The 144179-nt window shown below is 46.4% G+C and overlaps 1 long non-coding RNA gene across 1 annotated transcript; it reads right to left on the bottom strand.

Moving 5' to 3' along the window:
• Positions 1-33589: 33589 nt before the first annotated feature.
• Positions 33590-135432, bottom strand: LOC146859920 (uncharacterized). Its single transcript, XR_014978739.1, has 5 exons — positions 135338-135432; positions 135134-135220; positions 103585-103722; positions 35430-36124; positions 33590-34332 (listed from the first exon to the last, which is right to left on the bottom strand). It is a non-coding gene; the product is annotated as an uncharacterized LOC146859920 (long non-coding RNA).
• Positions 135433-144179: the final 8747 nt, after the last annotated feature.

The raw sequence follows: 144179 nt of genomic DNA, 5'->3' as shown, positions 1-144179 counted from the left end.
AAAGACATACAATGACTACGGCAATTACACTCCGCGACCAGCCGGTTTAATACTACTGCGGCCGGAGGAGTCTGTGCGCTTCTGTCAACGCAGGCGGGGTCTCCGAAGGCGGCTTCAGTTCACGAGTCCTCAGACCGTTGAACGGGCTGCCGGAGGGGTCAAACTACCTGCGCGCACAGTTCAAAATTGGAGCCGCACCTCAGTCCCGGAACAATGCGGCAACTTCAGGGGAAGAGACGTTCCCACCTCACTTTAGCTGCGCCGGTAAGCGCTCCAGTCAGTATGGCCCTTCTCCCAAGGGAGAAGGGGGGTTCCAGGGGCTCCGCGATCCTCCCTCCGATCTCACTCACGGGGGGGCTCCCGCCCACAACAACAGTCCCCAAGTCACTCGGGCAGGGCAGAGACGGTACTCTCGCCAAAATGAAGGCCAGCCTTTCCCCGCCCCAGTGCAGCACCTCACCTTCTGTCCACGATCAGCGCTTCGACGGCGGTGGGTTCGGAGACGTCCGAACGCCCGCCAGGAGGCACTTAAGTTGAAGGGGCCCTGTCAAGGGTCACAGTCGCGAACTCACCACTGGGGAAGGCGGGGAGGCTCTAACTATGGCCAAAGTCTCTGAGGGGCAATTGGGCACTCGCTGGCCAGGCGCTGAAGGCGAGAGGTCACTGCTCGCGCTTCTGACTGGAACGCCAGTCAGGGTCCACGCCAACAACCTCGGCTGTACTTCTGCCTGCGCTATCAGCTGCCTCAGGGGGGGGGAACAGGGCAGGTGTCAATCTGGTGTCAAGTCCTCTTCTATGTTTCTTCTCTTCTCCACTTTTTCTCATCATGGCCGCCAGGGACTGGGCCTTTTATAGCCAGTGCCCTGGGGTGCCAGCACGAGCCAGAAGGTTCTAGAACCTTCCCTGGCTGTGTCAATGACATGGCCCTTCCAAGGTGTCTTTTTGGTCATTAGGAGCCACCATACTGGGCTTCCTAAGGCAGCCATTTTGTGTACTTGTAACTTCTGAGGGGATTCCTGTCAGGTTTGCAGGTTACACAAAGTGCGCCAAAACCTCCAAAGGGTCAGAGGTCAGAAGGACTCCAATGGGAGTCACTCTCATAGGGGACAATGGTGTCCACCATTTTAGGGTTGACAACCTCAGTGTGTAATGCCACCGGTTCCGTCAGGCGCCTTGTACATAGGTGCCAGGAACTTGGTGAGCAACTGAGCGTCAAGGAGCATCTCCCCATGGGACAACACACAAAAAGGTCCTGGTAGACAAATAAAAAGCGACAAATTTTAGGAGGCACGGGGGAACAAAATAAATCATGGTGTGAGGGGACTCTCAGAAGCAGACAGGTCTAACACGCGTCCCCCCCAGCTGAAAGTGGGGAGAGCTACCCAACCCCTTGGGAGTCCTCAACACTAAGGCGAAAATACCTGGAGAGACCGTCTGCATTGGCGTGGTCAGCTCCGGGCCGATGTTCCACCCGAAAGTCCATTCCCTGTAGGGAGATAGACCACCTCAACAGTTTTGGGTTTTCCCCCTTCATCTGCATGAGCCAACGAAGGGGTCGGTGGTCTGTCTGAACCAGGAAGTGCGAACCAAACAGGTATGGTCGCAGCTTCTTCAGTGCCCAGACCACCGCAAAGGCTTCCCGCTCAATGGTACTCCATCTCTGTTCCTGGGGAAGTAGTCTCCGTGACAGGAAGATCACGGGCTGATCCAGACCCTCTTCATTGAGTTGCGATAGCACCGCCCCAATGCCAATGTCGGATGCGTCTGTCTGGACAATGAATTCCTTCGAGAAGTCTGGAGCCTTCAAAACTGGAGCGTTGCACAATGCCTGTTTCAGAGTGTCGAAGGCTCGTTGGCAAGCCTCGGTCCAGATGACTCTCCTGGGTTGCTTCTTGGCCGTGAGTTCAGTAAGGGGAGCCACGATAGTGCCATACCCCTTCACGAACCGTCTGTAGTAACCTGTGAGGCCCAGGAAGGCTCGGACCTCAGTCTGGGTCTTGGGGGGTTCCCAGGCCACGATTGCCTCAATCTTTGCCTGAAGGGGTTGCACCGTTCCCCGGCCCACCAAGTGACCTAAGTACACCACCGACCCCTGCCCAATCTGACACTTGCTGGCCTTGATCGTCAGACCAGCTTGTTCCAGGGCCTGGAGAACGTCTTGCAGGTGCTGCAAGTGATCCTCCCAACTGCTACTGAAGACAGCAATGTCGTCAAGGTAAGCAGCAGAGAAGGATTCCTTCCCAGTGAGGATCATGTTCACCAGCCGCTGGAAGGTTGCAGGAGCGTTCTTGAGCCCAAAGGGCATCACACAGAACTGGTAGTGTCCATCAGGTGTGGAGAAGGCTGACCTTTCCCTCGCTCCACCAGTCATAGGAATCTGCCAGTACCCCGCTGTGAGGTCAATGGTACTCAGATATTGGGCAGCTCCCAACCGGTCAATTAGTTCATCCGCCCGAGGGATCGGATGAGCATCGGTCTTCGTGACCGAATTAAGTCCTCGATAGTCCACGCAGAATCGCAATTCTGGCGTGGTGCCAGGTGGTGCAGCTTTAGGAACTAAAACCACCGGGCTAGACCAAGGTCTATTTGAAGGTTCAATAACTCCGAGCTCCAGCATCTTAGCTACTTCACTTCGGATGCTGGCCTTCACCTTGTCCGACAGCCGGTAAGACTTAGACTTCACAGGTGGGCTGTCGCCGGTGTCCACGTCATGAACACACAGATGGGTCTTACCCGGGACAAGGGAGAACAGAGGAGAGAATGACCCCAGGACCTGGCGGCATTCCTCCTGCTGCTCCGGAGTTAGGGATGGTGAGAGTTTCACTCCCTCCAATGACCCATCCTTTTCTTGAGACGCCAACAGGTCGGGGAGAGGCTCAGTGTCCTCTTCCTCCGATCCATCAGTCACCAGGATCAACATGACTTCGGGCCTCTCATAGTGGGGCTTGAGGCGATTGGCATGCAGCACCCGACGTGGATGCCGTGGGGTCTTGACGTCCACCAGGTAGGTAGACTTGCCCATCTTTTCCAATACCTCATATGGGCCTGTCCAACGGTCCTGAAGAGTGCTTAGCTCTCCCGGTTCCATCACCCACACCTTCTGTCCAGGCTCCAGCTCCACTGGGTGAGCGTTGTGGTCATACCACGCTTTCATCACTGCCTGGCTGGCTTCCAAGTTGTCAGAAGCTTGCTTCCACAACTTAGCCATTTGGCACCGGAAGGCCAGCATATAGCTCACCACGTCCTGGGGAACTTTCCGGGGAGACTTTTCCCATGAGTCCCTCACCAGGCTGAGAGGTCCACGTACAGGGTGCCCATACAGGAGCTCGAAGGGGCTAAAGCCCACTCCCTTCTGTGGCACTTCCCTGTAGGAAAAAAGTAAGCAGGGTAGGAGGACGTCCCATTTCCTCCGCAGGCTTTCGGGTAGACTTCTGATCATACCCTTCAACGTCTTGTTGAACCTTTCCACAAGGCCGTTGGCCTGTGGGTGATAAGGAGTGGTGAACTGGTAGGTCACTCCACACTCCTTCCACATTGCCCGCATGTATGCTGACATGAAGTTGGTTCCCCTATCAGACACAACTTCCTTGGGGAAACCCACTCGGGTAAAGATCCCCATCAGGGCCTTTGCCACCACCGGTGCAGTGATGGTTCTCAGAGGAATTGCCTCTGGATACCTTGTGGCATGATCCACCAGTACCAGGATAAACCTGTGACCGGATGTTGTCGGTGGATCTAAGGGCCCAGCAATGTCGATGCCCACCCTTTCAAAGGGGGTGCCAACGACGGGAAGTGGTTCCAGGGGAGCCTTCAGCTTCGTCCCTGTTTTCCCACTGGCTTGGCATGACACACACGACCGACAATATGCGTCGGACACCACCCTCATTCGAGGCCAATAAAAGTGGGGGACAAGCCTGGCAAAGGTCTTGTCCTGACCCAAGTGTCCTGCCAAGGGAATCTCATGAGACAACTCTAACAGGAAGGCTCGGTAACACTGTGGGACTACCAGGGCCCGTGACAATCCGTGCACTGGCGCCCTGGGTTCACTGTAGAGGAGGCCATCCTCCCAGTAAATACAATAGTTCCCAGACTCGTTACCCGCTGCTTGGGCTTCAGCCTGTTGCCTCAGACCCTTGAGGGTGGGACATTCCCCTTGTCCCCTGCTCAGTTCCTCCCTGGACGGACCTCCCTCCACCCGCCAATCAGCGGGGATAGGTAAGTTCTCCAACGGAACCATGTCCTCCTCCGTGGACTCCGGGTCCACCTCCGTAGGTGGCCTATCCGTCTCACGGGGCACGGACGTCGAGGCAGGCTCCTCCTGTCCTCGGCATGCTCCATCATCAGCAGCTACGGGGTGGGCCATTGTTCCAGACTCCGACCCCTGCGACTTCTCCTCCCGATCAGTCGCCGACCTGGTACTCACACAGGCCCAATCAGGTGTACCCAGCATCTCCGAATGAGTCTGGTATTCCACCTCCTTCCAAGCATTGTGCTCCATATCATTGCCCAGCAAACAATCGACTGGCACGGCGGGGCTTACGGCGACTCGAAGTGGACCTGCAACCCCTCCCCACTCAAAGGGAACCTCGGCCACAGGATAGTGGCCCATTCTGCCGTCAGCCAGTGCGGCTGGATGAAGTACGCCCGGAACCACCTGCTCCGAGGACACCAGATGACTCCTTACCATAGTCATACTGGCTCCTGTATCTCTCAGAGCTTCCCCTCTATGGCCATTGATGGTGACCCACTGCCCATACTTGGTAGTATTCGAGGGCACCTGGATCTTTGGAACCATCTCCCGATCACCCAGGGACACTAAGGTGACTCCCGCCCACTCCCTTCCCTCACTTAAGGGCATCTCCTCCCCGAGCGCTACACTAGCGACTCCCGGGGCCTTTCCTCCAGCGGGAGGGGGTGGTCTCTTTGGGCATTTCGGGTCTCCTTTGTAATGTCCAATACCACCGCACTCAAAGCAATGGACAACCCTTGGCTGCTGACTCTGGCCAGGGTTAGGGTTCTTCTGCGGGTTAGCCTTAGAGTTGGAAAAGGTGTTTTTCCCCTTAAAGTTATTTTGGGGGCCTTTGGAGAACTCCTGTTTCTTGTTATCTCCCCCCTCTTTCCTTAGGGGAGCGCCCTGTCCGGACTTCTGAGAATCTCCTCCAGTCCCCTTCGTGGACACTCGGGTACTTGCCCAAATATCCGCCTCCTCAGCAAGCTTATGGGGGCAAGTAAGTTTGCTGTCTACTAGGTGTTGCCTCAGCTCGGGAAGGCATTTCTCGAGTAGATGCTCCTTGCGGATTAAGTCATACAACCCTTGATAGTCCTCCACCTCACTACCTTGGACCCACCCTTCCAGGGCTTTCTTGGCAAAATCCAGGAAGTCAACCCAATTTTGTGAGCTCAGCTTGTGGCTACCCCTAAACCTTTGCCGGTATTTCTCCGGGGTCAACCCAAACTTCCTAATGAGCGCCACCTTCATGGCGGGGTAGTCTACCTGTTCCTCCCGGTCTAGGGCCAATAGGGCATCCCTTCCTGTCGGAGGCATGTACCGGTATAATCCACCACCCCAGTGCTTCTCATGGATCCCATGGGCTCTTAAGGAGACCTCATAGGCTGCCAGCCACTTGGCTATGTCGTCCCCAGCGGAATAACTGGCGACTACGTCCTTTGGTAAGTGGGGCCTGGGCTCCCTGGCAATTTCCTTGGACTCGACACCCCCCGGAGTATTGTTAATGGTCTTGAGGTCGAGTTCTCGTAACTTGAACTCATGTTCCATCCTCCTCCCTTCCATCTCCAGCTTGGCCAACTCCCACCTTAACTGTCTTTCCTCTCTCCTGTCGGCTAACTCGGTTTCTGATAACCCTCTTGATGACACACTACTGCCCTCCCGTGAGGCTACCTTGGGGCTGATAGACATCGCACCCACCCCCAGGGGACATTCTGTAATCACCTCCATGACAGTTTCCCTGTCTGATTCCTCCTCCTTTACCGTTCCCTCCGTGTGTGCTTCCACCCAGGCTCACAGACTAGTACGGAGCTCCTCTCTCTTGGCTCCTCGCCTAACGAACACTCCCCTTTCCTGACAGAACTCCCTGAGCTGTGCCACAGTATAGGTCTCCAGCTCTGACATTTTGCATTCCATTTTTGTCAGTTGAAAGTGTGGACCACCACCCCGAAGTAGGTTATGAAGATAGGAACTTTCTCTGAGGATCACCTCCACCCACCCCCAGGAAAGAATTTAAAAAAAACAAAATCACAGAATTAGAAGGCCGCTGGGAGAATACTCCGGGTGTGTACCTGTGATGTACACTGAATTATTATGAGGTTCACAACAGCACGGCTCGTAATCCCAACCGCTGCCACCAATTTTATGTTGGACCTGCGATGGGCAAGCCCAGCACAAAGGGGGGTAGCTTGGCTCGAGTGACAAGGCGGTAGAAGGCTGTTGTGTTAAGCCGGCTATGACCAAATAATAACTCCCTGCACACCACATAAAAAGAAGGACACCACACCACTGTTATAGAAAAATAAGTTTCGTTTATGTAAAAGTTCTCTGGGTTGGAAGAAGTTCAATTAGTTAATCACATTCACCTTTCTTACATGGGTTTGATTAGCTGTGTACTGGTTGCGTAGGAATAAATGGTTGGACTCTAATAAATAAATATACTGGATAAATATCAGGATTCAATACATTTGGAATAAATATCAGCAATGACTGGAATAAATATCAGCAAAACATCACAGTTGCATAGCAAGTTAGATACCGATCGTTTCACATAAATATCTCAGGGTCATACTGGTATCGCTGCCACCAATTAATCACTTTCAGGGTAAACACATTTAGATGCGGAATGCGCGCTCTTACAGTTTTTGAAGTGTTCACGGGATCGGGCTCTCTGGGCACAAGATACTCGTGATAATCCTTTAGTTGCACTTAAGCATATTGCGCGTGTATCTGGAAGATAAAGACATACAATGACTACGGCAATTACACTCCGCGGCCAGCCGGTTTAATACTACTGCGGCCGGAGGAGTCTGTGCGCTTCTGTCAATGCAGGCGGGGTCTCCGAAGGCGGCTTCAGTTCACGAGTCCTCAGACCGTTGAACGGGCTGCCGGAGGGGTCAAACTACCTGCGCGCACAGTTCAAAATTGGAGCCGCACCTCAGTCCCGGAACAATGCGGCAACTTCAGAGGAAGAGACGGTCCCACCTCACTTTAGCTGCGCCGGTAAGCGCTCCAGTCAGTATGGCCCTTCTCCCAAGGGCGAAGGGGGGTTCCAGGGGCTCCGCGATCCTCCCTCCGATCTCACTCATGGGGGGGCTCCCGCCCACAACAACAGTCCCCAAGTCACTCGGGCAGCGCAGAGACGGTACTCTCGCCCAAATGAAGGCCAGCCTTTCCCCGCCCCAGCGCAGCACCTCACCTTCTGTCCATGATCAGCGCTTCGACGGCGGTGGGTTTGGAGACGTCCGAACGCCCGCCAGGAGGCACTTAAGTTGAAGGGGCCCTGTCAAGGGTCACAGTCGCGAACTCACCACTGGGGAAGGCGGGGAGGCTCTAACTATGGCCAAAGTCTCTGAGGGGCAATTGGGCACTCGCTGGCCAGGCGCTGAAGGCGAGAGGTCACTGCTCGCGCTTCTGACTGGAACGCCAGTCAGGGTCCACGCCAACAACCTCGGCTGTACTTCTGCCTGCGCTATCAGCTGCCTCAGGGGGGGGAACAGGGCAGGTGTCAATCTGGTGTCAAGTCCTCTTCTATGTTTCTTCTCTTCTCCACTTTTTCTCATCATGGCCGCCAGGGACTGGGCCTTTTATAGCCAGTGCCCTGGGGTGCCAGCACGAGTCAGAAGGTTCTAGAACCTTCCCTGGCTGTGTCAATGACATGGCCCTTCCAAGGTGTCTTTTTGGTCATTAGGAGCCACCATACTGGGCTTCCTAAGGCAGCCATTTTATGTACTTGTAACTTCTGAGGGGATTCCTGTCAGGTTTGCAGGTTACACAAAGTGCGCCAAAACCTCCAAAGGGTCAGAGGTCAGAAGGACTCCAATGGGAGTCACTCTCATAGGGGACAATGGTGTCCACCATTTTAGGGTTGACAACCTCAGTGTGTAATGCCACCGGTTCCATCAGGCGCCTTGTACATAGGTGCCAGGAACTTGGTGAGCAACTGAGCGTCAAGGAGCATCTCCCCATGGGACAACACACAAAAAGGTCCTGGTAGACAAATAAAAAGCGACAAATTTTGGGAGGCACGGGGGAACAAAATAAATCATGGTGTGAGGGGACTCTCAGAAGCAGACAGGTCTAACAGGCACTATCTAGTGGTAGAGCATGTTCAAGGCAAAAATGTAGGTATCAAAGTTTTCTGAGGTTTTATTTTTGTACCCATTGCATAGTACTGCCCTTGCTTCGGTTTTTAATGTGTGAATTTTAGGTGTGGTAACGCATGGTAATTGAGCTACCATGTAGACAGTGCGGCCCATTCCAAGGCACTTCTGCAGAGTCCATGTTCACTGTGCTGAGATGTGTGAAGCAGGCATTCTGTCCTGGTTGTCAAGGCACCAGCCTCAGCAGGTCAGGGCATTCTATTCCACTGCTGCTCTCTTTAATAACAGTAACACCTTTTCTTACTATCCATAACCTTTAACCTTTTCATTTTACACTCTTACAGGAGGTAACGGGCTGGAAAGAGGAAAGAGTTCCGTTTAAAACATTGAGTATCGTCCATAAGACTATGTCTTCCAAGGGTTCACCTATTCTCCGGTCTATCATCTCTTCCTACCGTCCCAATAGGTCCCTGCGTTACGGGAATAAGCATCTTGCAGTAGTTCCCATGATAAAAAGGTCCCGCAGTGGTGGACGCCTGTTCTCCTACAATGCTGCAAAATTGTGGAACCAGCTACCTAATTATATTCGTCTTGAGGATAACTATTTGTCTTTTCGAAAACTTCTTAAAACTTTTCTGTTTCCTTGAAGACCGGCTGTAGTTCTATGATGACTCTGCTCCTAGCGCTGGGAGCCCTTCTGGTAGCCATGCGCTTTAGAAATGCAGATTCATTCATTCTTCATTCATCTTTCATGCTTTGCCCCAAGCTGCCCCCTGGCACAATTAAAAACACAGTAAATTGTATTTACCTAGCCCTTACTACGCCTGGTGCGGCATATAAGAGGGCAGACAGAGCAAAGGACTGCCGTAAAAAATACCTCACTTGAGCACCGCCTCTAAAGCTTTTGTGGCTAACATTTCCCTTTTTAGAAATATTCTGATGTAGTATAGAAAAAAGTTTACGGTCCCTAGGATCGGTTCATTACTGAGAGTGCTGCTAAGTCCTCATATTGGCAAACAGTGCATTTCTTTTACAGCAGTTTGGTTGGCGTTTGCATTTTTCTGCTGCAACATGCGGGATATTTGCATTTTTAGTTACCAGGACATGTTTTCATTCAACTCTTTCTCTGAATTCCTGCTGAATTCCTCATTTTATTATTTCACACTCCTCAATGGAATCCTTCCCACAAAGGAATGAATTATGTTACATTGAAAATCTGTGCTTGTCACTTTTACATCTTCCCAGAGCCGCAGGAAGAGACCAAATATGTTCCAGGTGCTGGATTCTTCCTGTCTGCCCAGCCAGCTTAAAAGCAGTAACACCTGCGTGAAGCCTGGCAGACAGGACCGCAGCCTTGGTGAGCCCCAGGCGGTGCAAAAGAAGGCACGGACAGACAGAGTGGACAGGCAGCTACTACTCCTTTCATTTTACCAAGAGATGTAAAGGGAATGTAATTACAATATATTTTATACAGCACAGAAGTACAGAGTGTAATAGGCTGCTTTCTAGCATTGTTGAGTGTGAAGAGGGGCTGTCACCCAGGAGGGATCATGCTGTTTTCTCGTGTGTAGTAGTTATAAACATTGGTAGGATACAAGAGGTTAATTTTATGCATCACGATAAATTCACTCTGAATAGGCATAGTGACTATTAATAGAGCTGTTTTCCTCTGTCAAGGGATTGTAACATGCACTCTGTGAGACAATAAGCAGTGTTTTCTCACAGCAGTTATGCTGTACTGTGGTAATGACTTTAATTGTTATCCCTACAAATTAGACATATATTTGTGATGTTTGTTTACTAGTATATTAGCTCTAAATAACGCGTTTTGGGCTACATTCCACTGGCAGGGCAGATGTATGTTTATTTAACATAATAGAGAGGTGAGAGTGAGAAGAAACTCTCTTAGGAGAGGTGAATAGAGCACCATATGCAAGTGTTAACCACAAAAGTTCAACTTACCTACGCGACGTGATAACATCATTATCCTGCTGTCATGAGCTGTGATATGCTCTTGCCTTTTCACATCTGGCAGGCAGGCACATCACAGCAGGTCATTCATGCATTTGGAGGAAGGAAAGACTGGCAGTGCAAGCAGAGTGTTGGTACTGCTTGGAGAAAGGCTCTTTAAAGGCAAACCATACGAGGTGACGAAGTATAGTCCAGGAAATGACAATTCCACTGAAGCCATCGAATTCTCATGAAGTTGGCAAATGGCGTGGCCATTTACAGGCTATCATATATACGCTCCTTGCGGTCCAGAGTGTCCTTGGTAGCTAATTGAGATGCTTTGTTGCTGTAGCCAGGTCTTCTTTAAAGAGAACGTATAGAAAATCTTGGAAATTGTTTGGTATTGTTTTCCAAGCAAACTGAGTCCAAATTGAATACAGAGAAATATTCTTTAGAATCCAATTGTGTTGTGAAAATGAACCCTTTTTGCTAAGGTACTGCTTCAGAGTCAACCTTGACGAAATATAAACTCTTATTTTCTCTTGCACACCTTTGCTGATCTACACGAGGAAAAGGAAGGATCCTCATCTATTTAAAATAATTTGACCCTCATTCGCGTGCAGGGCCGGACTGGGAACCCAAAGCAGCCCTGGCAATTTTGTCAGACCGCTACGACCAATGTTCTCCCTGTTCGTGTGATGTACATATTTTATTAAAGTAGTGATATGAGATGAGGGAACTTATTATTTGATATCAATATGAATTTTAACATTCTTATGAATTTTTTCTATATAACAGTTTGAGAAAACACACCTGAAAATGTATTCAAACAAGGAAAGGTGTTCTAATGAAACACAGAAGGTAGTTACTTTATCAATGGCAGAAGTAAGATAATTGCAAACCCTTATGACCTAGGTTTCATAGGTATTATTTATTTTTCAGTGTCAGAAATTTAGCAATTCCAACAGAAAAGAGAGTCTGAGACACAGAAGGTTTATCATTTATACTACTAAGATTTAGATGTTGAAATACATTGATAATTTACCAAAAATCTTCACCTCGTCTTTAGATGTCTTCTGTGACACAGTAGAAGTCAATGAACAGCAGAGTGAAGAGTCAGAGTGATGATATCCTGCGTCCCTGTTTTGTCTCTGTTATGTAATTTCCCTTCCTCCAGGTCTACTGCTATGTGTGGGAAACTGGGTTCTTGTTGCACTACCCTCCCCCTACACACTTTTTGCCTGGTTTTTGATGCAACATTGACTGAGGTGTACAGGGTCCCTGCCAGCCAGGTCCCCAGTACCAGAGTTCTTTCCCTAAAACTGTACCACAATTGGCACAACTTAAGAAGCCCCTCTAAGACCCTAGTAAATGGCACACTTGGTACCTAGGGCATTGGTACTGAAGAGGGTCCTCTAGGGCTGCAGCACTAATGGGCCACCCTCACCAAGGCCATGCACACTGCCATTGCAGGCTATGTGTCGTGGTGAATAGAAAACCTAAGAGTCGACATGGCACACAGCCCTGTGTGCCATTCCCCAATACACTGCATGAAGTATAGGTAAGTCACCTCTCCTGCAGGTCTTATAGCGCTGAGGCAGAGTGCACTATATCCCATGTGTGGACATATCTCCTGAGCAGATATGATCCTACAATATCAAGTCATTTCTTGGATATTGTAAGTGCACAGGGAAGCCATAGAGAGTGCATGGGCAGGACTCTTGCTATTACGAGTTTCCAAGCTCCAGGATGGCTTCACTGTACCCTAAGATGTTAGGTACCAGGAATCCTGTCTTAATAAATCCTCACTGATGCCATTCTTGGGTTTATTAACAAATACACATAAGGGCCACCTTAGAGGGTCACCTCAAAACCTGCCAACCACCGGTGTGGTCTCTGACTAGTCTTAGCCAGCCTGCCACCACCAGACATGTTTCTGACCTCACGGGGTGAGAGCCAGTGCTCTCAGAGGCCAGGAACAAAGCCAGAGGCGCTTAATACCCCCTCCAGGATGACCTTTCAGAGTGGAAAGCTTCTAAGGCGATGGCACCTTTGAAATGTGACCCAGGCATCTCCAGTTAATGGAGGATGACAACACCCCTTTCCTGCTTCACATTTGGGGAGAGGACAGGTGGGAAAAGTAGTTAAATTGGGAGGTGTGTGCCCCTTCAGCCAGCGCCACACCTAAGGTGGGGTAGGTAATATGAAGTCTACTCTTGCTTTGAGAGGGAATTAGCCAATTAGGGTCAGGGTAGTGCCTCTTCCCACACAAAGTGGTCACTTAGTGGGTGTAGACACCCTAAAGATAGGTATCCCATAACCTACTATCTGTCACTCCCTTTAAAGCCCCTAAATTTAGTATTTAGGTGGCATCTCAGGACCCTGAACTTAGACTTGATGGGCACAGAGAAGAAAAGGGCAAAGAAGAGCTGCTGACCCAAAGATTGAAACCCTGGTGCAGAAAATTAGTGCCAAACCCTACCTGCTGCCTTAAGGACTCGTGTGTACTGTCTCGTCCTGCAACTGTGAGACCTCCAAGAACCCTGGAGCTCCTCCAGCCTGCTACAAATCTCCAAAGAACTCCCTTGGACTAGAGGTACTACTTCCCAGCAGTCTGTAGGCACCGAACCCACGAAGTCCGGTTTGTCGACTTGCTGCTCTTCTGTAACTCCGATACAGCATCTGAACCAAAAGTGGTACATTAGCTTCAGAGGATCAAATCTGTTTCCCCACCAAGTTTGGACACACCAGTATCTATCGGAGCCGTGCTGCACCAAAACTCAGGGTACCGGACCCTCTGCAATATACAGCAAGATGAAGAGTCCACTCCAGACTCCAATTGCCAAGGAAGCAAGCACCCATCTAGGGACATCAAGACCCATGAGACCCACTTTGTGAGTGGCCCAGCTGTCCTCGAATTGACTCTGCATGCTGTTTGCTCCTGACCGTGAGGACATATTGACGCGCGCAACCTAGCCAACCTATCTGCTCTGCACCCGGCCCACCTGGCCTTGGTAAGGATGATCCAGCTGTGCTCCCGTGGTCCTGAGGCTCTTGTGACCTGCTCACTCGAGTGTGACCCTTCGGACATACCTTTAAGTTCCTTTGTGCAGTGTGTTTTCAAGTGGCCCCCTTCTTCGTAACGCACCAGCTATCAACGACCTCAGCTCCCTGCTCCCAGCCAAATCTGGGACGCTCCCGAGATACCACTAGTGGAACATTGGGCCTGGTCTTGCTACTTACTTAAATCCAGAAGGTGAACCTTGAGAATCAACTGTGTGATTTTATGTGCATTTTCTTATTTCTTCATTGATTTCAATGGTGTGTAATTGTGCACTAAAGTAATTCATTGTGTGAACTTTGAAAATTAATATCCCTGGATGTACTTACTGTACTACAAAGTTCTTGGGTTGAAAACGTATATAAAAATCGATGTGATTTTGCTAAATTGGTCTCGGATTTATTCTTGAGTGTGTGTCTCCTTTATTGCCTCTGTGAGTACAATAAATGCTTAGCACTATACTCTGATAAGCCTAACTGCTTGCCCACACTACTATAAATAGAGCGTTAGTATTATCTACTTTTGCCTCTGTATACCAATCTGGGTCTCCCTGGACTCTCTACGCAGTGTACTTTGGTTTAGTGCACTATATAGAGAGCCAGCTTCCTACACTAACCAACATATTCCTCTCATGTATTGTTGGCTGTGGATCTGGACTACAAGGTTTGTGCCACAAATCTAGGTGCAAACTTGAGACCCCAAAATGGACAAGCAATAGGCCAGACAGCTGAACATTTTTGCCTGTCTTAAAAGCTGGGGCTGTACTGCTCTTTCTGTCAACAAACTTCCTATACTGAGCCTTACCCATTCTTAGATGCACTAATGCTGATTCTTGGGCATTACGTATGCCATGGCTGAAGGTCTGAAAGGAAGGGACTGTAGAGGAGGAAAAGGTAGGTGGCCAAATGTGGGGATAAACAAGCGTTTCCCAGAAAAACTGAAAATAACTCCAAAAAGTGTGTAAAGTGTTATTGTATGAGAATTCCGCAAATGGAATCCATTGTACCCATCTTTCTGAATAGTTCATCAAACAAAAAACTCAAACTTTATTTTGAGGGCTAGATTTAGTCATCCTGTATGTTCATCTGTCTGCGGATGATAACTTGTGGACATAAAATAAATTACCCTAGTTGTTTTGGGAGTGTTCTCCAAAATGAAGCTATGAATTGAAACCCTCTGTCTGTAACAATGACATAGGGAAGTCCATGCAATCTGACCATTTCTAGACTGATGCAGGGGTGAGAGTGATGGGAACCTTTCCAACACAATAAAATTCCCTGTTTTAGTGAGATAGTGAACTACTACCAACAATACAGTCTCAACTTCTAATAAGGGTAAATCTGTCAACAAATCCATCGAGATCTGTAATCGTGGTTGTTAAGGGGTTGCCAAGTGTTTCAACACTCCCACTGTTTTTTTTCGAGGTTCCTTGATTAGTGCACAGATGTTGCTTTGTTTGGCAAACTTTTCAATGTTTCTCCTCATGTAAGGCCACCAATATTGATGGTTTACTAAGACTTGTGTCTGATGAATTCCAGGATGTGCTGCTAGTGGGAATGTCCCTGTTTTATGATTCGTACTTGTAGTTCAGAATCTGTGAAGTAGAGCCTTCCTGTGTGACACTAAAGCTCCTTTTCTATTCTTTGGTGCTCTGGACTTTGTGCAATCCACTCTGCTACATTGAGAGTCTGATACCTTTCTTGGCTTGGAACAAGTCTCAGTAGCTACACTAACTCTTCCTGTTAAGGCAATAATTGATGAGGATTGATTGTCTGTTTTTTTCCATTCTCCTTGTCTTGATAAAGTATCTGCTTTTCCATGTCAGTTATCAGGTCTGTAAGTGATCTCACAGTTGAATCTGGAAAGGAGTAGAGACCACCTAGCATGTTTGGGTTCATTTATTTCACTGACTTGAGAGATTCTTATGGTCAGTTCAGATTTTAATCTGATGTTGAGCCCCCTCTAACTAATGTTGCCAATGGCCCAGAAAATCTTTGATAACCGAAACTTCACTATTGTACATAGTATAATTCAGTTCTGCAATATAGAGAGTTCTAGAAAAATACGTTACCAGATGTACAGCACCAGTCTCTGAATCTTTTTTTTGCAAGATTGCTCCAACAGAAGGGTGTGCCCTAAATTGCCATTAACCCACAGAAAAACTGATGGCATCTGCCTAGAAATACATTACCTAGAATGTCCGGGGATTGGGCAAATATGTCAAGAGGTAGAGAATACACTCATACCTTTGCAGATACTGTGTATCCATAGCCTTCCTGCAAGAAACACACACATAAGGGAATGTTTGCCTGCCATCCACCGTAGATGGCAGGGGAAAATCTATGTAACCACTTTTTCTAGTTATGCTAGGGGGCTGTTCATCTGGGTGGCACCGAGGGCCCCTTTTGTAGCAAGGGAGGTTAAGATAGACCCGGAAGGTCGGTATGTGATTGTGGCTGGACTGCTGGATTCCAGAGAAGTTTGCATGGTGAACATGTATGCCCCGACAAATGACAATCTCTCATGCTGTAGTGGAATTCTGGGTGCAGTCATGGAGCACACACGACCTGCGGTAATTCTGGCGAGAGACCTGAATTGTGTGCTTGATGGAGTCATCGACAGCTACCCCCCCTAAAATGGCCACTAAGCGGGCAATGACAGCTGAATTATTAGATTTGATTAAAGTTCTGGGAATACACGATGTCTAGAGGGTGCGCCATCCTCAAGACATGGACTATTCATGCTATGTACCCGCCGGTAATACATATAGTCGGATAGACTACTGTCTGGTGTCTGATGTGGCGCTGCAGTGGGTGACTGCATCCGCGTATTTGGCCCGCTGTCTCTCAGATCACTCGCCTTTATTGGTTTCCATTCGCATGGAGGTATACATACCAGCAATTCCGTTGTGGAGAATGAGTGGGGAAGCATTATCAGAAAAGGTGTTTGTCCACAAATTAACTATGACACTAGATGGCTATTTTAACGATAACTGGGGGTGTGCATCAACTAGGGCAATGGACTGGGATGCTATATAGGTGGTATTGAGAGGGGAGTGCCTGAAGATAACATATGGTGTAAAGAGACAACCTCTCACAGACCTTGATAGGCGCACCTGAGAAAGATCTGATTGAACATCCTCTTAGGCTGCAGGCCTGGCAGGAGTGTAGGGCCAAAAATGTGATTCTATGCGAACAATCTAGTATCAACTTTATCTACAAAGCATTAGATGCAAATCTAAAAATGTGCACTTGTCATAAATCTATTTTATTCAAAGTATAACTACCAAAATAGGAAAAAAAAAAAAATTCACTCCAAATATTCGTCCCTGTCTGGATTCAAACCCGTGACCCCCACCATGAGTCACCTCTCTCTTAATAGTGTGTGCTGCAGCTCCCTTGTGTTAACAAACAGACTCCGAATCTTTATAACTACTTCACTCCATTTTCCAAGGTATCGTCCCACAATAAACCATGTTACAAGGGGAGAAAAAGACATACCAAGTTACGGGGAATACGATTCCACTATTTCATATTAAGTTTACCTATTGGTCTTCCCAATGAAGACTTAATATAACCCTATTCGTCCTCACTTATTGCTCACACCCTATATTATTAGATTACCATGTACAGTTCCCTATCTATATTCAAACCGTATTGAACCGTTTGTAATTTGTTGATCCAAAAGGTTTCTCTGGTGCGTAATTTACTTTCAAGGTCGCCACCTCTCATGTCTCAGGTAACCTGTTCAATCCCAATAAACTGGATTCCTCCTATTTCTGTCAATTTAAGAGTATCTCTAAAATGCACAGTCATGGGGTATTTCATATCACAATTTTTCATAGCACATAGGTGTTCCATCCATCTGGTTTTCAATTTCCTCACAGATGACCCTACATACATCTTCCCACATATACATGTCATTGCATAAACACAGTTACTAGTGTTACAATTGATGAATGAACCAATTTTATAGACCTTATGATGTTTGCTGTCAAAGAAAACCTGGGTCTTGTCCACTACATGTTTACAGCAAATACAATTGTTGCATTTATAATAGCCTGATGGTAACGTACCTCCTGACATAGTCACCGTTCTACTCACACAACTGGGAACTTCATAATTCACAGTGTCACTCGGACTCTGCAGGCTCCTGAGAGTAGGTGCTTTCTTATATACCATAGTAGGTTTACTAAGTCCTATTTTAGCAATATCTTTATCCAGGGTTAACACATCCCAGTGTCTACATAAAGTGTTAAACACTCTGCTATTTCCCTCCCTATATGTAGCAATGTAACATACTTTTTCATCTTCACCACTTCTCACCTTGCTCCTGTCCTGTAACAGTTCATTCCGCGTAACTTTTAGAGCCCTGTTTCTGGCTCTATCTATGCTATTCTTATCACATCCCCTTCTCAGAAATCTTTGTGTAAATATCCTTAGCTATAGCATCATACTCTTTCAATTCACTGCAATTACTTTTAGCACATAAGAATTCTCCATAAGGAATATTCTCAACTTGTCTTTTAAGGTATCCTGAAATGGCATGTAATATTGAGTTCACTGATGTAGATTTCCTGTGTAACTTAGATTCCAGACGTCCCTCTCTGACATACAGTTCTACGTCTAAGAAAACAATACTTTCTTTGCTGTGTTCAAAGGTTAGTGTAATATTATATTTGTTATCATTCAGGAATTTATGAAATGATTTTAATTTCTCCTCATTTCCCTTCCAAATCATAAAATTATCATCTATAAATCTACCTCAATATATGACATTCCCTTCATATACTTCACCAAATTTCCAAGCATTGTCCCTCTCATAGTGGCCAATTAACAGATTCGCATAGGAGGGTTCAAATCTTGAACCCATCGCTGTTCCTGTAACCTGATGAAATAGGTCTTTCCTGTAGTAAAAGAAATTGTTCTTAAGGACCAATTCCACTAGGTCCAAAATCATATTTGAATGCTGTAGATAGTTGGCTGATTTGTTGTATAAAAAGTATCTAACAGCCTCTATCCCTTTCTCATGCTCTATGCTAGTATAAAGACTATTCACATCCATTGTGACCATGAACACATCTTCCTCCCAGCTTATGTCTCTCATTTGTTTCAAGAAATCCTTTGTGTCCTTAATATATGAAACTAACGTTTTCACAAATGGTGCCAAATACATATCTACATACTCAGAGATATGTTCCGTCATACTTCCTATTCCTGATATTATGGGTTTTCCAGGCAGTAACATCCCTCCTTTTTGTATCTTGGGCAAAAAGTAGATTATTGATACCTTAGCACTCTCAACCCACAGATAATTGTATTCATCCATACCTAATAGCTGTTTATCTATTTAAGATTTAAGTTTGTTCCTTATTAGATCTTTTGAATTAACTAACTAACAGCCTCATGCATCAAGCCAAAATCCAGTCGGTAAAATACTGAATCGCAAAAATCACCCGTTACCGATTAAAAAATACCCACTTCAAATGCATGAACCCAAAACGTGAGCAAATGAGCGCTAGGTGGCGCCTGACTGCCATGGAAGCCTTTCACTGAGGCTCCCGGCGTCGGTCCCCGCAAATCCTGCTGCTTCCTCCCCTGGACTGCCCTGGCCGGCTCGCTCGGAGTGTGGGGGCCTGTGAAGCTGCCCTGCTGCCCCGAACCAAATCCTGGGGCGCTGCGGGCATCGAGAGCCTGCCTAGACGTCGCGGAACCTGACCGACGACGGAAAGTGGCGGCTGTGGAGCCGCGGCTCGGGCGAGCTGGAAAATTTAGCCCGCGGCGCCCACGAGGGGCGCAGGCCTGACCCTGCTGGAGCTGAGGACGCGGCGGCCGCGAGGCTGCCGCGGGTGCTGTTGGCGCTGGCCGGGCGCTGCCCTGCTCCGCTGATGCTGTCCGGAGCCCCGGGAGTGCTGGGACGGACCCCCCCAAGTGGCACAGAGTGGCGGATCAGGCGGTGAGTGCGGCTGGCTGCGACCGCTTCACCGGGGCAGCTGTGGGGTTGGGTGTGAAGGGGAGACCCCCCCCATCGGGCCGTGCGTCGGCGGCCGGTGGACCCGGGCCCCCAGCCCCCCCCTTCTCCCTCCCTTCTCCTCCTGGCTGCAGTGCGGAACCGGCTCCATCGGCCCGAGACTGATTGCGGACTCCGGGTGCGGGGGGGCCTTCCTTGACTCGGGCCGCACATCGGCGGCCGGGGGGTGTGTGTGCTGTCCCCCCCCCCCTTCCATCGCTTGGGCCCCCGGCCGAGGACCCCGACAAGTGGCACTGTGCCCCCCCCCTGGGGACCGCGGGGAGACTGAACTGGCGAAACGTCCCCTTGGAGAGGTGGGCTGAGACAGGGGTTGCGGCATTGGCGACTACCGGCTGAGGGGCTCCCGAGTGACAGACCGGTGGCCTGGAACTGTGAACCACGTTGCTGGGCCTAGCTTTGTTGAGGGGAGCCTGCGGGCGCACCTGGGACCAGGGGCTGGACGGGCAGTCCCGCTGAGATGCCCATCGGGGCTTGACCGTTGAGGCTGGTGGTACCCAGCCGTTTCCAGCCGCGGGACCTCCCGGCCGTACCTCCTGCTGGTCCCACGGCAGCCCGAGCACCCGTTGCCATCCCGCAGGTGTATCGCCAGCCCGTTGCCCTCCTTCGCTGACGGCCGCCCCAGAAATGGGTAAGGACAGGGCCACCAAGCCGGCGTCCGGGGCCACCCAAACCAGGATGGACAGATTCACGACCTCCGACAAGGGGCCCGGCCTCACGGGCGAGCAGGTCCCGGCCCCCGCTACAGACCTGGCTGCCATCCTGCAGGCCATCAACTCATCCCGCGCCTCTCTCGAGGGCATGGTGGGAGAGGTCAAAGTGGACGTCGCTCTTCTCCGGCAGGATCTGAGGAATGCCACCGCCCGCATTTCGGAAGCCGAGTCCCGGATATCCACGGCCGAGGATGACATCCGCCATCTACAAGACCAGGTTCGGGAGCTGACCACCCACTCTAAGGAGCTACACCGCCGGGTCGAGGATGCAGAGAACCGCACTCGGCGCAGCAACCTGCGCTTAGTGGGATTCCCGGAGGGAGTCGAATCGGGCCGGGCGGACGACTTCATGGAGCGCTGGTTCCGGTCCTGGATGCCGGCGGACAGCCTGTCGGCTTCGTTCGTGGTGGAGAGAGCCCACCGCTCCCTGGCCCCCAGGCCCCCCGGTGCGCCCCCCCGGCCGTTCATCCTCAAGCTCTTAAATTTCCGTGACCGAGATGCCATTCTCCGCGAAGCCCGACGCACGGATGCCCTCCACTACCAAAACCACAAAATCATGATATTCCCGGACTACACCCGCGAAGTCCAAGAGCTGCGTCGCTCCTACACTGAAGTGAAACAAAAGCTGCGCTCCCTGGGACTCCAGTACCAGCTCCAGTTCCCGGCCCGCCTCCGGGTTGTCTTCCAGCATAAGACACTTTTCTTCGATACACCACGGGCGGCCTGGACCTGGTTGACAGAGGAGCACCCCCTGCAGCGCTCTGGGCGCGGATCGCCAACGGATATGCGGGGAGGGCGAGGGAGGCCCCGGACATCGAAGACCCGTCGGCGGCATCGCACATTACCCCGGGAGTGCACAACGGGGGAGGCGATCACTACGCGATCTGGGGGACGGCCACGCCGGGGATCGAGAACCTCATCTGCCTCCTCGGCCACACGCGCCAGTCCCGGGGCTGACGGGCGGCGGGCCGTGTCACCCCGGCTCACGGGCCCTGCAACCCAGCCGGCCGAATTGGTGGACACTTCAGACCTCTCTCGCAGCCCTAACATTTGACTCTCTTTGTTTTCTTTGGGGGGGGGGGGGGTGGGGGGTGCCCGGGCGGGGGGTAGAATGCTCCGCTGACAGTGTTGCTCTTGGCCAGGGCAGGTAAATCAGGCTTGACTGCAATTGTATCAGGGGTCCACCAGCGCTCAAGCCCGAGCGTTTTAGCTTGGTGTTTCTTCCATTTGGTTCGGGCGACAGATGCTTCTGTTTTCGAAGTATAGGGTGGGGAGTGGGGGTTTGGGGTTGGGGTGGGGTTGTTTCTTCCCCGTTGGGGAGATTTTGTTGGTGGGGGATGACTCCCTCTTATTTGGTGTACCATGGTATCATGTACTTTTTGACCGGCTCTCCTGCCCGATGTCCCGCTGTCCTTCCTCTCTATGGGCGCGTTCAGCCGCGCCTCCACTGGCCCCGTCTTATGTCCTGGATTATGGCTGACCCACCTGTCCCTAGGGCCGCCATGCGCATATTATCCTGGAACGTCAATGGTCTTCTGGACCGTTTCAAACGCATGGCGGTCCTCAAATATGCGCAACGTACAGAGATCGATGTGCTCCTCCTCCAGGAGACTCACCTGTTGGGCAATAACTGTCCCTTCCTTGGCCGCTATGGTTATGACAGGGTATGGCATTCAGGTTTTGCACGGGGATCCCGAGGGGTGGCCATTTTGCTTCGCAAGTCCTTCCCCTTTGTCCTGTCCCAGGTGCAGTTGGACCCCCAGGGCATGGTGGTGGTAATATGTGGCACTCTGGAGGGGCGACCCCTTACCCTGATGTCCCTCTACGCGGCTCCATCCCTCCTGCCGTCGGCCCTCTCCCGCACAGTGGATCTCCTCCCAACGCTCCCGGCGGGTTCCCTCATTCTCGGCGGGGACTTCAACGCTGTCTACTCGCCTCACCTGGACTCGACGGGTCCGGTATCCTTGGCCCGCGCCGCCCGTGCAAAACAGCTCTCGTCCTGGGCTGAATCTCAGGGCCTCTGCGATGTTTGGAGGATCTGGCACCCGCAGGCTCGCCAATACACCCACACATCGGCGGCCCATCACTCCCATGCCCGGATCGACCTCATCTTCGTTCCATCTACCGACTGCGCAGGGGTGCAGGATGTGCGCATTCTTCCGAGGGGCCTTTCGGACCACTCGCCAGTGCTCCTCGCTCTTGGTCCCCCCCCCTCTCTGCCTGTCCGGTGTGGCGTTTGAACGCCTGCTTCCTTCACGACAAGGCTTTTCGGAAGGTGGTCGGGGGCGAGATAGCCGATTACTACTCTCACAATGAGGGCTCTGTCCCCTCCCCTGCCGTCCTGTGGGAGGCCGGCAAGGCGACTGTTCGAGGTGCCGCGAAGGGACATCTGCAGCGGCAACGACGGGCTCAATCCCAGAAACTCACGGATTGCGAGGCTCAAGCCTTGGAACTGGAGCGCAACCTGGGGGACTTGAATGACGACACGCGCTCTCGTCGCTTGGCCTTCCTACGGGAAGAGATTCGCTTACATTCCCTGGAGGCGGCAAAGATTCTGTGGAGCTCCTCGGTGGCCCGGGTATACGGCTGGGGAGACAAAAATGGCCCTCTGCTCCACCGGCTGGCTACTTACCCCCGGGCGGGTAGGATCATTCCGGCCATCGCGGACTCTGCGGGTGGCCTCCACACAGCCTCGGTGGCGATGGCCCAGGCGTTCGCTGACTATTATTTCCAGCTGTACCGTCTCCGGACGTCCACGCTCTCACTAGGGGAGTTGCTGGGGACGACCGGGGCGACGCTTGGGCGGCTGCGGCTGGAGGTTTCTGAGACCCTCGAGTCGCCTATCGCGCTGCATGAGATTGAAGAGGCGATCGGCCGCCTGGCGCCTGGGAAGACCCCAGGACCCGACGGGTTCCCCCAGGAATACTACGCTCACTACCGTGAGAATCTGGCCCCGAGGCTTCGGGACCTCTTTGCGGAGGTGGTGGAGACGGGCTCGTTCCGGCCCGAGACGGACACAGCAACCATAGTTGTCCTCCCCAAGACTCAGCCCCCCTCGCGGTCCTGCTCTGACTACCGGCCTATATCCCTTATCAACACCGAACTCAAAATCTATGCCACGGTCCTAGCGCAGCGGTTGCGCCCGTCTCTTGCCTCCCTGGTCCACCCGGATCAATGTGGCTTTATGCCGGATCGGGGGACTAGACACTGCCTGCGGCGCTTGCACGTCGCGATGGCGCACCGCGGCCGCCTTTCCCCCTATCTGGCCCTCCTGTTGGTCGACTTTGAAAAGGCCTTCGACTCAGTGGGATGGGCGTACTTAGGTGACGTTCTAGAGCGTATGGGTTTCGGTCCCCGGTTCCGTGCCATGGTGGCGGTCCTGTACGCAAGCCCGCGGGCCCGCGTGTTAGTCAATGGGGCTCTATCTTGCCCGTTTCCCATAGGTCGGGGGACACGCCAGGGATGTCCGCTCTCGCCCCTCCTGTTCGCTCTGGCCATGGAACCCCTGGCAGTGTTGATTCGTTCCGACCCCGTTCTTCGCGGATGGGACTGGCCAGGTGTGGCCCCCGATAAGATTGCCCTCTACGCAGACGATGTCCTCCTCTATCTTTCTGATCCAGCGACCTCGGGACCTCAGGCCCGCCGGATTCTCCGTCGGTTTGGCCAGGCGTCGGGTCTTCATCTGAACCCTAAAAAGTCCGTGCTAGTCCCGTTACACCCGTCACGGGAATGTTTCGACTGGCAGTCGGACATTCCCATCCGGCGACTCTCCTTTAAGTACCTGGGAATCTGGGTCACCCTCCTTCCGGAACTCTGCTGGGCCCTCAACGTGGCACCTGTAGTCAACAAGACCAGATCAGATATGCTCCGGTGGCAGTCTCTCCCGTTGAATCCGCTAGGGAGAGTCGCCCTATATAAGATGATGATCCTCCCCAAGTTTTTGTACATGCTGCAAAACACTCCGTACCCCTTTCCGCGCCCGTGGTTCCGGGACCTGGATAAGATGGTGACCAAATTTCTCTGGGGCGGTGGTAGGCCTCGGCTGGCCTTAGATCGCTGCAGGGTTCCCTCCTATGACGGCGGCATGAGCATGACTAACCTATATCTCTATTATCTGGCCACCCAGCTATTGGTGATCCATGACTGGTTCTCGGGTGGTTGGGGCGACCCGGCGTATCGACTCGAGGTGCAATGCCTCGGGTTCTCCCTTATCCAAAATATGCTCTATGGCACAGCGATCCCCCTGTCGCTTCCCGGCGTCGTTCGGGCCCCCTTTCTCGCGTGGCTCGCAGCCTTGCGACACACCAGATGGTCGGGGACGTTCACGCAACTCACTCCGCTTTGGCAAGGGACATGGCTGCGGGAGGTGGTGGGCCTAGCGGGCTTTCGGCAGTGGGATCTTCTCGGTATCTCCCGTTTGGGTGATATATGGCGTGGAAGCCACATGTGTTCCTTCCAAGAGCTCCAGGCCCGCTTCTCGCTACAGCCGTCTCAATTTTACCGTTACCTTCAATTGCGCCATGCGGTCAGGGCCCACGTCCCTCTAGAGTCCAGATTGCCCTCCCATAGTCCACCGGAGGCTCAAGTGATGTTAGGGTATCTGGGGAAGGGGGGTATATCCCGCATTTATAAATCCCTGATTAACAATACCCCAGTGGACTGGAGCGGGCTAAAACAGCGCTGGGAGGCCTGGGTGGGGCCCCTGGATGACGCGGACTGGAGGGACACCCTTATGGCCCCTCGATCGCTCACCTCCTCCGCTAGGCTGCGGCTCATCCAACTCTACTACCTCCACACTGCTTATCTGACCCCGGACCGCCTGTATCGCGCAGGCCTCCGCGTGGATGCCTCCTGCGCTCGCTGTGGGGTAGCTCCTGCGGACTTCTTCCACATGGTGTGGTCTTGTTCCCGCCTGGAGGCCTATTGGGCAGCGATTGAAGACGATCTAGCTGAGGTCCTGGGTTGGGAGGTTCCCCATGAGCCTAAAATGGCCTTGCTGGGCATCACAGACGGGATGGATGGGTCCCGTAACGAGAAATATTTCCTCACTACTGCCCTTATGGTGGCTAAGAGGGATATCGCGGCCTTGTGGTCACAGCCAGACCCGCCCAGACGGGCTACCTGGAGTAGAGGGGTGGATTGGTGTGCGGCCCAGGAGCGGGCGTTATACGCTGCACGGGGCTGCCCCAAAAAATTCCGCAAGATATGGGGGAAATGGCTGGGGGGCCTGTTTTGAAGGGTGGGGGCTCAGGGGGCGGGGACGGGGGATGGGGGAGGAAGAGGGGGTCTTTACAATTGCTTGCTGATACGTCCCGGATTGAACCTATTGATGCCATGTTCAATGCACTGCTGTATATCATGCTTGATGTTGTCTCTCATGCTGCAACACTCAATAAAAATTTGTTTATCAAAACGTGAGCAAATAACGAATCGCAAAAAAAAAATCCGCCTAAATACCGAATCGCTAATAACCAAAATGCAAAATTACCGAAGCGCTAAATACCGATTAGCAGATACCGAAATCACTATTAGCTCCCGGAAAGTGCCAATAGCAAATAACGAATCGCACCCCAATGCAACAACAGTCGCTAATAACGAAAAACCCAAAAATCGCTATTTTGCCAGAGCTAAATAAGGGGAATCAAAACCTGGAGGTAAAGTTAAAAAAAAAAAACGCAAATCCCCCAAAAAAATTCTACATGTGCAAATGATTGAGGCAATCACAAAACCCTTAAATGTGGCCCAGGAGACCCTGTTGGCTCCCACAAAATGGCTGCCCTCTACGTGCTTGCAAGGAGGATGCGCATCAATGCAGCAGGACAGCGCAGGAGAAGGGTCCAGGAGCGAGTTTTCAGACTGCGCATAACCTTGCTCGGGCAGAATGAGGACGAGGTGTACGAGAAGTATCGCCTCAATCGTGCAATGATCATGCGCCTGATTGCAGACCTGGAACCATTACTGCAGCACCAGACACACCGGACCAATGCAATCCCTGCGCACGTTCAGGTCCTATGCAGCCTGCACCTACTGGCCTCAGGGAGTTTCCAGGGGGTAATTGCGGTGGCCGGAGGTGTATCGCAAAGCGCACTGTCACGCTTCTTCAAGAAATTCACAGATGCCATGCTGACAATGCTACACACCCACATCAGCTTCCCCACAACCTCACAGCAGTTGGACCACACCAAACAGGCATTCTACCAGGTGGCACAATTCCCACATGTGATTGGATGCATCGACTGTACGCATATCCCCATATGTCCACCCGCAGCAAATGAGTACATATTCCGGAACCGCAAGTCATACCACTCAATCAACGTGCAGGTTGTGTGCGATGCCAATAACATCATAACGGACCTAGTGGCACAATTCGCGGGGAGCACACACGACTCCTACATCTTCCGCCACAGTGGAATGCACAGGCGACTAATCAACGGAGAATTTGGAGAGGGACTCCTGCTAGGTACGTAAAAATATGCTTCCCCACACCAACACCACACATGTATGTACATCACCAATGCCTATGCTTCTATCTTCTAGGTGACAGTGCTTACGCCCTGCGTGAATACATACTCACCCCATACATCAATCCAGCAACCCCACAGGAACATCGCTACAACGCTGCACACATCAGCACTAGGAATGTCATAGAGAGGACATTTGGGATTCTGACGAGTCGCTTCAGAATCCTACATAAGACTGGCGGCGCCTTGCTATACAAACCTGAAACATGCTGCCGGATAATTGCTGTATGTGCAATGCTGCACAAAATTGCGACCAGAATGGGGATACCCATAGAGGTGGACAGGAATGACGACCACCGGGATGACCAACCACCCGCCCAACCACGACAGGCACACGTCCCTAACACAGCAAAGGGCCATAGGAGGCGGACATACATCATGCAAAATCATTTTTGAAACATGTGAAAATGAAACATTACAAGTTAGTTTGGGGTGCAACTGTTTAATGCACAGTAGCACTGAGGTTTGTGCAACAAAACTAGCTGTGTAAATCATGCTCCAATTGCATAAAGTAAAATAAAAGGTGCCTTAAAGTCACGCCTGTGCATACTCAGTAAGTGGATGTCCATGGTTGCCCCACCATGGTCCTGTATGCATGTCCAACTGTCTAGTGGCGCTTCCCACGTACCCCAAGCCTCCGCTCAGGTGTCTCCAAAGCCTCACCACGGCCTGTCCCCGTGGATGCCCGCGAACTGCGGCGCCTGGTGCTGGCCTCTGCCACAGACACACTGCTCACACTCGAGGCAGCCTCACTAGCGTCATCGCCCCCCAAAGCTGCAGCAATGCATGTGCTGCTCTGGAAGTGTTCCACAGCAGTGGTCAACTGCCCCAGTGTCTTTGCCACATCCCCGCAGAAGTACCCAAGGTCGACCTGCAAGGACACAGTGCGGCGTGCCAACACTGCGGTACTGTTGCTGTGGCGCGTGATAGCCTTAGTAGCGGCAGCGGAATGCAACAATTGCTGTCGGTGCCTCCTCTTCTGGCACTCATGGCCCTCCCTCATGGCACTGGTGAGCTCTTGTACATCTTCCCTGAGGTGAGCATTGCCCTCTGCCACCACAGTGCTCATGTCCCTGACCGCCGTGCCCATGGCCGTTACTGCGGCAGTCATGGCTCGCATTTCACGAACAAGGTGCACGATGTTGGTGCTGATGGTTGCCATGTGGCGGCTCTGAACGCGCTGGACAGACAGCATCCTCTCCTCAATGCCAGGAGTGTGTTGGAGATCCAGGTTGCCTGAGGAGACCGAACGTTGGCGAGACCTGCGCCGCTGTGTTAGCCTGGCGCGGACAGGTGGTGCATCAGGTGGTGTGATGGCGCACTGACCGTGTCCCGTTTGTGTGGTGGGTGTTTCCATCACCGCCAAGGGCGCAACCTGGGACCTGCGCCGCGGCGCTTTGGTGGCTGTCGTGGCAGCAGCTGGTGTGGCTGGTGCTGGTGTTGCTGGTGCTGTTGTTGCTGGTGTTGCTGGTGCTGGTGGTGCTGGTGGGGTGGCAGGTGTAGGTGATGTGAGGGCATCCTGCGCTGTCTCAAGGTCTGATTCAACCGGTGTTTCGGAGATTATCAGCCGGCCGCTGTCATCTGAATCCCCAGGTGATGCATCTGAGTGTGAAACAGTGCATGGTTAGTGGGATAGTTAGACCGACGTAGTGTTGCACACATACATGTCCCTCTGTGATCCACTAAACATACTGTCTATACCCAGCTTCTACTGATCTGGTGAATTGTTATTGCATTTACCCCTGTACATGCACACTTGCCTGAGTAGACTACAACTCCCATGATGCACTAGTGTTAGGAGTAAAGCTGTGTGTTGCAAAGCTGCATGCACACTCAGATCCTGCTGGGGGCCTGGAATGGGATTTACGCTATGCTGGGTATGGCAACAGGCATGCATCTTACCTTGGGCACTTGTGGCTGCGCCGGACGTGTCCATCTGGGTCACTCCCACGACGGCTTCCCGCTCAATTGTACCTTCCACCAGCTCCTCCAGGGCAGTGTTAGCCTGGACCGTGGAAGGGCCGCCTCCCGTTCTGCTAGCGTCCCGGAGCCTCTCTGCTATCCTCTCCTTCGCGCGCCTCCGCAGGTCGTACCACCTTTTTTTTAGGTCGTCGATGCTGCGGGGCGTCACACCAACTGCATTCACCCTCTCGCGGATGCGCAGCCATATGCGGCGCTTCTCCGCCTCAGGCACCTTGAGGGACAGCTTGCCGAAGAGGCGATCGTGCTTGCTCGAGACTCCCTCAGATAGGTGCTCCAGCTCCCTGTCGGAGAACTTGCGCTTGCGCGCAGCCTCAGCGCTGGATGGGGCTTCCTTCTCCATGGATGGTGTATTTTAGCAGATGGAACAGTCTGTGTGGCTTCAGTCTGCACAGGCAGTCTGCAGTCAGTGCTCCTGTTTGCTCCTCTGTCGATGCAATGAGGGTGGGGCTGCTGTATTTCCTGGTTGGTGATGTCATCTGCACGTTCCCGGTGCGACGCGGTCATTTGCGATTTCACTAATACCGAATTCGCTATTTGCTAATTCGGAATTACCGAACTCGCTAATAGCTAATCGGAGTTTGCATGCCCCGCTATTGTATAATCGGTAAAATTAGCGATTTTTAAGGAATCGCTAATAATTACCGAATCTGTTGATGCATACCCAAAAGCGATTCCTTAATAACGATTCCTTATTTCTCGCTATTAAGGAATCGCTTTTGGTTTGCTTGATGCATGTGCACCTAAGTCATGACTGCTTTCTCATAACTCTTTTGATCTCTTAGTTGTCGTAATGCTTCATTGTGATAATCACAGTGATTTAAAATCACTACATTACCCCCCTTATCCACCTGTCTTATAATGATGGATTTGTCATCACTCAAGTCTTGTATTGCTTTCAAATCTTCTTTATTCAAATACAAATTATGTTTTATAGGTACATGTCTGTCAAAATCCCTCATCACAAGATTAGTAAAAACATCCAATGTATTCTCACCTTTCATAGGTGGTACGAATCTAGATTTGGGTTTCAAATTACTCAACAAACAATGATCAGTTTCAGTGTCAAGTTCCAGAGCTATATCCTCAATATCACAGTCGGTTTCATTGTCCAAATTTACCAAAACCCTAATGTCAATCAATTCTTTGATACATACATGGCTCAAATCTCTTCTGATCTGTAGGGTTTCTTTTCTCTCAGGTTTATTCAAAAGGAACTTTTTCAATTTCAATACGAAACGATTCACATCAATCTTGGCGTTCAAATCATCCCATCTATGAGTGGGTGCAAAACTTAATCTTTAATCATTTATTGAGGACACTCTTTTCAGCATCAGTTAGGACTTTGCTAGATAAGTTCACTACCAAGTTCTCTACTTCTTCTGTTCTATCTCCCTTTGTAACTGTAGTCTGGTTCTTACTCCATCTCTGTTTCTGTCTCCTGAGGAAGGATTTGGTACCCCCTCCTTTATTGCTTCTCCCTCTCTTCTGTCCTGTTCCCGATCTCTCACCCCTGTTTGAAATTGTAATCACTGCATCCTCCGTAATTCCCTTAAAAAAGATAAAGATCTTGCTCTTGACACTTGTTCTCCTGCAGTATTTCTTTCAAGATCAGATTCACTAATACTTAAACCTATACTGGAGGTTTCACTTAAAGTAGTGTTCTTTTCTTTCACATTGATTGTCTTATCATCGCTTGGAAGTGTGCTATCAAATTTCCTGGCATACGTATAGACTCTGCCATATCTGTAATCCCTCTCATCTCTGGAGAATTGAATATGGTTCTTCTGCAGTTCCACCTGATAATTATCCATCACTTTCTCTAATATCTCATAATTCTTAGTAGTGTTCTCTGGACAGTTCAAATCTTCTATCTCTTTATTTATCTCCTCTATTTCTGTCACCAAAGATTTTCTCTGATCATTCCCAAATTCAATAAGCATTAGCATAAGCTCTTTAGATGTTGCATTCGATCTTTCCTCCCACCTTTCAGCCTTTTTCTCTTCTTTAGAGAAAGTGTAACCTTTTTTATAATGTGCACGCCCAGAACACTTGTACCATTCCTGAGGCCCACCATTTAATGTTCTCTAAAATTAAGTATTCAGAAATAAGTTTGGAACTATTATTTTACCTTAAAATTCTCAGTTTGATAATTTTTATTCCATCTCTCCCATTTCTCCAGATTAAATCATTTGTGTCATCCGTTATCAATTTCTGTATGAAAAAAGTAAAGATACCTTGATATATATGCAATCATACCAAAGAGTAATTATCAGTCTAGCAGACAAGTCAGACAAGCGTTGACATGCAAACGACTTTACATTTACTCGAGGAGATCAAGTGCTTGTCCATCAGTCTAGAAATGAAAATCTGATGCTCCCTTCGATGCTGAGCCATTTCATCTTGTGACCAGCAAAGGACACACGGTGACTGCTTAACGTCCTGGGATGTCTATTTCGCAAGATTCCATGCATTTCCAACATGTGGCTCATCACTTGTCTGGCACAGATGTCAATGTAGAGACCGGGTCTGAAAGGACAATTGGAGAACCCCAGACTTCCGTTGTTCCTACATCACCAACGCAGATCATGGACCTGCCTGTCCCTAGTTTCAGAAGACACGGTCGGGACGTGTGATCAGAGCACTACAAAGACTCATTGAAGAGTTATGATTTTATATATTTGTACCCTTTTGGCTCCTGATGGTCTCAGTAGAACTGTGACATAAGCGTTAGAGCATAGTGAAGTGAATGCAGGTTTATAATGTTGAATTCGCAATTACAAGCAGAAGAATAAAATAAGTGCTATACTAAGCTCCCTGTGTGGTGTAGTCATCGTCTGGTACCCAAACTGGGGAGAATGCTACAATAGTCAATAAAACTGAGAGGCTGCTATTGTTTGCCTCATCTTATGTTGCAGATCAGGGCCAGGCCGAGAGTTCTGCATAGGCAGAAAGGCTTGTGAGAGATCGGTAGTAAATATGAACTATATGAGAGCGTTTGAGTACTCCAAGGAGTTTATTGGCAAGCTACATGCAGACCCTTCATTCTCAGGACACTCAGCTCCCAAGGCTCTACAGACCCACTGTGAGACCAACATAAATAACCCCAGTAAATATGCAATAGCTTTAAAACTATGCATTGATCAAACTATCTGCATTCCAAAGTTAGTGCAGTTTACAGATCATAGTTGCCAGTGTCCAAAGATTTGTACTTTTTTAATTATACCTTTTAGACACTGTGCCCCTTATCTTTAATTTTTTGGGCTAATTGTCTCTATCGGAGAGAAATAAATGCCTTTGTTAACTGTTTGTTTCCAAAATGTTTTCCATTCGTCCACCAGTTTGGTGTGCAGGGTTTAAGATGTAGCTGCACTATCGCTGCAGGAACCAATGCTCTCAACAAGGACATTTATGTAAATTATAATCCAGAGAAGTTATCTAACTAATTTCAAGGTCTGCATAGTTAGTTTTTGTTGTATAGATATGTGGTAGAAGCATCATAGGTGCCTGCAACCATAATTTGTTCTAGTAATGATTGGATAGTTTCTCATTCAACAGTAATTCTCCTGAAGTAAGAGATCACAGTAAAGGATGAGACATTACTGATCTGCAGCACCCTCTTTGAGCCTTTTAGGGAGACCAATTTCACTGTTAAAACAGATGTTCTGTCTTCAGGGAAATTCATCCAGGTCAAATTCAGGGAACAGCAGTTTCCCCCTGAATTGCAAGCTAACATTTTGTTTTTGATTTAAAGAAGGGCCATATCATTTTTTTCTCTGAAGTTGTGCCACTTCTTTTCATTTAGAAAATTAAATTCAGCCTATCTATAGGATTAGATGTGATTCTCTTTGAAAACTAAACCCTGTTCGGAAGCCGAGGCTTCTTACTATAGCCCTTTGGTGCTGGAAGGGGACACTCTAGTGCACACCTTGCATGTGTCTGTATTACCCCTGATAGGGCTGCACACTTCAAGGAGAAGGATTTTTCACTGCTCATAGACTGCCAGAATGGACAGTTGCAGAGGTAGTAACTCTGAGGGGACTGTTACTCTGAGGGATCTTTCTAGAGCTTGGAGAGTTTGACTGAGGAAAATGACTACCAGGGCACTCAATTCTTGGTTTAAAGGGTATTGGTGCTAGCAGTACGTCAACGTCTATGGGATTAGGATCCAGAGCCTCTGACGCCTGATCCATTGCAAATTATATTGACCTTTGGCCAAGGCCGTTGATTGATTTCTTGGCTTTAGAGGATGATGATCATTATGGTTTCTGATAGGTTGCACCCGGTGGGAGAACATCATAGGCAGGCAATTCCATGGGAAGGAGGGGGAGCAGGTCATTGAACGCCCTTGCACCGTCTCCAGAAACACATGCTTTAAACTCAGTTTCACTACCTGCACGCCACTTATGTCACGCCCCACAGACGGAACACAATTCTACACATCCACGACTTGAGCTGACCCAGATGTGCTCTTGTTGATGCAGACTTCACCCACATGGTTAAAGCTGCCAAGTGAGTGCCTGTTTTTGGCTTGGGTTACATCAGAACTGGGGTTAACCCTAAACAGGCAAATACTCCATACTGCGAAAATTGCTTGGTAAAGCTTGCAAGGACATTGCGTTACATTGGAAGTCTCCTAACGGTCTACTACACACAGCAGGTGGAGGGTGGATGTGGAAAAGTGGGCGCTTTCAGAGGGGACTGTCCTGCGCCTGGAAGAATATAGAGGCATCAGTAAGATACCTCTAGTGGAGAAATGGATGGAAGTGGTGGCTAGCTTTGCTGAGACCAGGACATAGCAATCCCATGGGACGCCCCATTGTTGTAATATCGGGTACCACTTCTCCAATCTCCGGATACCCACGGTGGATAGAACTGCCTACACCCTCGAACCCATTTATAGTTGGTACTCACCTCTGGAATGCCTATTCTAGTGCTAATAATGGACCGAATTCTAAATAGCTGCATTTGAGAAACTGGGAATTTTTATATTCTAGCACGCTCGGTTGTATTAGTGATGAATGGTTTATTTGTTTATTTATCTCCTAGGACACTTACAAATACACTGCCTTGCTCCATTCACAAATTAGCTTTGCATCTACATATACGACATCGAAGGGTGGACCTAATACATGTGTCTGAATCACTGCTTCATCCTGCTGCCCCAATGCACTGTTATTGTCATGTTGCAAAAAAAATTCAATAAACACATTTTCAAAGATCAGATCATCTTTGAATCCAGGCACTTCGAGTAAGATTTCTGTTTTATTTTTTAGAGAGTCACATTTGTGTGCACTTTTGGTGTTGCAGATGGAGACAAAATACCCCTTGTAAAACAACCAATGAACGTTCTGGCATCCAAGGAATGCAACTGGATTTCCCATGGAAAGAGTTTAAGTGCAAAGGGAAGAGACTGAGCAAAGAGGCTCCACCTTCTTTCATGGCCGCTATTTCAGCAAATGTGTCACGAAGACAGCAAAGAGGAAAGAATATTTGCCTTCTGGTGCAGTGTCTTTGGCCAGAGAGTTCCAATGCAATATTTCTGTTATTGTCAAAGGCTTTATTAGTTCACAAAGGCTGGAAATTGTCTGTAAGTGCACAGTAACTTGGCAGGAACCAAAGCTGTAGGTCATTGCATTGTAACCAGTGGAGCCGTCAGCAGTGTACCTCCTGTAACAGACAAAGAAAGCATCTGCAATGGGGTCTTTCTTTTCTTTTCACTTGCTGGTGAGTCTGTAATTTCATTCTGCATCTAAAGAGAAAGAGAGAATCTATTTATAAAGGAGCCTATTGACAAACGTGAACTTACACATACACCTGTAAATTTACTCTTACACCTCGGGCTCATTATGATGTTGGTCGGAAAGCCTCCGAGTGACACTGTCTCGGACCCGGGACCGACCAGATTATGATGTTCAGTCGGATTCCCATTATTTCCAATGGGAGTTCGTGTTACGCCGAAGAACTGGACGTCAAACAGTGCCTATGGGAAAATGGTGCCTGCCACAAAGTGCAGGGTTTTACAGGGGAATTCCCTAGGTACCCCCTCGGTGACCCACCATAGGCCCCGGGGGCTAGAGGGCCCTGCCAGGAGCGCCCTAACTCATTTTCCGACAGTCGAAGTCACTTTCCCGATGGCAGAAATTTCATACATAGGGGGTTACAGTGTGGTTCCGACCGAGAGTCAGTCGGAACCAAGTCAGAATGACCGACCAGTTTACGTTCCAAATGGAAACATCGTAATCAGGTGGTTGGATTGTAAACCGACTGAGTCAGCTGGAAGGGTTTCGACACGGTCGGAAAGCTTCTGTCTGTAGGGTGGAGGCTTTCAGCCCGACATAGTAATGAGCCCCTTTGTAGTAAATGTACTACTTTAGGCTATTTATAACTAAGGCACCCATTTTTCTGTTTTTACTTATTTTTACAGGTACAGACAGAAAACAATGTGTTTCCAGTCTGTCTTTATTTTTAAAACTGGAAAAAACCCAGAAAATTGAGCACCTTCTCAGTTACTCCTCCTTCTTGTTATTCATGAATTCCCAGCCAATAGTCGTTCAGATTTAGAGCATATGTAGCTAGAAAAACAGATTATATTTCCTTAAATACCTGGATATCTAAACATACGTGTTTGCTATTATGCAAATATTTTCACATGGCATTATAATTTTATTATATTTAGCTGATAAATGTGTCAAAGTTGAACAGACATCAAAGTATGAGCGCACATTTATTGGTTAAATAAATGTGTAAATATATATTATTTACCTCTTCATTTATTCACAAAACACAAAATAAATATGGATAAATACAGATAAAAAGCCCAATAAATAAATATGGATAAATACATACCAGAAACCGAGGAACCCTATATATAACACACCCTGGCCATGAAGATGATAAAGGCAATACGCATCAAATGTCAGTGTCACTCTTCACAAGCAATACATGCAGGAGATTCTACAGATGCGCCTCAACCTCACACTTCTGCCACAGCCATCTGCACTAACTCCACGAGTGCTCTCAAGACCTCCTAAGTAGCAGCCAATGACACACACTCGAGTGGAGAGAGTTGGCTGCTGTGTGGTGTCAGGGGATGAAGTATCCCTGGACTGTACATGCACTTGCGGGTGGGCTTTAGGGAGGAGGAACTAATGTCTATGAAGGGGATGTAGCTTTACCCCCAATAGAATGGGGGCCTCTGGAGTTAAGGAGGCAGCAGGCACAGGGCCAGATGGTGGGGGGGGGGGGGGGTCTGCTCTATAGACCCTGCTGGTTGTGGTTGCTCAAGGCCAGGATGAACTTCAAGATATGCATCCTCCTGGCTGGTAGTTTCCATATCTTCTGCAATACAGTTGCCTCTCCAGCCTCCACTCAGTGTATTTTGCTGACAGGTCTTATATGTCTCTGCGTAAGTGTACTACTCCTGCTGGTGGTAACTCCCTCCTCCACACTGCAGGTGGAAAATGTTCACTCCCGCCTTCCAGTAGAGGATCTTCTTCCTTGCCCCAGGTCCTGCTGTGATGATCCTTGCCCCACCAGATCTACTGAAAAGAAATGCGAGAATAAGAGAGAAACATTGAATTCATATGCTCAGTAAAGTATATGAAAATTACTTTATTGAAAGGGGATAATATATTCCAAAATACAAGAGCTGACATTGTGGAGTCTTTAACGAACTTGTCGCACTCTAATGTTTATATACTCATTTTTGTGAACTTCAAAATATTTTAAAAAATTTTTTATCAAAATATTCCATGAAATTAGACACTCAAAGTAGGAGAAAGGGTTGTGATGAAACTTTTTTCTTTGCTTAATCCTATGCTTAAAGTTGAAAAATATATTTTGACGAATTTTACACACATTTCCTATAAAAGATCAGCACGCAGTTTTACATGGTAACCAAGCATCCTAGATGATAATATCGCACTGCTGATGTAGAACTTTGAACGCGTTTTGAATATTTTATGGCAGGACACCACTCTCAAAATACATGTGCACCTACTTGATTTTTTGTAAAACACGCTTACCATCTGTCCACTGCTCATAGTCTTTCAAATGTGCATGGAGGAACAATGAGGCTGCTCTCAGGACCCTCCTGTACAGGACTATTCCATAATGTCCTGGTCCTTAATTCGGGCCTAGTGATGTAGGTCCTCCCAGCGCTTACAGCAGAACGTCCCCCACCGTGCGTTGACACCACTGCACTTCGGCGAGTTGAGATGTTGCACCAAATTAGGGCCCGCCCTGCATTACTCAGCTGGATCTCCAGACCCCCAAAAGCTGAGAGTAATTTTAGAGGATATCCTCACAAATAATCTCCAACTTTGTCCCATCTTATTTATCAGCCATGTTTAGGGTTAGAATATGGAAAGGGACAATAGGATGTAAGAGGATGGTGTTGTGGTGTTAAGAGGATGCCTGAAAAGGACCCAAAAATGGACAGCTTCCTCTTCCCAAGTATGTAATTTCCTGTTTGTTATGGGAGGCAGAGATCTCCACCATTAGCGCGGATGACCTTGCATGAAGGAGTGAAACCTCCTGATGCAGAAGGGAACCGTCTGCATTCAGAGGAGGTACCTCCATTGGCATACAGGAGACCCTTACATGTAGTGAAAACCAAAAATAGTGAATAGAATTATAAACCAAGCAACGGGAAATGTTTGAGTACCTAATGTATGCGCGTAAAGTGACGTTTTTAATGTATTTGTCCTAAAATATGAGTATACTATGGGAGAGTTTTTACTTAAATATTGTTAATGATGAGTGTTTAAATGTTATAGAAAATAAATAGGCAAGTTATTTTTCACTAGAGAATAGCATGTTTATTGATGACTCTGAGTTAAATAAACAGAGTTATCTCATGATGGTTTGTATGGACAGTGTGGCAGTAGTCCACCATTTGTCATTGACAAGAGGCTGTCCACCCATATAAATGCAGCATCCAACCTAGCAGCTTAAGAAAAAAATGAATTAACTAGACGATCCCGCACCTGAACAACCTAAACACTATTCTGTACCCCACTCAGGGTACCTGGATGTGGCTCATGATCTACATGTAAGCCCATCACAGGTCAATGATATGCAACACACAGCAGGCGACAACAAACTTGCTCACAACATCTGGGGAGCACTCCCCTGTATGGTAAGACATTTCAATAGTGACTTAAGGATTCCAAATATCTGTTTAATAATGGCTTGTGCATGCATGTCAACGAATTGTACCTCTGTTGGGGTAGTAAGGTGGTATGCCTTTATGATGTGAGGAGATGGGGGAAGGAGAAAGAGATAGAGCATACCCAGCATCACCTGCAAAAAAGAAGTTAGATTTTTTTTATTCTAAGGGGCCAATTATGATGTTGTGCAGGAAAGGCTCCGACCAAACAGTCGGATTCTCCTAGACTGTGTTGAAACCCATCCACCCAACTCGGTCGGTTTTCAAACAGCCCAACCAATTACAATGTTCTCAGTTGAACTGTGAACCACACAGTCTTTTTGAATCAGTTCTGACTGGCTCTCGGAGAATTTGTGTCAGTCAGACCCGCATCGTACAGCTCTACAGACAGCGTTTCCGACTGAGCGATTATGGTGTTGGTTTCCAACAGCCTTTCAGAGTCAGCTTGTCTGACACGAAAAGTCTGCCGGAAACTGACTTTGGGGCTCCTGGCAGTCCCCCTTTCATTCTGCAGCCTCCAGTTGGGGGCCAAAGGGGGTACCTAAGGGACCTCCTGTAAAACCCTGCACTGTGTGGCAGGCACAATGGGATTCCCGCGACAGGGTCAGGGTTTTACACACACACCCCATTTCCCCTTAGGAGCCTGTGTTGTCGGGCAGAACATAGGCTCCTATTGAAGTCAATGGGGCTCCGACCAAACAGTGTTCAGTCGCATTGTAATTGGTTGGGCAGAACTGCGGACCGTAGTCGGTCAGTTCCAATTACGAGACGGTGCCGGCGGAAAGTTTCCGCATGACATTGTAACGAGCCCCTAAATGTGATACATGAAGCCTACAAACATTCAGTGGGTGTGAGGGTAATGTGTGTGGGTGTAATTATCAATGATTGTGTTTGAGATACAACCCCAGGTACATATGTAGCTCCAGTGTGAGTGGTTAATTACCCATGAGCCACATGTCATCGAAATCTCTAGCAACCAAGTGACATGCAAGAGGTGACTGCTGGAAGATGTACCTGTCATGAGCGCTTCCAAGAAAGGCAGCATACACATCAGTAAACCAGCCTATGGCATCGCAGATAGTTTGTATGTTGAAAGAGTGCTAGTTATATTTGTTATGGAAAAGGTGTGGTGAGGTGGCGGAAGTGCCATGTGAGCGCAATCAGTGGCACCTAGCACAAGGGAAGTGGAAAAAGGCATGAAATTAACTTTCACAGAGTCCCTGATAATGATGATAAGGATGATGATTGAGATTTATAAAGCACACTCCAAGGATTGTCCCGGCACTAAATGTAGGCTGCTTGCGGTAGTGCTGAGTGTCAAATCATGCTTGTTGGAAGAGCCATGTTTTTAATTTCTTCTTAAAGATGGACATCTCTAGTGTGGCACAAAGTTCCAAGGGAAGCTGGCCCAAGATAAGAAAAAGATCTGCCTCCAGTCCTGGCCCACGGATTTTTGGAATTCTGGCCAAACAGCCATGGGCTGACCATAAGTTCCTGAGTGGGGCATAAGCACAAATCCTCCTCCTCAAGTACACTGCTCCTCTGTCATGTAAGGCTTAATGAACCAGGACCAGGGTTTTAAAAAGAATCATGCTTTTAATCAGAAGCCAGTGAAGGCTTTTCAGATACGGGGCATATGCGTTTGTGGATAAAGGTTCACATTCTGCACCACGGGAAGTCTATGGAGAAGGTAATCTGGAAGACCTAGGTGAAGTACGTTACCATAGTCAAGTCTGGAAGGTATTAGTGCTTGAATCACCATTTTCTTCGTATCAAAAGATGGGAGATGTAGGAACTTTTTCAAGGATCGTAACAACTGCAAATTGGAGCCAGTCAGCTAATCGATTTGACTCTGGAAGGTAAGGGCACCGTCCATTTCAATTCCTAAATTATTTACCGAACTCTGTTGAGAGCCAGGGAGGAGAGCACCCTTAGGCCAGAACATCCTCCAAATGTCTGGCAAAAGAGGGCCAAAATACATTTCAGTTAGTTAGTTAGTTAGTGGTCAGCCAGCTAAATTCATTGAGGAAGCAGATTTTAATATCTTCTCCACTGAGTTCTTCACCTTTTTCACACGTGAAAAGCAGCTGAGAGTCGTCGGCATAGGATATCACCTTCGCCCCCTCAGTCTCAGCTAACACCGCCAAGAGAGTTAGATAAGCATTAAATAACATAAGGCTGAGTGCTGAACCTGGGGGGTCTCCAACTGATAAATCACATATAGGGGACGAGAAAGGAGGTGTCCACACATCTTTCTTTCTATCAGTCAAGAAGGAGGTCAGCCATTTCAGGGCTAATCCATTCATACCAGTGAATTGTAGTCAATAGTTTCTCATGTGGAACGGTGTCAAAGGCCTCAATAGATTCTACATAATCAAGGCGGCCTTACCCCCTTTATCTAACGTATCCCTGATATGTTCGACCACCTCAAGTAAGGTCGTCTCCGTGTTGCAGCCAGTTCTGAATCCTGGTACACTGACAAAATATCGACACTCAAAATATCCCCATACAAAAATATCATGACCAAAATATTGATTTAAAAAATATCAACATCCTATACTGATAATAGTAAGTACCAAAATAGCGAGAACAAATTACCGATGTCATTAATATAGTTGTAAAAAGTACTGTTTTTTAAATATATATCAAATACAATAATAAATATTAAATATATTAAATAGTAAAATTAATTATAAATAATAAAACATATTTAATATATATCTTAACAAATATAACAAATAAACTTAATTAAATAAGTTCGCCAAAAAAGCGCTTTGACGCCTCATCAGGGGTAGTAAATGCTATATAAACTCAATTACAATATAATTCAATACAATATATAATAATTAAAATATATTTACATATATCTACCTACAAATAATTATTAAACTAATCATTTTAATTTATATTATAATTTAGAAATAATATAAAAACAAATAAATATATATATATATATATATACATCTACTATTAAAATAAAATCTTTGAAAAACAAATCGGTAATAATTAAATAAAAAATTAAACAATTTAAAATTCTTTAAATGTAGCAAAAATATAAATAAAAAATATTTAAATACGTTGAAAAATAAAATAAAAATATATGTATTATAGCAAATTTTTAAAAATACAAACATATTACAGTTGTAAATACATATCACAAATACCTGCAAATATTATTAGAAATCAAATTCAAAAATAATTTTACACAATTAACATAATTACTAATTAATAATTCATATTAATTAAAAAAGTAATTATTAATTGCTCAAAATTAATTTACTTTCCACCCCATTTCCCTAAAAAACCAGCAACCCACATCTAAAATTTAAAAAATAAAATTATTTGCACAGTTACCATAATTATCAATTAAACAAATATTAATTAGAAAACAAATTATAATCATTAAACTTAAACAACTTCCCACTATTTACCTCTATAATCCCCACAACCCACACCTAAAATTAAACTTTAAAAAAATGAATTACACAATTAAAATTAATTTTTAATTAAATAACTAATAGTATTTAACAACTAATTATATAGTAATTAAACATAATTTACTCCCCACCCTCTACCCGCCCAATACCTGTACCTTAAATAAAATGTAATTAAACAATTAACAAAATTAATTATCAAATATTTAATTAATATTATCAACTAATTATTAGTTAATTAAAAATAAATTACTTCCCAACCATTACCCATATCACCCACAACCTACACCTAAAAAGAATTACACAATTAACATAATTAATTATCAATTAATAAATTAATTTTAATTATCAACTAATTATTAATTTATTAAAACTAGATAATTTCCCACCCTTTACCCCTATAACCCCACAACATACACCTAAAAAAATTACTCAATTAACAGAATTATTTATCAATTAATTTTTTTTGATTAACACGAGTGATCGACATGTTTCGTGCCATAAATGTCGTAAAGATCTGGGCACTTCCTCAGGATCAAAGTGAACGCTATCTACACTGCGTGGTTAAGTGAGAATCTACGTACCACGTTCTTAGGTCGATAACCTACACTGTTGTCTAGTGATTACTAGCAACAGTACCAGCGGGTGAAGTGGTCACCGATTGGGTCCAGCGTAAACACGCATCTAGCCTTCGACCTACCCTGCCACCGGACCCAGGCTCACTTAACCACGCAGTGCAGATAGCGTTCACTTTGATCCTGAGGAAGTGCCCAGATCTTTACGACATTTATGGTACGAAACACGTCAATCACTTGAGAGTAGGGCACACATAGCTAGACACATTGCCTCTAGTTCTCTGCCACTTTCTTCTTTTAATCAGGCAGTTTACCTTCATAATAAAAACGTTGTTAGGACTAACTGACCTGTTTTAGATTCACCCCCCTCCCACATCTACACACACTAGGCCTCTCACCCCCACTGCACCCACCGTCAGGAACAAAAGATCCCCGATAAAGAGCCCGATCCGGGTGCCCGTCAGGTATTGCAGCGCAGACCTGACGAGGGGCAGGCTCATATGATGATGCATGACACCTAGCTTGCTGGGTGTGTGAGAGTCCAAGTTCCGAAAAGGGGAATTCCCCCCTTTTTTATCTATACTTGTGGGATCACAAGTGACCTACCCCACACTACAGTATCTCACCTCTCATTATCTTGATTCCTAGAGGAACTTCGTACCCTTCTTGTACACAGCCTTGTCGGGGCATGTACGTTGGACCTCCATAAACTTGCCCCTGTGTCCATCCTTTTGATATATATACCCCATTGTGCCTGCCACACAGTGCACGGATTTACAGGGAGGTCTCTTAGGTACTCCCTCAGCCCACAACCAGTGGCCGCAGGATGAAGGGCACCCAGCCAGGGGCCCCCAAAGTCAGATCTGACAGCCTTTTCGTGTCCATCAGGCCGACTCGGAAAGGCTGTTGGAAACCGACATCGTAATCGTTCAGTTGGAAACGCTGTCCATAGAGCTGTAAGATGCGGTTCCGACTGACACAGATGCTCCGAGAGCAAGTCAAAACCGTTTCAGAAAGACAGCGCAGTTTACATTCCAACTGCAAACGTAATTGGTCAGAATGATTGTAAACAGACCAAGTAGGTCGCAAGCGTTCTGAAATGGTTGAGGAGATTCTGACTGTCGGGAGAAGGCTTTCCGCCAACATCGTAATCGGCCCCATAGCGGGGAAGTTGCAAGCAGAAGGCGTCTCAGATTAAAGCTTGCTAGGAAGTACCACCTGAAGGGGAATATCTGTAGCCTGTGAGTCAGTAAGCAGGCTAGCTTGTATAGTAGTAATTTTGTTGTGGAAATAAGTGGTCAGTAGGTCACACCACTCAGCTGCCATATTTATAAATCTTCGGGACCCTGATGCGTGCCAAGACGTCCCACTGATATGAACATCTTAAAACTCGAAGCATCATGGGTATGAGTAACAAAGGTTTGGTCTGCACCCCCTTGAGCGGATCCATCAAGCCACAACCAGTAATCATGTACTTACTCACTAGCACATTTCAAGCCCTAATGTTCCATTCAACTGGTTTTAGTCATCTTAATGGCACTTTATGTTTTAGTTTAACAACAAGTTTCCACATAACGATGATACTTAACGGCTTTTAGTCGCAGAAATCGCCATTACCTCCTTATAATGTTGTGCTTGCACAAGTTGTAATAAGTTGTCCATATATAAGCACTTTAGACAAGAGACAGATGCTTAAAACCTCCAGTGCAGTTTATTTTCTATGTATTAGCAATCCAGGTTTGAGGTTGGATTGCTCAGTCTCACCACTTGATAGTTGTTGCATTTTTTACTAATACTATTTGACACAGATTTAATTGATTGGTTTTAATACTACCTTGATGTACATTGCAATGATTTTAATTAAACTGACAATAAGGTTATTAATTCATTCATTCACTTGCCACCCTGTACCTTTCCACCAATGAGTATGGCATGGCGATAAAGTGGTACACTCTTCTGTTGATGCATGTCAGTACCTGATGCACGCACCAAGACTGGCTTGCCTGTAAGATGCCAACATTGTGAGAGTTTACCCACTGGATCGATCTAGTGGCCATGAAATGAAGTGCAGGCAGTATTTTGACATAGGCAGGGATAGCCTGGGAGCGGGCTGTAGATGAATCAAGCTCCTGCTCCCAGTCTGCAACCATGTCAAGGATCACATCAAGTGAGAATCGGTATCTGGCAATGACTGCTTCCTTAGACATGTTGATTCTTTGCCTGTAATCCCTCTTTCTCTTTCCCCTCAAATAATTATTCCTCAAAATGAGAAGCACAGCAACAAACACATTTACTGGCATAGTAAAGTTAAAACATGTTTTTTTGGTGTGTGGGGTTGCTTTTTATGTGGTCAGCCCAGCTGTGATTGGTTGGTGTTGAAATGTGCTTCTGCTGTAGGTGGTTGGAAGGAGTTCAGAACATCCACTCCTTGCATTACCAGGTGTGCTGTGAATGTTTTAAACCTTGTTATATAATTCAACAGCATTTGCCTAAAAGGAAAACAATAGGATCTTTAAAAAAATATTAGCCTTGGTATAAAATTCAAGGATTTACTTGTATTTAAAAAATAAACACAAATGAGGTCTTTCAAAAAGCCAAAAAATCATTTCATTTGCAATTCACTTCTATAGTTATTTGTTAGCTACATTTTTTTTGTATGAGAGTGTCTGGCAGTAGCTGTGAGTGACCATGTGTGATGCTGGATTTACTCCATGGCTGAGCTGGAGTATATTTAATGGCTGTAGTAATTTATAAGTGAAATTTGTACCTCTGTAGCCCTTCTTTAAACCCTGTTACCTCTCTCTAAACCTCTCCCATTTAATAGTAGGTATTCTCCATTTTCCAGCCACTCCCTCTGACCTCCCATATTTACTATTGGAATGTGGACATACCTGTACAGAAAATATCAGAACTTAGGGCCAGAGATCTCAGCATAGAATATACAGGCACAGACCTCTGCACGTATATCTGTGAATAGCATTTTTAACCCCTTCAGCGCTCATGACGGAGCCACTCCGTCATGAGCCACGGGTGCCGTGTGCTCATGACGGAGTGGTTCCGTCATGCTGCGGCCGTTGGCCGCCGCTCCTCCCATGCTGCGCTGATTCCCCGCCTGTGCGGGCGATTAGCGCAGTGGGCGGAGTCATGACGGAACCTCTCCGTCATGAGCACAGCTCAACCGTGGCTCATGACGGAGTGGCTCCGTCATGAGTACAGCGCCACCGCGCTGCCCCCAAACCCCCCCCAGCGCTGCGGCGGAATTCCTGCCGCAGCCAAGGGGTTAAGTAGGTAAAAAAGTATTATTGCAATTCTACTAAAAATTACTATACAATGCATTTTGGGAATAGCCCCCTAAGTTTTATGAACACCTTGTGGCCACTACAGAGTACTTTATGTATGTTTTCACAGTAGTCTGGAATATGTTGCAGTAGATATATATTATATTCTATGGGAGTTTGTTTTCATGTAGGAGATTCTGGCTGCTATGGATCTACAGCACTAAAAGATGTAGATCTTCTTGACAAAGCTCATCTCAGAACTTTATGGTACAGGGCTCCAACAAGCACCTTTTCTTTGCATGGGTCAGTGCTCATGAGAGACCTTGCTGTACCGTTGTATATTAATTGGGACGCAACCCATGGCCTCCTGTCGCTAGCAACATGAGCCCCCAAATCAAAAGGCTAGGTGGCCAAGTGTTAACCTCTTGCTGCAGCTTCCAGGTCAGCGAACACAGTCTGAGCAGCGAATGGACAAAATCGATGCCTCAATCGGCACTTCTAGTTACACCGCGCACATAGTACACCCTGTGTGGACAAGGTTGTGGGATTTGGTGCTGTAGCAGAGATGCCTCAGAGCCACTACAGACAGTTATACACACTGGAATTTAGAATTAGAGCATCCTTGGCCCCTGGCACAAGACCTTGGTACCCTCCTGTTGTAGCAGTCTACTAGAATGTGTATTTTCCTCAAGATAACCCCCATGCTGAATCCCAAGAGGGTCAACTCCTTCACCACAACTGTTCAACATTTACATTCAGCTACTCACAGATGGGACTGCACATCACCAACAACAATCCAAATGTTCTCTGGTGATACACAATAACAAAGGAATAACCTAAGACTGCACCAGACTTGCCAACTCAAGACGGTGCTGCCATATGTCACACAATATCAGCCTTCTTCACATGGTCACCTAGAGAGGGGAGCCTATGTCATATAGTGGTGCAACAAAATGGAAGCTGGAAAACCCTTGAAAAGGGTGGGGTTTCAGCTCGTGTGTGGAGGGTCTGTGGCGGCTCAGTAGTTTTGCAACACCCCCAAGACACTGGTGGCAGCCCTTGAAACATTGGTTTGTGTTTTGGGGGAAGGATAGGACTGTAATTCAGGCAGTCTGAAGACCACCCCTCTCCATGGCCCTGCCCTTGTCTCCTCCTCTTTCACACAGTAAAGATCTGGTTGAAGTTGTCAGGTTGGCTGCACACTAAGATCTATAGCTGCTTACAGAACCTCAGCAGAGCCTTCCAATTGCAAACACAAAAGATACACAGCCGACTGATAAAGCGCACATCAATATCCAAGTCCCATGTTAGTACGTTTCCTGTGCCAGACAACTCCGAGATCTGCTGTGTTTGGATCCCACTGGAAAACCAGAGAAGACAAATAAAAAGAAGTGGAGGTGGCACCAGGTATGAAGTCACAGTCACGTGAAAATGGATTGATTCACTGTGGTACTTTATTCTCCTTCTTATAACATGTGAAAACAGCCAACGCGTTTCGTTCCGTTTAAAGGAACTTCATCAGGGCTGTAACCAATACAAAATATACATATAAAAGACGACATAGATATAAACATGAACATTTACCAATACTAAACATTCAAAAATATATCCCACATGGCACTAAAACAGATAGAAGACACCATATATTATGGACATACACATATCCGATAAACACCATATATTATGGACATAAACATATCTAATATCACATTAATATCTTGACGACATAACCCATAAAACGCACAAAAGATATTATCAAAACACAGTTAAAAATGAGTTTAAAAAAGCATAGTATTTACAAACATATACGGTCATTTGCATTTCATGTATTTCACAAAGGTGGTGGCAACGGGAGAGAAAAGAAAAAGAGACAGGGGGAACAAAAAAACAAAATATATAAAAAATAGAATGAAAAGCAAACATCTGTACAAAAGGTATCAGATATTGGTAGCATGAGTACCATGAGTCTTCAAGCAATACATCATAGGCCTCCCTGTAATGGAAGAATACTACTATATATCCAATTTTAGAACAACATGTAACTACAAAAAAGGTAAGTATGAATATGTATAGATTCAAAACTCACCAAAGATAAAAGTCCATAGGTGAACACTCTGTGTAAGTTTTTTTCGTAACTATCCGAAGAAAATAAAAATCCAGAATGGCAAAGGTCAATCTAAAATGAAAATAAATAATGGTGGCATGCCGGAAGGTAACCACGACACAAAAGTATCACATAATGGTAACATGTATGTACTGAGTATGTTAAGTGCATATTTTCACGTAGTTAGACAAAAAGAACAAGAACAACTATGTCATTTCCTAGTTAGTTTATTATAAAGAGAGGCATATGTGTAATTAACAGTTCTCACCAGAAATGTAATTCCGAAAGCGACCTTGTGTTCGAAAGCTCCTCTATACGTTGTCCAGAAAGCAATAAGTGTCAAAGGTTGACGAAGTCTAATCTAGACAAGAAAATGACAAAAAACCGTCATGCTAAAGCCAAGTAGATTTATGGAAAATAAACCATAATTAATTATTATTTAAAAAAGAGAGACGAGGAAGCACAAACAGAGCTTCCATAAATCGGAAACCACATATATATCAAAAACCGTGACAAATCGGGGCCATTAACCCTCGCGGTTTTTGATATATATGTGGTTTCCGATTTATGGAAGCTCTGTTTGTGCTTCCTCGTCTCTCTTTTTTAAATAATAATTAATTATGGTTTATTTTCCATGGCGGTTACCTGCCACCCCACGCAATCCTGTGCACCTTTCGCCCACTCTCAGTATTCCCTGCGGCACCAGATGGATTTGTTCCACAGTCTCCTAATCGCATCTCGCATCCCCATCTGCAAAAGGTGCACCCCATCCTCCCTGAACAGTAACGGCTCTTCCAATTTTAGCCCCACATGAGCAATCACATGTATACCCCTTGCCTGGCAAAGACCCTCATTGTTCTGTTCAGTTTCCTGTGTGCTTTCTCAATGGCTGCCTGATTAATCACCCCTTTCCATAATTTGCGAGGCACAAACTCTGTCAATACCAAGCATGTCCCAGCCATATTGCATTTAAATGCTTCCAGATCCCTCTGCATATGTTGTAATATAGTCAGTCCTGATAGCCGCACCAAATCGTTTTCACCCAAGTGTAAAACCAACAGGTCTGGCAGCCTCTTTGCGGCACTATCTTCGTCAACCAAGGCATCCCCCCTTTTTCCCACCTGCACACCTCATGATAGCTGCTCCTCAAGCCTAAGTTACGACCATACACTTGCCGATCTGCGTATTTGGCTGCCCAATGCATGAACGAATGTCCCACGGTCCAGGTAACCGTCTTGGTTCCAGGGCCGCCCACACAACTTGCAACATAAAGGAATAGATTAGAGCATAAAGCAAAAAAAGCAAAAACTAAATATTATTTTGCCCGCACAGGCGGGAAATCAGTGGGTGGAGTGGCCACAGCATGACGGAACCACACCGTCATGAGCACACGCCGCCCGTGGCTCATGACGGCGTGGTTCCGTCATGCGCATGGAAGGGGTTAAACTGTCCCTCCCCGGTGACTCCAGGTGTCAGGAAGAGGATGAGCCCTCCTCTTCTGCACCTTTATGTCTCACCCTAATCCCTCCCTTTATCCAACCCCTTGACCCCCTCCCCAACATGTCCTTCCAGCCCATGCGCGAAGATCCCCGGAGGAAGACGGGTCTGCGACCCTACTTCCCCCGGGGGCCATCAAAGTTGTCTTATTCTAAGGTTTAATTGCCAATGTACTTCGCTTCCCTTATAACAACTACATTGACTGTATATACAGTGCACGAAAAACTGATCTCTTTCGTGGATGACTTACAGCAATCCAGACAGGTTATAGAAGTACTGTTGAATGTTCTAAGTTAATGTTTAGAAACATTAACTTTAAATCAGTGTCACTCGATGCAGCGATGTAATCTAATATTAAGAAAGTTGGACAAATTGTCTTTTTTACATTTGTTATATATTTGTTTGCCTTTTGCTGGATGATGTGCATGTCATATTTTTGGATGGCTTAGGTCGTTCTTTGGCTCCGAGGGAACCTCACACCTGGCTGGCTCTGGCCCAGGTCTCTCTTTATATTGCTGGCTTAACCACCTGTAATGCTGTGTGAGCCTGCACACAGCGAACAAACCTAATTTCCATTAAAACCACGAGGAATGCTTGTCCTCCCTAAATATTTCAGTACTGGAGTTATACTAGTAATCCTCAAAGATCAGAATGTATTGGGGAGAGTATTTGCCGCATAGCTCAAGTATTTAAGCTTTTTGATCTCATTACTGTAGATTCAGCTTTCGAAGAAACTCTTCTCAAGCTCTGCATGTACAACACAGTGCTACGAGGTTATAAGGCAAAGGGGTCATGCCCACTCACCTTTTACCCAAAACAAAGAGTGTCAGACTTAACAAAGGTGAGCCTGACACACAGTCTTCTTGTTCAGGCAGCCAAGAGCTAGAAGTGTTAAATGTGCATGCTCCTGGGTGTCTCAGCTGACCTTTGCCGGGCTGAAAAATTAACAGCTCCTGTGGACGTGACCTCGTCAGCCTGGGAAAGCAGCTCAAGGCCCTTCCTCCTCCCGACAAAGGGGAGCGTCACTGATTGCCTCAGACCTGGGCACCTCAGTTCTAACCCCCGAAATGCCCAGGACCAAGTGTCAATCACTAACACCTGATCATAGAATGGGGCGGGGTCAGCAACTCTCACTGACCCCATCTCACTCTTTGACGAATAGGGAATGCTGCCTTCCCTCATTGGACCTAAGGCCAGCCAATGAGAGACGGCAGCAATCTGAACCCTCCTGGGACCTCTGAAGCAGAGCTGCACAGGTACATGATTATTTAAAAATGTTTGGTGTATGCGTGAGTTAATATTTGGGAGTGAGAGTTGTATATGGATGTGTGTGTGTGTGCACACGCATGTCTGAATGCAGGGGTGTAAGTCAGTCTTTATGTGTGCGTTTGTGTCCCGTCTACCCTCTCCCTGCTAAAAGTACCGGGCCGCCATTGCCTCTTGGGCATTGGTGTCCTGATGCTTGAGCCCTGAGACATTTGTAATCTAATAAATAGCACACTTCTGGGAAGTTTTGAAGCTAACACATATGTCTGTGTCTCCTGTATTCTCCACTCCCCTCAAGACTGAAGTTGCGAGATCAAATCCTCAGAGAACCAGGGAAATCTCTAGCAGACATTTTGACCCTTGGGTGCTCATTATTTTACATGCAAGGTCTTCATATATGGGCGTAGCTGAGCACACACATCAAAACGGAACCAGTGAATCAAGTCACCAAACAAACAACACTAAACACCCAAAGACAATATGGACGATGAATAGGAAACCAACCAGTGATGGCCCTAACTGGCACCAGAGCCTCCATCATCATGATGGTACAAGAAATATTCAGCTCCCTAAAAATACTGGCACCACTAAATTCCACTGTAGAGAGAATCCATGAGTATGGGCACCACGACCCTCTGCCCCTTGCTGGGGTGTTTGCTGCAGAACTCTCCCACAACGATCATTCCATATCTGTCAAAGTATGTGTCGTTCAGGTGGGCATGATATGCTCCTGAGTTGCAGTACAGTAAATAACTCAACAGTTTACGTGCAGTGTACATGCGGCTTAATCGAGTAGCCTTTTAAGCGAGTTCTGTCAATGTTTACGAGACACTGATTGTCTGCTTGGCAGGACAGGGCAGCTGCACATTGAATAATCAATCCAGCCATTTATCCTGCATCACCGCCAAGTGAAGGTCCACCTTTGAACCAAAGTAGTGGCTGAATTGCACAACTGGGTAAAGATTATATCATCGAACAATGCGACAAGCCCCACCCCCTGGGTCTTCCTCATCGTGGTCATTCACAGGCCGAAGCAATCAAGAGAAGTAAGCAGGCACATAGACATGTGCATCCCAAACCAAGCAGTAAAGCAAAAGCGACACCTCACTCTGACTGTTTAGGATCTGGTGAGCAACATCAGTGCAGTGTGTTGGTTCTCCAAAGTAGACCTCAGCCTGGGTTAATACCAACTGATGCTGGACCAATACTCACGGTAAATTCTCAACTCACCTAGGGCTTTGAAGGTATAAGAGAGTTAATTTGGAGATTTCAAGCTGTAAGCAATTGGATTATTGGTTGAGAGGGGTGAAAGCCCAACTCAAGCAACAACCACAGTTCTTGTTAGGATGAAACCACAAAAGTCACCAAATTAACCTGTACTTAACAGTCTGGTAGCTTGGCACAAACGTAGTCAGGATTAACTTAGAGGCAATGTGTAAAGTACTTATGCAGCATTCAAACAGTAATAAAGTGAAAGCACAACACAAGAAAAATCCCAATTTAGAAAAATAGTAAAGTTTAATAAATGAAAATGAATACAAACGACAAAAATCCAATCAGTAGAACTGGGCATAGTTTTTAAACGTGTAGGTAAAAATAGCCCCAAGAAGCAGAAAAAGCTACTTGTAGGAGTGTCTCACTGCCAGGCACCTGCCCTATGAGACTTTAGTGCCTACCAAAGGGATGACTCATAAGTAGTAAAAAGGAAGGCTTAGGCCTGGCAAAAGGGTTATTTTGCAAGGTTGAAATGGCAGTTTAAAACTACACTCCATTCAGCAGTGGCAGGCCTGAGACATGTTTTAAAAGGTTATTTTAGTGGGTGGAACAGAAAGTGCTGCTGCCCACTAGTAGCACTTAATTTGCAGGCCCTAGGTACATGTCGTACCATTTACTAGGGACTTACAAGTAAATTAAATATACCTATCCGGCGTATACCAGTTGTTACTATGTTTTCAAGGGATAGCTCAAGCACTTTACCACTGATGAGCAGGGAAAAAGTGCACAGAGCCCTAAAGGCCAAAACAACGGTTTCAGCAAGGGAAGGCAAAGAAAGGCAAACATTTGGGGTGACCCTTCAGAAAGGGCTAGGTCTAACAAAAGCGCACCCGACATTTTGCAAAATATCATACAAGAAGTCCTTATGTGATTGACCAGAATCATGAAGATCAGTCATGACGTCCTGGTGCGAGTCCGCACGCTAGATAAAAAAGTTAGTTAGGACGCTGCTACAGAGGCTCAAAGACAGTGGTTTTACCCAAACTCAAGGGGAATGTAAGTTCAGACAAGCGCTTCAAGAGAATCCTCATCAAAGTGATATGAATTGCCCATGCTGAGTACCAGAGCATAAAATGTGTCCTGTACTCCTTACTCTGAGAAAACAGACTGACACCCACATCACCACATGGAGAGCACCGAGTCACTTTGCATGATTCGATCAGCAAATGATGTGTTGCCTCACCACTCTAGTTGAGAACCTCACACTATTGACATCAAAGCTGTTTTTGCTCGAAGGATAAGCACAATGACCAGTGTAGTGCAAGGCAGAGAGCCCAGACTTCTGATCTGCAGGTGGGAACTTTGGTCTTGGTCAAAGACTGATGCCGTGGCAGGAGGTTCCGGCTCCCATTTGAACTAACGCCATGGCCGGTGTCGGAGGCATCATGGTCACAGCCCGAAGTTGGGTCAAAGAAGTGACTCGGAACATATCTTTCTTTCATAAAATTCATTCTCAAAGAAGGACTGTGGGGCAATTGGGAAGGAACAAGTTCTGCGAGTTAGAGACTGTGTGGCAGTGCCCCTCTCCCAGAGGGAAGAGCATGAGAGTGGAATCTTTCTTGAGCAGAGGTTACCACATCCCCTCCGGAGACTCCCTGCATTGCTGACTCTCCGTAGCCTTCACTGCATGACCCCTCACCAGGGTACTCTTCATGTCCGAATGACCGATCAACTCATTCAAGGTATGATTAAGAACTAGCCTCCACCATCCCAGCGACACAAGGATTGTGCGTCTTAATGGCAAGCCCAGGTTGGTCCAGTCCACCTAATAGGCTTTTGGAACATTCGAGGAATGTAGTGTTGCGCTTGAGCAACTGCGCTACAAGTTGGTGATTACTGCTTCCTCCATAGGGATTAGAGTCCCGATTGTTCAGCCCCGTGATGTTTGTGATCTGTTTGTGATCTAAGATAGCCCTGCGGCCCCAGGTAGTAGCTGTTCCAGAGAGTGCCCAAGCTAACACCTGTGTGTCTGAGTCTTCTGTATTCTCGTCTTCCCTCGAAGCCTGTACCCTGGGCCAGGGACATCTTAAGGATTTCGGGGGCCCCTGTTTGAAACAGATTTGAGTTTATTCTCCTATTTTAGCCCTTTCATGCCTTTTTTACCCAGGTTGCTGGTAGTGAACAGGCTCACTGGTCCACATTCTAAAAGTATATACATCTAATTTTCAGGGATAGTGACTGGTTTTCAATATTGTAACACAGCAGCCACTTACGAATATTACCGCAAATAATCTCTGTGTCACCTCCAATATCCCATATGTCAGGTCCTGTTTTGATCTAAAAGAAACTTTTTCATGGATGTTGCATGAAACACAACATTTCTTTGCAGAATGTCTATAATTGAACACGGACAAGCCAGAAGTCCTCATCCTGGGACCATCGCCCTCCGCATGGGACGACTCCTGGTGGCCTCCGGCACTAGGCACCGCACCCAAACCAACGGACCACGCACGCAACTTGGGCGTCATCCTGGACTCCTCCCTATCGATGGCCAGACAAGTCAACGCCGTCTCCTCAGCTTGCTTCCACAACCTCCGCATGCTCCTGAAGATCTTCCGATGGATCCCGACCGAGACCAGGAAGACGGTCACCCAGGCTCTCGTCACCAGCAGACTAGACTACGGAAACACGCTCTACGCCGGTACAACAGCCAAGCTTCAGAAAAGACTTCAGCGTATCCAGAACGCCTCCGCCCGACTCATCCTGGACGTCCCCCGACGCAGCCACATCTTGTGCCACCTGAGAGACCTGCACTGGCTCCCTGTCAACAAGAGGATCACGTTCAGACTCCTCACCCACGCACACAAATCCCTCCATGACCTGGGCCCAGGGTACCTCAACGACCGCCTCACCTTCTACACGCCCACCCGCCAGCTACGTTCCGCGAACCTCACCCTCGCCGTCGTCCCTCGCATCCAGAGAGCCACCGCCGGAGGAAGATCCTTCTCCTACCTGGCGGCTAAGACTTGGAACTCCCTACCCGTCCACCTGCGGCTGACCCAGGACCACCTGGCCTTCAGGAAACAGCTCAAGACCTGGCTGTTCGAGCAGTAGCAGACCCCCTTCCCCAAGCGCCTTGAGACCCTTCCGGGTGAGTAGTGCGCGATATAAATTCCATGATTGATTGATTGATTAATAGACTCTCACACATCCCCACATTAAACATAAATGAAAGGAAAACGGTATTTAAAACAATTTGTTTAAGAATTATTCAAGGTCATCAGGGCAAGACTCTGCAGAGCCGGCTCTGTCAGAGGCCCCCTGAAATACTGGGGCCCTGGGCCAGAGCCCACTTTGCCCATGCCTTAAAATGTCTCTGTCATGGCCGGCCGACACAACTACCGCCTCAGCGGGAAACAGAAAAGATTGGAGCATCGGCACAGTGGTGCACGCATGCGCAGACACATGGGCGGCCAGGCTGTCTGAAGGCCAGCACATGCCCGCCAACAAACACACCAGCTGAACTAAAACAGTCTGGAGCGCATTCTCAAAGCAAAGCCGGCGGAGAAGCAGTTGAGAAGAGATGTGTGCTCAAGCTGCTCTAGAGGTGGGGTGGGTTACAACTGTGTGTGGTCCTATTTCTGGAAAAACAGTGATAATTCAAGACAGGCCTCAGGTATATTCAGCAGAGGGGGCGCCCACTGTTTGGTTTGTAACTTTACTTGCTACAGAACAGTGCAGTGGATTTTTGACTTTCACCAGCCCGACCTTCACCAGGCTCACGCTTTGTTTATGGAGAGGAGAAAAATATGAAAGATGTGTATAGAAAAAACACGAGTTTCAGTTCCAAGAACTTGTGCAGAGGCTTTTGAAGGTGCAAACGATGGGAAACTGCATATTATTCATTGTGCAGGTTATCCTGGGGGCAGAAAAACATATCTGTAGCATGCTTGCACCCTCTCCCTAACGCTCTGCAGCTGGCCGTGATGACAAAGCAAGCACAGACGAGAGGAGAGGGCGGAGGAGTTAGGCTACAACCGAAAAGGTAGAGAAAATGGAAGACCAATTAAGAGACTAGATAAAAATGGTGATTCAATTGTTGATTATCTGTAAGGGCTGGTAGTTACAGAGCGTGGCACTAACCGCGCATGGCTTGGAGCAACCTACATAGGATGGCCCTTGGTGTGCTCCAACATATAAATTACAGAAGCGCAAAATCCAAGCTGGTCACATTACGGGAAGGTGTGTAATCGCATGCACAGGATTAGAGGGGCAGGCAAGGAGAGCGGATGGGTCAAGAGGGAGTGAGGCGAGTGGATCTTCTTGGAGGTCAGGCGGTGGCAGGGTCATTCCAAGAGGTGGCTTTTCTTCTTCCTTGAGAATGTCCCGAGCCATCAGGTTTGTGGTGGGGTGCAGACACACAAGTCACATTTCTTGGCCAGACAGTGAAGGCAGACAGACAAGTCACATTTCTTGGCCAGACAGTGATGATGGGTGGTCTAGCGGTTGCTGAGCTTTTGATCTGTGTTCTAATCCCACCTTTGGAACTTTACTGAAAATCGTGTGATTCTGGGTAGATCACTTAAACTCCCTGAGCCTAAATCATTGCAAAGACGTGTCTTACAATCTAATTGTAAACACGTGACATGTAATTGTGTACTTCCAAATGTGTAAATCCTCACTTGATGTACATGATGTTGTAAAACCTACCAAATCCGCTCATACCCTAATGTGCGGCGCTTTGTTTTTCTCCAGCTAGACTTGTGATTTACCAATACCAACACATTCATTTATAATAAATGGTCTTGTCGGTGATGCAAAGTGCCTTGGCTTAGATGCTCACTGAAACGAGGATTCAGTGGCGATCTTTAAGAGTGGGATTGATGTGGCGTTTTTTTGCAACAAATTGTGGTTCTGCAAATGACTGAATGAAAGCAGCTATTAATTCTAAGAGCATGGTAGCAGCCGCCCTCTCGTGGGGGAGTGGAGGCCCCTGGACGGAAATCAATCCGGTGCAATGCACCGCCTGGGCCTGGCAGACATTGGCTAGACGGGCGTAGCTACCTTACCTCTATGCCCTAAATTGCCAGTCGCGGCGCATCCTGGCATATCGGCGGCGCAAGAGTGTTCTGCGCTGCGTACGTTGCATAAAGTGGGAATTACGCAACTGGGGGACTTGTATAAACAAGGGGGCAGATTTATGTTGCACTTGCTCCACTTTTGCGCCGCCGTTGCGTCACTTTTGTGACGCAGCAGCGGCGCAAATCCTGTGCCATGGTGCGGGGTATTTACAACGTGACGCATCTGGGAGATGCGTCACGTTGTAAAGCCCTGCGCCACATGTAGGCGTTCCAGGGCAGGTGTGGGCGTTCCGGCGCAGGACCGCCTCCTAAAAGTGGCTGAGTGAAATCTACAAGATTTCACTCAGTCACTTTTAGGCCCATGCTGCGTCAAAACCCTGCGCCATGCTTGAAGCAGGCGTAAGGATTGACGCAGCAGTGTACAGATAGGGCCCCCAGAACATTGCTGGAGCTGCGTCGCGCTTGCGACGCAACTCCAGCAATGCGCCACTTGACGCATCTGTGCCGTTTTTGCCCCATGGTGCGCCGCATTATAAATGCGGCGCATCCATGGTGGTGCAGCTGTGGCGCATAATAACTGGCGCATCCCTGCTGATATGCAGGGATGCGCCAGTTATTATAAATCTGCACCAAGGTCAGTTCCGCCCGTTGCTGGACGTGTAGGCGAGTCGGACGCATGGTTCTATGCTGTGCGTCACGTACGTGAGGGTTCGACAAGCAATTTGTGATATATATCATAATTACCCAGCTAAACCTCTGACATTGCGAGTACTAAATTATACGCTGCATCTCTCTGCGAACGGGAGGTGGAGGTGCATCCCTCGTACGTTAAATGGAATGAAGCGCTGGGCAACGTATTGTCCTTAGAGCATTGGCACTTTTGTTGTAAACTGACTGGGTGCCTTACAGCTAACTGCAACCTTCGCATCATACATTTTACATTTTTACACCAGCTCTATTATACTCCTGTGCAGTTGCAGAAATTTGGACTGCGTGAAACAGCTTGCTGTGTGCGGTGTAGCCAGGCGGATGCCGACTTTTTACATCTCTCTTGACTATGTGCAGGGATAACTGCGTTCTGGTATAAAGTCGTGAGCGTGCTCACAGATGTGATGCAGGAACGGGTGAGATGTATGCCTGAGTTATGTCTGCTGGGTCATGTGACGTCCTTGAAACCATGCAACAGGAGGTTGGTTTGCTGTGGCAACACTAATGGCCAAGCAAGCAGTGGCGCAAAGTTGGGGCGCAAAGTGGGTCCGCAATTTGACCTATTGTCGGGAGCAATTGGAGATCTGTGCTGAAGTGCTACCCGAATCTTCACGGCCTAAGGACTTCTGGGCCCCACTGAGATTATATTTACTGAGTCACCCTGATTTGTAAGGTGCCAATGTATTTTCATTTCCACACTACGGATGCCTAGTACAATTGGACTCAGGTTAATGTGCCATTTTTCATGTGTGCCCGTATGACATCAAGCTGTAGTATTTATGTAGGTCATATTGTTATAGTGCCAGGGGGAGGGGGTAGGAGGGGGGTTCTGTTTGGTTTTACAGGGGTTGGTTACTACTACCTATTGCATATTCTTGTTCGCCATGTTTATGGAACTAAAAATTGCTTGTACCGATTTCAATTGCGCGACGCCGATGGCTCGCATGTGATGCGCTGGTACTGTATTGCAAGATTTCAATAAACAAATTTAAAAAAAACATTTTTAAATAGTGAAAAAAAAAATTCTAAGAGCATTAAATTCAGTGAATAGGGCAAAGCTACCGCTGATGTGCAAGAGGATGTATTGCTTTGTCCTGCCCAAAAAGTGACATTAGAGCTGCATGTAAATACCACCAGTGTACAGTGACATGAGTCCCTTTCTTCCTTCACCTTTGGACGCGGCTCTGAAACTCTCTCCCCAAACATTCACCTCATCCGTTGATGACATTTTTTATTCTAAATTCCTTTTTTCAGTGAGCAAGGGATATGTCCTCACTGGAAAACTACAGGGTTTAAGCCTTGTAAGGACTGTCTCAAACAGATGTCTGTGACAGAGCCCCACGAGGTATGTCTCTGATGCTGGAGTCGCTGTACAACTCCGATGTCTGTACCCTCAGATGATACGGGACCGTAAAGCTAAACTCTACATAGCCGAACACTGAATAAAGGCCTGTAAAACCCACATATTTGTATAGAACAAATGCCCTTTCAGTAGGGCCCGAATTAGTAACCCATCACTCTATGCTTGATACTGCATCACAGTGATATCTTTTCTATTACACAGACCTAACCACTACATCGCAGTCTAAGCAGCTGTTATCGGGCTATCTAGTGGTTAGGTCAATGGTGTAGATGAGATATTATAGTAAGTCGATATCATGGAACTTGACTATCTCTGGGTACTCCATGGAGAGACTGAATATTATTGGGGCAAGGAGGGATACTGTAGAACCCCATAGCATTGTTTGCTAATAATCAGGAGTACAAGTTAGGGATTGCGATGGTCAATATTTTGTAGATCGCTGATAGGTCAAGGGGAACAAAGAGTCTGGCATCATATTCAAGTATAATTTGCAGGATGTCGCTGCTGGCCTGGAGCAATGCTCCATCCCTGCATCTTCAAGAAGGGTCCTGACTTTTAGGAGTTTATGGCAGGCTGTATGTTTTTGAAGGTGCAGCTGTGCTTGATGATGGTGTGCTCATCTGGATCTAGGATGGGTTTTTGAAACAGGAGTGATTTGTGCAGTTAACAGAGGAGGCTGAGATGCTATTGTAAAGGCAGGTATGAACATTGTAGGTGGTAAAGGCAATGGGGCTATGGATTCGATCCGAGGTATGCGAGTATGTCATCATGTCATCATCCTTTAGTTGCTCTAGATCTAATGTTTTACCTGACAATAATAACGACTTCTCTTTATGTTTCGGACTTAGCCAGGGTGATAAGGTCGTACGGCATCGCCCTCACGACCTACGCCGACGACACCCAATTGGTACTATTTGTACACACCGATGGTACATCAGTTGCTGCAAACTTCCAAGAGGGAATGCTGGCAATCAGTTCCTGGATGTCATCAAACTGTCTCAAATTAAATTCTGACAAAACAGAGGTGATGACATTCGGGAAACTGGAACCTACTTGGTCCCCTCAATGGTGGCCGACTGAGATGGGAGTTCTACCAGAACCTGTCACTAAGGTTCGTAACCTTGGAGTTACGTTTGACAATAAATTGACCTTTCTTCATCATGTCAACTCCGTGGTCTCCTCATCCTTCTTCGTCTTGAAAAAGATCAAAAAACTTCTGCCCTACCTTCCCACCTCAGCTGGAAAAACCTTAATTAGCACTTTGGTTTTTTCCAAAACAGACTATTGTAACACCCTCCTTCTGAACGCCCAGGAAAAGTCCTTAACAAGTTACAGCTAGTTCAGAATGCCTCAGCCAGAATTTTACTAGGCATTCCTAAATTTACTTCCATCTCCCCGTATATCCAACAACTGCACTGGCTCCCAATCAGGAGCCGTACAAAGTTTAAGGCTTTGTGCATTGCCTATAAAGCCATTAACAACTTAGGCCCACAGTTTCTCAAAGATGCCCTCTGCCCGCTTGAAAATCCAAGAACGCTTCGTTCCTCCTTTGCCCATCTGCTTAAAGTTCCACGAACAAAAAAGGCCAACTGGGGTGACAGATGCTTCACGATTTCAACAGCCAAACTTTGGAACGCACTTCCCCTTTACATCAAAACGGCCCCAACGCTCATCAGCTTTAGGAAGAAATTAAAAACCTAGTTTTTTTCACAATAATTTTTCTGTCATAGCTATCGTTCTGTATACTGAGCGCCGAGACACCCCTGGGTAGTTGCGCGCTATGAAAATCGAAAAAAACATAAACATAAACATAAACATACAGTATTTCCCTAGATACTAAAATTGTGTTGGTGGGAAAAAATGAGTGCAAACCCTTATGTGCAATAATTGTTGTCCCTGCAGCAGTTTAAGTGTTATGAGTGTTGGATGGGGCACCATGTAGGAGGCTTGGCTTGTGCGAATGAACACCTTACACTTAAGCTGATACACTTCCAGTTGTAAAAAATAGAAAAGTTATATAGCACTTAGTACAGACTGGAAACTTTGCCCAAGTGCTTACCATATCACCCCAGGGCATCCAATTTAGTGCAATCTCAAGGGTCATGGTGACTGTAAACGCAAATCTACTTGTGGGTGGGTGTGTTTGGTAGCAGGAGCATAGGAGTTGCACGCCCCATGCAGTGCGGCATCATGTGGGTGCACTATCTGAACAACACACACACACACAGCAGGAGTATGCACTTGCCTACAGTTCACATTGTGTAATGTGGCACCTGGTCCTCTTTTGTCCTGAACACTTAAGTTGTGGCACACCAGATCTGCAGAATTCAGAAAATAGCGGCTCTAACTACCTCGATGTGCTATTAGAGGTATAGAACAGTGTTACTTAAATTTCGGGACTCCTGTTTCACACTCTGCCCATCACTGGATGCTTGTCTCCAGGATCAGGTGTCAGTCACTGAGTCTTGCACTTCTTCAGAGTAGGAAAAATTCTATGTAGCTTTCTTCAGATGAAAGCAGAGCTTAACTTGTCACTGACATTGGCGGTTGTGGGCAACGGCATTTTATAGGGGGGGAGCTGGACTTATTTTTCATCATCAAAACATCAAGTACCATCATTTTTCATTGACTAATTGCCCACTTCGTATTAATTTCAGTCCCTGATATGTGGGTTTTTCTTTGGTGGGTTATCCTTCTTTGAGTTGACATTTATATGTTAACAAAAAAAGGTTGCAAGTGAAGTAGCACCACTGGGCCCGTTTATCCTTCCTGGTACTATACCTCAGAGTCCTTTACTTGGTCCTACAATGGATCTTGATCGTGCCTAGAGGGGTTGGACATAGGGGATCCAATCCAGTTATCCAATGAGGACCAGGAATTTTATAACTGACTTACAAGCCCGTAATTAGATTCATGTATATTACTCTCAATACTAAACAATACAGGTACAGAATTATTTCTGCTAGATCAAATCTCCTGAAGAAATGTAGATGAGCTAGGATCATACAAACAGGTAATTAAGTTAAAGCTCTGTTAGTAACATTAGGACTTGTTGACTAGAAACCTCTCTATTAGAATTCCCATCCCTCATTAAGACTATGGAAGTGCACAATCAATTATTGGAGGCCAGTCATAGAGAGACAGAAACAGGATTTATAAATGGTTAGATTTTATCAGTATTTTTAGGAAGTAAATACACCAATCTCAGGCATTGAAGGTCAAGAATACAGAATAATCAAATTTATCGCTTTGGGCCATCAATTATCAAAGTCCTAGAAGGAGAGATTGGGAAAGGGCATGAATCATGACAGCTCAAAGATTCTCTCCCATATGGGTAAAGAAGTCTGGGAATTGCGCACACAGAGTATGCACCAGTCAGAGAGTCTGAAGTCCAAAAGCTGTCTCTCAGCCCGATAGGAGGCAATCTCTTTGGAAAGGTGGCAAAAGAATGAATGTCCGATCATTAATCCAACGGATAATATAATTTCCTAGTTTTGGGGAGACACCTCTTGGGTCACCTCATCTGACCAGACCACTCAATCCATTAGTCAGTTCATATAGGATGATTGTCATGCAGCGTAAAGAAGACACATTTTATGGCAAAAAAGGTGTTGATCATCACATAAGCTGTCAAAGTATTCAAAATGTATAATTACAAACAGTCAGCTTTCAGCAAAGACACATGAGTTAGTTGAAAAGAACAATTTCTCACAGCAGATATTCCAATTGTAACAATTTATAGTGCTGGTATGTGCATGTGAACTTGTCTTCGGAAACACAGTTTCATCTCACACTGCAAATGTATGAGGCCTTCCCATGAGAACAGAATCGAGCATGAGAAAGAAAATGCAAGCCTAAAGTGAATTTTAGTTCATGAAATACACAATATAAATTATTAGAAATACATGTTTCATTCTAAAATTTCTGAATCTCTATATTCTTTTTGAAGTCTATGTAATTTATAAAGCATTTTAATTCCATTGCAATTTGCACATATGACTATGCCACATTACCACATTTCAAAAGTATCAACATATAGAATCATTTCAAAATATAAGACAACTAAATAATTTCTAATAATTCTCATTAGTACACGTATGAAGAATGATCATTCTCTGAAAGTTTCAGTGAAATTGGAATTAACATTTACGAGCACCACCATTTCTTTTTCTCAGTTGGTGCACACTTCAACATGAGCAAGAATAGTATTAAAATAACTCTTCATTTATAGTTCATAAAGTTATCTAACTTACATTTAGTTCTGGTAATATTTCACATATATTATTATCTAAAGAAGACTGGATATTAAAACTTCCACTCATGAGTCATCACTTTCACATTTCTATTTCACGTTAAAGAATACCATGAAATCTTAATAAGCAAGAACCTACGTTATTCCAACGAGCGATTTCCATCTAGTCTACTTTTATTGCATGCTTATACGATGCAGTAACTAAGTTTCTTTATGATCTATTTATCAAGACTCTTTAACGTAAAATGAGCACGTTTGTCGTTATCTTTTAAAAGGTGTCAAATATTGGTTTTATATGTCAAGTAGGGATTCAGCAGTTTTTCTGCTTCATCACAAGTGTCTTGCCTCTCTGCCGGTTCGGAACTAATCTCATTATTGAGGACTGCGATGATGAAGCTTTATAATCTACCAGCATTTAATCCAGCCAATAGTCTACGTAACACAGTGCTGAATCAAACCTTGGTACAGAATAGCATTAAACCAACAGCAACAAACAGTATACTTTCCTATAACAGCTTCCATCCCCGCCCCTTGAGGGAAAACTTACCGTATAGTCAATTCATACGCCTAAAAAGGAATGGCAGCTCTCTGCAGGTCTATAAAACACAAGCCAAAGAACTGGAACAGAAACTTGAGATGAGAGATTACCCCAAATAGATTATAAGGAAATGCCAAAAAAGAGCCCGCAACCAGCCTAGGGAGTGTCTCCTTGAAACCAACCCACGAGACGCCCAGTGTTCTTTTGACCTGTGTGACAACATATGGTACATCCTCAAACACAGTGAAAAAAATCATCAATAAAAACTGGAGGATCCTGACATCCAATGACTTAAAATGGCCGACCTCATTTTGTAAACAAGAGAACGCGAAACATTAAGGATTTTCTGGTACACACCAGACCTGCACCAACCATGAAGAGAGACACGATAACGGCAGCATGGAATATGAACCCAATAGTTGGACACCATCCATGTGGCTCCTGCTCGGTATGCAAATTAACAAAAATGACTTAGACCCTACAACTTCTGCCAAACCTGACCTGGACATTACGCCAACATACAAACTGCAACACCACGCATGTAGTATACATGATTGTGTGCCCCTGCAACCTGAGATACATTGGGATGACGTGTCGCAAAGTAAAACAACGTATTTGTAAACACAAAAGTAACGTGAACTGCAAAAGGTCAACTACAAGGATGAGTAAATACTACATAGAGAACAACCACAGTGTGGATGATCTCAACTGGGTAGTCCTGGAAACACTGCTGTCAAAAAGCCACAATGCTGAGCGAATCCTTTTTGAGAAGGAACAACTTTGGATCCATCGTCTTAAGACAGATGTGGAAGGAATGAACGATAACATCCCTTGGCACACCTTAGCATAAAGGTAACAGGAGACTTAAAACCCATCATCTCGGCATGAAGATGTACTTTGGACTCTACCAACTAGCTCCCTCAACTGAGCTGAACTTCCACAAGTAAATCCATGTAAATTAATTGAATACAACTTTGGATTCTAGAATAGCCCAGAACAACTTACAGCAATACGTAATGCCAATAAGAACATAAACTGAGAACCAATACAAATGGCACATTGTAGCAGCAGTCTTTCCACCGCCCCTCTACCGTCGATGCCAACCACCATTACCAACCAAGGAACGCGCCTGAGGCACTCCCTGAATGATTAACCTCACTACCGACACCACCAATTACCTCACCCATAGAGTTAATTGTTAAACATCCAATAATAATATTTATGATCAAATGAACACGACGGGTGTTCAAAAACAGTAAGTCTGTCTTTCTTCACAATTCCAAATGCCAACCACGATACCTGAGGCAGTCCCTCTTCCATTTCAACCGACCGCCGTATGTAAATATCAGCTCAATACGGGCCCACGTCACCCGGGACACCGTTTCCAGAGTTAGTACAAGCAAATGGCCTGAGAGAACCAGTGAGCGACCGCGACGAGTGCTGAAACCTACAGAATGCACCGCAAGTAAGATGTAATTAACCCCTATTTATTTACACAGATTGTGGTCCCTACTAGCGCAACGGCATCCCGAGGAAGCGCATCACAACTAGAAAGAGGTAACCATGACATGTCTGTTTTGGAGACAAACGCTTAAAACAAGTTGTTACATCATTTGCCTCATTTGATCGCGTAACGAAAAAGAGCGCCTTAACGATGAGTAGTAATTCTACTTAACCACACGAAACGCATGCAAGAACTTTCACTTTGTCGTTTTACCCATTTTGTTTTGTCACTTGTGCCCTTTAACATGCCACGAGCACAGTAACGATAAACACCTAACTAAACAACGCCTACTATGGCGACAGGCACGCACGCTTGAACAAACATTCTATCTCAAGCACATTAATACAACGAAACTCAGGCATTTCCATGCAAGTGCCATAACAACTCAGGATATCTATAGATCTGATAGGATAGTTTTAAAGCACCATCTTCTTTTTCCTCTGTTATTTCTTTGTTATTTCTTTGGCTACCTAAAGCACTCATTTTATCTATTCTAACAGTTGTGTATTCGCCCACTATGCGAACATGACGCAGTATAAACTCATACCAAATTGAAAACTTGAGTTAACGATTGTTGTACCAGCAGTCCACATGCATAATAAGCAGGTATGGGTCACGTTGAGGAAATTGTACTACAATGTATTTCTCTCCCTATCCACAGGTACGGATACGATTGATCTGACCTCTCTGCGCACAAGTGGTAAATTTGCCACTTTAACAGGAGCCATAAGGCGCTCCACGACACATATCCCGGTCCTGAAGAAAGCCTCTAGAAGTCAGCACGAGGCTGAAACATGTTGACCAACACCAGAGCGGTGGGTTAGTAGCTTGATCCATACAGGCACAACCCCGCTTTTAATTACCCACATCACAATTTTTTCCAATAAATATTTACTGTTGAGTGATGTAGGGATTTTTAACTCACTTCACTAGAGCACACAAACGCCCTCTTATTTTTCATTTCTGGACACTACTGGCAAGCCAGTTGGTCTTCCTCCAGGTGGAGGCACAGCATATTCACAAAGATAAAGACCCAATGATAATGCTGCCACAGTACACTTAGGCTTAGAAACAAGATTTACTGCCCAAGGCCTGTGTACGTATATGAGGAATTTTACAAAGTTTCCCAGACGAGCAAAGACCCTGGTATACAGGACAAGTGATCCATTCCCCCCCTCTCTGAATTTTGTACAGAATAGCATCACCAGGGCAATTTATGCAAACCAGCCATCTGGAACATTTAGCAAAACACATTATTGACAATTTCATATTGAATATTACAGAGATTATGATAACTGTTAACAGAAAGACAATGATTGGGAATAGGATTCACCAGCTGATGTGTTATTGAAATATTAAAAATTAACAATGCAGGGCAAACAATATGCACAATATATCGTCAATATATTGTCTCCAGAAAAGTATATGGGCAGTGTATTCAGTGAACTTGAATACACCGGCCATTTAATTTTCTGATGGTAGAACACAGACCACGTAGTACAGAAAGACCACAGCTGCTAATCCCAGATTGGAGCAATTGATAATACTCCTGGGACAAAGAGGATACCAGAAAAAACATCTTTTAAAATGTGCTAGGGAAGTGAATGAATGTGCTAGGGAAGTGAATGAATGTGCTAGGGAAGTGAATGAATGTGAATGAATGTGCCAGGGAAGTGAATGAATGTGCTAGGGAAGTGAATGTGCTAGAGAAGTGAATTGTGACGGCGAATGTCATCACAATTTTGATACAATCTAAAAATCCACTGGAACACCCCCAAAACAAGAAAAGAAGTGTATGCATATCATGACAGAATATCACACTGGCTACTTTCAAATCAGAGAAGTCCTAAAACAACACTGGTATTTGCTCATGAACAACCAATCCATCAACCAAGATATAGCCAGCAAATGGGATTCCGGAGAGCCAAGAATCTCAAATAACTACTTTGTAAATCTGAATTTATCAATAAGAGAAAATCTCAAACTCGCTTTCTACATAAACCTTGTGGGTTCTTTACATGTCACAATTATGGTGTTTGTAAATTTGGCTGTAAGACAGGTTCCTGGGATACTTGTATGGCTGCCCTATTTCCACCACCACACTGGAACCCACTAAAATGGTGCTGTTCTGCTGGTGCGTAGCACTCCACTTTATGAATTGGGATTGTAAATTCATGCAGCTGACCTGCTGCTTACATCATACAGTCCAATTTGAGGGATTAAGTCAGTAGGATAAGATTGGTATTACGTCCCTAGGGATTGTGTGGAGCGGCGCCCACATGAGCTCTTTTGCTGAGTTTTAGGCCCTCTTCAAGCTTAGCCACACACAATTCCACAAATAACTACAGATTCGCCATGTACATATATTATCCAATGCTCCAAACTTACGGACCTCCCTGAGTACGGCTCATTAGATGCTCGCCTGGTAATGGGCACCATTGTCAGTGGCGGTGTTTCTCAAATACACCACCAAACAGGCGAGAGAGAAAAAAGAGAGAAGTCGGCTATCTTGCCTACACTAATACAAATCCAAATTAAACTCAGTTTGACCGCACACTGGATGCAGGAGTTTCCTAAATACCACTCCACCTACATCCGTTGCCTTGTTTTTAGGACTCGCCTACGCAGCGCGCATGCGCTGCCTAGGAAAAAGACCTTTAGTCATCGGCACAGCTTTGCGGGCAAAAGCGTGCATGCGTTGCATTGCTTCCAATGGCAACGCGTGCACGTCTGGCGATTCCCTTGCGAGAGCAAGCTTTTTCGCCATGTGTTATCAATTATCTCTCCTGGCGCTGCTCGCTCCCGCAAGGGAAATGCTGCCTGCTCTCGGCCGCACTCCCCCCCACCCTCTACTTGCACGAGGCGTGTGCGCTTTTTTTTCCTGGCAGCCATCGCTTGGTCCATGCTAATTGTACGCGCCCAGAAGCCCCATTAGTGAGGAAATCTGTGCTCTACTTCCATGAAGAAGCGCTAGTATAGCACTGCGCCCGTGTTCAGCTGGCAGCACGAGCCTCTCGCTCGGTCCCCGGTTGGTGAAGCGAGGGTAATCACTTGATCCGTCAGCAGCAGCACATGATAAGCAGCTGAGAGTAATTAGTCGCTCCGGCGCGGGCTGGGTGGGAGACAGGGCTCTGGGGAACTGCTGCCGTCCTGAGGATCCAGTCAAAGAAATGCGCTTGTGTGGTGATTATTATGCGGCTGTAGACTGTTCCTCATAATTACACTCTTCTGTTCCCTCTGGCAGCTCCTGGGATGAACACAAACACATTTTGTGTGGATGCACCTATAAAGTTTCTCTAAGTGTGCCAAACCGTGGACACTGTGCAAATATATCTGGGAGGGATTGAGTCGTCGCTGTGCTGTTCATCTGATGCCAAGGTAGGCACTGTTTTTAATTTTTTTTACATCATTCTAGGGGCCTCTTCTGAAATTAATCGTAATGATCTGGAAGGTGTTTGACTGTGTATGTTATGAATTACTCAGTTTTGTGATTCTCAACTCATGTACTAAGACACAGTCAGATGTCCTAATTGGCGAAATACTTGGAATAGTCAGATTATGAGTAAAAGTAAACTACAGCTTGGTGCCCTTTCCCCTTACAATAACTCATTTTTGTCTATGTAAATTAAACAATCGTGAATACATTTGAGCTCTACTGCCCTCCCTTAGTGGATAACAAATACACTTTAAAGTATTTGCTTATGCATAGGGGTCTCTGTGTGCATTTAAAGCCTCGGCTCTGCCCTCTTTTATTATAAAGATGAGTGTCAGTAAAACTAAGATCAGCCCGATGTGTAATTCCACTTGGGTGAAATGATATCATGTCTTGGGATGAGCACGGGACTGAACATCACGCTTTTGCGTTGTAATATCCTCGTCCTGCCCCTGGGGCTTTGTAACTCTTTTACATGTTCGTTTTCCGCCTCTGTTGACTCTACTGGGAGTTTTGGTTGCCCAACATTTGAAGAGCTGTGCAGTCCAAGTTCATGTTCATTGACATGAAACATTGTGGAAGGGGCTGATGTTTTATCCCCATCAGAGGTCTAATCTCCTTATATTGAAATTAAATGCTCCATTCTGGGCCATTCCAACTAGATTTGATTTCATGTGCATCTCCTTGATTTTTCAAAAATGCTTGCTTCATATGAGGACTTAAGGGGCCATCCGATGCCCTCCCCTGCCAGCTGTTTATACATAAACCCTGCACTGTATTCAGCTTTACTCATACAGAGCGACTTTGGAATTGGACTGTGACAGACGGTGCTTTACAAATGGCTTATTTCGAGTTGTTAATCACTGAGAAGGATTTTTTGTATATTATGTAAATATTTTTTATGTCTATGTCAATGAATATTAAGTATCGGGTCGACTAGCCATACAAGATAATTTGCATACAGTGAATCTAAGTAAAATTAAGTAAGTGGTTATCCTGGAAACTTGTCATGGATCTGATCTTCTGGACCTACGTTAGACATCGCAAGATGAGATGACCTCCTGATAGATGAATGGAAGAGCACAGTGTGTTATAGTGAGGTGGAATATGTCTGTAATAGCACCGCCACCAGGGCGAGCAGACTCTTGATTTTATCGTTTCTACTCACTACTATGTCAAGATGACCAATTCTCCTTTATGCTTTGTTTGTGAGTAGAGCTTGGACAAAGCTAAAGTCTGATTGGGATGTGTCTCCAAAAACCCCTTACAATGAAAATGTCAAAATTCAGTTAAAACTGCGAGAAAATAGGGGTTTTGGTTGTTTGGTACATTAATCTACTGTCTGACAAAATACTTGACAATTTACTATGATACTGTCAATCGGCCTCTAGCCAAGGGAGTATGAAGGGGTCTAGTTTGCCTGTTCAGTTAATTTGTGAACAAACTTGGGTTAGAGGCAAGACTGCAGTGGCTGCACAGCTCATTTGTGTGGTTTTGTAATGTGGGCTATGTTGCTAATCAACTTCGTCAGGCGAAAGTAATATAGTGCATCAAACTGAATAATGCTATTATGAGATGCAGGCCGTAGTCAGGGCGTGTGATAACCAGTGATCCCGGATAAAGCACTGCAGTTTGCACAAACAACAGCATCACGCAGTATGTTCAAGTTCTCACTTAGTTCATCTAAAGCCTTCATTTTCTTTATCTTTAACTAAAGCAAGTCCTGTGGAATTCGTGCTCTTTGCGCAAGGAGCTGAGAAGCAAAGAACACAGAAAATGCTTTCAATTTTTTCAAAGCTCCTTAAATACATATTTTTAAGTGTGAACATGATTTTATGAGTAGTCAGCTGACAAAGAACCCCAGCTTGGCATCCAGTCTGTGGTGTCTACCCTCTGTGTTAGTTTCTCACTCAGAGTTAATCAAAGCATTGTTAGGGTTAGATGGACATTGGTGGGTCATTTGGTAGCATGGAGCGTTTTATAAAACTAAGGCACTTGGTGGCTATAAATATGTGACACTTTCAGAAAGATCTGATCATAAATCACTTCACATTCTTGATGTTTTGCTTTTCTCATCTGGTGAAAAGTCCCTGCGCGGTTCGCGGTTGAGGGCCAATGCTTGGTTATACTGAAGACCATTGGACTGAAGAATCTCCCATTCTCAACACCACAAATGCACAGGAGATCAGGCGTCAGACAGAAAGAGTAAGTAAAAAAAATATTCAACAACAGCCTTCCTCACGTCTAGCCAACTCCAAGGCACTAGCCAGAGAGTTAATTCTAAAGTAAACATTCTAGAGGTAACGAAATATTGATATGAGAAGTACATACACACATCTAAACATTACAACACTGTCAAAAACTAGGAATATGGAAAGAAAGCACTCTAGATAACCCCCAGTTTCCGTGCAGCTATGGGTCCCCCTGGATAGAGTATGTCTGTGATGAACTAGGAAAGAGATGGTTGCATGAATGGGGGGGATAAAACAAAGAGACACTGGAGGAAAACAACAGGACCAGGAGGGATACTCCAAGACCTGGGAAACTTTTCAGGAGATAGTAACAAAAGTTTAATACAGTTGATGAGGAAAAAAACAATAGTGTAATCGCAGAAAGGGCATTTGAATATTACTCACCTACTACAAGGCTGGGGAACCAGTGGCCCAGATGAAGTGAAGGAGATTGGTGGCTCTGGAAACAACTGGTAACTCTAATAAAGCACAAACACCAAACAAGCATTGGCATAGCCAATAGGTCTCGCCTTTGGGACCTTATAAGTGTTTAGCCATGCAGCAGTTCATGTTGTTGCACCAAGGATATTGTGCTGCATAACTAAATACTTATAAGGTCCCAAAAGCGAGACCTATTGGCTATGCCAATGCTTGTTTACTACTGCCAGAGGCCCAAATATTAAAGTTAATCCCTTTGGGGAATGGGACCACTGGACGTTTTGTAAACTCCACTTTCACGTCACCTTCACTGCACACTCAGTAAACATACCTGCTCCGCTGTAACACAGGCGTTGTAGCACACGAGGGACACACTCTGTGTTACCAGGTGGGCCCGATGATGAAGCATGCCACCAACTAGGTTGGTGGGTAAGGGCTTCATAAAAACAAAAGAAGACTTACTTTCTTTTTCATTAACAACAGACGGCTCTGAGTCTCACATCACGTTGTGACAGACTAGTTCTCATTGATTTAACATATTACCTAGGGGATAAGAACCAGCTCTCTAACCCTCACTCTCCCTTTGATACTTTACAGGGTTGTTAAAATTGTCAGAAAAAATTGGTTTTTAAAAAAGAATATGGGAGTTTGCCTGTAGATTTCAGAAGTAGAAGCCCATCATGAGGGAATGTCAATTAAATTACTATGACTAATTTGTCACATAGACAACAATGTGTTAAACTGCACCAATAGTTTACATTACTCATAGAATCGTCACTTTGAAGATTGTACTTTATCGGTTGACAAGCCTAGAATTGCCGTACATGTCTCATTTACGTAAGAAAAGTAATTATGGTACTCTACATGACTTTTGTTACTCCCTATATTGTGCCTATTAGTCCACATATTACTTTTATTAATAAATAACAACCACTTGCATGCTGGTCCATACTATCTTTTCATCATTTCTTGCCACTTGACATTAAGGCTAATAACAATGACATTACTGACTAGGATACACAAGCATACATATGGGTCATAACACCATATATTATGCTAGCATTTATCCCACATAGTCTGGCTCTCTTCCCTTATTATAAACATTTTAAGTTGCCCACAGATGATCGATGAAGCTGGTTATTTTCTTCCTCTTTTGTAATTAAAAACGTGTCCAATCCTCCTCATTCTATGTTTAGATCGATAACACTAATAGAATCCTGTTCTTTTATACAATGATTTACCCATTATAAGATGTCCGCCCCCTTTTCCTGGTTCCTTGTGGTCACAACATGGCCGCCGGCTGTCATGGCCTTAAACACACATGACCTTTGCATGGGAAATAATGACACTCTTGCTGGCCATAAAATCCCTCGCTCGCGACTGCCAGTAGCAAATTACTCATCACTGGGGTTTACCTCTCCCTTGCGACCGCAGAGACTTCTTTTTCGATGACCGCATAAGGTAAGCACCATGTCTCTCCTTTACTCATATCTGGCGCTTGTCCATAATCTGGGTTATTCTTAACGTGATGCCCCTTGTTTTTGACTAGACCACAGTGTCTTTTGACAAACTGTGATCTTCCTATTAAAAAAACTACACAATCAAGGGTTAACCTAATTCTCTTAAATTCCGTCTTTTCACAAGGCTAGTTGCATGGCCTGTATTATGTCTCAAGTGAATGAGCGATCTACACCCAGGTAAATTGGTGTGATTCGCCACGTTTCTTGGGTATTTTTGTTGGGTCTTCACCCACAGGTCCCACATGTGGCCCGCTTCACCATCGGACCCACACCCACATCACCTAGTATGCTTTGCTACAGAAACAGAAGGCTTGCTAATTAGACAGAACAATAATCCTGTTGTGGTGAAACAGGTACGAGAGTGCACATCATTTTTGAAACTCAAGACACACTTGTTAGTCACTAATCTGCTAGAGCTAGCATAGTGCCTAGAAGTAGTGAAGCCGGGATGCTAATGCCAGAAAAGCAATAACCATGTTAGAAAATGTCCTGCTGTTCACAGTATTGATTCATATACTCTCTATGTTTCTGTTTATATTCTATGTGGTTAAAATCCATGTCATATGCACAAGACCTGGCATTTCAAATAAACATTTTAAAATGCATATTCTGTTTCTAGTATTCCTTGAGTATGTGATTCATTTATGAACGAGGGATTGGGTGACTCAAATTGTGGGACTGATTGTTACCAGATGCCCATAGTATGCAAGTATTGCTCAGTGGGTTCTGTCTTGGCTGCAGTCCAACTGATATTCTGGCTCGGGTTAGCACATTGACTGAGTCCATAGCGGCAGGGGGCCAGAATATCATATCATATTGTCTAGAAGCCTGAAATGCAATTGCAATGTCTTCCATTTTTTTGCTCTCCACCTGAAGTCACTGGTTATCTTTTTGCCGCTTGTGTCTTATTTTTGGATAAGGGTTATTCGATGGGGATGTGCAGGTCTGGCTCAGTCTCTGCAGCATTGTGCATATGCGGGCCCCCTGCTGCTCCTGCACTATGCTGGCCGTATGTTACTGGGCCTTTTGTTGTGGCCCTGCCTTCCACCTCTGCGGTCTATGCTTGCTTTGTGCTGCATAAGGTGACTTCCTCTACTGGTCCAGTTTGCTGGTCCTCTGTTGCATTCTCCACCTGGGTGCCTCTAGTAGCCTGTTTTTGGCTCTGTTGTCTGTTAGGCCTTTGAGCTCAGGCAGGCAGTGGCTTGAGTGTGCTTCCTCTGGCTGGAATGCCTTTTCGGCCTGATAGCCTTCCCTTTCATTTTGGTGTGAGTTATGGCGATCCACTTCCCTGTGCTTCTTCTTGGACTTGGAGCTTGGTCTCCTACTGCTGTATCCGTCATGCTCAGCCTCTGTGCTCCCTCTTCCCCTGTATTTCTTTAGCGTGTGGCCTGGTGACATGTTCTATCCTGTGTTCCTGGTTAAGCATGAGACAGGTGTTGCGCTTCTGCGTGGCAAGGGCTCTGTGGTTCCTTGCTTCAGGTTCTCTAGTGCTTTTCTGTCCTGATAGGCTTCTTTTGGTTATGAGCGGTCCCGCTCTTACCAGGCGTTGTTTGTGCTGTGATGTGGGTAGGCACTCCTTGATGCTTTACCCTCTGCCTGCTTGTGTTTTTTTCAAATGAGTGTCTGCCCATCGCCGATCGTACCCATATATGTAAGTTGGTCAATGTCCTGCTGCCTTGTGGCTGAATGTTGACCCTGCTTTTGACTTTCATCATCGGTACCTAGCTCGTGTTGGTTTACTCTTGGTTCCTCATTTTGGGTACAGCACATTTGGCGGTTGTATTTTTATGGCATGAATTGGTCTCATGTATCTGGGTACCTCCAGACCTTCTTATTTGGCGTTCCTTTTTTTCTGATTTCAACTCTCCCTGGTGGAAGCCGGTAGGGGACTCTTCCCAGTTGCTGATGGGCTCTGTCTCCTGGTCTTCTTGTCTTATGGTGCCTTAGACTTTCTTTTCAGTGGCACAGCTGTGTGTGATTTGTTCCTTGACTGGTGGCTGCCTGTGACTTCCTTGGCTCTCTTGTGGCTGTGGAGTCAACTATTGCACGTCTCCTCTTTTTTGAAGCCTTTTTCTGTGAGCACACTGGTTTCATCTTTTGTGCTTCTTGTGTTTGTTGGCGTCCTTTGGCGCTGGTACTATGAGTTGTGTTGGTGTTTTGGGTTCAGCCCTTCCTCCTGTATGTTGGGACTTTATCTGGGTGATTGTCATGGTGGCAACCAATACCAGTTGGACCTGAGTCAGTAGATCCTCTTGAGATAAAGACTGTGATGAGGAAACAATGAGAAGATAATGCTGAATGTATTTACCAATAATTTCATAATTCTGCTGCTTCTTGCTTCTCCCAGTCTTACCCACCCTCCGCCCCCGCTACAGGTGAACCAACTACAGTCGAGTTCTGATGGACATTCCTGACAGCCGACTCAGGAGGATTCTAGAAGGAGGAGGGCCTTAACAGGCATACATTCAGGCGGAGAGGTTGACATTTTCTTTTAGGTACTTACTGGATGCCGGTCTCCAGAGTGTGGAAACACCTCGTGATATAAGGACAGAGATGAGGAGGAAGAATCGAAGTGATGAGAATACTGGTAGATGCCAGAAGCAGCGACAGCTCCTCCGCTATGGTGGAGGAGCATCGCCCCACTGATCTCTGAGCAGCTCAAAAAGGAAAATTAAAACGATAATAACACTTATCATTTTATTTTTAGTACAGGCTATGGGGCCAGGTTAGGGCGGGCTGGGGTCACAGAGAGGAGAAGTGGTTGGTGCACCCTAAGTGCACATAACAGTTTGGCCGGCCCTCTTGGGCCAGCCAAACAGACATGCACACTTAGCATTTCTCCACCTGGCTGTGTTGCACAGCCGGGTGGAGAACTGTCCCAGGCTCCCAGACACAGCCAGAGCGGCTGAACACTCAGACCAATCACAATGCTGGTGTCATACTGGTGAAAGCAGCGTCGTGATTGCCTTAGGGGAGTATGGGACCCTGTGTGCTTCCGTGCTGCAGGGAGTCAGGAAGAGAAGAGGATGGAGAAGAGGAGAGGAGAGGGGAGGTCGCAGCCATTCACAGGTAAGTGATCAACACCACCCCCACTCCGTAGCAGCCCCCACTGGCTAGAAGTCCCTCGAGTTTTCATTATTTTGTGCACAGAGCGCCAACATACCAAGGCTTCAAATGCAGTGATTTGCACATTTATTTCAAGATAGTGAGGTTGGCTTTAAGTACATATAACACGTGATATTGAGTATATACCGTCGAAGGCGCACTGCCATCAAAGTTAGGGATATGCATTGACCCCCACTACCTGTGACGTTGCTGAATTTAGAATATGTGCCTTGTTCCTCACGACCCTTTGTTCACAGAGGCTATTACCACAATGTCAATTCGTAATGCTTGAACTGATTGATTATGACTTCCACAGTGATTAGCACTTAACCCTTTTTTGTAGGATGAATAGTTTGATCGGGCCCGTGGCCTCCGACCATCCATTCTGCTGCAGGGTCCGGTTCCCAGGCCCTGCCTTAAGGAGCGCGCCGAGGGGCCGAGGCCGCATTTAGAAAGGAACTCGCTGCTGAGCGCGGCATTCCCCGGCCTCTCTCGGTGACATGTGCGGAGGTAAGAGGAGGAGGCCAGCAGGCCCCACGGGGCCCAAACTGGGAGTGTCCAAGCCTCCGGTGAGCGCGAAGAAGAATCCCCGAATAGAACGGGGCACCTGCTGCAGGGAGCCAGGCCCCCTGGCTGCCCGAGGGGCCCTGGCGGTAGGGATGTCTCAGGTTAAGATGCTGACACAGGTGATATCGACCTATGTGCTCAGCACGACTAAACTCGTTCCAGCGATGCTCTCTGTGGAGAATGCGTGGAGTTTTCAATCAGCCAATCAATAATGAGCTTTTCACTCTGGCAAAAGTACAGAAACCAATCATGAATATCTCGATCAAACTCTTCATGTGTCCAAGCAGTTAGGTCTATGACGTATGACTTTCAACTTAGTTCCCATGGTCAATGTTTGATTCTCTGCACATCACTAGTGCCAGCACCATTACCGTGTGCTAGGACAAACTCGTTTGGTTAGCCCTAATTAGGTGAGGTATTCTGGGAGGCAAACACTCTGCGGAGCAGGTATTGTATATTTGCCAGTATGGAAGTAAGCCACGCCCCTCCGTCAGATTCCACTGAATAAATGTTCTGTGCGCACACAGGCAGCAGTGCACGAGGACTCTGAAGGGTGCCTCGTGCAGTCTGGGTGGCGCTCACTGCAGAAGGCAAAGGCTGCACGCGGGCCCGAGTCTGACAGGCTCAGCCTCAGCGGCGGATGGGGGAGGGAGTGGGAGAGGTGATATATAAGCAGCCTTGAAGAGCGGCGGCTGCTGGAGGCTGCCAGTCCCGCCATGAGTTGAATAAGGCATATGAGGGAAGCAGGGCCGGCTTTAGCGCTGGTGGCACCCGGTGCGACAATCATGATTTTTGGCGCCCCTATACCCCTCGACCGCCTCCTCGAATTCCCTCACTGCCATCGGGCAAAAGTGCCACTCATCTCTTTAATCATAAGTTTGTGATAAACACAGCGCCCACCCACCTCCATGAAGTCAGCACCCTCTCCACAGGTCAGTGCCTAGTGCGGCCGCACAGGTCTCACTGCCCTAAAGCCGGCCCTGGAGGGAAGCAAGGGACATGGATTTGCTCGAAGTGATTTGAGTGGACACAGGCTGGGATTTCCTCGAGAACATTTTGTTAAAATGTGGAGGCATATTATCAAGCACGGCGTTAAAATTATCGCCGCTTTAGCGGCAGAAAACTTCCGCTAAAGCGGCGATAATGGGCTTGATAATATACCGCAGAGAATTCCAAAAGAAGCCCATGTTGACACCAGAACATGGGCTTCTATTGGAATTCTAACGGACATATTATCAAGCCCAAACGCCATTTCTTGATAATAAGCCCCTTGGTCAATAGTGAATTTTGGAGTGTAATATGTACCTAAATTGGTTAAGTAGCTATCTCCCCCTAAGCAGGGTCAGGCTCAGACAGAAAATAGACCCGGCACCTACATAAAGGTGGCCAGGCCGGCATTAGCGAATCAGATAGGGAAAAAAAAGGCCACATATTTACAAATTGTTATTTATTTTATTAATAAAGTTTTATATAGCACGAACATGACCTGCGAGGACATAAGAGCGCTTTACAGGTGATATGAAATAGGTAACAAGTAAGACACAAGAGAACAGTCACATACATTAGAAAGGTACAAACTATGTGAAATAGCAGATTGAGGAAAGAAGCCTCCAACGGACACATCAATAGGAAAATATACATGATCCAGCAGACTAATAATCATCATAAGCTCAAGAGTCAAAAAGTGTGAAGCTAGAGCAGACATTTGTTTATAAGTAGTGAGTTCACTTCTCTTTTGAAGGATGCAGTAGGCTGGGGGTTCACTTCTCTTTCGAAGGATGCAGTACGCAGGGAGTTCACTTCTCTTTTGAAGGATGCAGTACGCAGGGAGTTCCACATTTTCACACAGTTAGACCCGGCTTCCTGGGTACCAGCGCACTCAGGGGTCACTGGGCTCCAATCACATCAACTGAAGTGTGTCCTACTAGTGTCCCGGAGTCTCAGTACTATTAGACCCAGAACTGGACAATCAAGTACTCATCTCCAGCACTTGACTCTCTCAGGGTAGCAAGAAAGAGCAGTCCAAGGCTTACTCAAGGAGGTGAAGTGGGGTTACACATTCAGAATACAGTGCACACCGTACTGCCAGCTGATAAAATCAATGTCCAGTCAGTGCTTTACTTTTTTATAAAAGAAAAGTACTTTAATAAACACAAGGGAATTGTACTACACATAAAACTATCATAAACAGTGAAAACCAGATGTTTCCACAACCCTCTGGGCCAGAGTTTATTTTATTTATTTATTTAATGCGTTTTTATATAGTGCGAACTTTATACAAAGGTGTCTGAGCGCTTTACAATAGGACCAGTTACATTAAATAAGGACTTCAAAGTACACGAGTTACTTAAAAGATAAAACCAAAAAAACCTAAATTCACATAAGAATGGTAGTAAGTACAAAAGCCTACTACAGATACGAGGGTTTAAGAGTTATATATATGTACGTTGCAGATTCACTCAAGGAAATGATACAAACAGATAAACTCTAAATTTACATCAGAATGGTAGTAAGTACATAAGTCTATTACAGATACTAGTGGTTAGAACTACAAATTTACAAGTTGCAAATTCACTCGAGGTTACATTTTAAGAAAAGTTGAAGGGTTAGGGTTGGATAAATATATAGGGGCAGATTTATATTGGACTTGCGCTACTTTTACGCCGCCGTTGCGTCACTTTTGTGACGCAGCGGCGGCGTAAACCCTGCGCCATGTTGCGCCCCATTTACAACGTGACGCATCTAGGGAGATGCGTCACGTTGTAAAGCTTGCGCCACATGTGGGCGTACCTGCACAGGGGGTGGGGCGTTCCGGCACAGGAACGCCTCCGAAAAGTGGCTGAGTGAAATCTACAAGATTTCACTCAGTCACTTTTCCGGCCATGCTGCGTCAAAACCCTGCGCCTGCTTGAAGCAGGCGTAAGTATTGACGCAGCATTGTAAGGATAGGGCACCCCCGAGCCTTGCTGGAGCTGTGTCGCGCTTGCGACGCAACTCCAGCAATGCGCCAACCTTCCGCCATCTGATGCGTCACGCATCTGTTTATCCTTGCGCCACGATGCGCTGCATTGTAAATGCGGCGCATCTATTGTGGCGCAAGGGTAAACTTTCGTGACGCATCTTTCCTGGCGCATCCCTGCTGATTTGCAGGGATGCGCCAGGAAACATAAATCTGCCCCTGGTACATATTTACACAGCATGATGTTCTCACAATTCCTGGCGTTCTTGCTTTCAGCCCGGCCTTCAGGGTGTTTGTTGCACTCACGGGCAGTGATCTTGGGTCTGGAGGCCAGGCAGACTGCAGGCCTGTGATGTGAAGAGCGATACAGTCATTTTGTGGTCTTAGAGTGGACAAAGGGAGCGTCGTGAACAGGCTGTGAGGGACAGGAGGGCAGGCCTGGTGCCAATGCAATTAGTTCTATGCCTCTCTGGGGAAAAACAAAAGAAAGGCAGATGCAGTCCACGCCATCCAACGCAGTAGAGTCTCTGTGTGGGGCATCGAGTTCGCAGTTCAGTACCTCCAGTCAATTGCAGGCAGTGGGTGGAGGTCCGCACCGCGAGCATCAGAAGCTGAATCCCTCTGCGTCTCAATACATAGGGCGGCAGCAGCAGGGGGCAGCCCTCAGTCCTGCAGGCGTCCAGCAGCTGGTCCCAGGCGGTTTCAAAAACAGGCGTGTGCAGGCCCGACAGCCGACTCGTCATCCGGGTTCTACATCCCAGGTCCGGGGCAAACAATTGGCCCACGGCTCCGTTGGTAGAAGCCACCTGTTACAGCGCTAGTCCTGCCGTCTCATTCCCAGCAGATGAGAGGAGAGTTCTGACTCCGAACAGTGTTATAGCGCCTAGACACCAAGCACTTTGAAAACACAGCTAACATGAAGACATACATTTAGCATTGCATTTTACAGACCACGTTGCACAGGGTTTCTCTCACTCGCTAGAGCCATGATACCAATCTTTGTATTGAAAGGATATATTTTCCACATATGATGTGAAGTCAAAGGTTTTTATAAGTCCCTTAACCCCCCCACTCAAAGCAACAGAAGTAACCCTCCCACCCTTAGCAAGGACACTGCTCTAGTCGCATCAGGGAACTAATCACAGATGACTGATGTCTTGGCACAGTTTACTGGAGTCCCAGTAGTCCAGTAGCCAGACTCTGTTCCCCAGCTAATGCTTGTAACTGGAATTACCACACAGGGTCCCACAGCGCAGGGGAGGGGTTTTGGCAAAGCAATCTCACCTTCAAGGACTGGGATCAAGCTTCCACTTCGCTGTCTCCCTTGATGTACTGCAAGCTTCCTTTCCTTATCTTGAGCAGCTGTCTGCAGTTTCCTTGTTCAAAGCGCCAGCTCTGCAAGCCTCACAGAAACAGTTGGTCCTCTCCCCGATGCTGCTGATGCCCATGATGCTCGTCAAACTGGCACATTCCTTTGCAGCAGAATCCATCAGTCAGAGAAAACTTCTTCAAGTTCCAGACATGGTGAGCAAGCTTCTTATCTTGCGTTCACACCGCTGGTCGTGGCTGGCTTCCTTGGATGGTGTGAGCCACCTCTTCAGATCATAGACCTGTCTTGAACTCCAACTGACCACTAAGGCTAGACTTTTATCACCTCTGATATTCTGATCCAATCAGAGGGTCTGCTACTTTTGAATCCTGATTACCCCTCCAATCAGAAAGCAGATATATGGTGTGTTTACTGCATGATCAAAGCATTCAAAGGATGATCCACTGTCTTCCCTTGTACCAGCCTGTGCCATTCCCTAAAGAGGAATTTTAATTAACTCCAGATCAGGAGTCACTGACCAGGGGTGAGGGTCCTCTTTGCAGAGTTAGTACAGCTAAATCCAGATAAGAGCTGAGTGTCTACTCCAGCCCATCAAGCTTCTCTAAGGAATTGAGAGGGGCATGGGGGAGCTGGGATGTCCGGCAGCACAGCTCCCATTACACACAATAACTCAACTCAGCGTCCATCCCAAGTGCACCCACTGGCTCTCAAACACACGTCAGTTGGACAAAGGCAACAGGACCCCAGGCAAGGGGGAGACTGCATAGACGTGATCAGCAGGGTGGCTAATAGATTTATTGCTGCCACCCCGTCAGTCTACCACAGCCTGGGTAGAGAGGGCAGTAGCCACTCTCTGGAAAATAGGGGTGCCCTAGGCATGCCCCCTCAACCTCAGAGCCAACTCCGGGTTCTCAATCCATTTAAACTGGGAGACCAGCAGTGGACATGTATGATTGTCATGCTCACTGAAGTAGGGATCTAGAAACCATACAGTAGCTTTTACCTGACTTGCCTGGAGATCAGCATAAGGCAGGGGAAGCCCTCCAGAGACATGCAGGTTTTCCGTCCCAACACATACAAATCTGTAAAGGGCTGAACTGGTAAAGACATACTGTGTGAGTGTTTTGCTAAGACCTCATTCATTTATGCTTGATGAAGGCAATGTCCGTGGTAGTAACAGAGACCTCAACAGTAAACAAGCATTGGCAAAGCCAACTGGTCTCATTTAAATGAGATATATTGACTTTGTTGAATTGGAGTGGAGTGGAGTGGCATTGAGTGGAGTGGCAGTGAGTTGAGTACAGTGGCCTTGAGCGGGGTGGAGTGGAATGGCATTGAATGGAGTGGCACTGAGTGGAATGGAATGGAGTGGGACTGAGTGGAGGGGAGTGGAGTTGCATGGAGTGGAGTGGCAATGAATGTAATGTAATGGAGAGGTGTGAAGTGGAGATGAATGGAATGTTGCAGGAGTTGCCACTAAATTTCCTATAGTGCTTCAAAGCGTTGTGCTATATAAATGAAAATATAATACAATATGTTGCCAATTATCTCAAACTACTATCTATGTAACCCTTTGATGCCTTTGATCTGATGCAGGAGCTTGTTGGCTTCTGAGAGAACTGGTTTGTTTACAAATACATTTTTTAAACCAAGAAGTGCTAGTGGCATGGCTGTAGCCACAAGAAGGAGTGGGGGGTGGCCCAGCAGGGCCGGGCAGCTCCATGTTGAGGCCCGTGACTTTTATTGTAATCTTGGGGCAGTGTCCAAATGAATCTGGTTATCTCGTTTGGTGGTTTGTCTCCATCTTTCGTTCTTCCTTGCAGGCACCCAAACCTATATGTGCCTGTCATTCATCTGTGTATAGAGATTTGTAATACTCATAAAAATCCTTGTTGATGCCAACTTGTGTGTTCATGATTGGGCCTGCTTCCATCGACACAGCAGTACTGCTCACTGGGGCTGACTCACATTTAAGTAACCAGGATAGCATACGACCTAGCCCATATCCCTCCCTGTTTAGCTGCTGTCTGTATTTTGTGATTAGGTACGTTTCTTTTTCCTGGATCTTCTCCATAATGTCTGCTTGTAGTTGGTGTGTCTTTTCCAGTGTGCCACCTCTATGGGGTAGTTGGGCCTGCCAGTATGTCAATTCATTCTTCTTGGCATCTATCGCCGCCTTTAACTGTTTCCTCAAGTGGTTACAGTGGCCATGACCACCCCCCACGCATCACCACTTTTAGTGCGCTCCACTCCATGCCCCTGCTATTATAGCCTTGTTAGTGTTACGTCTAAAGTATTGTGATGTGTCCCCGTAATGTGCGACAAAAGGTCAGGCCACAGAGAGCAAGGCACAGGCAGACACCATCATGGGTTTGCTGATATGATCTGGTGACAAGTATATTGGAACAATAGTGGTGAGGGGTCTGACAAAACCCTGTCTCAGTATTTCATACCTGTGAACTGTTGTGCATGGCCAAAGTACAGTCTGGCAAACAAGTGGTGTGTCAGGGCATGATGTGAGTATTCGCTGCCCAGGGAGTTCTGCGCCTTCCACACATTTAGGAGATCTAGTGTATCCATTGTGTACGCTAGTGAGGTAGTACGGTACTCATCCAGGGTTTATAGTTGGGGTGTTGTGGCACTATATCTGCTGTAAGAAGAACAACTGATGGGCAGAATGCAGACCAATGCCAACCATTCACCACAGTACAGAGATCTGGGCCTAAATCCATCGTTTTTTTGCTCCCCATGCCATTCCAGTTTGAACCCAGCCATATGCAAATCAGTCCCGGTCCCAGGATGCTTGTTTCCGGTCCAGGGAGGACCTGGATCCAGTTCGGGCTGGACTGTTCCCATAAGGAACAGGGTCAAGACTGATTTGCATATGGCTGGGTCCAAACTGGGGTGGTGTGGTGAGCAAAAGAATGATGGATTAAACCCAGATTCCTGTGTCTGGGGGTGAATGTTTGCATTGTTCAGCATTCCGTCCATCAATTGTTTCTTTTGCATTTGTTGCCCTAACTGGGAAGGCATGCCCAGACGTGGGTCCCGTTCTCACTTCGCCTCTGGATTCAAGCTAGCAAGGCTGATATGGGGTGATGCCCGAAACTGGCTCCAGGATGCTTGTTTCCGGTCGAGTGAAGACCTGGCTCGGCAGTTCGGGCTGGACTGTTCCCATAAGGAACAGGATCAAGACAAATTTGTTTATGGCTAGGTCCAAACTGGGGTGGTGTGGTGAGCAAAAGAATGATAGATTAAACCCTGATTCCAGTAGCTTGGGGTGAATGTTTGCATTGTTCAGCATTCTGTCCATCAATTGTTTCTTTTGCTATATCTGCTGTACCATCTAGCAAACAAGTTAAGTCGCCCAGCCACAGCATTGTGGTTTCCAAATATGGGGTCATCAGTTTTCAGAGTGTCCCCGGATGCTTGTTTCAGGTCCAGAGAGGACCTGGCTTGGCAGTATGGGCTGGACTGTTCCAATGAGACACAGGGTCAAGAATGATTTGCATATGGCTTGGTCTAAACTGGGGTGGCATGGTGAGCAAAAGAACAATGGATTTAACCCAGATTTTTTGACTGGGGATGAATGTTTGATTTACTCTGCATTCCATCTATCCTCTGTGTATCTTGAACTTTCTCGCCATAAGTACACGGAGTAGGGCCAGATGTGAGTCCTGGGCTCACTGTCCACTGGATTCAATATAGCCCGGCTGATGATGGATGATGCAGCGAAACTGGTCCCAGAATGCTTGTTTCCAGTCCCTTGACATGGCTTGGGAGTTCGGGCTGGACTATTCCCATGGGGCTCAAGGACAAGACTGATTTGCATAGGGCTGGGTCTAAACTGGGGTGGCATGGTGAGCAAAAGAACAATGGATTTAACCCAGATCTCTTGACTGGGGGTGAATGTTTTATTTGCTCTACATTCCGTCCATCATCTATATTTTTTGCTTTCTCGCCCTAAGTGCTCCAGGTATGCCCAGAGGTGGGTCCCGGGCTCACAGTACCACTGGATTCAAGCTAGCCTGGCTGATGAGGGGTGATGCCTGGAAACCGGTCCCAGGATGCTTGTTTCTGGTCCAGCGAGGACCTGGCTCGGCAGTTCGGGCTGGACTGGTCCCATAAGGAACAGGGTCAAGACTGATTTGCATATGGCTGGGTCCAAACTGGGGTGGTGTGGTGAGCAAAAGAATGATGGATTAAACCCAGATTCTTCTGACTGGGGTGAATGTTTGCATTGTTCAGCATTCTGTCCATCAATTGTTTCTTTTGCATTTGTCACCCTAAGTGGGAAGGGCATGCTCAGACGTGGGTCCAGTGATCACTGCACCACTGGATTCAAGCTAGCCTGACTGATGAGGGGTGATGCCCCGAAACCGGTCCCAGGATGCTTGTTTCCGATCCAGGGAGGACCTACCTTGGCAGTTCGGGCTGGACTGGTCCTATAAGGAACAGGGTCAAGACTGATTTGCAAATGGCTGGGTCCAAATTGGGGTGGCGTGGTGAGTAAAAGAATGATGGATTAAACACAGATTCCAGTGACTGGGGGTGAATGTTTGCATTGTTCAGCATTCCGTCCATCAATTGTTTCTTTTGCATTTGTTCGCTCTAAGTGGGACGGGCGTGCCCAGACATGGGTCCCGTGCTCACTGCGCCACTGGATTCAAGCTAGCCTGGCTGATGAGGGGTGACGCCCCGATACCGGTCCCAGGATTCTTGTTTCCGGTGCAGGGAGAACCTGGCTTGGCAATTCAGGCTGGACTGGTCCCATGAGGAACAGGGTCAAGACTGATTTGCATATGGGTGGGTCCAAACTGGGGTGGTGTGGTGAGCAAAAGAATGATGGATTAAACCCAGATTCCTGTGACTGGGGGTGAATGTTTGCATTGTTCACCATTCTGTCCATCAATTGTTTCTTTTGCATTTGTCGCCCTAAATGGGAAGAGCATGCCCAGACGTGGGTCCCATGCTCACTGCACCACTGGATTCAAGCTGGCCTGGCTGATAAGGGGTGATGCCCGAAACATTTCCCAGGATGCTTGTTTCCGGTCCAGAGAGAATCTGGCTCGGCAGTTCGGGCTGGACTGTTCCCATAAGGAACAGGGTCAAGACTGATTTGCATATGGCTGGGTCCAAACTGGGGTGCCATGGTGAGGAAAAGAATGATGGACTAAACCCAGATTCCTGTGACTGGGCATGAATGTTTGCCTTGTTCAGCATTCCATCAATCAATTCTTTCTTTTGCATTTGTCGCTGTCAGTGGGAAGGGCATGCCCAGACGAGGGTCCCGTGCTCACTGCGCCACTGGATTCAAGCTAGTCTGGCTGATGAGGGGAGTTGCCCGGAAACCGGTCCCAGGATGCTTGTTTCCGGTCCAGGGAGGAACATGATTGGCAGTTCGGGCTGGACTATTCCCATAAGGAATAGGGTCAAGACTGATTTGCATATGGCTGGGTTCAAACTGGGGTGGCATGGTGAGCAAAAGAATGATTGATTAAACCCAGATTCCTGTGACTGGGGGTGAATGATTGCATTGTTCATCACTCGGTCCATCAATTGTTTCTTTTGCATTTGTCGCCCTAAGTGAGAAGGGCATGCCCAGACGAGGGTCCCATGCTCACTGCGCCACTGGATTCAAGCTAGTCTGGCTGAAGAGGGGAGTTGCCCGGAAACCGGTCCGAGGATGCTTGTTTCCGGTCCAGGGAGGAACATGATTGGCAGTTCGGGCTGGACTATTCCCATAAGGAACAGGGTCAAGACTGATTTGCTTATGGCTAGGTCCAAACTGGGGTGGTGTGGTGAGCAAAAGAACAATGGATTTAACCCAGATCTCTTGACTGGGGGTTAATATTTGATTTGCTCTGCATTCCATCCATCATCTGTGTTTCTTTTACTTACTCGCCCTAAGTGCTCCGGGTATGCCCAGAGGTTGGTCCTGGACTCACTGTACCACTGGATTCAAGCTAGCCTGGCTGATGAAGGGTGAAGACCCTAAACCGGTCCCAGGATGCTTGCTTGCGGTCCAGGGAGGACCTGGCTCGGCAGTTCGGGCTGGACTGGTCCCATAAGGAACAGGGTCAAGACTGATTTGCATATGGCTGGGTCCAAACTGGGGTGGTGTGGTGAGCAAAAGAATGATGGATTTAACCCAGATTTCTTGACTGGGGATGAATGTTTGATTTACTCTGCATTCCATCTATCCTCTGTGTATCTTGAACTTTCTCGCCATAAGTACACGGAGTAGGGCCAGATGTGAGTCCTGGGCTCACTGTCCACTGGATTCAATATAGCCCGGCTGATGATGGATGATGCAGCGAAACTGGTCCCAGAATGCTTGTTTCCAGTCCCTTGACATGGCTTGGGAGTTCGGGCTGGACTATTCCCATGGGGCTCAAGGACAAGACTGATTTGCATAGGGCTGGGTCTAAACTGGGGTGGCATGGTGAGCAAAAGAACAATGGATTTAACCCAGATCTCTTGACTGGGGGTGAATGTTTTATTTGCTCTACATTCCGTCCATCATCTATATTTTTTGCTTTCTCGCCCTAAGTGCTCCAGGTATGCCCAGAGGTGGGTCCCGGGCTCACAGTACCACTGGATTCAAGCTAGCCTGGCTGATGAGGGGTGATGCCTGGAAACCGGTCCCAGGATGCTTGTTTCTGGTCCAGCGAGGACCTGGCTCGGCAGTTCGGGCTGGACTGGTCCCATAAGGAACAGGGTCAAGACTGATTTGCATATGGCTGGGTCCAAACTGGGGTGGTGTGGTGAGCAAAAGAATGATGGATTAAACCCAGATTCTTCTGACTGGGGTGAATGTTTGCATTGTTCAGCATTCTGTCCATCAATTGTTTCTTTTGCATTTGTCGCCCTAAGTGGGAAGGGCATGCTCAGACGTGGGTCCAGTGATCACTGCACCACTGGATTCAAGCTAGCCTGACTGATGAGGGGTGATGCCCCGAAACCGGTCCCAGGATGCTTGTTTCCGATCCAGGGAGGACCTACCTTGGCAGTTCGGGCTGGACTGGTCCTATAAGGAACAGGGTCAAGACTGATTTGCAAATGGCTGGGTCCAAATTGGGGTGGCGTGGTGAGTAAAAGAATGATGGATTAAACACAGATTCCAGTGACTGGGGGTGAATGTTTGCATTGTTCAGCATTCCGTCCATCAATTGTTTCTTTTGCATTTGTTCGCTCTAAGTGGGACGGGCGTGCCCAGACATGGGTCCCGTGCTCACTGCGCCACTGGATTCAAGCTAGCCTGGCTGATGAGGGGTGACGCCCCGATACCGGTCCCAGGATGCTTGTTTCCGGTGCGGGGAGAACCTGGCTTGGCAATTCAGGCTGGACTGGTCCCATAAGGAACAGGGTCAAGACTGATTTGCATATGGGTGGGTCCAAACTGGGGTGGTGTGGTGAGCAAAAGAATGATGGATTAAACCCAGATTCCTGTGACTGGGGGTGAATGTTTGCATTGTTCACCATTCTGTCCATCAATTGTTTCTTTTGCATTTGTCGCCCTAAATGGGAAGAGCATGCCCAGACGTGGGTCCCATGCTCACTGCACCACTGGATTCAAGCTGGCCTGGCTGATAAGGGGTGATGCCCGAAACATTTCCCAGGATGCTTGTTTCCGGTCCAGAGAGAATCTGGCTCGGCAGTTCGGGCTGGACTGTTCCCATAAGGAACAGGGTCAAGACTGATTTGCATATGGCTGGGTCCAAACTGGGGTGCCATGGTGAGGAAAAGAATGATGGACTAAACCCAGATTCCTGTGACTGGGCATGAATGTTTGCCTTGTTCAGCATTCCATCAATCAATTCTTTCTTTTGCATTTGTCGCTGTCAGTGGGAAGGGCATGCCCAGACGAGGGTCCCGTGCTCACTGCGCCACTGGATTCAAGCTAGTCTGGCTGATGAGGGGAGTTGCCCGGAAACCGGTCCCAGGATGCTTGTTTCCGGTCCAGGGAGGAACATGATTGGCAGTTCGGGCTGGACTATTCCCATAAGGAATAGGGTCAAGACTGATTTGCATATGGCTGGGTTCAAACTGGGGTGGCATGGTGAGCAAAAGAATGATTGATTAAACCCAGATTCCTGTGACTGGGGGTGAATGATTGCATTGTTCATCACTCGGTCCATCAATTGTTTCTTTTGCATTTGTCGCCCTAAGTGAGAAGGGCATGCCCAGACGAGGGTCCCATGCTCACTGCGCCACTGGATTCAAGCTAGTCTGGCTGAAGAGGGGAGTTGCCCGGAAACCGGTCCGAGGATGCTTGTTTCCGGTCCAGGGAGGAACATGATTGGCAGTTCGGGCTGGACTATTCCCATAAGGAACAGGGTCAAGACTGATTTGCTTATGGCTAGGTCCAAACTGGGGTGGTGTGGTGAGCAAAAGAACAATGGATTTAACCCAGATCTCTTGACTGGGGGTTAATATTTGATTTGCTCTGCATTCCATCCATCATCTGTGTTTCTTTTACTTACTCGCCCTAAGTGCTCCGGGTATGCCCAGAGGTTGGTCCTGGACTCACTGTACCACTGGATTCAAGCTAGCCTGGCTGATGAAGGGTGAAGACCCTAAACCGGTCCCAGGATGCTTGCTTGCGGTCCAGGGAGGACCTGGCTCGGCAGTTCGGGCTGGACTGGTCCCATAAGGAACAGGGTCAAGACTGATTTGCATATGGCTGGGTCCAAACTGGGGTGGTGTGGTGAGCAAAAGAATGATGGATTAAACCCAGATTCTTGTGACTGGGGGTGAATGTTTGCATTGCTCAGCATTCCGTCCATCAACTGTTTCTTTTGCATTTGTCACCCTAAGTGGAAAGGGCATGCTCAGATGTGGGTCCCGTGCTCACTGCGCCACTGGATTCAAGCTAGCCTGGCTGATGAGGGGTGATGCCCCAAAACTGGTTCCAGGATGCTTGTTCCTGGTCCAAGGAGGACCTGGCTTGGCAGTTCGGGCTGGACTTTTCCCATAAGAAACAGGGTCAAGACTGATTTGCATATGGCTGGGTACAAACTGGGGTGGTGTGGTGAGCAAAAGAATGATGGATTAAACCCAGATTCCAGTGACTTGGGGTGAATGTTTGCATTGTTCAACAATCCGTCCATCGATTGCTTCTTTTGCTATATCTGCTGTACCATCTAGCACACAAGATAAGTCGCCCAGCCACAGCATCGCAGTTTCCAAATATGGAGTCATCAGTTTTCAGAGTGTCCCACGATGCTTGTTCCAGGGCCAGGGAGGACCTGGCTTGGCAGTACGAGCTGGACTGTTCCAATGAGGCACAGGGTCAAGACTGATTTGCATAAGGCTGGGTCTAAACTGGGGTGGCAAGGTGAGCAAAAGAACAATGGATTTAACCCAGATCTCTTGACTGAGGGTGAATGTTTGATTTGCTCTGCATTCCGTCCATCATCTGTGTATCTTTTGCTTTCTCGCCCAAAGTGCACTGGGTACGAACAGACGTGGGTCCTTGGCTCACCGTACCACTGGCTTCAATCTAGCCTGACTGATGACGGATGATGCCCCAAAACCGGTCCCAGAATGCTTGTTTCCAGTCCAGGGTGGACATGGCTTGAGAAGTCAGGCTGGACTTTTCCCATGGGGCACAAGGTCAAGACTGATTTGTATATGGCTGGGTCTAAACTGGGGTGGCATGGGGATCAAAAGAACAATGGATTTAATGTAGATCTCTTGACTGTGGGTGAATGTTTTATTTGCTCTACATTCCGTCCATCATCTGTGTTTTTTGCTTTCTCGCCCAATGTGCTCCGGGTATGACCAGAGGTGGGTCCCGGGATCACTTTACCACCGGATTTAAGCTAGCCTGGCTGATGAGGGGTGATGCCCCGAAACCGGTCCCATTATGCTTGTTTCCGGTCCAGGGAGGAACTGGCTCTGCAGTTCGGGCTGGACTGGTCCCATAAGGAACAGGGTCAAGACTGATTTGAATATGGCTGGGTCCAAACTAGGGTGGCATGGTGACCAAAGAATGATGGACTAAACCCAGATTCCTGTGACTGGGCGTGAATGTTTGCCTTGTTCAGCATTCCGTCCATCGATTGTTTCTTTTGCATTTGTCACCCTAAGTGGGAAGAGCATGCTCAGACGTGGGTCCCGTGCTCACTGCGCCACTGGATTCAAGCTAGCCTGGCTGATGAAGGGTTGATGCCCCGAAACCGGTCCCAGGATGCTTGTTTCCGGTCCAGGGAGGACCTGGCTTGGCAGTTCGGGCTGGACTGGTCCCATAAGGAACAGGGTCAAGACTGATTTGCATATGGCTGGGTCCAAACTGGGGTGGTGTGGTTAGCAAAAGAATTGTGGATTACACTCAGATTGCAGTGACTTGTGGTGAATGTTTGCATTGCTCAGCAATCCGCCCATTGAGTGTTTCTTTTGCTATATCTGGTGTACCATCTAGCACACAAGTTAAGTCGCCCAGCCACAGCCTTGCGGTTTCCAAATATGGAGTCATCAGTTCTCAGAGTGTACCAGGATGCTGGTTCCAGGTCCAGGAAGGACCTGGCTTGGCAGTTCGGGCTAGACTGTTCCCATGAAGCACAAGGTCAAGACTGATTTGCATATGGCTGGGTCTAAACTGGGGAGGCATGGTGAGCAAAAGAATGATTTTAACCCAGATCTCTTGATTGGGGGTGAATGTTTGATTTGCTCTACATTCCGTCCATCGTCTGTGTTTTTTGCTTTCTCGCCCTAAGTGCTCTGGGTGTGCCCAGACGTGGGTCCCAAGCTCACTATGCTACTGGATTCAAGCTAGCTTGGCTGATGAGGGGTGATGCCCCAAAACCGGTCCCAGGATGCTAGATTCCGGTCCAGGGATGACCTGACTTGGCAGTTCTGGCTGTACTGTTCCCATGAGGCACAGGGTCAAGACTGATTTGCATATGGCTGGGTCTAAACTGGGGTGGCTTGGTGAGCAAAAGAACGATGGATTCAACCCAGATCTCTTGACTGGGGGTGAATGTTTGATTTGCTCTGCATTCTGTCCATCATCTGTGTCTTTTGCTTTCTCGACCTAAGTGTGCTGGGTATGCCCAGACGTGGGTCCCGGGCTCACTGTGCCACTGGATTCAAGCTTTCCTGGCTGATGAGTGGTGATGCCCCAAAACCGGTCCCAGGATGCTTGTTACCAGTCCAGGGAGGGGCTCACTGTGCCACTGGATTCAAGCTATCCTGGCTGATGAGTGGTGATGTGCCGAAACCTGTCCCAGAATGCTTGTTCCGGTCCAGGGAGGACCTGGCTTAGCAGTTCAGGCTGGACTGTTCCCATGAGGCACAGGGTGAAGACAGATTTGCTCTGCATTCCATTCATCATCTATATGTGTTTTGTTTTTGTGTCTATGGTCACTGTAGTGCTATGGAATGGCAATCTGGGTGTACCTGGTGTGCTACGTGCTCTCAGTCAGTGGTATGTCGGTCATCTCCTTTGGCTATCTCCCCTAACTCTGGTCAGAGACTGCTTCCAGAACACTGCCAGCCACGGGGTTTGCTCCTCACACCCATACAGTGTCTGGCATTCACCGCGGGGGCCGCCCGCCCGCCCCCGGCTCGCCATGGAGGCTGCCACTCACCAGATGCTCCATGTTCTGGGCCTCTGATATCACCGCTTCTCCTCCCCGCCACTCAGGAGCGTACCACCGGGTGTCGCTTGCCAGGCGCTCAAAGTCTTCGGCCTCCGGTAACTCTGCCTCTCTTTCACACCACCCAGCAGTGCTCCGTGAGTGGCCACTCACCAGGAGCTCGATGATCCGGGCCTCTTGCAGCTCTGCTTTTCCGCTCCAGTTCCCTGGGGCTCTGTCAGCGTGGCCGCACAATGATCACGGCTCACATCTTGTGTTAGTCGTCCAGCCCCGGCGGTCCCTCTCCACCAAAGGTTCAGGCTTTCCGTCGCATTGTGGGCACTTTTGAAGCTGAAACAGGGGTTGCATAAAAGTGTCAACAGTCACAATATCATCGGTCCTTGGATGGCTGCAATTTAGATTAATATAATGCTGGATATTAGGCCACTTGCCGGGGAGCTACTCTACACATCTTCACTGCATCTTGCTTGACCACGCCCCTGTGAAGGCTGTTTCTTGATAAGAAGCTGTTGTATTTGTGACATTATTATTAAGTGAAGCTGATTAATTTTGCCTTGGGAATCTGATATGAGATATGTCAGGAAGTCTTGAGTTAACATAGTCACTGAGTTTTCTTTTAGTAAGTGTTTGCAATGCGCGTTGGGATTTTCCCTAATGTAGCAGAAACTCAACAGTGCTAAGCCAAAACAGAAGAAAGGTGGCAGCTTGGGAATGACCACATCTTGTTAAGGTGGCGTGTGCTTTCCATGCCTGAACATTCAAGGGAGTAAACAATGCAGCTGAGCATGCTTGAAACAGTGTGGATACTTCGAATGAGTAAGAAGAAAGAGGTGAAAATGGAATGCAGTGGGAAATATTGTCCCAATTTGGGGAACTTCCTGTTTTTTTCTCTCACCTTAGACCCACACCACTGTAGTTAGTGCAGCTGCTTTCATGCAGACTGACACCATCATTGGCACTACATGGAGGGCACCACCTATTTTCTGGAAGAAGGAAGCTGAAAGGTGACGGGCCATGCCTGCCAATATGGGTGTTACTATTCATAAGTCCTAAAGGGGCTCATCCCCCATATCCTTCATTTCTCACTAGCTGCTCGCAGCCAAACTGAAAAATCTGAAATGATAGCTCTAATTCTTCCAGTCAGGAAGTGAATTGGTATCAGACTCCAGTTGAAAATTCATACAAAAATGAGGATGAATATGGCTTCTTGGTTAACATATTTCTCAAACACTCAGAGACATAACACGGTACCCCGCATTGCATGGGTTGGGGGGTAGGCGACCTCCTGGCCATGAGTCGACCATCAATCATCTGTCCTCTTCATCTGATTGACTGAGACAGGGTTTGTTACGCTACTGATTATCCCATATTGACTTATACTAGCTTTCCTCCTAAACCTATTGTAAATTTCATGGTTGCTCAATAGTTTGTACATGATTAAAAGTCCCTATGTTTCCTTCGGACTTTTAAAGTTTTGGTATAAAGTCTCCACAGGGGCACCATGAAGAAACGGCTGTCTTGACATTACAAAACAAGCATTTACAATGCAATGGTCTCGGCATTGTTAAAGTTAGAGCTATTGGCATTGCTCATTACATTATTTTTGTTTATGTTTTTGTTTTTAAAACATTTAAAGAAACAGCATTGTTATTTACAATGTCAATAGCTTAATCACTCTCAAATGCGAGACCTATTGCATTTTCACTCACACACAGAGCCACACACACAAAGCCACCCACACACACAGAGCCACCCACCCAGAGACACTCACACAGAGCAACCCACACACAAATAGAGCCACCCACAGAGCCACCTCCACACACAGAGTTACCCACACACAGACAGAGCCACCACGCATAGAGCCACCTACAAAAAAAGCCACCCACACAGAGCCACACACACAGAGCCACCCACACACACATAGAGCCTCCCACACACACACAGAGCCTCCCCCACACACACAGAGCCACCCACACACACAGAGCCACCCACACACACACATAGCCACCCACACACACACAGAGCCACACACACAGAGCCACACACACAGCCACACACACAGAGTCACACATACATACACAGAGCCAAATACACACACACACAGCCACACACACACACAGAGCCACACACCCACATACAGAACCACACACACTCATAGAGAGACACACACACACACATAGATCTAGACACATACACATTGATCTTGGGAGCCAAAGCAGAAGTGGCACCCACTTCACCTCCTGTTCAAATGTTAACTGGCCTCTTTGTTGCTTATGGCTGTACTCGCGTGTTAAACTGGTACTAATGGTGTAAAACCTTTGTCCATGCAGTATTAACATGACAAACTAATTAAGCAATACCATCACAAAATGTACTGCATTATGATGCATAATGTGCTTTGTAGTCCCCCATAATTTAGTCAATCCTACAACATAATTGGCTCCTTTCCTGTTGCATAATTCAAATGGCTTTGCAGGTACCATATTGCACCAACATCACTACGAGATTAATGGGGAGCCTTAACCGTCCCAAATGTAATGTTAAGTACGTGACATGCGACTGCCATACTTAAATAAATACATTCTCGCATGAACAAACCTAAGGGGCACACACCACAGCAGGCCCAAGTCTGAATAATCACTAAGCTACGTGCACTATGTACAGCAGCGCCACATGCACTACTCGCACAGAAAAGAACTTTCCTCTGTCCAACACATGAATCTGATCCCACTTCTTGCACCCAGCGAGACTTCTCCTCATGCCTTACATCCAAGAACCACATAAAACACAAAGCCCGGAGCCTGCCCCAGAACCCTTAAGTCGGCTGAGAACCGCAAAAGAAAGAGTTAGGAGTACATATGGTAATACGACCTATCTCGAGACCAACACCTTCCACACAGCAAACCAAACCCAACATACACAAGGTTCCCAATCTCCAAAGAACCCCCGAGACCACAACTTACAACACCCCACAGCATTCTTACGCAGTTTCTGCTCCTTTCACCAGGTCACACCTTAAGCGTTCGCCTCCTCAACACCCACAATGTTCCAGCAAGCATGAAGACCCTAAACAGCAACACTCCAAGCTCCGTACTCGCTGCTAACAGTAAGTACACCAAGTTTACACTGATCAGTCTGCTAAACACGTCTCAACGCCCGTCAGCCGGCACCAGGGGCCGCGTCCTCTCCGGAACACCCACTTTAACAATCACACCCAACACAAGCTAGAGGCGGGTTTCACTCGGTGCCGATGGAGAAGCACGAACACGCGCAATTGTGCAAACACAATTACTTTGTGCAAGCATTACAGCACACACACACACCACAGCCTCCAAGCATTACAGCCACACGCACACACCACAGCCTCCAAGCATCCACACGCACACACCACAGCCTCCAAGCATCCACACGCACAGACCACAGCCTCCAAGCATTACAGCCACATGCACAAACCACAGCCTCCAAGCATCCACGCGCACACACCACAGCCTCCAAGCATCCACACGCACACACCACAGTTTCTGTCTTGGTATCCCTGGTTCCTGGAGAGGATTGGATCCAGCAGGGTTGCGGCCTCGGCTTCTGTTCGGCGCCCTTGCTCGGCAGCAGCAAAGGGGCCGGAGTCCAGGGCATCCAAAGTGAGGCTTTCAAGCCCAGGTTGGAAGTCAAAAGCAGCATTTCCAAACACACTTCAATGAAAGACGGCTACGATTTCTAATACAGCATTATTTAAATGATTATTATTGGCTCTGTTACGGAGCTCTCAACACAAACTAAAGTGTTGCTGCTAAAGATCAGGAATTTAGTTGCTGACTCACCTGGGCATCCTCCAAAATAAATTGACGCCGGGACCCCGAGGGTCTCACTTAACCCGGACAGGAGCGTAGGGTGGGGGGAAGAGCCCAGGAGAAGGGAGGGGCCGAGAGTATGCAGCAGCGCTGAGGCTTGAGAGGGCGAGGGGACAATTCACCCAAGCGGCAGGCCGCAGATTCTCCCGGAGCAGGCCCATCCGTCAGAGCTGCGCATCACGTTACGGGGTAGCTTCTGCCCACCATGAACACCACCATCTTTAGCCCGAGGAGAGGGAGCGAGCGCCAGGGGGAGGAGAGCGAACAGCGCCAGCCAGAGAGGACAGGGGGAGGAGACCAGAGCAGCAGCCGGACACAGGAGGACCGAGGGAGCCGAGAGCAGGGGGAAGGGACGAGCACCAGCCGGGCCGTGTACGGGGTACCATGGTGGACGGGGATGACGCCATGAACACCACCATCTTTCTCCGAGGTCAAGCAGAAATGCCTCGGGGAAACTCAGCGTCATTTTCGGATTCGGGGGCGTGTTTTTCTTTCTCTCCTCTTCCCATTGGCTGGAATGTTTACATTCCAGAGGAGAGAAAGAAACTAAAAAACACACCCCCCAATCCCAAAAAGACGGGGCTTAAATGGACAGACTCCCCTCTCCTCCAATGGCTGGCCTCCGTTTAGGAAGCCAGCCAATGGAGAAGAGGGGCGGGTTCAAGCCCCATACAAAGAAACGTAAGATCTCGCCGGCGAGACTGCGCAAGCGTAGCCTACGCAGGCCGAGACCTAAAAAGAGCCTGTTGAGAGAAGTTACCGGAAGCTTCACATATCCTTTTACGATCAAAAAGATTTTGTTTATGCTCTGTTACTGGTTGCTGTGTGTGACATATCAAGATTTGAGAATGAGAATCCTGAGAAGTCAAATCGCAACGAGCGAGCGAAGAGACAAGAGGGAGTTGTTTACATAAAGACGGACGGGCTGCAGTTGAATATTTTCCAACAGTATTGGAACATAATATGAAATGACTGAATTTTGTCTCAATAAAAACATCTTCTGATGTAACAACACCTAAACAGATTAAGGGAACAGCCACAAGCACTTGGTTCGCCCCCAGCTATGCCAATTTGGCTATGGGCTGGTGAGAGGAACGAGTGTCCATGGACCCTGCGATGGAGGAACAATTGAACATGGAGATATTATTGCTTAGTTACATCAACTGTGTTTTTCTTATATGGGATGGGGCTATGAACGAGGTTGTGGATTTCAGCCAAGTGTTTGAATAAAAACAATATGAATTTAAAATTCACCATGACAGCAAGTTACAAAGAAATTACTTTCCTCAATATTCATGTGGAAGTTTCTGACTTCAAGTTGGTAACATCTTTATTTAGAAAAGAGATGGGAGGGAACACCACACTAAACACTTCCTCTCACCAGAGATATCACCAATTGGTTCATCTATTGAGAGACATGTACCCTCAAAAAGAAACTGTGTTTGGAATCTTAATATTTTCTCCACTAGGGCTAATGTTAAATTAGGACATTGCCTGAGAGTATGCCCACTTGGGCATCAATGAATTGTGCAAGAACATCTCAGTGACTCAATTTTGTATTGGGAACATTTGAGGTTATGGACTTACATGGGTTTAAGAGACGAGCTTCAACTGGTCACTTGTAAATGATTAGTGGCCTTACAGAACCTTATATACATGTTTCTTTTTTAGTGCAATTTGTTAGAGTATGAAAAAGGAAAAACGTCTATCACTAGTATTATTATTATTATTTTTGCTGTCTTGTGTACAGTATGACAATTAGATTAATTCAATGATACACATGCAGTGTTTCTTCTATGTCTTTTTAACTTGTGAACACGAGTGCACTTTTATCCTTTAAAAATCAAGTGCAAGAAGGTCACGCTCACCTGTGAACAAGGCTTGTTGTTTGGAGCTGAAATGCATTGAGTCCCATTGTGCCAAATAAAATATTTGTATTTCAACAAATCTTACATATCATATATACACACAACCTATATTTTCTTATAATGCAAGCAATTAGCCCTCCGCCGACTTACCTGAAATCACCGGGAGAACTGGCCATTCTAAGGCAAGAGTGATTTAGTGCTTTAAATGCTTTTCTACTTGCCAGAGATGGGTGTAGTTTCAAACCTGACTGAAAAAGATGGTTACTTGAACATTCATTGGGTTTGAAAGGTCAGGAAAATGTTGAACACTTAGTTAACGTTTTGCACAGTGGTATTTATAATAGATGAAAGGCGCTTATGGTGAGTACACCTGATATCAGTAAGCTTCATAAATCAGTGACGGTTGAACACTTACTTGTTTTTCTCCCAGAAGACGAAGATTAACAACTTACTGAGTATGAAGAGGCTATTAACCCTTTCGCTGCTCGGTCTCCCCTCCCCCCCCATGCTAAGCCTTCTTTTTTTTTAGCTATTTGGGTAGTTCGAGCTCAGGCCCCTGCAACTTTTTTTCCACATAAGGTATCCACGCCAAATTTGTGCCCTTTTCTTCCAACATCATAGGGATTTTGAAGGTACCCAGGGTTTGTGGATTCCCCTTGAGGAGACCCAGAATAAGACAAAAAACTGCAAAATGTTGTTTGTTTTTGGAAAAATGGGGAAAAAGTGCTGCATAAGAAAGCGTCTGGTGTTTCCCCTGCAAAATTGTATCAACAAAGAACTTGTGGTGCTGAAATCCTCATCTTCCCAGCTTTCAGCGTAGAGCAGACATTTGTCGGAAAAACCAAACTTTTTTTACATAGTTTTGGCATTTTACTGGGATATAGCCTGTTTTTGCTCCTTTTTGTGCTTTCAACCTCCTTCCAGTTAGTCGTAGAAAGGGGTGTGAAAGCAATAGTGGATCCCGGAAGGCTATACATTTCTGAAAAGTTTACAAAATTCTGAATTCAGCAAGGGGTCATTTGTGTAGATCATTCAAGGTTTTTTAATAGAAACTAACAGTGGAAAATAAGAAAAATTGAAAATGAGTTGAAAAAACCAGCCATTTGTGCCAATATTTTCACCTGTAACTTCTTTTAAGTATGACACATGTTTGAAAGCAATATACCGTTACATCCGCTAGACCCTTCTGGTTGGGATATATAGGCCTTGTAGGTTCACCAAAAACCAGAGGAACCCAGAGCCAAACACTGAGCAGCATCTTGCAGTGTTTTTTTATTGTGTACCGGGTATGTAGCAATTAACTTGGTAAAATATAAAGAGTGAAAAATAGGTATCAAAGACACCTATGTATTTCCGAAATGGGAACACAATATAGAGTTTAGAAACAGTAGCTATTTGCACATCTCCAAAATTGTGGTTACCCATACTAGCCTGTGAATTGTAAGAACATTTTCAAAGTGACTTCTTTTTTTCACATTGTCTTACATTAGGAATGCCTAAATGCATATAGGTAATAACAGTTGCTCTACAATTCTGAGTTCCTCTAAGTCTCCCGATAAAAATGGTACCTGACTTGTGTGGATAGGCTAAGTGCCCGAGACAGGAAACGGCCCAAAACACAACGTGGACACACCATATTTTTACAGTGAAAACTGACCCTTTTTTGCAAAGTGCCTAGCTGTGGATTTTGAACCCTAGCTCTGCCGGCACCTAGGGAAACTTAGCAAACCTATACGTTTTTGAAAACTAGACATCCAGAGAAATCCAGGAAGGGGTGACTTGTGTGGCTCTCAACAGGTTCTGTTACCCAGAATCCCCTGCAAACCTCAAACTTTGTAAATAAACACATTTTCCTCACATTCCTGTATGGAAAGTTCTAGAATCTGTGTGGATCCTCGAAATTCCACCCACCCTGTGTTCCCCAAAGTCTTCCGATAAAAATGGTACCTCGCTTGTGTGGGTAGGCCTAGTGCCCACAACAGGAAATTGCCCAAAACACAATGTGGACACACCACATTTCTACAGTAAAAACTGACCTTTTTTGGCAAAGTGCCTAGCTGTAGATTTTGAACCTTAGCTCTGCCAGCACCTAAGGAAACCTAGCAAACCTATACATTTATTAAATCTAGATACCCAGGGAAATCCAGGAGGGGGTACCTTGTGTGGTTCTCACCAGGTTCTGTTACCCAGAATCCCATGCAAACCTCATACTTTGTCCAAAAACACATTCTCCTCACATTCCTGTGATGGAAAGTTCTGGAATCTGCATGGGTCCACAAAATTCCACCCTCCCCGCATTCCCCAAAGTCTTCTGATAAAAATGGCACTCGCATGGGTGGGCCAAGTACCCGCGACAGGCAAGGGCCCAAAACGTATTACAAAACAACCTAATTTGGCAATGGGGGTCACCTGGGCTTTTGGCCTGGGCTCGGCGGCCATCTAGGGAAACCTACCAAACCCACACAGTTCTGAAAACTAGACACCCGGGGGAGTCCAGGGAGGTATGGCTTGCGTGGACTCCCCAAAGTTTTACCACCCAGAATCCCCTGTAAACCTCAAAGTTAGCTGAAAAAATCACTTTTTTCTCACATTTCTGTGTGGGAAAGTTGTGGGATCACCGGGCTGACACCAATTTCCTACCACCCAGCGTTCCCCCAGGTCTCCTGATAAAAATGATATCTCACTCGTGTGGGTGGCCCAAGTACCCGCTACAGGCAAGGGCACAAAACATATTGAGGAGACATCAAAATTAAGTATCAAATACGACCTGGTTTTGCAAGGGGGGTCACCTGAGTTTTGGCCACGGGCTCGATGGCCATCTAGGGAAACCTACCAAACCCACACATTTCTGAAAACTAGACACCAGGGGGATTCCAGGGAGGTATGGCTTGTGTGAACCCCCCCAACGTTTTCCTACCCAGAATCCCCTGCAAACCTCAAATTTAGCTGAAAAATCACTTTTTTCTCAAAGTTCTGTGGGGGGAAGCTGTGGGATCTCGGGACTGACACACATTTCAACAATTCACCCCTCCTAGAATGATCCTCAAGCCTGGATCCACTAGGGAGGGGTACCATTGGAAATGGGAGATTCTCCCCTTTCCAACGATACCTCTCCTGACTTTCTACGTGCTCAGGGGGTTGAGCAAGTAGAAAGCGAAACTGAAATTACATCAGCGCGATGTGCGCGCTGATCGTCATTTCAGGGAAACCAAACAAACAGCCTCGAGAGCTGGGGAAGCTCTTCCCCAGCTCCCAAGAATGTTGGAGGGAAAAAGAAATCCCTCTGGTGCCCGCACCAGAGGGATTTCAGATGCCATGTGCGAGGACAGCCGGGAGCCATCCTGCGAACACAAGCACTATGGTGCAGGATGGCTCCCGCCTGTCCTAAGCATGGAAAGGGTTAAAAGACTAGAAAAGCATTTTTCTAAACTGACAAATTTAGTAATCAAAAGCATAAGTTCTTTTCGAGACAACAGTTTGCTACTGAAACTGTTGTGGCCTTACTGTGAGTTTTAGCATCAACATGTGAATTTCACTAAATTACAGATCAATTTATCAGAAATCAATTGGTTACAAGATGTCTCAATAAAAAATACAATATAGACTGCTAACTTGTAAGAAATCATCTCTAGAGTAAATAATCAAAACTGGCAACAGTATACAGGACTCTAGAACGTCAGTCAGAATTTTAAACAAGGAAACTGAGAGTGTAGTATGTGTAGTAAAGGGCAAAAACTTCAAAAGGCTTAATCCTGTGCAGAAAAAGAAAAAAACCAAAGGACCCTGTTTCCAATGGTGATCAACATTTGACTTAGGCTCTTTTAGACAGTATCCTGCAATTGGTAAACAGTGTATTAAGTGTGGTACCACTTGCCATTTTGCCAGAGTTTGTAGGATGAGTAATAAGTCATCTGGTGTTAACACTGTTACTGAAGATAATGACTGGTAACATAGAAAATTTAGTACTATACATACGAGTGCCTGAGGATGATTTTCCAAAATTAAAAGTGCCTATTGAAAATTTTTGTGTAGATGATTTGTGGATACCTTTGTTGACAGATTCCTGATAAAAAATTACCATTATTTCCAGGAACACATTAGAACAAAAGAAATTTCAAAACGTATTATGCCCTCCTAATGTAACTCCTTAAGGTTATGATGGTATGAAGATTGATTTGCAAGGGTATTTTGAACCTGCAATTAAATATATGGGATGAAAAGATCTAGGAAAAGTTCTGGTTCTGTCATTCTTGGTTGGCATCATCACTGATGTTTGGGCATAACACTTAAACTTGGATGTCTTTGAAATATTTTGGGAGCTAATGATGTAAATATAGTAATGGAAATGTAGCTGATTTGAAATGTATCTTAGTCAAACAAATCTGAGGTATTTGAAGAAAAGCTTGGAAGAATTCAACGCTTTGAACGTGTAATTTTTCTGAAAGAGGGAAGCATACCAGTGAAACATAAATTGAGGTATGTGGCCAAGACTGTTAGGGAAAGACTGGAGAAACATGTTCAGTAATTGTGCTCTGTAGGTGTCATTGAGTCCACAGAATCTTCTTTGTTGCTGCCAACTGTGGTTGCACAGAAAAAAACAGTGGGTTAAGAATGTGCATTGACCTTAGAAGCATCAACAAGGTAATTTTTGGTAGATGGTTATCCCTTGCTTAAAACTAATGTGATGATTGTTATATTGGCTGGGGCAAATATTTTTTCTATACTAAATATGGGTTCAGTATATCATCAAGTAGTCTTGGCTAAAGAGTCTAGGCGTCTCACAGCTTTTGTCACTCCTTTTGGAGTATCTCAATACTGCAGGATGCCTTTTAGACTTTCGCAGCTGCAGTATTTCAACGTGTCATCAGCAATGTATTGAAAGGACTTTCTGGAGTGTTAGTATTTCAGGATGAAGTGCTTGCATTTGGGAAACGTTTTTGAGTAACAGACAGAAAGTACTTGATGCACTCAGGCTTAAGGGACTAAAATTAAGATGAGGCAAATATGTATTTGAGGTACAAGAAGTAGAGTTTCAGGACATGTTGTTTTAGGCAAGGGTATTGCTCCACATCCTGGGTTACCGAAGGCTATAGAAGTAGCACCAATTCCAGGAAATCGTGAGCAACTCCAGTTGTTTATGGGGGTGAGCAAGTATTATGCCAAATTTATTGAAAATGATGCAACAAAAGCTGAACCACTACACTCGGTACTTAAGAAGAATGGGAGTTTAGTGTGGGATAAGGAAAAGAAATTAGCTTTCAAGAAGTTAAAGACACAATTGATCATTGCTCCCTTTTTGAGTCAATTTTCCCTGGTAAAAACCATCATGCATTGCAGTTGATGGCAATGGTATGTGTTTGGAGGCAGTACTGTCTTAACAGTCAGGAACAAACTTACTCAGTCATTGAGGGAGAAATTCTTGCTTGTACTTGAGCTGTTGAGCATTTTAAGGCTTATGTTTAGGGAACCAAGTGTCTGTTACCTTCTGATCACAAGTCTCTGCTTCCATCTTGAACAGCACACTTGTACATTCAAACAAAGCCACAGTCAGACCAGTCAAATTGAGTGTTAAACTTTGATATCACCATTTCAATGTTGAGTATATCCCTGATGGAAGAAACAAGACAGCTGATATCCTCTCTCGTCTTCCACATCCTTGTTATGACATGGAAGGAACAAGCTATAAAGAGCAACAGGATGTTGATAGTTTAGTGGCTGGAGTGTTCTGGAAGAAGTGTGATGAAAAAGGTGTGAATGAAGAAAGTTGGCAGAAAGCTCTTGGCGATGATCCATTGTTAAATAAGACTATGGAGTATTCCATTCAGGGGTGGCCATTGGAGGGGAGTCTTCTTATAGAAGTACAATTATACAGTAAAGTTCAGACTGAGTTATGTGTAAAAGATGGATTGTTTTTTTAATAGTGACAAACTTGTTCCACCTTACATGATCAGGAATACCTTACTTGAGTTTAGTAATTGAGGTCATTTGTGGGGCTGGAGGCAAGATGGCGGTCGACAAGTCGGTTGGTTGAGCAAGCTCCAGCACTCACCCTGAGTAGCACTCCCTCCCCATCCAATGCTCTGTTGTGATATGTAGTGGTGAAGGAAGCAAATACCTGGACTTTGTGGGCATGATTTGCCGCTGGCTGTTGTGGCACGTAGAGCTACCGGCACCTTCGCGTCTGGTCCCGCTGAATCCTGTGTCCCGGGCAGCCGTGCAGGTCTCCCGGCTCTGTCAGGTTACTCCGATGGCACTGAAAGCAAGCAGGAAAGGAGTCAAAACTCGCGGGCTGTAAGCTGCTGCAGGCAGCCCCACGAAATCAACAGGGGGCCTGGAAAAATCCACCAGGCAAACAGTCTCCTCTATGTTGAAAGCTCAGCGTCAGAAATCTAACAATAACGAGGATGGTAAAGAGGATAAACTGTTGCTGGTCAATTCCCCGGAAAAAACTACGGCACCCACAACTTTGCTCATAATGAGCGAGAGGCATAAAGCTCCGGGGATGGAAAATACAAAGTATCGCATCTGCAGCGGTAGGTCTTAGTAAGGATTGCAATTGTCTGATACAATGTCTACCGGTTTATGGTATAATGCCTGCTTGCTCTGATGTTAATTACAATGCTTCTGCGACTTTTGTCGAGAGGGAGTCCGGTGGAGTCAGTGAGGCCATGGGGCTTCAGGAACAATGCCATATGGGTAATGTAGTTTGTGTTAATACTGCACAGAATGACTTGCCCGGAACATTAAAACAAAATTTAAACGGCAAGGCTATACAGCATCATATCCAGCCTACTCCTGACCAACAAGATTTAGAGCTCGGTGCTTCCTGTGCCAGAATAGATGGAGATTTCGGGGATTTTTTTTTCCAATGTCTGATCCATCTATTTCCTCAGGGGATGAGAGCCCTGGGGGGAATGGGGGGAAGACAAGAGCGATCTTAGTGGTCCCAGCCCGGAGTTTGAGGAGGGGGAGCTTACCTCTCAAATGGGGGGAACAGTTTGAAAGAAAAAATCTGACTCTTATGCCCTGGATAAAATCTCGGACCAAGGTGGGTCAATGGTCTGGGACTACTCCTCCACTCAGAATCTGAGCGAAAGCAGAAAGGCAGTAGTAGGAGATCTAAACCAAACCCAAGCTCAAAATCAAAACATGTCTGAAGAAGTAACTCTTGCCACTATTTATCAAAGTATTTTAGCTCATAGGGAGGAAACTCGGGCCGAGAGTGCACGTATCCAGGAAGGCTACCGAAAAGTGCAGAACGCAATTCTAAGGGTGGCCAAGACATGTTCAGACATTGCTACAAGAATGGGAGAAGCAGAAACGAGAATCTCTGTAGTAGAGGATGATCTAGTAGTACAAAAGGCTCGTACTCAGTCTCTGGAAGCACAAAGGGCAGACGCAACTTGGAAACCGATGGATTTGGAGAATCGGGCAAGAAGAAATAACTTACGAATATTGGGTATTCCGGAAGGCAAGGAAGATAAAGACACTTATCAGTTCGTCATTGAATTGTTCAACGAAGCATTCCCGGATTTGAAACAATGAGATTGGAAAATCGAGCTCCAGAGAGCCCACCGTTTCCCTTTCAATCAGCATAAGAAGAACAGCCAAGCAGTAGAAAAACCACGAGCCATTTGGATCTGCCTCAACAATTTCTTGGCTCGAGAAGCCCTATATGATCTTGCACGGCCAGATAGGAAACGGAAGGGAAAAGGGTGCGAATTTTTTGTAAGACCTGATTACTGTCAAGGAACAGTAGAAAAGAGATGGCAGCTCCGCCAATTAATTCCATGCTTTCAAGAGAAAGGGGCTCAAGTGTTTTTGTTAAACCCCGCAAAGCTTAAGGTGGTCGTTAATGGTGCTGCTAAATTCTTTACATCCGAAGTACAGGCAAAAGAATTTCTGCATACATTGAAGGGAAGTTAGAATATAGCTATGGTCAGCTGCACTGATGCATTGATGCGGGGATGGTTTATTATTTGCTCTTTTTTCTCGCTTCTCTCTTATCATTGACCAATGGGAGGGGGTTATTGGGGGAGAGAGAGGGGGGTGTAGCTTGCTTTCCATCACTAAGGGCCTACGGTCCTTGTGCCTCATGTGGTGGGTGGAAAGGGAGGGTCTGGTTGGGGGGGTGGGGATGTTGGGGTTGGTGTGGGTGGGAGGAGGAGAGGGGTGTGGGGGAGGGGCTCTGTTTATGTTTCTTTGACAAATTTTTTAGGAATGGAATACGGATTGGTGAAGTTGAAATATATTTTTTTGAAATGGACAAAGCTTTTTTTCCTCTGTGTGATATGGATTGTAGAGACCTTTGATTATAAGGATGACGGGTAGGCTACGAATCTGCTCAGTTAACATTTGAGGTCTTAATGATAGGAGAAAACGTGGGATGTTGGCAAAACAACTACGGTTTATGTGTATTGATGTGCTATGCCTTCATGAGACACACATACAATGGAATAATCGTAGATGGCTGGGGGACCTTGGCCTTGACACACTAACTTGCACTCGGCAAAGCACACATATTAGGGGGGTGGCTATATAAGCTAGGAATGGAGTATGCCTATGTAAACAGAATAAGGCAGACAATATGGGTCGTTGGGTGATTGCGGAAATTATAGTAAATAATTCAGCCTTGACTTTGTGTTCCATCTATGGGGCTAATTTAGATGATCCTGAGATATTGAAGTTTTTTAAGTGTAGATCTTGCCCTATGGCCATGCCCCTTAATACTGTGCGGGGATTTTAATATTCATTTAGATAGCCAATATGACTTATATGATATGTCCACATATAAAGGCAAGAAAGTCAGAGTTTTTAGAGCCCTTCAAGGGCTGGTAACTGAACATGGACTATCTGATAGCTGGCATAAACTTAAGTCACCCGACCCAGGATTTACTTTTTATTCCGACCCCATAATAAATATGTTAGGTTAGATTATTTTTTTCTTTCAACTCAATTAGTAGGTACATGTAATATCGAGGTCTTCCCCAGAGTGATATCTGATCACAACCCACTGATAATGGAGATCCCTATGCAGGGGGTTGGTAAGGTACGGCAGCCATGGACATTTGAAAGAAAACTCCTGTTGGATAAGGCATATTGCTCTCACTTGGCCAAATGGATTGTTGAGTTTTTTTCTATTAATCGGAATACAGCATCAGCCTGCGTAGTATGGGATGCATTCAAGGCGGCTGTTCAAGGAGAAACCTTGAGCTTCTCTATTGCACGCCAATAAATAATACGGGGGGAGATCCAAAACTGGGTGGAATTACTAAGGAAAGAAGAATGTGATTTAATAAGTAAAATCCTGCAGGGGACAAGTATAGAGGATTGCCAGCAACAGATTGCTATAATAAAGAATAAAATTCATGGGCATATCAGCATGGAGATTGCAGCTAGATACACTCAACAGAAGGCAGAGGCATATGAGTTGGGTGAAAATACTGGTAGAGTCTTAGCCAAGCGAATCCAACAACGAGAGGTCACCAACCAAATTCTTAAAATCCATGATCATGAAGGGCAGGTTCAGGAGACCCCAGCAGGAATCCTAAGGGTTTTTCAAAATTTCTATAAGCAATTATATTCACAGGACTCCGCGGAGACAGAGAATGATTCTCTCGAAGAATTCTTAAGTGAGATAGAAACGCTAAAGGTGACTCAGGATCAAAAGGATGTATTGGAAACTCAATTTATGTGGGAAGCCAGAACTGTGTGCGAGGGAATACCGTGAAGCTGCTGGTGCCCTCCCCTTCTCATTTGTAGCCTTACCGCTGTCTGCCTGGGCTCCTCTCGCCGCCACTTCATCTCGCGGCCCCACAGAGGGGGAACTACCGCTCCCAGGTGCCCAAGCGGTTCGTGACGCCTACCACGCGCCCGGAGGCGCTTAAAAGTCTGCTGCTCCCTCGGTGGAGCGGGAAGCCAGAACTGTGTGCGAGGGAATACCGTGAAGCTGCTGGTGCCCTCCCCTTCTCATTTGTAGCCTTACCGCTGTCTGCCTGGGCTCCTCTCGCCGCCACTTCATCTCGCGGCCCCACAGAGGGGGAACTACCGCTCCCAGGTGCCCAAGCGGTTCGTGACGCCTACCACGCGCCCGGAGGTGCTTAAAAGTCTGCTGCTCCCTCGGTGGAGCGGGAAGCCAGAACTGTGTGCGAGGGAATACCGTGAAGCTGCTGGTGCCCTCCCCTTCTCATTTGTAGCCTTACCGCTGTCTGCCTGGGCTCCTCTCGCCGCCACTTCATCTCGCGGCCCCACAGAGGGGGAACTACCGCTCCCAGGTGCCCAAGCGGTTCGTGACGCCTACCACGCGCCCGGAGGCGCTTAAAAGTCTGCTGCTCCCTCGGTGGAGCGGGAAGCCAGAACTGTGTGCGAGGGAATACCGTGAAGCTGCTGGTGCCCTCCCCTTTTCATTTGTAGCCTTACCGCTGTCTGCCTGGGCTCCTCTCGCCGCCACTTCATCTCGCGGCCCCACAGAGGGGGAACTACCGCTCCCAGGTGCCCAAGCGGTTCGTGACGCCTACCACGCGCCCGGAGGCGCTTAAAAGTCTGCTGCTCCCTCCGCATCGCGGGACGCGCGCGGGCGGGCGCCGGGCTAAGCCCGGGCAAAGGGCGGGCCCTCTTAGGCCCTCAGAGGCCGAGTGAGGCTGGGCTGGGACCCTTCTCTTTGGCGTGTGATTTTGGGACACCATCTGTCACCCGAGAACGGACTGTATGAAATGGGTAATACTGTGTCAACTTTTCTGTTATTATTGAAGTGGTGATTTCAGGGGGCTGGTTGTGTTTCCCGCGGCTCGCTATTGTATACTATCATAGTAGAAAATGAACCCTAAAACATGCAAAAGGACCGTGGGTTTGGGGACTCTTGATAGCTACCTGAAACATGCTGAATCTGCTATTGTTAAAGAAATTGCGTCAGTGGAGCGTAGATTATCACTTGAACCACCTAGGCTAGCTGCGTCTCGTACCCCTCCCACGACCATTGCTGTTGATGCACCCCCCGATGATGCCAACTCTTGTATGTCCCAAAATGGGTCAGAAACCGTGGAGACTTCTATAGTTACACCTGCCTTGTTACCCAATTTGAGTCCTGCCCCCTCTCCTGTGGCTGTCAGAACTAGACAATCAAGAGGCATTTCAAATCAGCCATCTAATGGGGGCACAATCATGGCAGGTAAAAGAAAGGCTAATAACTCCTTGGGAGCACGGAAACAGGCAAAAATCCCCAGAAAGAGCAATCTCGCTCAGGGGTTGCCTCAGGTTAATCCTTGTGTTCCCCATTTAGCTGGTGAGTCAACGCGTGGGGAAATTAATAACTGTACAACTCAGGGCCCCGATATTGGCAATAAAAGTATAGGGCTAGAAATAGCGACAATCATCGATGCCCGTCTTAAGTTACTAACTGTACCGCTAATGGCTACTTTGAAACGAATAGAGGATCGTATCACTAAAATCGAGTTACACCTTCAAACTAAGGTTTTAAACGTTGAGCCAAGCTCCGCGATAGTTGACTCTCTAATCGCGTGTACAACTACAGTTGATAACATGCTGGATTCTATGATCACTATACATCAGCAACCAACATTTCCCTGCACTACCCCAGCTATAGGTTCTACTACCATATCCCGACCTCCAATTGCTGCAGAAATAGCTCAGGGTAGGGAAACACATAAGCAGAACCCAAGGGGGAGGATCTCTTCTCCGGATCGGCCCCTAGGGAGGGACTCGACACTACACTTACCTCCAGAGGCCTGCCCCTACTCTATCATTTTAGCCAACGTCCCAAAGCTTGTGGATGGGAATAGGGAACACTGGTCTTCATTAAAAAACAAAGCCCTCCACTACCTATCGAATAAAACTGTTTTGGGGCAACATTTACATAGTAATTTTTTGATGATAAGACGAGTACCTTGGGTGGGTAAGATTAACAAGTGTTTAGATGGTGACTGCATTGTCATAAGTTTTAGATCTCCCAGGTTGGTTGAGGACATTCTGAGGCAGGCAGGTTCTGCTAGAATTCATTATGATTATGTTAATGTCCTCCCTTTGGGTTTTTTCTATCCCCCAGCTTTTGACTCAAGGACGACCAATAACTTCCCAAAGAGTTGTGCCCCCCTTGATTATGTTGTCCCTATCTCTAATAGATACTCTGCCCTATCCACCTTGGATGACAATGAGTGACTAGGGCTGCAAGAATTAACTATAGTGCCTGAAACCCAGCCTGCAGTCCCAGATATGGTACCATTGATAGTCAATGGCCCTAGTCACGGACCCACGGGTCCTTTAACTAAATTGGTTTCCTGGAACATAGCTGGGCTGAGAAATAAGACAGATGACCCAGCCTGGAGAGATCTTATCTGCTCAGGCGAAGTAATCTGTCTCCAAGAGACTTGGGATACGGATAACACCCTGTGTATAGATGGATATAAAAGCTTCTTTGCATCTGCTGTACCGTCTAATATGGGGAGGGCTAAGGGGGGGTTGGTTACCTTGATCTCAGCTAGCATCTCTGGCTCGCTGACTCAACTTGACACAGGCTCATGTGACTGTTTGGCAGTTCAAATCGCCCTCAACGGGGGCAGTAATTTTTTAATTGTTAATTTTTATAACTCTTATCATAGAGATACCACGGTTGATCATCTCACCGCATTACATTGTTTTTTGGTTAAATTTAGGGAGAAAACTGAGATAACTTGTCCTATTATTATCATGGGCGATTTTAATATCCATAGATGTCCAGAGAAATGTCCTTTGGCGGATCCATTAGGCCCAATAGAATCACGGGAGGCCCATTTTGAGCACTCATCTCAGGGTGCTCTTTTGGAAATAATTCTTGCTGACCATGGTTTGCTACTCCCCGCCATGGTGGATGAGAATACCCCAACATTCAAAGGGAATGGGAAATACTCTGTGATTGACTATATTTTCATCAGTTCAGTATTGAGGAACAGGACCATGGAATATTCAGCAGCCTGGACATATTTCAGTGACCATAATCCTGTGGTCCTCATTTTGTCTGATCTCTTTTCACAACCTGTTACAGCCGCTGATAGAACGGACAAATCTCACATTCGCCCCACAGATCAGGATCGCAGGATTAGATGGAACAAAGTTATTCCTGATGATTTTTTTGCCAATTTGAAAAAGAAGGTTGGCCCTGAGTTGACCATGTGCCTTGACCTAGAAGCAGGGAACGTGGAAGTACTAGGGGCGTATTCCGTAATCTGCTCCCAGATCTCAGCTGATCTTCGGTGTCCAGTTAAAACAATGGACAAGGCAGAGTTAGGTTGGTTTGACAAAAACTGTTCTTTGGCCAACAGAAAGCTGAGGGCGGCCTTGAGCAGTAACCCTCTGAATCGGTCTAACATAGCCCAACTCAGGAAAGAATATACTAAAACCCTGGCAACCAGGAAAAAGGAGATACGGGAGGACGCGTGGGAAGAACTTTCTTCCGTTGACGTCCTTCGCAACAGTGCAAAGTTCTGGTCTGTCGTCAATAAACCTTTCTTTCGTGATCCCTGTAATAATCAATTAGATTGCGGTATCGGGGTACACCAGTGGTACTCTCACTTCAAGTCAGTCTACGAAGTGGGTATGAATGGTGGATCAAATCCCCCTCTTCCCACTGTAAAACAATATACTTTATTCGTAACCAAGGGCGAGGTGGCTGAGGCCATCGGCAAGATGACGAGCAATAAGGCTCCAGGACCCGATGGCGTCCCATCGGACCTTTTTAAATCAGACATTGAGACTTGGTCCACAGTTTTAACGAATATTTTTAACAGGGTCTGTGTCGCAGGCATTCCGGACACTTGGTCCGAGTCCGTGATCATACCTATTTTTAAAAAGGGTAATAGAGGGGACCCTAGTTGCTACCGCCCTATCTCACTCATTGATTCCGCAGTTAAAGTCCTGGGGCGAGTAGTCTTGGGTAAATTAACAGAATGGTTGGAGGATACCAACACCCTTTCGTGCCTACAATATGGGTTCCGTAAGGGCCGCGGCACCATAGACCAAAGCTTGAACCTTTACCTTTTAATAGGCAAATACACTATAGCTAAGAAAGGGACGTTATACCTGGCCTTTATGGACTTATCCTCGGCCTTTGACCGAGTGAACCGGTCGAAACAGTGGGAACTCCTCCTCAAGCAGGGAGTAGATGAAAACCTTGTCTATTTCTTAGCAGATCTTCATAGAGATCTCTCTGCCACTGTTAGATTCGACCGATTGGGTAACTGCACTGGCAAGATTGGAATCTCTAATGGTGTCAGGCAGGGCTGTATCTTAGCCCCCCTGCTTTTTACACTTTATATTAACGACCTAGCCACTGCCTTAACAGAGTCTTGTAAGGATATTCCTAGGGCTGGGAAGTACTAAATCCCAGCATTATTATATGCAGACGATGCTGCACTGTTAGCGCGTACAGCAGTAGGGCTTCAAAGTCTTTTAGATACATTTGCTGATTTTATGAAAAGACTTGATTTAAGCGTGAATTTCGCCAAATCTCATGTTATGACTGTAGGTTGTAAACCCAAGAAAACTAAGACTATGCTTTGTGAGGGCCATGTCTTATCTAGAATCACAAGCTTCCCATATTTGGAGGTTATTTTTGATGATAAGTCATCCTGGGCCCCTCAATTAGCTGCAAAACGAAATGCCTTTGCCAGATCTATCATAGGCGTGTTGGACTTTGCTCGCAAACTGGGGGTGAAACCCATGCAAGCTATATTGAACATTTATGCAGCTAAATGTATCTCTATAGCTACGTATGGTGCGGACCTGTGGGGATTTAAAAATGTGAAGGAACTTCAGGTGGTAGAGGACAAGTTCCTAAAAACCATTCTATCACTTCCCCAGGCAACCTCTGGTTATATTGTACATCAAGAATGTGGGGTTGGTTATTTAACTGACCGGATAGCATTAGCCCCCCTATTAAAATGGTTATCAATCTGGCTAAATCCGGAACTTGAGCTAAATCGTGAAATTATAATAGATTGCTTATCGCTCGAGTTCGGAAAGGCTATTCCGTGGTTGCGCTATGTTAAGAACCTAAGTGACGAAATAGGTCGCCCAGACATATTCGATAATCCCAATAATTTATCAAAGGGAGACTTTAAATGGGTAAAAGATACACACAAGCTTAGAACTACTTTAGCCAGAGAAGAAAAGGAGCTAATAAAACCTACAGTAAAGGCCCATCAGTTATTAATAACTACAGGCAGCATTGAACCCTACTTGACCATAGTGAATAACATGAATCATCGCTTTTTATTGACAAGGTTTAGACTGAACAAATACCATCTTTTGCTCACTGATTCTGCTGGTTGGATGAAGGATAGGGACCTGGAGATCTGTTCTTGTGACAGATTCTCCCTCAAGGATACTGTCCACTTTATTTTCTTTTGTAAACATTTGTCCCCTCTCCGCAAAAAATTCATCATCCCTCTCATTAAGAACAAAGGATTCAGACAAGTCAAACCTGCTCTTTTGTATCTCCAGCTGCTAGGTACTACTTGGGAGATTTTCAATATAGCAAATTTTTTGGCTATCGCGATGAGATTAAGGAAAAAAATCAAGTGGACATAGTGTTTAAAATTAACTGTGATTTGTGATTAAACTCGACCTAGTCTTATTTTAATGAAGTGTTTTAAAATCATGTGTACATGCTTATTTTAAATGTTATTTATTGTATTTATTGTGATGTTTTGCACTTTTATGGTTCTTGATATGAGCCGAATAAAGTAATTTTGACTGACTGACTGAGACCCCAGCAGGAATCCTAAGGGTTTTTCAAAATTTCTATAAGCAATTATATTCACAGGACTCCGCGGAGACGGAGAATGATTCTCTCGAAGAATTCTTAAGTGAGATAGAAACGCTAAAGGTGACTCAGGATCAAAAGGATGTATTGGAAACTCAATTTATGTGGGAAGAAATTGAGCTTGCTTTGACATCCCTAGCTCTAGGGAAAGCAGTAGCTCCCGACGGCATCCCGCTGGAATTTTATCGAGTATTTCGACAAGAGCTTAAGCATGACATTACATATCTACTCAAACATGCACGTAACAACCATCAGACTCCTGATTCTTGGCGGATGACCACTATTAGTGTTTTTTTTAAAAAGGGCAAACCTGAGTTAAATCCTGCTTCCTATAGGCCAATAACGCTTATCAATAGCAACAGTAAAATATATTCGAAATTACTGGCAACCAGGCTAGGAAAAGTAATAACTCCCTTGGTCTCTCAATACCAACGCAGATTTATTCCAGGAAGGGATACGACGGACCATGTCCGCCGGGTGATTGCCCTTCTTGATTGGGCTCAGGCCACAAGGTCACCGCTGGGAGTTCTCCTCTTGGGATGCCGAAAAAACGTTCGACAGGGTCTCCTGGCAGTTCCTCTGGTCTGTTTTAAGTTGGAAGGGCCTGGGCATAAGTTTCGTACGGGCGGTCAAAGTGATGTATACATACCCTGAAGCTGTGATTCGGATAGCAGGACAGGAATCAGCAACATTCATCATAAGTAGAGGCACAAGGCAGGGGTGTCCTTGTTCAACCCTCCGTTTTGCCCTATATATTATATCGACCCCTTCTTAAAGAAACTAGAGACCAACATTCACATTAAAGCAATTGAGACTGGGGGGGCAAAATACAGAGCATTGGCCTACGCCGATGACATCGCGGTCCTCACAAGCGATGTAGATTCTGCCTTCCCAATCGTTAAAGACTTAGCAGATCTGTTTAGTGCCCTATCTGGGTACAAACTAAATGTTGATAAAACCCTAATTTTATGCTCAGGCATGACATGCCCTCCTGATTTTCCAGTCGTGACAGAGGCCACTTATTTGGGCATCACAATCACCGCCCAGATAGATAAGATTCCCGATTTGAATTTATGCTCTCTAATTGAATAAGAAACTGGAGAGGCTGGATCATCTACACTTATCTTTGACTGGGCGGAGTAACGTTTTAAAGATGCTGATTTTACTAAAATTCCTATATCTGTTTAGGACTATACCACTCGAGTATTCTTTTGAAAATAGAAAGGGTATGCTCTAGGTTCCTATGGGGATATCGTAGATCTAGAAGAGCGGCCAAGTGGCTGATTCTCCCCAAACAACGGGGGGGCTTGGCCATTCAGAACTTCCTACTCTATTATTGGGCTGCAATTCTTCAACATATGGCTATACTACTTGTTGGTTCCAAAGCTGATATACCAATGGCGTGCCACCCATCTATCTATGAATTTGGATTGGGGAATCAAGCTAAGGGGCTTCTTGTTTCAATTTTTGAACCCAGCTACTATAAAAATACAAGATTTAAAATCTTGAAAGCAGCGTTTAAGGAATGGAGACAGGTCCAATGAAAATTAAAGATAGCAAACCTAAATGCTTATACCCCCATGGTGACCACACCTTTTTTACCACCAATTTTTCGGGACCATGTTACATCTGTGTGGGGTAATAAGGGTATTCATACACTGGGAGATCTTTATCGGAACGGCCAAATGACATCTTTTGCAATTTTACAGGAAGGGTATGGGCTGAGCAGGGGTGATTTTTAAAAATTTGTACAAATTCGAAGTTTCTTGGGGAAAGGACCCCATCGACAGGCTCCCAATTTTGAAAAAATACTCTTGTGCGAACTGGTTCAGAAAAGGGACCGTTTGGGAAAGCTATATATCAAATTGCTTGAGTCTTTTCCAAATGATTTACTGATCCAAACAGAAAAGTGGGCTAAACGGCTGGGGGAGGATGAATTGGATATTGAAGACTCCATATCCCTAGCAAATCAGATATTGATTATGGGTAGTGTAAGGAGTCAACATTTTATGTCAATATTTGATTTATATTATACTCCAGCGAAGATCTCAAAATGGAGAGGTACAAGGGGCGGATGGTGCAATAGGTGCAATCTTCATGCAGCAGATGCCGTTCATATGTTTTTTTCATGTCCAAAACGAAAAGAATTTATATATGACATGGAAACTTTCCTATCTACGACTTTGGGGATCTCAGTCCGAATTAATCCTGCCCTTCTCATTTCTGGCATTAGTAAAAATGCAACAGACCACTGGACAAGACCAGATACAGAATTATTGTTTATTGCTATGGCCATTGCCCGCTTGTGTATAACCTCTCAATGGATAAGTGTTGATCCCCCGACCTTTTCTAACTGGCGGGCACGCTTATTTGCAGCATACAACATTGAGTCTTCAATCTATAAATTAAAGGGACGCAAGAAAAGAGAGAGGGGGTTACGAATTTGGGCACCAATTGCTAATCTTGTCAATTAAAATAATGGGGGGAAAAAAAAAGAGGTCATTTGTGGGATGACTCCTAATAAAAACAGATCGACAGAAATATATTGGTGGCCAGGTATGGACGGGAATGTTGAGGAATGGAATAAGAGGTGTGTGACATATGCACAGAATGACAAAGGCCTCTAGTGCTATGCAACTCCCATGGGACAAAATGAAGCTCCCATGTATCGCTGGACTGGGAGGCGCAGCCCACCCTAGAGGGATGGTGGCTAATCCCACCCCTGTGGGAAGCTCCCAGAGGACTCAGCTGCGTATGGTGCAAAAGGAGTGTGACAAAAAGCAGCGGGCTAGAAAGGAGCCTAGCAAGTTTACTTGAAGCCCCCAATCATGCAAGCGAGGGCTTGGCCACAGAGGGTGGACAAAAGAAGACACCAAGAGGATGTGGTCATCATTCCAGTGAACTGTTGGGCCTGTGGAATGCTGATCGCCGGGAGGTGGTTTGTCACAGGGAGGAATTCTATGGCTCCAAAAGTAGGTGGCTCACAACAAGTAGCGCTGAGCAGACGGCGGCAACCTAAGTCAATCCAGCAATCTTGGCGCTACTGCTGAGCTAAGAGCACTCCGGAATTGAGGGCCTGGGAAGCAGAAGTGGCCCCAACGAGAGGAGCACTGCAACAAGCACTGCCAAAGCCCTGGAGGAGTCAGCGTGTTGGTAGAAAGAAAGAAGCCGGCTGCCGCGGGGCAGCCAGTGCTTGTGAGGACTGATCAGCCTGAGTACATGGTGACATCAAGACGCACACCCACTCCCCCTTAACAAAGTAAGAATGCGGCTGCCCAGCGCTGCAGTGTACTGGGGGCAGGACCGAGGAGGGGCAGCTCTGGGGTGGTGGTGCGCACTCACTGGCACTGTGGGTGCACACGGTGAGCACTAGGAGTCCGCAATTGCCCAGGACATGCCAATTCAAGAGCCATGCATCAGGGGCATTCTGTGCTGAGGACACGCCGAGAACTTGCCCATGCCTTAAAAGGGGCAAAGTGTTGCACCGTGAGCACTTAAAGGGGAAGCACGAGGACTTGCTAGGAGACATGTTTGGGAGCTGCACAGCTTCGCTAGAACGGGCATTTGTGGCAGCAGGATGACAGGAAACAGGGAAACCGCCACAGCAGGGTTCAAGGAGTGAGCCAAACATCACGTCCAGAGGGGGAAGTAGAGGGACAGTGCAACCGATCCCCCAGCGGGAGGCTTACCTGAAAAGAGGTCCCACAGGAAGCCTGCAAGGTTCCGAGAAGGGTTCAGAAACAAAGAAGTGGCGGGCAGGGCAAAGGTATCTGCCCGCTCCAAGCGCCAGGTGAGACTGCAAGGGCACCAGAACCTCCACAAGTTGCAGGGCACTGCAGGAGTGGAGCAACTCCTGCATCAGATGAATCAAGCGGCGAAGGTGCACAGTGGCGATTGGCTGATCAAGCTAGTATTGGGCCCATGGGGCAAGCAGGGCAAAGCAAATACACAACTGCATAGGAGCAGAAGAAGCAGGAGTAGCAGCGGCTACAGCTCAGGAGAGAGGCACCCGAAGGGCCACAAAAAGGCGCAGATGATGGAGTTACGCCGAAAGGAGTCTAGCGCCAACAGCACATCGAGGATCAGTGGATGTACAGAGAAGCGGCAGCAGACAGATCGCATGGAAAACCTCTGCCACAGCAGCACCAGCACAGACAAGAGGGGCTCAACATCAAGGGAGCATGCAGCTACATCGGCGGCCCCATGCAGGAGGAGACATCCTCGGTCGCCATATGACAGTGTAGATGGGACCGGCAGCAAGAGGGACCTGGCTCCAAGGTACCAGGCAGACCTGCGGACACATGCAGCCGGCATGGCAGAGCCCGGCAAGGACAAAGCTATGAGGGCAACCAGGGGACAAATGCAGCCTCCAAGGCGATGCCCGACAAGGACACATCAGGGAGCCCACCGCAGCGAATGGTGAGATGCATGCAGCTAGCGCTGAGCGCACAATGCACAGGGATAAGGGGGTGCAAGGCATGGAGAGGAAGGTGTGATAACGTCAGATTCGTATCTTATCCTATCATATTTTACCACTAATAATCCTCAGTCAACAGGACCTTTTTACCTGCTGTGAAGTTCAAAGGGGAGAAAACCAATTCATTCAAATGAAACCAATAAACAAATCAATTCCGACTCTGAAGAATCACTAATTCCGAATTAAGTGTTAGGGGATTTATTACAAAGCCAAAAATAGCTGAACATACAAGCACCTCATGACTAGGTTAAAGAAATACATGGGCACTAATACAAAGTTCATCCTAAGCCACAATCTAATTCGGTGAAGCACAAAAAGAATAAGAAACTCTAAAAATATTAAACAAGTGATAACTGCTCCAACGTCTAAATCCGTCTTCATTGATACATGCAAAGAAATCGGTTCATCTGTCCCTACTCTATCACTAAGGTGATATCCCTACTTAGCACCTCCCAAGCCAGATCAATGAAAAGGTGTCAGTGCGTGAAGACTTCCTAAGAAGTACACTCACATTGAAAGGGTCAGTTGCTAAAACTACAAAGTCTCCTTTCCCAGTATCGATCCCTTCCTTCTACCCTCTAACAGCTCTCTGCTCCATCTGCCCTCTCCTCCCTCGGGGCACTGTCCCTAATACAAAATGCACAATATGGAGGACACGCCTCTGTAACACCTCCTCTGGCTAAGCACCTCTCGTAGGTAAATTTCCATCAAACTTGTACTTTGTCCAGCAACGGTTGATACGTCCTTGGGTCCCAGGCTTCTCCCAATTATCAGCATTCCAGGATACACTGTTTCAGCTCTCCTCCATACCTAACTCCTAAAACAAAAGGCATCTGTCTAACTAAGGAAGACGGTGTCCTTGCACCTGCAAAAGAAGCATGTGAACAGAGAATTCTTCCAAACACATGAATTTCGCTGACTACCTCCAAATGAAAGCTTTCCCAAGGAAAATATACTTCAGGCCTACACAGTTCAGCTAACATAAGAAATACGAATAGGCCTTTCATAGCAGGACATGAACATTCATTTAGGCCTCTATGCATCAAGAACTACGCGCATTAATAAATGTTACATTAATAATCCTACACTTCATCACTTTAAGGAACAGTTAGTCACTTCTACATATGCAGACTTTAATATGATGCATGTTTAAATCTAATGCATTACATTACTTTCAAGCTAATTCATTTGGCGTTTGCAATGAACAACAAAAATGACATGATCACATTTAAATGCCACTTTATTTTCTCAAATGGCACAAAATAATTTTCTGTCATTATAGTCACACGTTTCATTATTACCTCTACAATTCTAATGATCAGTTGTAGTACAACACGAGATTATATGCGGGTGCGGACTGTTCACGATTATTATGCACCCCTACAATTTTCAGAACATCATGACGCTCTATCAGGTGAAAGGCCCGAAACAACAGACCTGAGGGGCGCAGCGCTTGGGATAGCCAATTATGGGACACAGTTCGAAGTGATTAACTCAGCAAACTCATCTGTAGGGCAGGACACAGGGCGCATCCAGTACTCACAGCCCCCAGTGGCACCTCCGGTGGGCTGGCATTGGCAGGGGTCATGTGAATTAGGGTCACTCCTTCCATCACCATTGGACCTGGTGCTACAGGACAAAAAAGATGGAGAGAAGTGGGAGAGGTGCAAACACAGACTAGAGTCGTCCACTGAGAATTGGTTGCACGTATTTTGCATGTTGGCTTGCATACGACGAAGGGTTTATAGCCAAATTGCAGACCTGGCCCAGCATAGACTGGGACCACCAGGACGTGGCTGGGTTTAGGGAGCCCATGGTCACGGTGCAGGAGGGGGTAGAGTGCCCCGAGCACTCATTTCATTCCTATGGGGGCAGGAGGAGATCAGATTGGTACCAAGAGGGCAACAAAGCAAAGCAGTATGCAGGCAACAAGCAGGTGTGGTTGCAGCCTGCCACTTGTTGGAAATTTGATAAAGACGATTGCAAATAGGGTGTGGCGTGCAAGTTCAATCACACCAGCGGCAGTTGCGGAGGGAATCACCCGAGCAGTGAGTGCAAGAAAGGGAAAGGAGCAGAAACAGGAAGCCCCCTTTCAAAATATAAAGACATATCCAAAAAGGGGACCACAGGAGTGAGGGGACTGGCGCCAGCCCGTAATTGCTTATCCAATTGCTCATCCACTACCCTAAAAAAGACAGTGCACTCTTGCTAGCGGATGGCTTTATGAAAGGCTTTACCATCACCTACGTGGGGTCCAGTGGCGTAACGAAACTTGAGGGGGCTACCCTGCAAAGTATGTGGAGGGCCCCCCTCCGAACTCTATCAGGAGCTCTCCTCAAGTGCTGTGCTGAGGGGGCCCCCTAGAGCTTGGAGGCCCCCCACACTGTGGGGGCTGCGGGGGCCTGTGTTATGCCCCTGGTGGGGCCAGTGGATGGGAGGCTCTGAAACAACTTAAAATCCATTACAGACAACGTGCAGATGGCTAGACTCAAAGAGGTCAAGGAGCTGGAACTGGGCCACGTGGCCAGCCCATTTGGCTGCCCCCTCTAGACAACTTGATAGTATCTCCACTGAAGTGGTGTCCAAGAAGGAGCTGGGCCAGTTCCGGCTCATCCACCACTTATCATATCTGGAGGGGGAGTCAGTTAATGACAGGTTAGAGGAAGAACTGTGCTCAGTATCCTATGCTACACTAGACGAGGCAATTCACATGCTAAGGGCAGCGGGTGAGGATGCCCTGATGGCAAAGGCCGATATTGAGTCCCCCTTCCAAATCCTCCCAGTGTCTCCCAATAGTCACCATATCCTGAGTCCTTTTACTATAATAAGTGCTTGCCCATGGGCTGTTCAATATCCTGCAGGTACTTTGAGGCCACTACATGGACGACTTCCTCTCTGTAGGCACACATGGCACCGAGCAGTGCAAAAGGATGCTGGAACAATTTGAGGCACTGGTGGGGCACCTTGGGATTCCACTAGCGTGGTAGAAGACAGGCCCCACTATGCAGCTGACATTTATTGGGATAGAGGGGGTTAGTAGGCTCCCAGAGAGAAAGATCATGGTACGTAAGTCAGGATATTGAGGGGCTAATGGGCAAGAAGAAGGCAATGCGTGAACAACTGCAGCAACTGCTAAGCAAGCTCAACTTTGCAGCTAGGGTGATCCCGGTGGGCCGCACGTTCGCGAGGCGGCTGGCATGGCTGACAAAGGGCATCACGCAGAAGCACCAGAGAGTATGACTAACTAGAGGGGTCACTGATAGAAGCTCCTGGGAGAGATCAATGGTACCCTTCTATGGCAGGCTCCCTCGGTGACAGCAGAACAACAGAGCCAGTACACGGACGCAGCAGTGAGAGAAGAGTTTGGCACTATTCGAGGTACCACCTGGTGCACCGCCAGTTGGCCCAGGGGCTGGTGTGAGAAAGAGTTGACAAAAAAACATAGCGCTGCTGGAGCTATTCCTAATAGTGGTGGTGTTTGCGCTATGGCGAGAGCAACTGGCAAACAGGCAGGTGACGTTGTGGTCAGATAACCATGCTGTAGTACAGGTGATAAACCTAGGCATGGCACACTACCCAAAAGTGCTGGAACTGCTGCAATGCCTAGTGGGCTGCCAGGTGCAAAACAACATCGCAATAAAAGCTATGCATGTGCCAGGAGCTGAAAACTCAATCGCTGATGCTCTCTCTTGCTTTCAGTGGTAGAGGTTCTGCCAGCTGGCACCTTGGGCGGACGAAAGAATGACAGAGCTACCCGGGGACATATGGGATGCAGTGGAACTGACCTAATGTTATTTGTGGACCAAGACCAGGCCCCGAAGACAGCAAGTACTTACCATAAATGTGTTGAACGCTTTAGGCTGATAACAGGGGGATGTCAGAACATGCACCAGCGACAGTGTAGAGAACTTTATACAAGGGCTTTTGAGCAGGGCAAGTCCAGGGCGTGGGCACAGTCACATCTGAGTGCCTCTGCATACCACTCTAAGTTGTTCAGGGGGTGGACCCAACAAACACGTTTTACTGCCGCGCGGCAATGAGGAACTGGGGATGAATTCAACCAAGGAGCATCGACAGTAGACCACCGGCCGACTTTGAGAGTCTGAAAGCACTTTTAGCAACCCTCACGGGCATATGCAGATCCGCGGGGGAGACACAATTGTACAAAGCAGTTTTTCCCTGGCTTTCTTTGGGGCCTTTAGAGTGAGGGAACTTGTGGTACTGGCAAGGGCCAAACCAGGCTCAACTTGTCTACGTGTGAAGGACCTACACATAGGGGACACGCATATGGTGGGGTACCTGAGAAGATCAAAAACTGACCAGGAAGGGAAAGGAGAGCACACACGGCTGGAGAGAATTGTGGCAAGCAAGCACTGCCCCTTCTGCTTGATTCGCAGTTACATGCGGGTCAGGGCAGGAGACGGCCCTCCTCTATTCATACACGCGGACAGCAGCTATCTTAACAGGTTTCAATTCACAGCTGTAATGTGCCAGGCATGGAAAGGGCAGGTGAAGCGCCAGCACGCTTTGGGTCACATTACTTCCGCATCAGGGCAGACACCACGACAGCAGCACATGGCATGGCAGATGAGGGGTTTAGGCACATAGGGAGGTGGAAGTCCTCAGCATTTAAAACCTACATTAGGCTGGCATCATACTAATGCATGGCTAATTTCTTACTGCAGGCGGAGAAACAATGGAGCATACAGTATGGATAGTTGGACATTCGTATATCACAAGTGTGCAGCATTGGGCTGGTGCCAGGAAGTGGTGGCATATAACTAGGCAACACCAAGTTTATGTGGCTGGGTAAATGGGGCATGAGATGGAGCCATCTCCTCCCTGTGATGCGTACCACCCAGAAGGCTCACGGGAACCCCGCATCGGTGGTGGTTCACTTAGGTGGCAATGATCTTGGTGCTATGGGGTGGAAAGCCCTGCTTGAAGCCATCAGGGCAGACCTGACAACCCTATCAAGGTTGGTGCACCTGGCCGACATGCTATGGTCAGAGATCATTGCAAGATACAAGTGGTGGGGGCAATGAAGAGATCGAGGAAGAAGCTGAACATAGAAATCATCAAGTTCTGCATGGGTATGGGTTGGGAGTATATGAGGCATGGCCTCATCAACCTAAGGATGCCAGGCTATTACGTGAATGAGAATGTCCACTTGTCTAGAGTAGGGATGAAGTTGTTGCTGCAGAACATCGTTGGGGCATTATAGTTGTTGGGTTTCTCTTGGTCTTAGGGGAGCTGTTGGAGGTCAAAAAACCACCTCCAGAGTGGTGGGTACCTACAAGGTTCAACAAAAAACACATATTCACACAACGACATAAAAGAACAGTTGTGAAGACGAGATCCTTGGGATGCTTCACGGCAGGGACACTTGAGAGCAGGCAAAAGGGACATAAATGAAAATTGCCCAAACAAGGTCCTTGGGATGCTTCACGGCAGGGACACTTGAGGGCACGCAAAAGGGGTAAGAAATGGACAGCGCTGGGCGAACACGGCACTTTCAGCACAGGCTGGCCACTGGGCCACAAATGCCAGACATTCGGTAGCAAGGGAAGCCGCTGCCCGCTGTGTCAAATAACCAACTTAAGGTGAGCTATCACGGCAGCTGACAAAACTTATTTATGAGATCCAGTCAAGAAATGTTGCTTTCTGGATGAAGCATTATTGATAATGCGTGGTATGTTTGATATGTAATAAAGATAAGAGTATACTGGGTGTACTGTAGGATAAATAGAGCTGAACATATTAATGACTGATGCAATCATGATTTATGTACTCTCTTGTGTTGTGAATAAACGGAGGCTGTCCAAACATCACAAAGGTCTTGGTGTCCATAAGTGATGGGAGCATTGAACAGCCGGAGGGCCGGCAGGATGCTCGCACGGCTGGAGGGGGTTGTTTCGCCAGACCAGTAGGCATAGCCGACCCTAGAGGAATGGGGGTTAACCCCACCAGTCGGTGGGTCCTGGAGGGATTAGCATCAGATGGCGTGAAAAGAGTTTGCCAAAAAGCAGGGGGCTGGAAGAGACCCAAGCAAGTCTACTTAAATCCCCCAATCATGGGAGAGGGAGCGTGGCCACAAAGGGTGGACAAAAGGAGTGACCAAGAGGATATGGTCATCATTCCGGTGAACTTATGGGCCCTTGGAAAGCTGATCCCAATCACCTACACCAGGATATGTGAGCGTTGCAGCTGCAAAAAGTCATGGTCAGGTAGCTATGAAGTTCAACATAATACACATATTCACACGACGACATAAAAGGACAATTGCCCGGACCACAAAGGCATTGGTGTCCATAAGTGATGGGAGAATTGAACAGCGGGAGGGCTCTTGGGATGCTTGCATGGCTGGGGGGATTTATGGATTTGGGAAAAACAGTGTATCAATTTTCTTGGTCCTTTCCAACTCCTACCTGTAAATCAGCGGTTTGCCGTCATAATGATAGACAGTCTATCTAAATGGTTAGAAGTGAATTGAGCAGCAGATAATGGTGTGCAATTCATGTCTAGGGAGATGAAAACGTTTTTTGAGGTGAAGGGATTAAGCATAAGAGATGTCATTTGTATCATCCACAGGCCACGGTCAAGTAGAAAGAACAAACAGAGTAATTACTGAATGTGTCAGAGGAGCAACGATAGAGGGTGAAGGTGTAAATGATGCAGTGTAAGCCATGCTTTGGTCATATCACAACACACCTCCCTCTGTCACAGGGATTTCATCTTTCAAAGCCTTGAGCTTATGTGATTTCTTAAGCCCTGCATGGCTGAATACATTCAAAAGTGTTACTTCTGCTAAAGGGATATCTCAAGGTCAACTAATAAGCCATGCTCGACCGAAAATAAGAATAAGTCGTGAAAAATAAAAAAATATGAAACTTTGAAGGGATCTAAACAAACATATTTTTAAAAAATTATTGCGTGCATGTTAAATTGCCAGCGTGGAGAAAGGGAAACTGAAGTTCAGCCCTCCTTACCTTGTAGATGAAGTTAGTGAAGATGTTACAATGTCAAATTAAGCAATGGGCAATGGTGGAATTTTGCATGTGTGGTTAAAGTTTTGGCAAAATTGAAAATGCTAAAGTTATGCCAAAAAATAATAATGCTATCAAGAAAAATAAGAATCCTGTTACAGAATTTCCTGTCACTAATAATTACAATGGTCACAGCAAGAGTAAGAGTAAATATTCTGTCAAATTCAATGACATTTTGGAATGAAGTTTACCAATTTTGCAATTGCTGTCAGGTCATCAGTACAATTTTCTAATTTTGTTGTAAGATGTTCAGTCACTAAATTTAGAGTGATTTTCTTTTTTCTTCACTGGGTATAGTATTCATCTGTTTATGTGTGTATTCATTTAGGTTTGAGAGCATTCCATTTTGCTTGAAAATTGAAAGGGGAATGTTGTGTTATGCTCTGGTCTAGGTTGCTGTGTGACATATCAAGATTCAAGAATAAGAATCTTGAGGAGTCCAACGTCACCCAGCGAGCAGAGATGCAAGCGGAGTTATTTAGCTGTGTAGCTTCCCGCTTGTATTTTACTTTATTAATACACTTGAACCTACATCAAACAGCCTTCATTTTTTATAATTGTCATTATAACACCTCCCATTTCTTAGCACGAACAGTGGGTGACAGTCTAAGGTTGGAGCATTGATAGGGCTGTATGTTGGCCCCCACTTTGTTCTCATTATTTATTAACGGAGTCGTCCAATACTTAGGGGAAGTTCCAGCTGATGCACCCATGCTGGGAGGGGTCAAAGTAACAACTTTACTATTTGCAGATGACACTTTAATAGTGTCTAAAACACATGGTGGCCTGCAACTGCTTTTGGATTGTTTTGAGGCCTTTTATGGACTAAAAGGCTTAGAGGTTAATACCTTGTAAACCAAATTATTGTTGATGAATCCCCACAAAAAATTCTAAGGTAAAATGCTGCTTGAAGGGAAGCCCCTTGAGAGAGTGGCCACCTTCGATTATCTGGGCGTAACCTTGTGTGAGAAAATGATATGGGAAGATCATATTACGAAGCGGAACCTTCAGCAGAGACAGACTATAGGGGCACTGATTAAGAAGCATAGGACCACCCAAACCAAACCAATAGCTGCCCCACTCCAGATTCATGACCATAAGATAGTGGGTTCTGCCCTGTATGTGGTGGAACTCTGGGGATTTGAAAACATGGAAGGACTCATAGTTACTGAGGATACATTTTTAACATCCATTTGCTCTCTCCCCCAGAGCACCCCTCTCCACCCATTATGGTCAGACATTGGCAGACCTTCAAGTGTGGATAAATCTACGTTTCGTCCCCTGCATTTTTGGTTGCATTTGAAACTAACCCCTGAGCTCTCCCACTATGCCGCAGCGCTTGATGAAGTTTGTACACTTGACCGGTTTAAGAAAATTGGGTGGATTACCAATGTTAGGTCACTGCTCACAGCAATAGGCTTGGGGAACTCATGGGAAGCCAAAGATCTTAGTCTATTGCACAGTAAAGGTTTGGTTAAAACCCAATACTGGAAGTGGGTAGTGCAGACCTTTGTTACACAACCATCCATGGGTCGTATCACATTAGAGTTTATGGAATTCAAACCGACACGTTCCTACGAACAATATATGAGGTCATCACTACTCCACAGGATAGGAGACTCTATGTTCAATTTAGATTTGGTTCCCTTCCTGTAAACTCCTTTACATCAGCTTGGACGGGGCCCATGCCTGAATGAAAGTACTGCCCAGGTTGCCTACTAGAGACAGAGACAATTAGCCACATTTCTTTTGTTTGCCCTCTGTACAATCTGCCAAGAAAGAACTGGCTGGCTCCCGTTTGTAGACTATTGGGAACACGCTGTCAACAAGAGGCGCTTCGCATCCTGAAATCTGATTACAGGTCCTCAGTCACATGCGGAGTTGCCAAGTTTCTCGGTAAAATGTGGACTATCAGATGTATTTTCTTACTCTGTATTCATTTTTTACTCTCCAGGGTAATAATCACAATATTATGTTTTTATTTATGTATATTGACCAGTCGTTGCTGCTTAATAGGTTCTCTCTTTGTACTGTATTTGGGGTAAATGCATTTGAAATGATAGTTTTTATCCTTTTAATCTTTTTTTTATCATTTTAATAGTGATGACCTAAAAACCAGAGAGCTTCCGGCCTATCTCCTTGCTACCTTGGACTGCGAAGATTACGGAGGCCTACATTAATTCTCTTCTCACGGAATATCTTACAGCAAACCACAGGCTCGACTCCTCTCAAAATGGTCTCCGCCCGGCCACAGCACTCTTGGCCGTGACTGAACCTCTCTGGAAAGCTTTAGACGCGGGGCAAACGTCAGCACTGATCCTTTTGGAACTCAGTTCCGCTTTTGACACGGTGTCTCACGCCATTCTGCTAAGTCGTCTTGCGGAGGCTGGAGTTACTGGCTCAGCACTTAAGTGGCTGGCATCGTTCCTCGCGGACAGAACGTTTCAGGTGATAGCCCCCCCTTTCGCATCTAGCACTTTACCTATAGGTCAAGGGGTTCCACAAGGCTCGTCCCTGAGCCCTCTGCTTTTCAATCTCTATGTTCAACCTCTGGCCGGAGTAGCCAAGAGCAGAGGGCTGACCATGGTCTCTTATACCGACGACACACAGTTGGTGGTGGCTCTCTCGAGACGCCATGAAATTTCAGGGTGACCTCGTGGCAGTCGCCGAGTGGATGACCACCAACTGTCTCCAACTGAATGCCAACAAGTCGGAGGTGTTGTTGGTGGGAGAGAACCATGACCGTTGGAACGAGCTCTGGTGGCCAAAGATTCTAGGCACTGCCCCTGTCCCTAAGCCTGCAGTGAAGAACCTAGGGGTCTGGATGGACACTTCACTCGACTTTCAAACTCAAACCAAAAAGGTGGCGGGAACCTGCTTTGGATTGTTGCGTGGACTCAAACCCATCCTGGCTTCTTTGATGCCCTGACGAGGCAGATCATCATTCAGGCTCTGATTATGTCTAGACTCGACTATGCCAGCTCATTGTATCTGGGAGTCAACAAGTCAGAAATACAAAGGCTACAGAGAGTCCAAAATGCGGCCACTAGATCTCTCTTTGGTCTGCGCAGAACCTGCTCAGTGACAAGTGCCATTCGCCGTCTCCACTTGTTGCCTGTGGCCAGGCAAATCGAGTTTAAGGCACTGTGCTTAGCCTTCAAAATCCTGAAATCGGCATCCCCGCAAATATTGACCGACCTTCTCTTACCCTACACTCCCACGCGATCGCTCCGATCTATGGGACGATGCCTGGTAGTGATGCCCCACATGAGATGGGTTCGTGCTGGAGGTCATTCCTTCCGGAACAGAGCTGCCATCCTCTGGAACTCCTTGCCGGCCCATATTCGAGGGCTCACTAACTACCTCCAATTCAGGAAAGCCATTAAAACTTTTCTTTTCCCTTCTCTGTAGGCCTTCCTGTGCCTTTCCGTGCGTGGCCATTCTTCTGCTGTTCAGCGCCGGGACGCCTCTTAGCTGGGGCAGCTGTCGCGCTTTACAAACGTTTTAACATAACATAACAGATCTTTTATTGATGTATCTTACTTAATGAATTTCTGATCTGCATTTATTGCTGGACTAATGTACTGTAAGCGCTTGCACTTTTATGGTTGTAATGACCGAATAAAGTTTATTATGATGATGATATTCTATGTGCATTATTGCTTCTGCAACAAGAGCTACTGGTTCACCACAGCAGTAGCTGAATAATTCTTCAGTTTCAGACCCTTTTCTGTGTCACTGACATGGACTCTCTGTGTTGTGGCTAAAAGAGCCAGGGTCTAATCAGCGATGCTCACATTAGGGCCCGGGGGCAGCATGTGGCCCTCCTGACCTTTACATGCAGCCCCCTTGTTCACAGAAGCACTGAGCTGCTGTTTACTCGACTCCACTAAATTTAAAAAAGATGTTAAATGAACTGGCAAGAAGTTGTTTAAATGATAATTGAATCTTGCAGCAAAGGTGTGAAATATGATAAATTCAAAAACTGGTTTTCATTAACCTGCAGAATAGTTTCACCGTAGTTCATCAGGTTAGATCAGTGTATTGAGAAGCATTTGTTAAAAGTGACATTTTTCAAACATGAATTTAGAAACATTTGTGCTTCCACCCACCCTGACAACAATGCCAGTAGTGAGCTAAGAGGCAAGTCAGTTGTTATGTGCAGCATTTGGCCAGCCTGGGTTGCTATTATACAGAAACAACCTTATAGTTTATTAAATCAAACACAGAAGGTTTTGTACAGTGCAAATACTGAATTCTTGTATTTGTAAGTCCTCTTTTATGTGATAATGAAGCAAAAGGTGGGAAAATGAAGTAAAACAATTGCCTAGTATCACACGATTATATTGGGTGGGGAAGCCGGGATTGATCTAGATTTTCTGGTTTCACATTGTGCAATTCACCACTAGATGTACATGCTCCACGTCCCCTACACCCACCTTACCCCTCCCTCCACCCTCGGCAGCCGCCCTGCTGTCTTCAATGCAGCCGCTAGTCACACCACAGACCAAACCTTTTGGCCCCTGGGGAAATGTTTGCGAGTACCCATGGTCTAAGTAATTAAGGGCATAGTTTAAAACATTTGAAATACAAATCTGTGCTTTATATTGCCAGACCAGCATGTATGTGCCTTTTTGTGAGTTTTCTGCTATTGCGTCCAGGCATATCACACAAAAACAAACATATGCCTAACACAAGCCAGACCTATTATCTTTGTGAGCGCCTGTTAGCAGTTTTTCATAAATGAATAATAACTATGATCTCTTTGTCAATTATTAGAATTGATAACTACAAATGGTACATATGTGACCATCACTATGTGTGAACTGGAGAGAAGCCTAGGATTGGATGAGCATGTAATTTGAACACTGTTATCGCCCACTGACTCACACTACCTTCAGCCTCAGTTCCAGAGGTCTCAATCGTGCCCCATTTTGAACATCCTCCAACAAACAGAGCTCACCCAGACATCTAACTGCGAGTTGGCTCACTTGTACAATAGAACAGTGGAAAAACCCAATAGCTCACAGGAGAGACTCTTGGTTTTAACAATACTTAGTAAAGTTAGTTCCCATTCCAAAACAAGATCGCACAGAGAGTTTTCAAATGTTGATAAATTCAAAGTCTTTACTCACATAAAATATGCAATGTATATACAGTAACATATTGCTTAAACAATAGGCACAGTCAATCGAGTCCAAAGGCGAGACCTATTGGCTGTGCCAGTGCTCGTTTAACTTGTCCTGCTCTCCGGCTATTTCAGAAATTGCCCTGAAAGTCATGGTGTGACCCTGAGAATTAATATAAAGACCTACTAGCTTCCTCTTTCCCATTTAAATATAAAAAGAGCGAACCAGATTAAGTTCTCTCTGAATTTGAGTGCAAAAATTCGTAAACACAGAAAACAGGGAGCCTGAATTATAACTTTACCAGGCGTCAGACTTAATGTTAACAGGCATTTGGAAAAGTACTGAAAACCCACACTAACTCTCACCCAAAATGAGTGTTGGAGTAGTCCAAGCCCTTCTTCGACAAATGGCCTATGGTCACTAAATGTTAAACAGGACTAATGTGCATCAAATGTTATATTCATTTGTGTAGATTATCAGATATCCTTAGCCTATGCCTGATTGAAAGGCTTAAGTGTAGAGCAGTTTGGTCTCGCTGTGTTCTCACAATCATTTGCTTCCTGTTCTAAAAATAAGAAATTTCACAAGATTTCTTTACTGCTTTACTAGAGGTTGAACTAAACGAGGCACAACTTTTGTTTTTCTTTATGTGTAATGTTTTTAACTTAGGATGACTAAAGGGCAGCAGCAGCCTGTCCTGAATGGCGGAATGGCCACGCCCCCCAACCTTTTTCCGGGCATTGAGTGTCTGGCAGGTTGAGGACAGGCCACCCTGACAAACACTCTTCATGTTTTGGTGAGTCAGCCAGGTGCAATACATGCGCTAAATGCGCAGGAGCCTGGCTTCCTGAACGGAACTTTGCCGGGCTGAAGATGTAACAGCTCCTCTGGGCGTAACTTCTTCAGCCTGGCAAAGCACCTTGAGGCCCCTCCCCCATTATGACGAGGGGAAACGTTATTCGTAGCCTCGGACCTGAGCGCTTCAGTTTTAAGCTTTGGAGTGTCTATCAACAGTGGAGTGGGGTCAACCGTCTCACTGACCACATCCCACTCTGCAACCTCCGATGCTTCTCTTCAGAGACACTGCAGAACAGTGGTTTAAATGGTAAAAAATAAGTGCAGGTACTAATTAAAATAGAGGTGTGGCAAGTGGGCGGAGCTAGGGGCGGGCGAAGGGAAAGATATGATCATACCTAATGACTTCTGTACCAGCTGAAGCACATGTCAAAACACACGAGAAATGTGTTTATGGCAATAAAACAGATTAACCCATTACACGACATGCTCCTCGGAAGCAGAGCGGCATCTGCCCTGCACTGGAGGAGAAACCTAACCTGCGCCGGCCGTCCTCTGGATCAGGGTACCGGTACTCTCCCTGGCTACAGAGGAGTGCCAGTACTGAAGGCAAAAAAAATCGGAAGTGCCGGTACTCAGTACCGGTGAGCACTGGCCCATTTAAAGCACTGCTGCAGAAGGTAAAAGTTATCTTTTTATTTAGTGGTTGGTGTGTGCGTGCGTGTATGTATGAATGTATGTGTATATGTGAGTGAGTGATGTGAATGGGTGTGTATGAAGGCATCGGTGTGAATGAGTGTGCATGTCTGTGTATGTGGTGGGGGGGTTCTCTTCTATTTAGTTACCGATCCATGTTGGATCGGTAATTGAAAAGAAAGACAACACACAAAAGCATTTCTTAGCAGGTGGTTGAAGGCAAGATGCAGAAGCTAAAGTAACGCGGCACAGCACAAGAGGGGTATGGGTGGGAGGTCTCAACAACACAGGGGTGTGGGTGCAGGGCAGAAGCAAAACATGGGAACGCGAGTCAGGGAAGCAGCAGAAAGGGTGTGGGGGAAGGAGCAAATGGGTGAAAGGGCAACGTGGAGCTGGCAGGGAGAAGCACACAGCGAAAGAGAGGAACACGAGTGTGGTGAAGTGGGTGAGCAAAGTACATGAGGGAGACAACTGGAAAGCACACACACTGTCAGGGACTGCTTCTACAAAAGAAAAAGTAGCACTTTGAAAGTGAGCAGTGGAAGGACACAAGTAATGTATTCATTCTGCAGGCAAGGGACAAATTCATGAAGAGGAAGGAAAGCCCACACGACTGATCGAAAAAGAAGCAAGCAAATGAGAGTGACAATAAAGCCAACCTTCGGTAAGCAATGGGTGGGCGATAAGCCCACTGTAAGCTAAGAATATTTCTCGCAACAGACAGTGCAAACTCTGACTGGTAGGCTTCGACCTAAAAAGGAGCACCTGAAAAATGAGCAGTGGAAGGACAAAAGTACTGCATCCGTGCACCAGGGTAGTGTCAAAGACAAGAAGAGGATGGTATGTCCACGCACACTAACAAATAAGAAGCAATCAAATAAGAGTGACAATGAAGCCAACCAATGGGAAGCAATGGGAGGATTCTAAGCCCTAGGTAAACTAACAATACGTCTCACAGCAGCCAGCGCATAGTAGGCGAGACCTAAATAGGGTTCATAATTTCCTTGTGAGGCTTAAAGAACTGCAAGTGTGCACATTTGTAGCACAATCAGGGGCATAGCTTAGTCAGTGGGGTATGAGAGTTAGATTTCCCAACAAGCACTTCAGTGTACCCAACAAAAAATAAACATTGGCAAAGTCAAAAGGTCTGGTTTTGGCAACCAACCTTTTGGCTTTCTCAGTGCTTGTTTAGTTTTGTCATAGTTTTTGTAAAACTTCATTGTTTGGGGAGCAGGCGGACACTCATGGATATACATAACAAAAATGATGTAGAGTAATGGAAAGGGTAGAAGGCTTATAGCTCCCAGAGGCAGACAGGGGCAGGTGTGGGGATGAAGAGAGCTGTGGGAAGACTTTCCCAGCTCACACTCTCCTGTGTCATCATTACATCTGCCCCCACGACCTGAAAACGCATTATGAAGCTATTTATTTTACAAATATGAAGGAGAGACATGCAGCACATTCACAATGTCATCTACAACATGCGTTGGAAGAGTAGGTAACAATGTATTAACATTAAAACATATTAGATCACAGAAAGTAAAATAGATTTTGATAGCCCAAAATATATGCTTTACATCACCATGTTGGTCCATATCAACCCCAGTGTCTAGTTTTGTGCCTCCATACCTTTAACCAGTGGTGTTGGTCACTATGGCCCATTTTCAAATTACTTCAGGATCTACTCTGCAAAATTCCGGACTAGATTAATATTGACAAGGTCAAAGGTCACTATAGGAGAGTTCTGCATCCTAGCACTTTTATGGTCAATAAAGGTCAGTTTCTGCACTAAGTCGTGCAATGTCTTGCATTCTCTAACGCGAAGAACCAATTTGCACCTGCTTTGCACAACACTTTACGTTCCTTTTCATTTTAATAATTTATTCTATCCACTTTGTGTGGCATAATGTTGTGAACTATCATGTCAGGTTAAAAAAAGTATTCAGTACAGTATAATTACCAACAGGATTCCCCTTCAAAGTGTTCATATGTAACCAGTGACTCTCTTTATTTCTCGGTTTGTTCTGCCTCTGAGTTTCTTGGTTTGTGTGAACAGAGACAAAACGAAACACACTCATCAGGGAAACAACCTTTACAACGCAACTATTACATCGCACTACACTTACAACGCAGGCATTACAACGGAACATCCTTTACAACGCATGATACTACAACGCATACCATTACAACGCATACCATTACAACGCATGACACTACATCGCATGTCACTACAACGCAGGCATTACAACGCATACCATTACAATGCATACCATTGGAGTTAGAATAGTAATTTTTAACCCCTACACTATCCAACACTTACCCTACTGTTGCACCCCCTGGAGTTAGAATAGTAATTTTTACCCCTATACTATCCAATACTTACCTTAAATGCAATGTAACAGTATGCGTTGTAATGGTATGCGTTGTAAAGGTAGTATGTGATGTAATGGCATGCATTGTAAAGGTAGTTTTTTAAAATGCGTTGTAGTGTCATGCGATGTAATGGAATGCGTTGTAGTGGATGTTGCGATGTAAAAAATGCGTTGTAAGTGCATGCGTTGTAAAAGTATGCGTTGTAACGTCATACATCCCACTCATCAGCGCCGCAAAAACAAATAGAGCCTTCTGTTTTATCTCATAGTATCCCAAGGGGATTTGGTCATCATCCAGAACATGCAATCTGTGGAAGTCAGCGCACTACTGAATTTTCAAAGACTGTAATTAATCACTGCTAATGAATCGTACTAAAACATGAACTGCGTGCTAATCGGAAAAAGGTGGCCACCCTCATGCAACATGAAAAAACAGGTGCTGAAACAACTGTATACCAATTGCACAGCTAAATGTGCCTCTGTGTGTAATCCACTGAACCTATAATTGTTGTTAATAAATAAAGTAAACGGTGGTATAAACAATTATTGTACGGAATTCAACTCATTTAATTCATGAGCTTTCGAACCCACAAAGGAAACAAACTGTTTGCATCAACGATCTAATAAATATACAATTGTGTGAGTGAACAATTGTTTTGAATTCCTTATAAATGCACATTTAACAATGTGAATACAAAATTACAAAATATTATTGTGCAGCATGACAGTAGGTATTGTTGGTAGCCCAATGCATTTCGGGATTTACAGCAATCCCTTCTTCAGGGGCCTGTATATAAAAGAAAAACAGAAAGAAACATTGCAACATATAACTGAGTATTACAATGTCAATCTAAGTTTCATTTTTTGGAAAAACTGTTACATCGTCTAACTGCCCAGAAAGGCCTGACTGTGCCTGTACTTGTCCTGCACGTACATAGAAATGAGATTGAAACCGAAAAATAGTCCTGTGCGTAGTTGTGTTAGCGTGAAGAGCCAGATAGAAGAAATGTCCTTAGACCCAATGATAAACCACTGTGCACCACCATCAATTAATTGTGATCATGTGAATCGTAAAAATCTCCTGAAACCAAAAAGGACAACATATAAGGAAAAAATCCTTACGTGGAAGCTGTCATGTTTCCATTCAGCATGAATAGCCTCAATGTTCTCCCAAACGGAGGAAAAAGAGAGAAAATGCGTAGCAATGCTGATGGCTATTTCTGAACTGTTCAAGCGCCTGTATATAGAAATGAAAATGTGGTGTAATTGACTAGCTGTGCCCTGATTTACTCCGCCAAATAACACCCTCTTATAAAAGGAAATAACAATTTTTACCTAAGTGTTTTGTCGAGGACAACAAGGTGATCGATGTTGAAATAGAAACCACAAGAAGCACAACCTCCGTGGGACGTGTCAATCAGCCTGTTAAGAATAAAACAACAATTTGACTAATGAATCCTACAGACTCCGTGTTGGTTGACGAGTCTGTTCATTGGTTCAGTGAACGTGCACGCTCACTAAAGTATCTGTGTGCCTTACCTTAAATGGCCCTTCAAAACCCTAGGAACCTCAAAAGAGTGAAGACAAACTCCGTCAAGAAACGCTCTCGCCTATCCCGCTATTCAAAGACGCCTGAAACTTTATATCGGAAGTGCAAATCACGCGCAGACAAGTAAAAATCGAAGAAGGACTGAATGTCATCCTCAACTAATAAACCCATACGAAAATGGCGCATTGGAGCTCCATGTAAACCATAGTAACTAGCCTCGTGGTGAATCCAAGCTAACACCGTATAGACACCGCTCCGTGTCTTTGAGAAGTTATAAAAATGAACACTAGCTGAACCAAAAGGCAAATAAGTGAGAACCTCCTATGTAGTCAGGTGAGAAGGGAGACTAATGCTATTATCCTTGGAAAGGTGGTATGCCCAATCCAAGATGGCGTGCTTAATGCTCAAGAGAAACATCCAAGTTGAAAATGGATCCTGAATGATCCGAATCCTGTTGGAGAATAGTCGAAAAAAAACGAACCAAAACCAGCGACCTCGATGACAAACTTTTACACTGTATATAGTGCTGGGCCCAAAGTGATGATCCTGTTGAAATGAGAATTTTAGATAAAATATAAAATGAGAAATGGTAAGAAAGCGTGGTGTTCCTAAGACAAATAAAGAAGTGTAAAATGAATATAGATACCATAGCCAAGAAAACGTGAGGACAGTACTTACAATCTGTACAAATTCACTGTAAGCACCGTGAGGACAGTACTCACAATCTATACTAATTACAAAAAGCACACAAGTTCTAATTTGTCATTTAATCCTGCTGGTACTAGTGTGTGTAGAAATTTGACCCACCATACCTCTCTTTGGGCCAGTAATTTGGCTGTATCCAAATGAATGTGAAGAGGTACCATTTCAAGAATTGTGAACTTCAGTTGGGCTATGGTGTGCTGATGTTCCATCCAATGTGATGCTAAGTGTGATTTTTGATTCTTTGTGCGAATCGAACTTTTGTGTTCTGAAATTCGGATCTTTGTTTTGCGTGATGTTTTACCCACATATAACAATCCACAAGGACACTTGATGGTATAAATAACATTCAAACTGTTACAGTCTCCACTGTATTTAAGTTTAATGGGTTTCCCCGTGTGTGGGTGATTGATGATGTTCCCTTGCATCTCACACAGTTGTAACATTTTTGCATCCCTGAAAATGATGTATTAACTCTTGCTGCTGGTTGTTTCAACAATTCTTTGATATTCCTGCTACGCTTGTATGCAAACAAAGGTTGCTGTTGAAATAGACCATTGAAGTCTGGTTCTTGTTGAAGTAATTCCCACCTCTTTTTAATGATTTTACTAATTGCGGGAGACATAATGGAATATTTGGAAACAAAAACTTGTCTGCTCGTGGGCTGAGATCTAAGTAACTCACTGCGATCTTTGAGATTGGTTTTGCCCACTGCTTTTTGAAGGACTTGTTCGGGATACCCCCGTTCGCGAAATTTCAGGTTTTGCTGAGAAAGAGCTTTCTCTAGCTGGTTTGGATCTGATGTAATTCTCTTGGTGCGTAGCAATTGTGAAAAAGGCAAGTTCTGCAACAAGGAGGGAGGATGGAAGCTCGAATACAGAAGCAAATTGTTCCTATCTGTAGGTTTGGAAAATACTGAAGTTGTGAAAGAATTGCTTGTCTTGGTAATAAGGACATCGAGAAATGACAATGATTCTGTGCTGATGTTGTGTGTGAATTTGATCCGACTGTTTTTTTCATTTAGTTCTTGAATATTCGATTCAAGTTTGGCTCGTGAATCAGTCCAGATCAAGAATATATCATCAATGAAACGCACGTAGAATGCTAGGTTCGTATGCCATTCTTGTTGTTGAAGATGTGGTCCTGCTCGAATTTGGACATGAATGTATTTGCATACGCTGGTGCCCCAGAAAAACCCATACTAGTGCCGCTGATTTGAAGGTAGTACTCATCATGCCATTGGAAATAGCTGTGTTGGAGACAGAATGTTAACAATTCGAGAATGAATACCTTGTCGGTTGCCAACTCTGGCAACTGTAGGAGAGCCCATTCACATGCGTCAATACCCTCAGAAAGAGGTATGGACGTGTATAGAGATGTGACATCTATGGTGCACAAGAGCCAAGATGAAGAAAAGCGCTCCATTGCTTTGTTCAGAAGATTTAAAAAGCGTGTAGTGTCCTTGACATAACTTCTCCAAGATTGTATGAATTTTTGGAGAAAGTAATCAATGAATTGTCCTGCTGGTGTGAACAGAGACTCACACCCCGAGACTATGGGGCGGAATGGAGGATCCTGTAAATTTTTGTGTACTTTGGGCAACATGTACAATGATGGTCTTCTAGGATGTGTTACTGATAGGAAACTACGAATTTTGGGAGAGATCCACGACATTTCCTCCGCGTGATCTAATATGTGTGTCAAGGTATTCATGATCTTGGTGGTGGGATCCTGTTCTAGTTTCGAATACGTGTTTGGATCTTGTAAGTGTAGCTCTACTTTGTGGTCATAAAAGGTTTTGTCCATGATTACTAATGCACCACCTTTGTCAGCCATTTGAAATACTAATCTGTTTTCTTTAGCAAGGTGACGTATGATAGCAATCTCATGTTTTTTGAAATTAGTAGTGGTGGGTGCATGAAATTTCAGTTGAGACATGTCCTTGCGGATTAGTGTCTCGAAAGTATCCAGTGTCTTGTGCGTGACAGGTGACATGAACACACTTTTAGGTCTGAACTTGCTCAATTCAGAGTCATAATCTTCAACAGTAATACCTTGGGTTGGTGTACTGGAAACAACATTAGTGAAAAAATGTCTCAAGCGTATGTTCCTCATAAATTTGAACACTGCAACCTCAAGTTCAAAAGAATTGGTCTGGTATACTGGTACAAAAGATGTGCCTTTGTTGAGAACTGTCAATTGGCTGGATGTAAGTTGGATGGAAGAGATATTAATTACAAGACTCTTCTGCTCCTCGTACTCCTGATGTCTCCTTCTTTTGCCCCTCCTGATTTTTTTAAATCTGGTGGGCGACCAGCAATCTGGCCGCTCTCTAAAAAAGAAGCAGATTGTGTCTGAGATGTGGATGGTTGAGGAGCTGCTGATGTAGCTTGATCATCTACACCTGTGGGTTCTGATTGTGTGTTAATAGGAACCCTGGCGGGATCTAGATCGCGATCAGATACCACTGACTCTTGAGAGGAAGAATGAGGTTTTTGATAAGGTTGCCTACGGGCATATACTTCCGCCCATGTATACACCTCATTTAAAACAAATAGAGCCTTCTGTTTTATCTTATAGTATCCCAAGGGGATTTGGTCATCATCCAGAACACCCACCACTGACAGGATGGTTATGACCAATGTGAAAGCTGACAGCAAATGTCAGAGCCAACAGGGCATCTCAGAACCAGGCTTTCAGCATTTATTAGGGGGCGTTACACACCACAAACCCCCCTATGAAGTGGCACCTCTGTGTACAATATTAATGTTTTAAATATTTCATTATAATGTGTGTTGCAACAATAATGAAACAAGTCAGGCTCTGCGGTAGTGACATTGTCCTCTGGCTCGATGGGCCCCAACACTCCTCTGCATGAGTTCCATCTGTTTGGGGTGGACTATAGTTGAGATTATTAGTACATTTTTATTCCAGAATTCGCACAACTAAGTAGATTGTGTGGGCATTGAAAAGCAAGATGGGTACTTTGTTGCACTCCTGTGAGCTCCCACCGGCTATTAACTCATCCTCCATCACCCTGGGGCTACAGTTGCCTAAACAAACCCCTACGAGTTTGGCAACATGCCCTTGCCCTTATCCTGACTGTCAGCAAAGCGATTTGGGTGCCAGAGCCCCCATGCCGTTGGGGCCAGTCTGGAGCGGCCGGAGCTGCTGGCCGTAATCTAAGCCTCGCTGGATTGTGACTACCATTGCTCAATTTGTGCTTGTGTTTGACGGTGCTCAGCACTGGCACCTAATTGGCAGCATCGGGACATATTAAAGACAGTTCATCACTTGGTGTCGCTATGAGTCTGTTTAAAAAAAAAAGCACTTGATCAAAGTGTTTAAGAATTCAATATATGATTAAAAAAAAAATAATACCAGCGGGCTCCAGCCATTCTTACAGCTTTGGGTCACATAGCAAATTGTCACATTTATAAGAATGTAGCTGTAAGTAGATATCGTTGGTACTTGTGTAAGCTAATGCTGGCATGGATTGTAGGTGGTGCAAGCTGTAGTGGTCTCCTTAGAAATATCTTGGGCCCTGGCACTTATTATTTAACAAATTAAGCACTGGTGACTTCTCGACGGATGCATGCGAGGGGAGTGCCAGAGTCGGTGTGGACTCCCCCTCATGGTAAGGACTGCGAGACCCCTGGCCAGTTGCCAACAGAGGCTCCATGGCAGCTGCAGAGCACCTCCTGAGTGGTAGGTTGGGGGCTTCAGTGCTGCGTGCGTATGTCATGCCTATGCTGGGCCGTGGCACCAGGGAACATTTTAAGGACGGAGACACCTGGGACTTAGAGGGCCTCCCCCCATGTGGCTCACAGGAAAGAAACTGGTCGACTGGCCCGAGGGTGCTGTACTAAGCGGCGCCGGAAGAGATGATCCGGACTCCTCGAGCATGCCATGCCTGACGAGGCAGGTGCATCGTACCTGAGGGCGGTGCAGTGGCAGGAGAATAATGGCAGACGCTCTAGGTGAGGTCTACAGTTTGTGGGGGCTGGAGCCCTTTTGGGGAGAGCAATCCTCTTGTTCACCTGCCATAGCCACTATTGGAATACCTTGCACAGCGGATGATGATGCCTGGAGGCCCCCGGAGCTTCCCTTGAAGGTGAAGGCCTCAGGTGGGGCACAATGCTAAGAGGGACTATTGACTGCACTGTTGACGTTGGGGAGTAAGCCGCCACACTATCAGCGGAGGGGGACCTTCCAGTGAGGAAGAGATGCATTTTGGATACCCATCACTGGGTAGTGGTCCACTAAAATGGGGCAGGAACATGTGGGCCCCCCACCTGATACATTGGGCATGGACTGATGGCCCTGAATCACTAGTCGCCTGGAGAAAAATGGAGGACTGTTCATGAAATTAAGGAGCAAAGTGGGCATCCACTAGTGAAGAATCCTGGCCCGGGGGAAGCTGCATTGGTGCACCAACTCTGAGGGTCTCTGATGGCGAAATACAAATCCACCAAGACCATGCAGGCCAAATAAATTGACAATTATGTCCACCCGATGTCTCAGGAGGGGGCAGATGGGGAGCAAGCCAAGCAGATCCCTCCTACGGAGCTGGGGGCCCCTACAATGGCTGACATATTGACAGAAATAAAAGGTTTGCATAAAAGGTTTGCATGAGGCCATGCTAATAAAAATCAATACAGTAGCTATTGAGATGGGCCTACTCCATGCAGACTTTTGCAACATATTGGAGAGAGTCTATGAAGCTGAAACAATTGTCACAGAACTCCAGCAGGAAGTGGCGACCCTAAAAAAGACGTTGACCACGCTCTGGGCACTCTAAACATGAATGGAGGGCTAGATCGAGGATGCAGAGGGGTGCTCCAGAAGGAATAACCTTCGATTTGTGGGCTTCCTTGAGAGTGCAGAAAGGCAATCCGTAGAGTTGTCCCTAGAGGAATGGATCACGACTACGCTGAAACCACAGAAACTCTCCAAGTTCTTCACTATAGAGAGTTCCCACCAAGCACAGGCGCTTGTGCCTAGACTGGAGAAGCACCCTGTGCCATCATTGCCTCATTATTTAACTTAGGAGATTGTGACGCACTATTGCAGCATATCCAGGTACTTGAGGCAGTCCAGTTTGAGGGGAGGAATATTATGCTCTTCCCAGACTACATCAGTAAGGTGCAGGAACTACGCAGGGACTTTCTGCCAACCCAGAAGAGCCTGCGAGAGCACAACCTCAGATACAGCCGTATGTTCCAAGCAAATCCTAGAGTGCAATATGATGGAAAAGTATTTTTCTTTGTTACCCCGGAAGAGGCAAATGACTGGCTGGACACGCTGGAAGGAGTGAAATGGAAGCCCCGCTTGAACTGCAGAACAGACGGTAGTGGTGTCAGACACCGGTCAAAGCGATCATGCAGGCATTTAGCTGACTCAAAGGCACGGACTGGGTCTCAACAAACAGGGAAGATCCTTGTCTGCCTGGACAGAAAGTTAAATGACTCAAACTGTGTGCCAGATACTCGGGATCTGTTCGGGACCCACAGGGGACTGTGACTGCCTGAGAGACAGCACTGACCTGGGCTAGTGTGATCAATGGGAGTGACTGACATCAAGTTACTGGCTTCCTTTATTCCTTTGTGCCTTAATGTATACTTTTCTTTGCAGATATTTTTATCTAACAAATGTCAGTTGAAATGGAAAGTGCTCCTTGGACTCTCATTGTAATCAATGTGGTATAGGGTGCTGTTCTGTCATTGTTTATTTTATTTGTTACTTATATGGTCCCAACTATGTTTGACGGCAGGAGGCCCCGGAGGACTATGGTCCCATAGGGTTGGTTTGAGTGCTTTTGGCTTACCGCCCTGGTGGGATGCTAGGTCCTGAGCTTAGTGCAGCTGGAAGCGTCCAGGAGGAGGAATGGGTAGGAGGGTTTTCAGTGTTGACCTGGAAGTTTGGGTCTGGAGTTGTTTGGACTTACTGCCTGTGGGTTGTGGGGGGGTGGTTCTTGGGGAGTTCCTGTTGTGGTATGTTAGGAATGTTGTTGGTTTGAGATTGCTCTACAATGCACGGTCAGGAGGAACGGTACAATACATGTGTGGGATTGTGAGAGTGCAGAGTGTGTGTAGTGCGCTGGGGGGCTTGAGAGTGCTGCCTCATTAGGAGGGATGGACACTGTTCAGAAATTCCTAACATGGAACGTTCGTGGCTTGGGACGATCGACCAAAAGACATATAGTATATTCCAATCTGAGGCACTACGGAATTTCAGTAGCATTTTTGCTGGAAACACACACATGAGATGGAGATGGAGGGGCCAGATTTTTGCAACCTAATACTCCAGCTATGCTAGAGGGGCATTGAACTGGGTGGAGCCTGGGACTAATTTTGTGGCTAAATGTGTGAAGCTAGATTCTGAAGGCAGATATACAATTGAGTCAGGTGTGCAAGACGCTATGCTTGGTGTACATTAGCACTCCTAACGTGGATGATGCTGAATTGTATGGGGCAGTGTTGAGTGTGGCTGCGGAGGAGCACATTGGTCCAGAAGTGCTGGTGGCTGGTGAATTGAATTGTGTGTTGGATGGTAACTTGGACCGTTTTTCCCAAAGACTGACGCCAAACCCGCAATAACAAGTGCCCTCAGGGAGGTTATGGATGGTCTGGGGTTAAAGGATGTGTGAAGGGTTCCCTACCCGCAGAGACGCGTCTATTCCCACTTTGTACCTGCAACAGGGATCCATATTTATTTGGACTATTGCCTGATGTCTGGTACCATGATCCAGAATGTGGCCAATGTTTCCTATTCGTTGCAATGTTGTCCCCCTTGTTGATCTTGAATTAGGTGGGCAGAAGAGCCCCTCAGGGTACCACTGTGGAGGATGAGAGTTGAGGCATTGGCAGACCCAGTCATTGCGTATGCTGTGGCTGAGGTACTGGATCACTATTTTGAGGAGAATTGGGGAAGTACAAACGTGAGGGTCATAGAATGGGATGCTATGAAGGTGGTCCTGCGTGGGGGGTGTATGAAGGAGACGTATGGAGGGAAACAGCAGCTACCTCGGATGCTCAATGTCCTGGAGAAGAAACTTGTATGATTGCGAAGCCTCACCTTCCTGCACAAAAACAGTCCTCTGAGGCATCTCCCTCTATCTATTTGAGCTCCAGAATGCAGTGGCATAGCTAGACCTATTGCCACCTGGGTTTCGTGTTCTACACCCCTAGGAACACGCCAGAGTCAGGTAAGGGTCTTTATATTCATTATTGTTACAGTTGTGTTGGCTGCTGCTGATGCTACCCACATGTGCCTCGTCCTCCTGCCCTCCTTGTTCTGATCCCCTCCCCACTCCCTGGACCGGAAGTGGTGTCCGGTTTCTGTCCTCTCCCCACCAGTCGGGTACAGGGTCCTAGTGCCCCTTTACCCAGGTCACGACATCTCCTCTTTTGTTGCAAGAAAATGACAGAGAGATTGGTGAGAGAGATAGAGCTATAGAGAGAGAGAGAGAGAGAGAGACAGAGAGAGAAGAAGAGAGAGAGAGAGAGAGAGAGAGAGAGAGAGAGAGAGAGAGAGAGAGGGATGTTTCGTTGTCCCCAACATTACATTTCTTCAATCAGTCTTTTTGGTCTTTTGCTCTCTCTTTTTGGATAAGGTCCTTCCCTGTCTTTCTGCAATTCTTCGTCTTGTCTCTCCTCTCATCTGTGTCTGTGTTTACTTCTGCTGTGTCCTCTCCATCTTCATCCATGATCTTAAGTACCTTGAAGTGAGAGCTGTTCCTTGTTATTCGGTAGGGGCCTGCTGCCGCTGTTATCATAGGCCCCTTGACATGTGTCACTGGTAGCGGTTCTTTTGAGAACGGACTATCTGACTTTCTCAGTTGCCGCTGACGCACCACCACTGAGTCCCCTTGCTTGAGGTGCGATGGAGTGGCATGTCTCCTAGCGTCAGCATACGCTTTCATTTTCTCTTTGGCCTCGTGGTCTCTGACAGTAATGCTGCTGTGTTCTGGTGGCGCTGTTGCTTCTAGTTGTGGTAGCCTCGTCCTGCTTGTTCTGCCCAGCACCAATTCAGCGGGGCATCGTCCCGTGGAGCTCTGAGGGGTGTTTCGATAATCTCTTAGTACTTGACAGAGTGCCTGTCCTATTAATATCTGCACCAGCTTTGCTC

Source organism: Triturus cristatus, chromosome 3_1 (assembly GCF_964204655.1).
Source record: "Triturus cristatus chromosome 3_1, aTriCri1.1, whole genome shotgun sequence".
NCBI lineage: Eukaryota > Metazoa > Chordata > Amphibia > Caudata > Salamandridae > Triturus > Triturus cristatus.
This window is presented reverse-complemented; position numbering and strand designations above follow the sequence as displayed.